Raw genomic sequence first — 144,179 nt, forward strand, 5'->3', positions numbered from 1 at the left:
CAGTATTAAGATTTGAATGAGGCAAAATAACATGCTTTTTCTTTCAAATATATTGTCACAATCATTTGTTTCAGATGTACTGTAATTATTTTCTGTATAAAAATTAATTTGGTGTTCAAAAAGTCTTTTTTCAAATTTGAGTCTTAAAAAGAGGGGGTTGTCTAATAAGAAATCACTGTCGTTTTTGTTATATTATTATTATTATTATTTTATTTATTTATTTAAATTTTTTTCCCGGTCAAATTGTTTGGCATATTGTCCTTTTTAGTTAATGATGCTAATACATTTGTTTTTTTTTTTTATTGATTTTATTCAGTTTTATTTTTCAGTATCAAATGATCCAAAAATGTACTTTGGTTGTATTTTTACAGTTTGGATGTGACTTTTTTTATTTAATACAGGCAAGTTGATGTGGTTAAAGTTGTTTCAGTTACAAACAAAACAGTGTTAATAAAGTTATACTTTATTGTAAGTTGAGCTATAATACTTTTTTTTCTTTAATATAAAAAAGACACATTGTTAGTGTACTTATAATAATAATTTTATAGACAAATGATACTATTTACAGGGATGGCAGAGAGTTGGGGAGGCGCGAAACGTCCAACAGAAAATAATTGAGAAGCACTGGTTTAATTAATCATCTGATTAATCGATTATAAAAATAATCATTAGTTGGAGCCCTAATCAAAAGTGTTGCTGAAATTCCAATCTATGTGCGAGTCTTTCTTCATTCTCTGTTCATGCTAATTATTGAACACGCTTCTAAATTGGGAGCTGGGACCCCAAATTCTATCAAATGGTGACCCGAGACCTTGTTAGCGTAGGACAGGGACTTTCGACATTCGGGATCTCACACGCTCTGACTCCAATATTTCAACAGCCGGTGGGCTCCCTTAGTGATAAGGTAAGGGGAAAGCTTTTCAAATTATCCTGAATGGACCTTCATTTTTTTCTCCTTTTTGACAAATTGAAAATATTGCAGCTAAAAGGGAGTGCGTTGTAGCTTGGATGATATCCTGAATTGTGCCAAAGATATTGACCACATTGGTGTAAGGCTTTTTTTCTCTATTATAATACGTATAATACGTAAATGCACACACAAAAAAAGCAAGCATCTTTTATTACATAGTTTTTTTCTTAAAACTAATCACCATTTATAAACTGTATTTTAAGTTTACATGGGTTATCTTTGTCTGATATGTACATTTTTTCTTAGGACTTAAAGTATGAAAACCACAAAGAACAAGAATTTGAGAAGGGGTATATACTTTGGGGCGACTCAGTAAATGTGATAAACTAGTAATGCAGCCTAAAAAGTCATTTTGCTTCATAATGGTAGATTGTATAGCAGTATAAATCATCCTCTCGAAAGATTTCATCCTGAGCCGCAATAAACTGGAAATCTTGTTTTTTATCTTTCCCATCCACAAGAGAAATGCAAATGAGCTAAGCAGTGTAGGTTAGTAATAATGCCCAGTGCAACGCTTCTGAATTCTCCCTTGTGTTAAAATCTGCTCTCAAGACTGTTCGTCGCTCGAAAATGTTTCCGCCACACAGAGTGAGCATCATTGAGACTCTTCACTCTGAATTAAGGGCAAGCAGTCAAATTGGGAGAAGAAGCCATTTGTGGGAAAGAAAGATGAGTCAGCATGGGGTGAAAGCCATTCAACATCATTCACTCGCAATCTAAATGTGTTTTACACCTCCAGAGTTAGCTAGGGCCCCCGTCTCCCATTAGCATGAAAAAGCAATTTATCATAATGCGGGAATTCCATCACTTGTGAGCAAAAGGGATTAGAGACATCTTATAATCGCTGTGTTTATCACTCCTTAACAGTTGAATATGTTGGAGCTGACTAATGACTTTTTTTAGATGCATTATCCGGTGTGAAAGACAAATGGATGGTGTGAATGGAATCAAATCTTCTTTGAGAAAGTGCGAATCCGTGTTGGTGCTCTTGTAGACGACACGCGCATTTGTTCCTTCTTGACTGACGGCTTGTCACTCTTTGCCCTGGGCTTTGCTGAGCCTTGCCTGAATACAATAGACTCAGTAGACAGGAAAGACTGGCCAACCCAGTGGCCTGGTTTCTCCTCCATGTGGACAATAAAATAACTGTTTCATTGTGGTAAAAGCAGCACATTGATCTCCGCACCACTCGCCTTAAGCACATTTATTAACCACCGATGGGAAGACACACGGAGGACATCCTGGGACATGAGCAACATAGGTGGCTTCGATTAGAAGAAATTATCCAGTCATCATTAAAAATGTGACCGATGAGTCTACCCTCTTAACTTATTCACTGCCAGCTCTCCCAGTCAAAATTGATTTGACGGCATACTATGAGATAAATGAAAAGAAAAGCTAGTCAATGACTTTCATGTGAAAGACATTTGCTCAATGAATCTCAAATATGCAAATCATAAATTCCTTAAATATGATAAAAGAGAAAATAATGTTTGAGCACAAAAATGACACCACTTGTGAGCACAGTCATTGTGTGCCAAATGTTACACACAAAAACTCAAAATGGGTAAAAAGTAGCTAAGAAAATAGATACGCACTCTTTATAGTTTTGGTAACTGTGCAATCTGTCTTAGAATTTCTCAAACCCCTGTGTTCGACTCGGGTGAAGCCTGCTTCTTTTCCTAGTCCCATTTAATCTTGTTTCTCCAATAGACACACATACTACATTAGGTAAACAATGCGTGTGGAACATCTGAAATATTACTACAGTGGTACCGCTACATACGAAGTTAATTCGTTCCAGGACCTCGTTTGTACGTTGAAATGGTGTTATGTCGAGCAGGATTTTCCAATGAGAATACATTATAATTCCATTAATTCGTTCCACAGCCCAGCAACGTACACTAAATGCTTAGTAAATGCTGCTGGTACTATTGCAAATAGCAATTACACAGAGCAAAACAAATAAATTATGAATAAAAATCGGAATAATAATAATAAAATAATAGTAATAATAATAATAATTAGGGTTGTTCCGATCATGCTTTTTTGCTCACGAGCCGATCTCGATCGTTTTAGTTTGAGTATGTGCCGATCCCGATATTTCCCGATCCGATTGCTTTTTTTGCTCCCGATTCAATTCCAATCATTCCCGATAATTTTTCCCGATCATATATATTTTGGCAATGCATTAAGAAAAAAATGAATAAAACTCGGACCAATATGTACATTCAACATACAGTACATAAGTACTGTATTTGTTTATTATGACAATAAATCCTCAAGATGGCATTTACATTATTAACCTTCTTTCTGTGAGAGGGATCCACGGATAGAAAGACTTGTGACTTTGTGTATTGTGACTAAATATTGCCATCTAGTGTATTTGTTGAGCTTTCAGTAAATGATACTGTGGCCATCCCAAATGCATAATGGGAAGTGCACCCATGACTGTGCGTCGTGCTAGCAATTGATATATCTTCTCTGCGTTGGGAAATAACTAATAAAGACAAAGATCAATTGCCACCTTGCTTCCCCACATTGCTTCCCATGATATTTCTAATAGGGAGAGGGATTGCAAGGCTTTAGCCAATTAAAATATGGCTCCAAAGGCTGCCAAAATTCACTCTACTCATTTTGCGCTGCCTTTTATCTCTCTTTATAGGTAAAACGGCGTCATTACAGATTGAGTGCGACAATGAGTGAGAACTGAGAGGCAGTGGCGCCACCAGGGGGTGGCCAGGGGTGGCCGTGGCCACCCCTATAAATTGTTTGGCCACCCCACTGGCCACCCCACTTGCCAGTATATCGTTAGATTGTTGTAGCATCAGTTATGCATTTCATCCCAAATGAATGCATTTATTTTGTTTTGTTAAATGTAGGGCTGTCAAATTTATCGCATTAACGGGCGGTAATTGATTTTTAAAAATTAATCATGTGAAAATATTTATCGCAATTAATGCATTCGCAGTACGACTCATTCACGCATTGCCGCAAACAGCCTACAATGGCGTCGTTTCACTTCTATAAAGAGATAAGAGGCAGTACTGTCAAGTGAGTGGAGTAGATGAAAGCGTTCATTGGTGCTTTTAATTGGCAAAAGCTTTGTCATCTCTCCCACAGCAACCATAAATATTGTGGGAAGCGATGTGGGGAAGAATGACAGGAGTCGATCTTTTTCTTAACACCCTGTAGTGTACCCAACGCAGAGAAGATATAGCATTTGCAGCCACCACACACAGTCATGGTTGCACCACTTCCCATCATGCATTTGGGCAGAACAGTGAAGTCGCTACTGTATCATTTACTGAAAGCTCAACAAATACACTAGATGGCAATATTTAGTCACAATATACAAACTCACATGTATCCTTTAAGAATTACAAGTCTTTCTATCCGTGGATTCCTTTCACAGAAAGAATGTTAATAATGTTAATGCCATCTTGTGGATTTATTGTTATAATAAACAAATACAGTACTTATGTACAGTATGTTGAATGTATATATCCGTCTTATCTTTCCATTCCAACAACAATTTACAGAAAAATATGGCATATTTTAGAGATGGTTTGAATTGCGATTAATTACGATTAATTAATTTTTAAGCTGTGATTAACTCGATTAAAATTTTTAATCGTTTGACAGCCCTAGTTAAATGTACACCTTATGCCTAATATGTACATAACACAATAAAACAGAATTGTTGTGGAACTCAAAATGTTGACTGGACAGCTATGCAAATTAAATCATTAGTAACATCAAATATTACACAATACACCCAAGTATATCAGTAGCCGTGTCCTTAAGTCTTTCTGATAGTTTTCCCCTGACCTTTTTACTGCAATAATATAGTGAAAACCTGAAATTATTGCTTTTAGTCTTGGCCACCCCAAGATTTTAAGTGGCCCCATCTGGCCACCCCTATGAAAAATTTCTGGAGGCGCCACTGCTGAGAGGGTCGTCCAGTGCATACATTAATATATAACGTGACACATTTTTAATGAATTAATTGCCGACGTTATTGGGATAAATTTGATAACCCTACTTTATGCCTAAACTAAAGACTCTGGATGAGTGCAACATATTACGTCGTTAAATACAATTAGAAAACAATTTAATTAAAATATATATATATTAAAAAAAGGCATGGCCGATATTTTTTTGCCGATTCCGATACTTTGAAAATGACGTGATCGGACCCGATCAATCGGGACATCTCTAATAATAATAATAATAATAATACCTGTAATAATAATGTACTGAATCGGGTGTGGCTGACTTGACAGTGAGAGAGAAGGGCTTTTTACTTTCACTTTGTTCAGCTGCGTCTGACAGTAGGCATGTTGTGTTGCACAAGTTCTGAAATAAATAATTAAAAACCTGACAAAGCTGGCGTTGTTACCACACTAATAATTGTCACCTTAACCTTAATGGAGGTCGGCGGAGGATCGTCGAGATCGTAGACAATGTATGGCCGTATTGTCGAGCCAGTTCTCGGACACGCGCACTTTTCCATCTTCATTTCAATGGTAAGCCTGATCTTTTTCATTTTTTCACCACCTGCACTACTATTCTTGGAACACATGTTGATTTCTCTCACAATAAAATCTGCCGTGCCTCCATCTTGTGGGAAAATAAAGACACTGCGGCGCTGTCATAAACCGTCAGATTTCGAGCATGTCGTCGGATGTAGAAACAAATGGTGAGTCAAATTTTACGTCGGATGTCGAAAAGATTGTGTGTCGATGCGATCGTGAGTAGTTAGCATTAGTACTAGCATTCAAAGTGTTATTTTGCCTACTTCCTGAAAAAATACCTTTTATTGGCGTTTGTTTTTTTTTTTACCACTGTTAAGCCTGAGTTCTGCGTTGCGGTGACGGCATAGCGACGATGTAGACCCTACGGCGTCAATAAGCATTCGATAGTTCTGCGGCAAGGATACGCGTTGTTCTGTTCTGTGTGTCTGTGCGGTTTTGGGGGTCTCTTGTCGAATTTCTTGAGTTTTCCTCCAGTTAGACAACAATGGCAATGGTGATGGAATGCTTGAATGTGTATCTTTAGCTCATCAACATTGAACAACAAATGTTGAGGTGCAGGCGACGCAGAAGACTGTTGCGGAGGTGGTGGTCGATGACTGTCGATGCTGCACAGAAACTGGCAGTCACATTACGAATTTTAACATCGGGTGGAAGTCAGCAAACTGCGTTGTCCAACGTATTGTCCGATTTGTTTGCCGTGTCCTACAACCAACCAGTGGGAGGCCATAGCAGATTTCTGGCGGCTATGCAACTTCCCAAACTACGTTGGAAGCCTTGATGGTAAACACATTATCATAAAAGCACCTAGGCACTCTCAATCAGTGATAATATATCAAGTGTATGAACTGTCTGTTGTTGAAAATTAGACATCAAAACAACTCTTTTGACACCAAGCCTGTGCTTTATTCTTCATATACTTGAATTGTAAAATGTAAATAAATCAGACTCACAGCAAACGTAATTACACAATAAATCAGGGGTGCCCAATCCCGGTCCCCGAGAGCCCCTATCCAGCTTGTTTTCCATGTCTCCCTCCTCTAACACACCTGAATCAACTAATCAGGATCGTTATCAGGCTGCTGCAGAGCTTGCTGATGAGCTGATCGTTTGATTCAGGTGTGCTAAAGGAGGGTGACACGGAAAACAAGCTGGATAGGGGCTCTCAAGGACCGGGATTGGGCACCCCTGCAATAAATGATAAAATGCACCAACGAAAAATACAACATGAAGTGATAAAAAGCTGCTAGTGTTTGGCCGGCTGGGTCACCGCTTCGTGTGTCCATTCGCTTCCGAACACACACATACTTGTCTCGGAGGTTCTTCCATTTTTTTATGCATTCGCTGACCTCCAGCCCCGTATTTTCAGCAATCTCTTTCCACGAATTGCTTGCCATTTTGCAATCTTTATAATGTCTTGACAAGGCATTGTAGAAGTTGTCGTACTTACGGACCTCTCAATAATACTCTCGTCGGCTTGGTCCATTTTTGCATTGTAGCACAACAATGTTTGAAAATTGTGGTGATCTCAACAGTCTGAGGGGACCAACTGCAGTCTATTTGCGTCATGTCCCCATGCGTTGACGTGACGCCTAGTCAGAATTTTGTGGAGGTGCACGTCAGGCTACGGCGGTGGGTTGTAAATCGGGTCTGCCTTGACGGCGTAGGTCTGCCACAGAAGAATAACTCAGCCTTTACACGTCATAAAAATTAAATAAACATTAAAAATAGATTATTACTATAATTTTATTATTGGTAAAGAATATACTTTCCAGTTGGTTGCACTTGATTAAAACCTTGTCTTGGGCTTTAGAGACAAAAGGGTGATAAGATGTCAAGGGAAGAAAGCCAGGAATGAATTGCAAAGCACTCCAGGGATTCAGTAGCCTTTCTTTCTCTTGAGTTTGAGTATTTTCTCTTGGCAGGAGAGAAATTATTTTTATCCGTCTCATTTCAGCTCAAAGTCAGATCTACTCGCTCTTGATTTATCTCATAACGTACAGCATCTACCCCACCTTTCGAGTAAATAACACAACGAGCAGCAAATAGGACCATCCGTTGACTGTAATTCTTGATTCAACTCATACCATTTCTACTCATTGCTGCGAGTTGGCGTGAAGGGATTTCTGGCATCCCTCAGGGCTCTTACCCGGACCCATTACATTTTTTTTTATTTTTTTTTATTTCCGCCCACACCAAATTGCTTCTCATGTCACTCTTATGTTATGTCACATTGCTACACGCAGAAGCTTTAGTGCTCGGGTGCCATATGCTACACGTTGTCAAACTCAATCTTGGAAGATGGAGTTTTGTTTCCCTTTGGGGACAGATCGGCCTCTCACTGACCTCGCTGTCGCCACTGACGACACCTCAGTTGTATTCTCTCGTGTCAGGCAACAATCAGCTGTCCTTGTCCATTCATGTTACACGTGAAAGTCATCCACGGACTGTTCCTTTCAAGGTTTTACCTGTTTCCCAATATAGTTTGTCGCATGCTTAAAAGGGGACTTGTGCTGTGCAGGGAGGACATTTGGAGCAATATCATTATATTCTCTGAGGTAATTCCATGACATCATTGTTACATCCTTGCCTGCTTTCTGCCAATTATGTTGCCTATTATGTCGGTCTCAAAATTAGGAACCGATGAGTACGAGCATGTTGAACTTATCAGCTGAAAGGAGCTGTGCGTGTTGATCATTAAGTTTAAATATCATGGTGCTGCTATTAAGTAAGGAATAGCACACATACCGTACAAAATATAAACATGTATCTCCCTGAATTATTTTAATAATCATTAATAATTTTAACACAGTGCTTGATGGCCATACACAGAATTGAACACAGCCCTTTTAGTTAAATGGATTGGATGTCAATGGAAATAATTGAGAAAATACTGCAATTCTTAGTTGATTTCCAACTACCTTGGCATACGATAAATAGTTTTATTTTACATTTTTAGGGGTCAAGATGTTGGCAGAGCTATTACATGTTCTTTGTGGGGCACATGAACAATTCATGCACAAGAAGCCGCCAGCCTATGAGAAATTTCTGACTCAGACCGGCGGCAGAGCCCAAAGGTACATTGAAAGAGCTGAAAATCTGCCATCCAGCCCTCACACACATCATACAAAGGGAGTATCATTGTCCCCCGGGGTGTACAATCTGAAGCCCTTTTTTTCTGCGGTCACGCTGTCACATCTGTGTGAACTTTGGGGGCTGTTTGTACAAATCTGTTTTAACAGTATAAACGAACAGTTGTTCTAAACGTTTTGAGTCGGTACAAAACAAACCTTTTGAAAAAACAACCTCAATTGTTTAAATGTATTTTTATTTCATTTGGGAAGTATTTTTTTTCCCTTCAAGTTAAAAAAAAAAAAAAGCTGGGCTTTGGTGAATTTCCAGTCACAGTGGATGGACATGCAGTTGTGCTTTGATTGGTTGAAAGAGAATTTTCCGTCAACTTTCGTGCACCCAACAGCAGTGCGTTGGCTGTCAGGCCAAGCAAGGTCTACTGTGCTCGCCTAAAACGCTATCATAGTCATGGATGATCATGCTTTTTTCATTCAACAATGAGCATTTTTGAATAACAATGCAACCCCCCCCAAAAAACATTGACATCATCCATCCATTTTCAACACCACTCATCCTTGTCAGGGTCTCAGGGTGCTAGGGCCTATGCCAGCTAACTTCTGGCGAAAAGCAGACTTTACCCTAAATTGGTCGCCAGTAACTCGTAGGACACACACAGAGATAGATATAGAAAGAGGTAGACAGACATTGCTATAATAGGAATAAAATAGGCATAATAATGCATAAAGACAGTGACACATACAGGGGATGGCAGGAAAGAGAAATTGCCGGGTCGCCATCAGCTTTTGCTATCAGTGAAAATAAGAGATGGATGAAAAGAAAGGGGGGTGGATAAAACAAATCCCCAAATATAGCAACAACAAACACCTCAGCACATAGGCAAAACAATACAGCACACTGGAACTCGATGACTTACATTAGAAGCATTAACCTACATTTATAAGTTAAACTTGAAAACTGTGGTAGCTTTATATATGAAGTTAATTAGTTCCAGGACCTTGTTTTTAAGTTAAAATGGTCGTATGTCGAGCAGGATTTTCTCATAAGAATACATTATAATTCCAATAATTCGTTCCACAGCCTGAAAACCTACACTAAATACTTAATAAATATGCTGGCACAATTAAAACTGTCAATTACACATAGCAAAACAAATAAATTATGAATAAAAACCGGAATAATCAAATAATTCCTGTAATAATGTAACAAATCGGGTTCTATTGTGGCAGACATGTTTTGCCTCCTGTACCTGAATGCATCGCGTGTTTGACGTGCAGTGTTGTTAGTCTTACTTTCAAAAAGTAATTAATTAGTTACAAATGACTTCTCCCCAAAAGTAATTACGTTAGTAACTCAATTACCTGAATGTAAGAGTAATTAGTTACTTGGCAAAGTAACTGGTGTTACCTTTCATATATATATTTTTTTTAATTACAAAAAAAAACAAACATGGTGACCTTTGCTAAGTTTGGAAGTCATTTAAATGTTTTTAATCCCAGATGAGAAAAGTAATTAATTAGATAACTCACTACTGAAAAATTAACACCGGTAGTAACGCTGTTATACTCTAACGCCGTTAGTAACAACACTGTTGACGTGACAGAGAGAGAAAGGTGCGGTAGAGATTTTACTTTCTCTTTTGATGTTTTGTTGTTGGCGTCAACTGCGGCGGACAGTAGGCGTGTTGTGTTACTCAAGTTACGAAATAAATGATAAAAACCTGACGAAGCAGGCAATTTCTTGGGCGATGTTACTGCAATAATAATTGTCACTTTGACCGGAGGTCGGAGGAGGACCATCGAGATCGTTGACATCCTACGGGCGTATTGTCGAGCCAGTTCACGGATGCGCACACCACGCACATAGTTTTCTATAATTTCCATCTGCATTTCCTCGTTTCACCACCTGTACCACCTTTTTGAAACCCGTGTTGATTTATCTCACGTCTGCGGCACTGTCATAAATCGTCATATTTCAGGCATGTCGTCGAATGTAAAAACAAATGGTGAGTCAAATTTTACGTCGGATGTCGAAAAGATCGTGTGTCGAAGAGATTGTATGTCGAGGTACCACTGTATTTGTTCCATGCAATTGTGTTCATTTGTCAGTTTTCTGATCGCTGCACTGTTTATGTGGTATGAGATATTGTCCAATTTTGGGTCTGTTGATGGAGCCGATTGCTGGATTAATATAATCAACTACTACTATACTCACTGTTCTTCAACTAATAGAAATGGGAGTCTTTCTCAAGCCAGTCGATTTTAAATTTGTCCTCATAAAGGAAATCAGCATTTAACACGCACTGATTGGTTTCATGACAGCAAAACTTTATACATTTAATATAATGTGTTCACAGTGATACGATTAAAAATGATAATTTATGTTCAGTGGAATTGGTTTCGATAAACAGTAGCGATATTAGGTGGATTTAGTCCAAAACCACACAGTAGAAGAATACCCCAAAAAAGGTTAAGATGTTCAAACTCAACTTGTGTGTAGCCTCCTTAATAGATGTGAACTGCTAAACGCCATACCAAAAACTGATGCACACCATTGAAGACATGAGAAAACATGAGGCAATAGTTTGAGACATCACAGGTTACAGTTTACGGTGAAAACAAACAAATTGATGAAATATTACATTTAGAGGGAAACCAAGTCAATTGATCTGAGCAGACCGACCAGGTCTAGACGCCTATAAATTAAAGACATGCTGTGCCCAGCGTGCCGGCCGGCGCTCTGTCATCCAGCCTACTTACTTATTCATTCAGTGGCAGCCTGCAGGGAGCCCAGAAGAAAGACCACCATCGATAGCCCGGCCAGCATCCGTCTTCCTAAGGTCATTGGCGGCATTACTTATGAGAGGTTTCTGTTTTTTTCCCTCCTTGCGTCGCATTCGGGTATGTAGGCCCGTGTTTACTGACAAGGTGTTCCCCTGGTGGCTCTGTAACACTTGCTATGTGAACATACAGTAAGTGAACAAAAACACATATACACACATAGCACTGGACTCCACTGACTTGTATTCGTGCAATGTGGTGAAAGCAATGTTCACAGTCGATAAACGGGACCCGTGGGTGTTTGTTGGAACACCAATCTGCAGGCTTCTTTCACAGATGACGTCTCAGGAGTACTCTTGTGTTACAAGGTGACAGCGTCCTCTTTATTTCCACTTTTCATTCCCAGTAAAAATAGGGAGAGCATGGCTTGGCAATTATAAGATGGTAAGTGAAGATCGCAAAAAATATTAGCTCGATCTCGGTGATCAGCCCTTCTGTTTTTATACGACAGTGCAGATATATACAGATGCACGTAAATACACATAAAACGGAACATTTTGCACCACAAGACAAAATACATTTTTTGAGCGCCCACTAGCTCAATGCTAATTAGGGATGTCCCGATCCAGGTTTTTGCACTTCCGATCCGATACCGATATTGTTTTGCACTTCCGATCCGATACCGATACTGGCCTATCTGAGCATGTATTAAAGTTTAAAGTTATTTAGCCTCCTTACTTAGTTGTCAGACTCATGTTGAAAAGGGTTTTAGTACTCTTGATAAAAACTAGCCAGCTGAATTAGGTGAGTTTGAATAACATACAATGGTTGGTAAAAAGAAACTGACCTGTTTATTCAGTGACAAACACAAAACATTATAAATGAAAAACAGAAATGGCATAATCAGTCAGTAAAACGTGCAAATAATATTGTAAACTGTCAGTGGAAAATTCCACAAACCCCCCAAGCTATTAGATGCTTTTAATGTTTCGTGCATTAGTTACAAAAATTGTACAAAAAGCCTCTCAGGTTTAAATAAACGACTATTTCAGTATCAAGTTAACATTTTAAAGCAGTAAATAAAATACTCAAGTCCCCATTCTGTATCAGCAGCTTTAAACTACATTCAATTAATTTAATTTTGTGAATCAACTGTTAAAGTTGTTAAAATTGCTCCCGTTATTCCATAATTTCCCTTCTGTCTACTTTTGACATGTGAAAGTTTTAAAACTGTTTTGAAGATAGATTCAAGTCAAGATTTTGCCGATTTAGGAGTATTTTAGATAAAAAGTTAATTAGGTTCGCTTGGAAGGTTCACTACAACAGTCTACAAGGGAAGTCTCCTGCTTTAAGATGGCGGCTGTTTACTAACGCACGTAGTTTTCAATGCATGTGTTGCCAACGGCGTCGAGTCTGTCATTTTGCATCTAGTTCTATATACATATGATATCTATTAGACAAGCAGGATGTTTATGCTGCATTCCAGAGAAGTGGGAAGTCGGATTTATCCCACTCGGATGGTACCAGTTCCGACCTCAGAGCGTTCCAAGCAAATGTAAACAACAATGATGGCTGATCGCGACGAGGTGTTTTTTTTATTTTGGCCATCCAAAGACATTTTGATCTCCAGCGAACCTGCCTTCCTATTAGCGATCAAATAGTAGAGGAAAAACGACGGCTGCGTTATAGTCCACACTGTAAACTGCCTTTTTTTAGTTACATCCTTTGCTGATCGTCAATATAAAATCATAGCACAACAAAGATGATGTCGGACTTTTTCGGCCTCCGACTAGGAAAATATCATTGGAACGCCACTCGAACTGGGAGGTCCAAGTCGCGAAGTCGGAGAAAAAATAACTACCCCGACTTCCAAGTTGTTCCAATCTGACGTCACTGAACAAAATGGCGCTCAAGAAAACGTATTGAATGATAACACAATAATGAAGTAAATCAAGTTTATTTGAGACGCCATGCATTTTTTTTCTCATACAGTATCTTATATTATCTTTGTTATGCTATGTTTTTATATTGACGTAAGACGTTATGCTATGTTTTTGTATTGACGATCAGCAAAGGATGTAACTAAAAAAAAGGCAGTTTACAGTGTGGGCAATAACGCAGCCGTCACTCCAGGACCTTGAAATGCTTCTTATGAAGCCACTCCTTTGTTGCCCTGGCTGTGTGTTTGGGATCATTGTCATGCTGAAATACCCAGCCACGTCTCATCTTCAATGCCCTTGCTGATAGAAGGAGATTTTCACTCAAAAACTCTCGATACATGGCCCCATTCATTCTTTCCTTTACACAGATCAGTTGTCCTGGTCCCTTTGCAGAAAAACAGCCCCAAAGCATGATGTTTCCACCCCCATGCTTCACAGTGGGTATGGTGCAATTCAGTATTCTTTTTCCTCCAAACACGAGAACCTGTGTTTCTACCAAAAGTTCTATTTTGGTTTCATCTGACCATAAAACATTCTACCAGTCCTCTTCTGGATCATCCAAATGCTCTCTAGCGAACCACAGACGGGCCTGGACATGTACTTTCTTCAGCAGAGGGACACATCTGGCAGTGCAGGATTTGAGTCCCTGGCGGTGCATTGTGTTACTGATAGTAGCCTTTGTTACTGTGGTCCCAGCTCTCTGTAGGTCATTCACTAGGTCCCCACCCCGTGTGGTTCTGTGATTTTTGCTCACCGTTCTTGTTATCATTTTGACGCCACGGGGTAAGGAGGGAGTTGAAAGTCCGTGTTGCCCAACGACAGCCCCAAAACATCACTGCTCTAGAGGAGATCTGCATGGAGGAATGGGCCAAAATACCAGCAACAGTGTGTGAAAAGCTTGTGAAGAGTTACAGAAAACGTTTGGCCTCCGTTATTGCTAACCAAAGGTACATAACAAAGTATTGAGATGAACTTTTGGTATTGACCAAATACTTACTCTCCACCATGATTTGCAAATAAATTCTTTAAAAATCAAACAATGTGATTTTCTGTTGTTTTTTTTTTTCACATTCTGTCTGTCATGGTTGAGGTTTACCCATGTTGACAATTACAGGCCTCTCTAGTATTTTCAAGTGGGAGAAGTTGCACAATTATTTGTTGACTAAATACTTATTTGCCCCACTGTATGAGTCTCCATGAGCAGCGGCCTCAAAAAATTCAGTCGTTCCCTTATAAAAGCCCAATTAATTATTTTTTATATAAGTATAACACAACTTAAAATGGCTATAAAAGGCTCAGATTTTACACTAGATCAATGTTTTTCAACCTTTTTTAAGTCATGGAACGTTTTTACATCAGAAAAAAATCTCGCAGCACACCACAAACCAAAAATGTTCCAAAATTATTTTCTGTACAGTATATTTAATTAGGAAATAATTTTTCAGTATGCATACTTACTCAGTGTGAAACTTGAGCCTGCTCAGATGGACATAAAGCCAATATTGTTATTCTTCAACAGCTCTCAGTCTTTGTTTTTTTTTTTCTTTTTTTTTAGCAGTTAGGCTTGAAGAAGCTCAGAATTATCAGACAGGGGCACTTGAGCAATGTCTTTAACCGCATCAGGGCCGAGCATCTCGCAGACAATGGCTTTGCAGGCAGGTAGTATTAAAGTCTCTGTCACAGTGTGGGACTTTTTGTATTTAGCAAAAAGTTGAGCAACAAGGTAACTTGGCTTTGAGGGCTTTCTCATTTACCTTTGTAGTTTTTCTCAAAAAAGTTACCGGTTTCTCTGTCTTTTCACAAAGGCAAACAAAGTAGTCCATCGACTTGTTATGAAGCGACGGGTGTTTTGTTTGAAGATGACGTTTAAACTTGCTTGGCCCCATGGCACTTTTGGATAGCTCCTCGTGTCGCTCTCAAGAACTGCTACGATTTCTAGCCATTAGCCACCTTGCTGTCCTCAACAATGTGTTGGAATAAAACACAGAGGATTGACGGTCGTCACATATGGATAAAATAGAAATGACACTTTCGAGTATATCGACACATGACGAGTCTAACCAAATGATGTGCAGTAGACGTGCTGGGGTCCACATTGTCGCGGACAGCAAGTCGCAATTAATCGCAATTCAAACCATCTATAAAATATGCCATATTTTTCTGTAAATTATTGTTGGAATGGAAAGATAAGACACAAGATGGATATATACATTCAACATACGGTACATAAGGACTGTATTTGTTTATAATAACAATAAATCAACAAGATTGCATTAACATTATTAACATTCTGTTAAAGCGATCCATGGATAGAAAGACTTGTAGTTCTTAAAAGAAAAATGTTAGTACAAGTTATAGAAATTTTATCTTAAAACCCCTCTTAATGTTTTCGTTTTAATAAAATTTGTAAAATTTTCAATCAAAAAATAAACTAGTAGCCCGCCATTGTTGATGGCAATAATTACTTACACAACGCTCATGGGTGCTGAAGCCTATAAAATCAGTCGTACCCAAGCGTCAGCAGAGGGCAGCAAAACTCCATAAAACACAACAAGTGAGCGTTTCACTGTACTGTCATTTAAATGTGTCTGAGCGGGGCATCTGCGTTAATTGCGTCAAATATTTTAACGTGATTAATTTTAAAAATTAATTAACGCCCGTTAACACGATAATTAGGACAGCCCTTATATATACATATATATATATATATATATATATATATATATATATATATATATATATATATATATATATATATATATATATATATATATATATATATATACACATATATATATGCTGTATATTTAAAAACCCTGCACTAGATGCCGTTGAGCCTGTTCTGCTCGCGAGCAGAAACTCAAAAAAATTCATCTTTTTGAGACAGGCAACGATGAGGGAAAAGTTTAACCGGCAGTCGCGGCCACAATAGCGTCATCTTTCAGTTAGTTATGAGTAAATAAATTGTTACATTGCTATCAAAATCTCTATTTGTCTTGTTGTTTGTGTTATTTTGTGAAAGCAAAACATTATTCAGATGTTTGGGATGTAACAAAAGCAAAAAAATAGCTGTGTTAAAGTCAAAGTTATGTTTGAAAAGTATGCTTTCACAAAAAGCTCAATGTCTCCGTTTTTTCATCAGAAATTGGAAAATTGCTCAAACTATTTTGTAATGCTGATTTTTAAAGAATGGAAAAAGATATGAAGTAACTTTTTTTTCTGTTGAAAAGAGAGTCTAATCTTTCTTTTGGTGGGTTCCATGTTTATATACTTTAGCAATAGAACAGAATTTTCTATGGGCCTTGCAAAATCAGTCAAAATCCAGTAAAACGGCCGGGAGCGAAGGGCCTTGCTCCGGTGAAAATGACTGGGAGTGAATGAGGTAAATGAGGTGAATGTTAAGCATTATTTTTACTCACTTCAAAAATGAAAAGTATATTTCCTCACTTAACTTACGTTTTAGTATTTTGCATGTGGGTTATTTAACATATTTGATGGCTGGGATGTAAAATCTGCTAAAGATTAGACAGGTACCACATATTGTAGTTTTTATAATAAGGTGCAGTTGAGAGTCAACTAACAGCTCCTCTGTTTGTTTCTTTAAGTAGTACACTGATTCAACAATCAATTCATCATCAACACAGTTCTGCCCAATCAATTGATGTATTAACATAACTTTTCCAATGCCTACTCCCAAACCAATGTCTCAACTTCTTCAGAGTGAGCGAGTCAAACAACAACAAAGTCGTATTTCTCGTCAACTGATGGCACATTCATAATTTATTTATCACTACGGCCGAGGTTTGTTTGTGTTTTTGTTGTCTAAATGTGCATTTTGTAAATCAAAGACGTCCGCATAAATTGGCAGATGAAACCGATGTGATTCCCTTCCCACTTAATTAGCTTTGCAAATAATTTATTATGCATCACTATTTTTATCCGTTTGTCAGTAGAAAGACGGCAATGTGCAAATGAGCAATTATTTCTACCGCGCGTGCCAAATAAGTCAATACGACACTGTGGCGGCGTCTGTCAATGTCAATGATAATCCTCCTTTGTCCTTTTAATCTGTAATAGAATATATTCTGCAGCGGCGTCCTATTCCATTGCTTATTGTTAAAAAGATGACGCAAAGCGTACAAGAAGACATCAGGTTTGCTGTTATGATACTGCAAAATACAGCCAAAAGAAGCCTAGTTGATGACGATACTTCACCCTGAGCCATCACCTTATCGTGGAGGAGGGTTTTATGGGTTGCAGTCATGATTAGTAGCTAAACTGTCCAACAACTGAATATACCAAACAGTACCCTGCTATTGTTCAGCCACTCATACAACTTTTCTTTAGATTGAGAACAATACATCGCCATACACCACCGTGGCATCTTACCGAAAAGCAATGCAACAATACTGTGTGTATGGCGGACATCCCTTGCAGTTCTCGGTGTGACGTAATTCCTGAAGATATCCGAAGATTGTCGAAGAAAAGCATTTTCGTTGTCAAGGGTGTTGCTATGGGTTAAACAAAGAATCTGGAAGGGTTGCGTTAAAAAAAAAAAAAAAACGAAAATATGCTTATAATTGTTTAGCCATTGATATTATTCAAAAACATGGTTGGCTAACCTTACTTCACATTTGGTCTTTAAGGCGTACGAGAGATTGTAATAGCCTTGTAAAGAGCTTCACTAGTTTCGGCGAGAACGGATGTCTTTTGTTGTTGTTGTGAAACGCAGTTCCATACAAACATACGTATTTTTCTAGTGTCTCAAATTTCCAAGAAAGCACATTTATCAAGGCTTCATCGGGCGTGAAGCCCACCGAACAGAATGTTACAACGTCGCCTGTACTTCTGCTATAGGACGTGTTCATAGCCACAAAATGCTCACTGCCGCCGGGAATGCACCCCCCAAGGTGTTTCACCATATTTTGGACTATGTTTTATTTCCGCCTGATTGTTAAAAAAAAATTAAAGAAATTTTTTTTTTTTAAAAAGGCCAAGGCAAAGGGCAATAATCGGAAAATAATAAAATAATTATAATATTTTGAAAAAATGAAATAAATGAATTGTATATATGTGTATTTTCGGCCTTTCGGTTTTCGGCCAAGTGTTTCCAATATTTGGATTCGGCCAAGAATTTTGCTTTCGGTACATCACAAATGTATATACAGTACATATCACTCATGCCCACAAATAGCAGGGTCCACTGTATTTGCATGTTTATTATCTGATAGTATATCGTAAATTTTTTCTTCACATTTGAATATTATTTATGCATCTTTTCTCTATTGTTTGCAATTTTTCATGTAAAATGCACATTCTTTTTTTTTTTGCACACTCTAATATTGTCGTTTGTCAAGTCTTATTTATGCATGCATTTTCCTTTTATTCTGTAATAGAATACAGCGTACCCCTACAGTGACGTTCTCTCCACTTTCTCAATGTTAACAAGTGTGCATGATGGTGGATGTGGATGTTTTGTGCTTTTATGTTCTCTTGCTTCTTCTCTCGCTCTTCCCTCTCTTCCTCTTCCTCCTCCTCGGGGGGATAATCCGTACTGTGAAATTGAAGTGCAGTACTAGGATGTAAGTTATTTTCCTCACCTGCGATGCTTTCAAAGAGGCGAACGCTCGGTGCTGACCTCCATCGAGCAATCGCGACAACCGTATGATGAGAAAGCCACACGTGAGATATTTAGGTCTTAAAATATCTGCTCTAAAACATGATGATGGCCATAGGCGGAGATTGAGGTGGGCAGGGAGGCAGTGCCCCCCCTATTGGCCGAAAAATGTCATTGCATTTAATTGACTTTCCTATAAATTAATTTGAAGGGGAAGTTCAGAATTTTTTTGTCATGAGGCTTAATGTTCAAGTCAGCGGGGGCTTAGTTAGTCAGTGAAGTTGATTTCAACAAATTATGTGCAGTTTGTTAGTTATTTGTTAGTTTCAGGGCTCCGGAGTGGCTAAGCAAGCTCGGGTCAATGGTGCCTGCTTAGCATACCAATAAAAAAGAACATATGCACGCATAATAACCACTGATGACCCATGCAATCAATACTGTTGGCTATGTTTTCAGGATAAAGTTATTAAAACTTAGAATTGCATGTCAGTGAGTGTACTATGAACAGCAACATTTGTAATCCAGCAGCTCTGCTCTGATTTTTTTTTTTATTTTTTTTATTGTGGGAATGAAAGTGACTCCCCAGCAGACTGAGCACAAGTGGCAGAAGCACTCCTCCCTATTGTGGTCACTTTATACATCTAAAAAAAAAATAGTCCTGCAGAATAAAATTAATTATGGCAGTTTGGTGTGAGGTTGTTTTGGCTGCATGGGTATTTCGATCAATAAGCTGCATTTTGAATTTATTTGACTATGTTAGATCTGTTAATATCGTTTTTAATTGGCATATTAACCGGACACCATTGACTCGCGCTAGCTTAGCCAACCCGAAACCCTAAAACAGGGGTGTCCAAACTTTTGCAAAGGGGGCCAGATTTGGCATGGTAAAAATGTTGGGGGCTGACCTTGGCTGACGTCCTTTACGTAGAACAATATATTTAAGCAAAATTTAGCTAGCTATTCAGTGTGTCACATTTGCTTTATTATTTTTTTAATGAAAAATTTCAACAATCTCGCAACTAGCCTTTGCGGTGTTCTCTTTCGACTCTCGGGCTCTTGCAAAATACTACTGCTGTGAAATTAAACTAGCTTCAGGTTGCTTCAATTTCTCGCTGCGTATCTTCCCTGTAATCTTGTCGTACATGTCAGCGTGTCTTGTTTGGTAATATCGCCTCACACTGAAATCTTTAAAAACAGCGACTGTCTCTTTGCAAATGAGGCAAGACACAGTTGTTGCATATTTTAGAGAAGAAATACTCCAATTTCCACCTATCCTTGAAGCGTCGGCCGTCACAGTCATCTTTTTTTTGTTGATTGTCGCCATTTCAGAAAACTGGAAGTAGAGGGTCACATGGAGTAATGTTACTTAGCCCTTAAATACCTGCAACATGAAGCAATTATCAGAGAGTCCCAAAGTTTGAAAAATAAGGTCCTAATGAAACCTTTTTTCAAATTTGTGAAAAGTCAAAATGACTTAAGCGCTCTAATATCTATAACCCATGCTAAATAATGTTTTTTCTTATAGAACCTGCAGATGCATGTGTTGACTTGCATCCATCTTTTTTTTTTTTTCAAAAAAGGAATGTCAAAATTCTAAATTAGTCTGAAAATCACGAAAGTTTAGGTTTATCAAATGTGATGCATTTGGCAATAAAGGGTTAAAGTGCTGCTGCCTTTTAGTGGGTAAATGAGGAGCAGCATTTCGTGTGTAAGCTACTTCATATGCTGGTTGCAGTACTTCTGACCAATTTATTAAGTCTGTGTGCGGGCCAGATGTTATTGATTTTATGACAGAGGCTGGGGGCCGGATGAAATTTGACCATTTGGCCCCCGGGCCGGACTTTGGACATGCCTGCCCTAAAACAAACAAATAACTGACAAACTGCACGGAATTAGTTGAAATCAACTCCACCGACTAATTAAACCCCTGCTAGCTCAAAAATTAAGCCTAATGTAAAAAATTCTGATCGTCCCCTTTAAATTAATCTATAGGAAAGTCAATTAAATGCAATGACATTTTTTGGCCACCAGAGGGGCCACTGCCCCCCTCAATCTTCGCTTATGGCCATTAAGTCAAACTCCGCCTATAGGTTACACTAGCTCGTATTGTGAAGAATACAAAATGGACTAACCCGAAAACTAAGGATGTCCCCAATCCGAAATTCGGCCGATCGTCAGAAGATTGGAATCGGGGAAAAGGGATCTTTTTTTTTTTTTTTTTTTTTTAAGGGCTAAAAAGTAACAAAGCAATCCAGAAATACTATGGCATTGCCAAAAGAATCAAAAATATATATTTTTTATTAGAGTTGTCTGATAATGACCTATTAACCGATATCCCGATATTGTCCAACTCCAAAAATCCGATACTGATATCAAACCGATACCGATATATATGGTCATGGACTAATAGTTTTCAATCATTTATTGTTCATTTAATTTTTTTGACCAGTGACCAGCCCTTGTACAAAAGAAGAAGGCAGCAGGCTTCTATATTCACTTTGAAGGCAACATGCATATTGGCCCAAAACCAATCATGAAAAACCGATGTTGATATTATCCAATATCATTTTAAAATGATTTTGTCACTCAATAATATCAGACAACTCGACATTTTATACCCCACAACACTCCAGGATAAAGTGGAATAGGAAGTACTGTAAACAGTACAGTCCCGTAACATGTATAGGATCGGGACTGTATCTGCTGATTCTCAAAATCAGGTGACTTGGACTCAGACTCGGGTGCAAAAATATGCGATCGGGACATCTCTACTGGAAATCTGTCTCTTGTAACAGTCATTTTCAGAGGATCATGATTGGGTTTAAAAGTTGCTCACTATGTGAGAACTGTGAGAAAAAAATAAATAAATAAAAAGGTTTATTTGCCAAACTGGGTTATCCACACATTTATAGACAGATGCAGACGGTCAGCTAGGTGAAGGCCCAAATGTTATGACTGTTCTACACAGGAGCTCGAACATGTTCTTTGCGCTGCCATTCCCACATGGACGCACACACGCTTGTCTTTCTGCTCCACATCCCCGCTCACCTCCCTGGAGGTGGGGTGCAAGCACACGTGCCTTACAGGCAACTTTTCATATTTTTTTTTTTTTACCCTCATTCTGTATTTCTTCATTTTGAAGTCAAGTACAGTCTGACCTTTTGTTCTTTTCGGGGGAGATGTATCCCGTCAAACAGCTTTCACCTTGACTCAACATCAGCTGATGGAACATTGTTTTCATTCTGTAGTAGGAAAACTGAAAAGGGGAACGAGAACTTTTTTCTTGATGCAATAAAGGAAAAATAAGGAACAGTGCTATTTTTGGCAGCCCTTTTAATTTTTGTCTTAGTCTTTTCGACTACTTACCGTATTTTTCGGACTATAAGTCGCACCTGAGTATAAGTCGCACCAGCCACAAAACGCCAAATGAAGAGGAAAAAAACATATAAGTCGCACCGGAGTATAAGTCGCATTTTTGGGGGAAATTTACTTGATAAAATCCAGCACATAGAACAGATATTTTATCTTGAAAGGGAATTTAAAATAAAAATACAATATAGAACAACATGCTGAATAAGTGTACATTATGATAATGTTACATGATGCATGAACAACGAAATGCGATCATGGCCGGTATGTTAACGTAACATAGCTATTAAGAGTTATTCAGATAACTATAGCATAAAGAACATGCTAACAAGTTTACCAAACCATCAGTCTCACTCCAAAATACCAAAATAACACGTGAAATGATATAATAATGTGTTAATAATTTCACACATAAGTCGTTCCTGAGTATGTCGCACCCCGAGCCAAACTATGAAAAAAACTGCGACTTATAGTCCAAAAATTAAGGTACAGTGGTACCTCTACATACGAATTTAATTCGTTCCAGGACCTTGTTTGTAAGTCGAAATGGTCGTATGTCGAGCAGGATTTTCCCATAGGAATACATTATAATTCCATTAATTCGTTCCAAAGCCTAAAAACATACACTCAATTCTTAATAAATACTGCTGGCACTGTTACAAATGGCAATTAAACATAGAAAAACAAATAAGTTATAAATAAATAATTCAGAATAATATAAGAAGAAGAAGAAGAATTAATAATTATTCCTGAAAATAATGTAACGAATCGGATTCTAATATGGCGGACACTTTTTACTGTCCCTGAACGCACCGCGAAGGTGACGTCTCCAGTGAGATAGGTCGGTGCGGTAGAGATAATACTTTCGTTTTCCTGAGAGCAGTGCTTAAGACAATGAGCGTTTTGTGTTGGATAAGTTCTTAAATAAATGATAAAAACGTGACAAAGCTGGCGATTTCCTTGGCAATGTTACCACAATAATAATTGTCACCTTAACTTATAAATAGTGGCGAACGGTGGTCATAAGAGGATCATGGAGCTGTATTGTTGAGAAAGTTCAGGGACGCGCACCCCAAGCTCATATTTTTCTATAACTTGCATCTTCATTTCAAAGGTAAGCATCACTTTTTTCCTTGTTTCTCCAACTGTATCAACTTTTTTTGAAAACTGTGTTGATTTCTCACATAAGAAAATCCACCGTGGGTTCGTTTGCAGTGCTGTCATGTCGTCGTATTTCGAGCAACTCGTCGGATGTAGAAACAAATGGCGGCTCAAATTTTATGTTGGATGTCGAAAAGATCGTGTGTCGAAGTGATCGTATGTAGAGGTACCACTGTATTAGTCTCAGTTACAGTATAGCCATTATAGTAATCTCAAAATGTGTTTGTCTTCGTCTAATTTTTGTTAACAAAAGCTCAAGACTAATTTCTTCTAGTTTTAGTCGACGTGTACTAAAAATGTTTCTATCTGTAAAATAGATACATTTTAAAAATCACTCCAAAATCACTCCAAACATAAATAAATAAAGGTTTCCAGCGATTTCAAAAGAACATTGACAGACAAACACATATTGTAGCGTAGGGTGACCAAACGTCCTCTTTTGCCCGGACATGTCCACTTTTTACATCCTGTCTGTTAAATTCATGAAAATGTCCGGTTTTCATTATTTTTCATGGGGCCAATTAGCGTGTTTTTGAAATTGACTGACACTTTGCACAGAATACTCTGCTGCCTGTGACGTATTCCAGAGAGCCTGCCCAGTTGTTAAGACTTTTATTAAGATCAATAGGTATATAATCAAATGCTCATGTACCCAAAAAAGTAATTAAGTCGAAAATATATTTATTCTACTTCGGATACCAATTAGCGCATTCGTGCGCTGTCACAGACTGGCTTTATCATGGTGTCATTCCCAAGCAAACTTTCGTCACGCCAGGAGCTAACAGGCTATCAGTATGTACACTTGCTAAATTTACCTTTAGAACACTGTTGACTTCTGTTGGAGCTTTGTACTGGTGTGATCTGTAAAATTCCGCTTGGTGTTGCATCATTGCGCTGCCGATGAGTGTAAACTTTTATAGCCATGTTTGATTTTTTTCCATGGCTACAGGTGCTCCCTAGTTTTGAACTGCTGCGTTTGGAAACATGCTGGTTGAATTGTTTGTCAGTTTATTTCGGTTATTGTTTGTGTGCAATCTAGAACATTGAATAAGGATAATACCATATTGGCCCGAATATAAGACGGCCCTGATTATAAGACGACCCCCTCTTTTTCAAGACTCAAGTTTGAAAAAAGACTTTTTGAACACCAAATTAATTTTTATATAGAAAATAATTACAGTACATCCGAAATGGTTATAACAATATATTTTAGAGAAAAAGCATGTTATTTTGCCTCATTAAAATCTTAATATCTGAACATTTAAATATGTAAACTAAAGTGCAATCACATTCGTAAATGAATGGTTTCTGGTTTTTGAAATGTAAATGAACCAATCTATTGTGATGAAACATCAAAATTGCAATAACTGCATTAACCATCAAAATGAAGTCTAACTGACAACTGTAACTGCAGTCTTGAAACAAATCTGAATAAGGAAAAACATGGCAATAATATAATGCAAACTGGTTAAACTTGAGTAGCTGAGATCTGTCATGACAGAACATCGCTTCAAATATATCTGGCGCCATCTAGCGTCGTGAATGGGTATAATGTCCAGACCACGAATATAAGACGACCCCCTCTTTTTCAGTCTTATTTCAATGCAAAAAACATCGTCTTATATTCGGGCTAATAAGGTAATTGAGTAGGAATAACAATTTGTCAACGACGATTGTAATTATAGTAATTTCTAAAAATGTTTAGTTGTTTCATGTCCTACTGTGTGTGCTTAATGACTGGACTACACATCCATGGGTCTACATTATATTCATAAAATATTTAGCTATTACTTTTTTAACTTTGAACTTCTGTGTAATGATGGCAGACGTTGCTGACTGATTATATAGAGGTAGATTTCTGTCTAATCATTCTATCAAAAAAAAAAAAAAAAAAAAAAATCACAGAAAAAAAGTATAAATATAACTGAATTTTCCTATCCAGACAGAGGAGGCACACTTTTAAATATATTAAAGTGATAAGGCATCTCTGAGTGAACTTTGAGTAAAATTTAGGCCTCTTGAGGCCGAGCCGAGTGTCCTCTTTTATGGAAATCACTGGTTACCATATTGTAGCGTCTATAAGGACAACGCCAACTTGGTGATAATACATACTCAGCTGGAAAACAGTACAGTATTTTCAATGAATTATACCCACCTGGACGCCACAAACTGTATGTAAAAAAAAAAAAAAAAGTGTCCAAGAATTTTCTTTTTTTTTTTTTTTTTTTTAAACCTGTCCTGTTCAGCTGTTTGACACGGACAATAGAAGTCTAAGTGTCCGGTTGGTCTGAACAGTTTTAATGTTACACAATGAGAGTATGACATACTCCCATTGTGATCATTTAACATACCTCATTTATTATTATGACAAAGCAGCGAACAGGAAGGAGTTATGGGGGAACAGAAGAAAAGAAAAGAAACACAAGAAAAGAAACACAAACAGTAACAAGAAATACATTGAAAGCCTACACTAACTATGAATATGTTGGTGCTATCGTCAGCTTGATGTATTTCCGGTTGACACCAAGTGGGGGGCCTGTTACCAGGGGAAGAAGGGGAGGGGGAGTCTATAAGTAGGGTGAGTGGGAGGGGTGGAGTGTACACAAATCAGCAAATCACAATCACGACACCGGGGCCCCCCACCTGAGCGCGCCCAATCACATCCAGCCGCGCGCAAGCTCCACCAAACACGCGACAGCTACACAGAAGAGCGAGGACTTTGCGCGGGCGCCACCCCAGGGCCACGGCCCCCACCCTCCCAGCTCGGGGAGGGAGGGTGAGCGGGGGCGAGCCAGCCTAGCCCATCCCTGCTCCCGCAGTCCAGCAAAGGAGCCATTCTCAACCCCCGGGATCCAGGGTGGTCCCCCTGGCCACCCGCGACCCCATCGACCGGTTGCCTGGCACAGCCAGACTATTCTCCCTGTATTTTTCAAACACTGTGAGAAATTAACGGCCTCTTGAGCAAGATACAAAATCAACCGTCCAATCACATTCGTTTGTGTTCTTAACGAGTAACGTCACTTTTGCGCGCCGAAAGTCGTCTCTACAACAACACAGATGGCGAACGGGAGAGCTGAGAAAATGTTCCAATCCACGGTAAAACCAGTTTTAAATTACCAAAAACACATCGAAACAAGTCATTGACAACAGTCAACATGGCTCGCGCTAGCCATGTTGAATAAACTTCTCCATTCTCTGCTCACGCTAATTGTCGCTTTAACGTCACGTCTGCCCGTCGCTGATTGGTCCACTCCGCTGTCTGTTTGCTGTGGCTTCCTCTGCCCTCCGAATTTGATCCGCCGGACGGTCGCCAGACTGAATCGCAGGAACAGCGGTGAGTCTGGTATACCAGGTAAATCGACCGGCCTTCAAAGTGTCCAAGAGTTTAAGAGGACGCTCGCCGTTGGCATTAATCTAAAGCTAACACAAATGCTATGCTAATGCTTCGTTCATTGTATAATGATCACTCAGCACAGACCTTCAAAGACTAAAGCAACATTGCATATTCTCTCTGGCCAAGAAAAAAATCTTACCCGGTGTGCAAGCCTGCATGGAGACTGGACACAACACACTGGTGAGTCTGGAAGGGAGTGGTGGGCGCAGCACGTCACGAGTGACACAACAGGACACTGCCGTGTTCATTTCGTTCTCGTCAGATGAAAACCGGCGTTTGTATCGTTGTTTTAGTCTCCCAAAACACGTTTTTAGCTCATTATCATTATCATTGTTGACAAAAACAACACTGATAAGGAGGAACTACCGACCTACTAGAAATTGTGATTGTAGCACTACATAGCCATTGGTGTGTTGTTGAGCAATATGTAAATAACTAATTGCTGCAGGAACCCCCTCTTTGCATTGAATTATGTACAAATTTGTGTCACATTTTCACCTTAGAAGCAGGAAAAGCATACCCTCCACATATGAGTTGTATACAAATGAATCAAGAGGACATTTATGAGCTCCAAAACTGGACTTTTATTTGGATAGTTTGGGTAAGAGAGATAATTAGTTGAGCAGAACAAAATGCTTTTCCACACAGCTCAAGTCCAAAATGTTTTTCACTATTAAAGCTCAGCTTTAATAATCAGTGCCTTGCATGTCACACCCCCTCACCCACACTTTTTTTTTTTTTTGGTACAAATTCAACAGTTGTGCTGACGAGACGACGGTTTTTCCGATTCTTTTTTTTTTTTTCTCTTTCAAATGATATTGTTATACAAAATCTTCCTTAACTTCTACACACAGACTGTCACCCAGATTGATTTTTTTCCTCCCCTCCATCTTGTAAATAAATGTGGGGAACAATACTTTTTCCCCCTGTTTTGTCATCATGAAAAGATAAAAACATGCAAAAGAATTTGTCCATTTTTGATGTCCAAATGAAACATTTACAGGTTTTGGAACTTTTTGCACTTGTTCATATACTACACCCAAAGAAAAGATAAAAAGAAAACAAACATTATGTACACACATCTTTTTACAGTGAATCAAAAGTCCAAAATATCCAATGTTGACTAAGGCAAAACGAAGTGGACGTTGATCAGACCATTTTTTTTTTGTATTTGTTTGTCTAATACTGTTCTACATCACTCAATAAAAAAAAAAACTGCTACAAAATTGTGATTCTTAACTCCTTTTTAGCTTCAACCAGCTGCATAACTGTCAGATTTTCAAGGACACACTATACAGTGCTGCTCTTCATTGTTCTTTCCATCACATCGACAGATGATCCTTCATTAAATAAACCTTCACGAACAAATAGGAAGAAAGAAAGAAAGAAGAAAAGGGGTGATCAAAGCGTACCAGAGTGTCACTAGTTTGAAATCACTCCAAAAAAAAGTCAGTACCATTAAAGCCTTGAACAAAAAAAACTAATCATTTCCATCCAAAAGAAATGTACAAAAAGGCACATTATATCCCAGTGCTTCTGTACTGTGAAGTTCAAGTTTAACTGAGCGCATTCAATACCCCACAAGTCTTGAATGGTGCGAGCCGTCCACCGGTGCCGCCGACAAGCATTATGTACGCGGAGACTACAACAATAAGCTGAGTTGTTTTTTCTTTTTCTGTATTTTTTTTTGTGAAAAAAAATCTCTGCATCCTTTTGTCTTTCTTTGCTCTCACAGTTTCATCACAACATGTCCACGTCCATCCACAAGGAATCTCTCCTTCATTTCGTCGTCGTCATCGTCTTCTTTTCGAAATCTTCCTCACATCCTAATCGTCGCTACCGCCGTACATGTCTGCCAGTTTTCTGAAGCGAGGCCCCCAGTCGTTGAGGTAATCGTAGTCCTGGTCACCGCCGCTGCTGGATGAGTTGAGCGAGCTCAGGGAGCCGGCGGTGGAGCCACTGCCCTCGTAGTCGAACACTAGCAGGGAATCGTAAGGGGGCGCGGTGGGGTCGTTGTCGGCCGCCTTCAGGCCCTGGACGGAAGGGAAAGAAAAATAAGGGTCAAACCAATCCAGATTAGAATTGCAAATTTATGTGAATTTGTAAAGTTGGATACATTTCTGAGGAATTTATGTGAATAAAACAGGAATTTACACAATCCAAGCTTGAAACACAGGACAAAATATATACAGTACAGAAATACAGCGTCAGCTCTACTGAGGAATGTCTCCACATTAGGAATTTTCAGGTTAAGCCCAGTGTTGTTAATAACGGCATTAGAATATAAGGGCTTCGTCAAAACTTTTCTTTTATCACAGGCAAATAGTAGGTGGTTTATTCACCTGACAAGTTTTGACAAATTTACAAGTGTAGGCAAAATGAACTCAATACAACTAGAATGTAAGGGCGTTTCTAATGGTGTGATTTTTGTCAGTAGTGAGTAACCTATTTCATTAATTTTCCAATCTTTGCAACACTGTTACTGAGGATGTAAAGGTGTGCATTACAATGCTTTACTACGTTGGTTGAATGACGCGAGAATTCTCTGAGAGACACAGAGAGAGCAGAGCAGGAGAGTGGAGGAGGGGAGGGGGCTGGTGAGGCAGTTGCAAACGCGATGCGAGGTGGCTCGGAGCGTTAGCATAGCAGTCGCGTTCTCACTAACATTAGCATTTAGCGTGGGGAGCATCACATCACACGAGATGTGCTTCGAGTGCCACGTTTATTTTGCCACTGCCAAAAACAAATGCACTTAAAAGAACATTTATTTATCGAGCTGTTTCATGCTGGAATTTACTGCCTCCTGAAATGCTTACAACAAGCAATCACATTTATTTTAAAACAAGTCTTAAAAAAATCTATAATTTGTAAGGAAGTGATGCTTATTTAGCCAATGTAAATATATGTAGTTGTTTTATTATTTTTTTTTCTTCCACGCTGTAGAAATGTAAACCTGCTTTATGCTATTAATTGTTTTGTATATATTGCAAAATTACTGTGAATGGACCACAGGAAGAATAGTCTCTACTCTGGTAGAGACTAATGGGGATCCTTGAATAAAGAAATAAATGTTAAACTTTTTACATATAGTTCGTGGCGTTCAGGTGGGTACAAATCATAATGGACTGTCTTCCTGTTCAGTATGCATTATCATCACCAAGTGGATGTTGTCCTTGTATATGCTACTATACAACAATTATAATCTGTTTTTCTTTATTACCAAAAATAGTCAAAAGCATATTGAAAAATATAGCTATACTACTGGCCTATATTAGGGGGATTGACACACAAGTCACAGTACAGTACAACAGGAAAAAGGCTATTTTCTCACAGCATTTGAAAATAAAAGCTGGTATACCATTACACTATTATATAGGTGGAAGTTTAAAAATGTAAAAAGAGTGACCTATGTATTTTTTGAAAAGAAAAAAGTTCAATTCAATCATTTACTATAAACATACAGTATTTGATGTGAAAGACGTTATAAAATGGCTCATGTAAGAACGTGTAGAACATGAAAAGTAACGTCAATTACTTTGCTGAGTAACTAATTACTCTTATGTTGAGTTACTAACTCAATTACTTTTTGGGAGAAGTAATTGGTAACTAATTACTTTTTTAAAAAAAGATTAACAAAACTGGTTAAGACATGCCTCAATGGGAAATTATGGCCTCTTGTTACGAAATAAATTTCAGGATACGAAAGGCAAAAATATTGTATCACCTGCTACTCGCAGTTCTCCGAGTTTATTGAACATAACATACTTATATCTGCTCTGCCATTGGCTATTGCCAACAATCCTTCTGGCATCCAGTTGGCTAAGAAGGACCTCTACTGCATGTGTGTATCTCCGAGTCCTCTTCATGGCCCGTCGTGTTCCTACAGCTTTACATAGTGTATTAACTTTTATTCTTTGTTTTTTAAATGATGCACAACTCTCATTTTATTGTTATTGTGCAATAATCTATTAGCAACACATATTTGTTACATGTTTTGAATCATTTTTATGTTTTATAAAAGATTTATGTCTGAATTTTGGGGGGCTTGGAGCGTATTAGGGTGTTTACATGGAAAACATCTCTATTCATAGAATTTTCAGTTTACGAAACTACTTCCAGACCCGATTAATTGTGTATGTAGCGGTACCGCTGTATATATTTCTGTATAATTCTGAACAAAACAACCAAATGTAATGCATTTTATTTAACCACAATAACAGCATTTAACCATGTACGAGAAGGCATTTGCTTGACTTTTTTTGTTTTTGCGTTCTAAGCAAAAATTTCACTAACAAATCCTCCAATTCACTGCAGTAAGTACATTAGAAGGTTGTCGTCACTCTCTAATAGTCACAGAAGTTGACATTTTATAGTTTGTATGATCAGCTGGTTGTCTGTTGCCTTCAGTCCCAGTACCAAGTTAAAAACAAGGGTTGTTAAAACCGAGATTGAAAATCCATCTTTCGTATAAACAAGAATCATCTCCTTTTCTTCTTGCTTGTTAGATACTTTTCATGCTCGCGTCGTCATGTGAGTTAATTCTGTGTTATGGTGGTGATTCTGCCTCCTGGAATAAACCACTATTAGAAGACTCAACAACAACACGCATGTACCCACCACACACGATTTATTTTGCACTTGTTAGAAAGAAAATGAGCTTGCAGTCACACTCAACTACTCATAAATAAAATCAGATTAATGGTTGGGATTATGGTTTATTGGTTGCTTGGGTTTTTGCCTGCTGCCGTCAGTCTCTTCACAGAGGTGATAAACATTTTTTTTTAAAAACAAAAAAAAATCACTGGTTCTTCTTTTGCTTACTAGGTAGGAAGTTCAGGTTGTAGGTCATGAGAACCATGACCCAGTGGTTCCATACAACTTGTAGATGGGAGATTTGGTCTTGGTCAAGTTCGGGTTAAGGTTGAGGTCTCGAAGACTTGGAACATCGTCCTTCTCCTAATAGCGAGCACGAAAACCGGCCGCATCTTTTCGCTTCTCAGGAGATTTGAGAGCGTGTGGCAGATATACCTTGTCATCTTTAATCTAGATAGCAATCCGAGGCTCATGAATAAATACTTGTAGAGAGCACTGAGCACATCTGCGGCTTGGGCAAAAGGGAGAATGTGTTTGTCACGCACGTGTGCCTTTATCTCGTGGTCTGCTTGGAAAGATGGCACTCGACATTCCCAGAAATCTTCATTGTGCTATGAGAGCTCCTGACTATTGATTTTCAAGACTCCTCTTCCCGAGGGTACTCCAAAAACTTGATGGATCGGTAGCGTAGGCGTCGACATGCACTTTGGCCAATGACCATTGTCATTGCCACCTCCCAATAATAAATGGATTACAGAGTAAAAGCAAATGGATGCAGACAGAGCACCCTGACGGGGAAACATTCTCAGAGCTTTTTCCAAAAAAGAGACGGATTGATTTAAAGTGTCTAGACAATAAGCAATTACTTCCCACTTGTTAAGCTATTGTCAAGTGTTTGCTGCGGGGCTGATAATCTGGAGGGGAATATTACACATGGATCGTTCATTACAATTACGAGAGTAATTGCTTTGCTGGTTATAGCCCACCACCCTGTCTGCAGCCAAAACGCCACGGGCAGCTTTATAAGGTTAGACAATCACGCAATGCAATTTCATTCTGCCGAAATCATCCACTTGTTGGTCATAGACCACCCCGCTTTCAGATGTGCCTCCTGTACCGGCTTAAAATGATGAGCTGCCATTGACGACTTTAGAATTGGACGTCTATTGCAGTCATGGCAATGAAGCATAAGTCCAGTCCTCCCTGATCAAATGGATTGTCATAGGAGAAGCCATGTGCTGCTAAAAGATTTTGACAGTATGATAACCTTAAACGAAAATATCACGGTTTCACGGCATCACAGTATTGCAACTACACTACAGCTCTAAAATGTGTTACTTTGAGATAGCTGGGTTTTAAAAAAAACCAAACGTTTTTTCCATTGAACAGGATTTTTATTTTTTAAAACAAATTGGAACATACAGTATAATGTTAAGTTAAAAACAAAAAAATTAAAATATATTAATATAAGTCGCAGTTTTTTTCAGTTTGGCTGGGGGTGCGACATACTCTGGATCGACATGTGTGAAATTATTAACACATCATTATATCATTTCACATGTTATTTTGGTGTTTTGGAGTAGGGCTGGGCGATATGGCCTTAAACATGTATCACGATAAATTGAGCAGATTTATCTCGATAACGATAAATGACGATAAATTCACCCAAGCGGACTGTTATATAATTTGAAAATCTGAATCAATGCATGAAATACAGATTTACTATTTCTTGTTGATTTATTTACCAGCATTCAATTTGATATACTGTATTTAACAATTGTACATGCAGTCTAAACATTAAGTTTATAAAAATGTATTGTAAGCAATAAGAATTCAAGTATGAACATTTATAACAGTGTGTATGACTTGAACAATGTACATTGTCAAAATCAATATGCCTGTGCAAACATGTAATTGTAACACAAATGACTTGCAGCTTGAACAGTACACTTCAAAAAGACAACTTATTGTTAATGGCTGCTGTGACATAATTATTAAATACAAGTGTTTACTTTATGGTTTAAGGGTTTTTTTCCCCCCAGTGCATTTTTTAATAAATGCACGCACAATAAAAATAGCTGGGGCCATTTCTCGGTCATTATAAGTTTTGCCGTTGGATTGTACTTTATGCTGAATGCTTTACCATCACAAAAGCTATCAGAGGAATCACACACAGACAGATACAAAATAACGCCACATAGTAATTGCTAGATGCAGTCCGTGCCCAATCCACTCATTAAGTTCAGCCGTTTCGACAAGGTTAGAGCCGCTATCCGACTCCATAACGTTCATTTGTAGCGTTAGCCGCTAGCTAGCGTTAGCCTGGCTACCAGTAGAAAGCACTGAAAGCACCATCTCCGGAAATCGTGAGAACAAAGGAGGACAGCGGGTGAAAGCCCGTCTGGATGCCACCAAGAGTCTACTAAATGTCGGTTGAAAGTTTGGTGAACCTCCCTTAAGCCACACTCCATCACGTTTTGCTTGTAGCATTAGCTGCTAGCGTTAGCTTACCGGGCTTTTGTTTGATTGGCTTCCTGATGATCACGTGACTCCCTACGTAAGCACATTCACTGCTTTCTTAAAGGGGAATGAACATAGACGAACAACACAGAATCAAAGCTGGATGAAAAGACTATATTTTCTTGTTTTATTAATTTACCGAATTTACCGACATGGTCAAAATTACGTCGGTCATCGTTAAGAATTTCGGTGACGGTAAATTTTCGGTTTACCGCCCTGCTCTATTTTGGAGTGACACTAATGGTTTGGTAAACTTATTTGGATGTTCTTTATGCTATAGTTGATATAGTTGCTGAATAAGTCTTAATAGCTATGTTACGTTAACATACCGGCCACGTTCGCATTTCGTTGTTCATGCATCATGTAACATTAATATACCGTACACTGATTCAGCATGTTGTTCTCTATTGTATTTTTATTTTAAATTGCCTTTCAAGATAACACATCTATTCTATGTGTTGGATTTTATCAAGTCAATTTCCCTCCAAAATGCGACTTATACTCCGGTGCGACTTATCGTCCGAAAAATACGGTAATATATATATATATATGAAAATGGTGATTTCCTTGTAGACTCTACAGTTATGTGCTCGTCTGTCATGTTCATTTGAAATTGTTGGAAACCTTTATTTATTTATTCATGGACTAAAACTTTTGAAGTTTATAGACGAAAATATTTTGCGAATTGCCGACTAAAATTGAACGAAATTTTGAGTTTTCGTTCACTAAAACTATACGAAGATGAACACATTTTGAAAAACCTAAAATATGACGACTAACAAGTATTTTCATCCAAAAACTATGACGAATATTAAAGACAGCACTGCATCAGAACAAAAATAATTGAATTATTTTACATAAAAAGTACGTGTGTCTGACTCATATCATGTTTACATGATAAACACCCTCTTTCTCAACACAGACAGTTGTCAGAGAGAAAAAAAAAACATGTTTTACCAACGCTAGACACATTAAACACGCTGGAGTTGACTCTTGTAGCTGGTAGGACGCGTTCATGACAGTGTTGTTTAACCCTTAATTTTGTTTCAATTCGAGATATTGGAGGTATTGCCTCCTCGGCAATCAACCTCCGCCAACATGCTTTACATGTCGGTTAACCCTCCTCCTCTAAGCCGTGGCCGTCTGTAACTTTTCCGTAGCCGAAGTATTCCCACAGCATCGATTTCGTTTTCTTCAATGGTGGGAAAGGAGTTTCACCTCCTCCAGCCATTGTGTAGTACAGCTGACTCACTGAGCAACAACCAGTGGGGGAGGGTTCAGCCATGCAGCTGCAAGCGAGGGATTTCTCCCTGCATTTTTAGAACATAAAAAATAGCCATTACCGTAGGGACGGTATGACGGGAAAAATTTGCGGTTTTGAAACCTTGACTTTTTCATACCACGGTATACCTTAATACCGATAATCAGCACATGTCTACATAGGAGTGCATTCAGATTCATAGTTTCCAGTATCTGTATCAGTATATGTTGTTTTACACCCTCTGAAACAGAAGAGGTCAAGATAAAGGCTCATAGTTGAGTTTAAGCCATGCATACTTCAAAGGTATTAATTTGGATTAACAGTTAGATTCCAAATTATTGGGGCACTGTTGTGGTTGTCAGTTGCTTTTAAAGTATGCACTGTAAGACGGATATATTTGATGTTGTTTTGAGTTTTAGTAACAGTGGAAACTGGGACAAAAAAACGGCAACATTTTCTGGCACATAGCTTTTCTGGGTCGCCACTCGCTGTGAATGCGAGGTCTTGTGAGGATCTAACAAAATGAGAAATGGCCGCAATGTGGAAAAAAAGGGCTTCTTCGGGTACGAAGTGCTTTGGTTAAGCGACTGGGTGTAAACGATAGACACAAGGCACGGTGCATTTGATGGATGGATAGTTGGAGGGCAGCATGTTTATCTCTAAGCAGGTTTGCCATCCAGAAGGTAGGTGAGAACTCGGGTTTATAATGCTGTGAATGTCACGTCTTTTGGTGCTGGTGAAAAATACATGACTGCTCTTTTCATTTGACACTCTATCTTCAAGCTGGAGTCAATGATGGCCTCAGGCACTCTCAACATGTATTTTATTCTCTATTCTGACACATCTACCTCTGTAGGAGGAAAAATAATCATTGGATCTAAGTGTGTTAGCATCATGTACGCTTCTCCCTTTATACATGTCTGAGTAGATGTGTGCAACATCAAAACTTTCTTGTTCTTTCTTCTAGGAGAACTATTGGAATAATAGTCATTGATTCTGTTTTACGTCAATTTTCTCCTGAGTAGGCATCGCGTCAAGTTGTCTTAACAAAATTCTTTGAGATAAGAAAGTGCCATCAAAAATTCAGCGTTTATTCATTTCATTGAGCACAATGGGATTGGATTTGCTGTGGCCGCACCAAACGTTTCAATTACCATATGGTTTATTTTTATTGCTTATTTAGAAACACACACACACACTCACATATCGAGCCTTTACCAAGCACAGGTCCCTTTAACACACTACCTAGTGTTAGTTACTTTCTAACCTCTGTAATTCATCACACCTTTCGATTGGCTTGGGTTAGGCAAACGTTAGCGTGCAATGGCCACATTTGATTTTCAAAATGGGTAGAGAAGCGCATTTGTTGCTAAAGAAAATTAATACTCTTTAATCATTTCATTATGTAATGAGGTTCATAGAGAATATGTTTTAATTAAAAATTGGGTTATTACTGGACTCTATATACAGTAAAGGCTCGTTGGGCTGAATTAAAGAATGAAGGAAACCATACTTTTCCTCACAGGCTAGGCCACTGCCTCTGGAATGAATAGGTACCCCGATTCCCTTAGTGTATATTATACAGAAAATGCCAGCTTTCACAGGCAAGGTTTATTTTTTTTATACCTCGTTGATGAAGTCTCCGATGTCTCCAGGGTGGGGGGCGGCAGACCTCATGGGGTACTGCGGCTCAGGGTGGAGGGGTCTCTCATCGAGACGTCGGATCCCCACAGGCTTGATGGCGTCGGGTTCTAAGGTGTCCGGCTGCTGGAGCTGACTCAGGTCGTAATCCTACAGAAGAGACAGACGTTTGCAAGTGAGGGGTGGAAGGTCAATGAGGTGTGTGATAAGACCACCCACCTAAGGGTGCTGAATGTGCACTCAGTGTAACACGCAGTTCTTAAAACTGTTACTGGAAAGCTGTGGAAACACAAAACGCGTTGTACCAATGTGCCTCAGCCACAGCAAGCGCACACTCTAATAAATGGCCAGACGCTGCATGGTGGCTATGCATAAGCCAGGGCTAATCCTATTAACATTACCAAGGCAACCCTAAATCATGGCCGGGAGAGGCAGTGAATGGCCGGATGGTATCAGTGCAGCAAAAGATAGAGTGTGGCTAATAAGCGTGTGTGATGGATGCTCCCTAATCCGTCCATCGCTAATATTCCCTTTCAATTCAGGTGTCTGTGCTTCGTTACTACATACGTACTTACAACTTATTACCTACCGCGTGATGTATAAATGAAAAGTACACCTACTCTACTCCACACACATCAGTATCATCTCCTGTCGGACTGGATTACTCATGTGTACGCTCATGCCAGTAAACCCTGAGGCCGTGTTGGATCAGAAGAGTGGTCATCACACAAGAATGTCATCCATCATCTTTGCTCCATTACAGGCTGACTGAGGTCTTTTTTCTTTTTCTTGGTCATACACCAGAGGGGTCACAGGAATTGAAACACTGCCGGATTTGAAAACATTATTCTCATAATTTGTCTTTCTCCTTAAACACACCTAAACCATAATCTATTTTTGCTTCGAATTAGAAGGCGAGAGATTAAGAGAATCCTTGGCTTACAAACCAAGTTCCATTCCTACCGCAGTGATGTAAATTGAATTTGTGAATTTAAATCGTGAAGCACTGCAATTTGCCACTAACCTATGCTGAGGAACAAAGTCATAATTAAAGTAAATGCTTAAAAACATTTTTATTCCAAAATATCAAACAAACAAAAAACAAGATGTACAGCATTTAATATAGCTTCTGTTATCCTTTTATTATATATATAGTAAATATTGGTTAAATAATACAAAGGACTTCTAGGCCATGATTATAAAACAATAAAAAATTGCTTACTCTGTGAAATTTTTGGGAAAAAAAGCTTTGAATCAAATTTTGCTGCTTTGGAGATTTGTTTAATTAGAGTGTCATTGTAATGATTTGTTTTGAAAGTGTTTGCATTTGTTAAATAATAATTTGGGTGGATACACTACCCCCTAGTGGCAACAGTGAATATGACATAACTCATCTAACAAGGCTGGATCCAGCTGCTCCCTATTAAGACGAACATAAGGTTCTAAGTTTTTGTTTAAGCTAATATGATATGTTGATGCATTTATAATTTACTTTAGAGGTACATTTGGCAGTATTTTTGTGGGTACATGTGTTTGACAAATTTGTTAAGAGCACCGTAAAAAAAATGAAATAAAAAACGTTACCATTTTATAGCATTTAAGCAAGCGGACATTTGCAATGCAAGTTAGCCAATTGTTCTTTTGTTTTACACCGTTTGAGGCTAAGCTCAGATATTTTAATGTGCAATCTTAGTAAGCCTTTGTTTTACATCTCCTAACATTTATTCTGCAACGCATTAAATGTTCCAAATCCGATTACTCAATTATTCGAATTAATTGATAGATTAATCATTTGCTTAAATAATCGATAGCTGCAGCAGAGGTTGCGCTAGACTTTTTCGTTGTCTGTCATTTTGACTGACAGTGTCATAAAAATCCGGTCATAATCTATTTTTACCCGTCACTTACATTTTTAAAATGATAATAATAACATATTCAATAGTATTTAGTTTTCATTCATTTTTTATTAATATTCTGTCCAAACAAGCTTAACAAGAGGCAAACAGACAGCGGAGTGCAGCAATCAGAGACGGGCAGACGTGCCGTTAGCCAGAGCTGCCGTTAGCAAAGCGACAAGGGCAGGACGAGGGACTTGCGCGCGGAAGTAAACATACGAGAAGAACAGAGTTTATTCAACATGGCTAGCGCGAGACAGACTGTTGTCAATGACTCGTTTCGATGTGTTTTAGCTCATTTAAAACTGAATTTACCGCGGATTGGAACATATTCTCGGCTCTCCCGTTCGCCATCCGTGTTATAGCAGAGACGACTTTCGGCGCGGAAGAGTGACGTTGCTCGTGAAGAACACATCACGCAAATAAACAAATCTGATTTGTCGATTGATTTTGTACCTACTCGAGAGGCTGTGTCCCAGACTTTTCTCTCAGTGTTTGAAAAATACAGGCAGAACAGTCTGGCCGTGCCAGGCAAACACTCAGTTGCCTTGACATTTTTCTGAGTAAGGCCAATGACGTCATGCATCAAGAGAGACAATAGCTAATTAATATGCTCACTCGCCACCCTGTGGTCTGGGGTGTGAATTGCAACCTGTCAAAATGACGGACGGACTTCAGTTTTTTCCGTCACCGTTTTAAAAAACCGGCCAACGACGGAAAATATTCGGTTAACGCGACCCCTGAGCTGCAGCCCTAATTGTGACCTTATTTTTTTATGCCACAATTTTTACAAGTCACATTATTGTGGTGTATGTATAATCACACATTTTCCTCTGAGCTGAACTTGATCAACTGCTTGCCTGTGATAGTGACTGCCTCACAGTGCAGCAGCAGCAGCTAAAATCATACACTGTAGAGCACCAAATGGACTGACACTTCAATTTCCTCCCTGGTGGGAGATAGGGAGAACCGAGGTGGGTATTATACAGACCACAGTGCGAGGAAAGTCAGGTCCATTTTTTCTCTTTTTTTGCCAATACAGACTCCTTGGACAAGGCCATTTTATTCTGTCGCCCATTGTGCCATTTAGAACGGAAGCTTGTTGGCTCTCAATAAATAGCAGCTTGCACTTAATTTGCTTTTGAGCAGCATTACTTCGCTTTTCGACACGCCCTTCCAAGTTTTTTCTTTTTATGTGTGGAAATAAATACAGAGGACGAAGCTCTCCTTCTCTTTGTGGCCATGTTCGCAGATGTTTTGATGGTCTTGCAGTTATATTGTCACCTTACACAGAGCTTCATTATTGGCGCACAGCAGATGCCTGTCTCCAAATGACATCAGCGCACCAATTACAAGTCTCCGAGGCTAATTTGCCGCTGTGTCGGGTCAGAGCTGGGTCTCCTGCTTATTTGTGCAATATGTGAGTCACTGTCGCACTTCAGCCGGCAAGAGAATAGCCTATGTGGAATAACGCTTCTTTCCCCCCCCCCCGCATGAACTGATTCCGTTGTGCTAACAAGGGGTCATTAGGACAATTGAATTTGTGTCGCTACATGCCTGATCAGCACAGAGAGATGCGGAGATGTGACTTTGCGCCTCTGGCGTTTGTTCAGGGTGGGGGTGCGAGTGTTTGGGTTATAATGTGAAAATCAGTTGCATTAGAGAACACATCCAATATTTCCAAAACTAACTGGACCGCAGTGTTTATGTTATTGATTCTACTGTTTTGCTCTTATGCGGAAATTGTCAAAATCCCATTTAGTAGCAGACGGAGGAGAGAATTTTGCAGCTAAATGCTTTACCTAAAGTTTCGGAAATCTGTATGGGTTTGTACAAATCACATCTAGACTTAGACACCTGCATAGTTTTTGGTCACGCCAATAGAATTGAGGATCACATGCATTGCAACTTACCTCCTATGACTAAACCTATCAAATGGCGCAGTCTGAACAGCTTTGGGAGTGTGTGAACAAATACATTTTACAATTAAAAAATGCTAGGAAAATTAGTGTATTCAGTTTTTTTTTTTTTTTTAATAGCAAAAATGTATAGTTCTAGAAATTAGGGATGGAACGATCACATGTCACCTGATTTTGAGAATCTGCCGATATGGAGTCCTGATCCGATACCGGAAAAAAAAAAATCCAAACATGTTTCAGTACATGTAGTCTCCGGGTTACGACGTCCCCAGCTTATGTAATTTCTACTTTACAACGTGTGTCTCGTCTTTGTTTTTTCTCCGGTCATTTTTTTTTTTTTGTCTCATCCGCCAACTCCTAACATTGATGGTAAGTACAGTACTGTATATTATTTGTCATTTAATTTTGTTATTTATGAAGTCTAATTAATATAAATGGTGGATCTCTACAGTAATTACTATGCATAGGGTTAGGGTTATGTGCGTCTGCTTTCCTTTGTTGCACTCGGACTTGTTTGATGTCACGTCAGTGCTATTTTCTGTTAGTTTCGAGTGTTGTTTTCACGTTGGGAAGCGGGGGTGAACGCCAGTTAACATTTCAAGACGGCGTAGAAATGGTAAACGATGCCCTCCCCTGTTAGCTCGCTATTAACCCTCTAGCTTATTGAGCAGTGTTTGTTTCACGGCAGGACCAGTGCCACTAATAGCTGCCATTTTCCTTGTTGAATTGCCCAAGATTTGAAACTTATTTCCTTCGGTATAATTGTGCAGCTATTGAGGTATGTTTTTGTAAGCAAATATGTCTCTATTGATCTACTTTAAAGCATTATTGTACGCACATTGTCATTAATTTTCTAATAGTGTGTTCATAGTTTGATGGTGACCAATTGATAAATACCAGTTGTAAGAAGAACTATGGTGTGATCAGTGTTACCAGGGGGAAGTAATATCTTTTTTTTTACTTTATTTTATTAATATGACGAAAAATACATGTTTTTGGTTAGTTATTTTGAGAGGGGGTAATTAGGTCTACTTAAAGGGTTAATTTCGATTTATGCGAAAATTCGGGTGACGTCGCCAATCACCGTAACCAAGGCACTACATGTACTGTACTTTTTACAGTACTTCCTCTCCCTTTTCCTGGAATGTTGCGGAGTATAAAACGTATATAATTTTGTTTCTTTTGGCAATGTCCTTATATTGCTGGACAATTTGGTTACTTTTTAGCCTTTAAAAAAATAATTAAAATATAGGTATATATTTCTTAAAATTAAAAACCTGGTCCTTTCCATCTGGTTACGATCCTCTGAAAAATGGTGCGATCGGCCCGATTACTGATCACGTAATCGGATCGGGGACATCCATAGTGGAACTGGGAATATTTAAATTTTACTTTAATAAGGTTTTTCTTCAATATGGTTTATTTTGTTGCCCACTTTCAAGCATGTTTAGATGCTTCGCATCATGCAAATTTATTCAAACAATTCAGGAGATTTTTTTAAATTTTCTATTTAATATTTCATTTAATTTTCTTTTTTTTTTTTTTTTAAATTAGGACTGCAATAACAAATCCACTAAACATGATTAAAAGTGTTGGCAATTTACCACTTTATGGATGAGTTGTTTTACGTGATCATATTGCCAGTTACTTCTTGTTGCCCCTGTTGTGTGCCTTGTTGAGTGAGTTGCGTGCGCCTTGGCCTCTTAGGAGCAATGTGGTGCACTTAAATCGATAGCGAACCTGCACTTATCACAATTGAGTTTCATTTGTATCACCTGTTTTTACAGAGTAGGAAGAATATATGTCTGCGAGTATTGTTTAACATGTCTTTAGATGTTCCTACCAAGGGTATTCTAGTACTGCAATCGATTTTGATTTTTTTATTATAGTGAGTTTTTCTTTCATTTTGACTTGGTTTACAAATTCAGTTCATTTAAATTTGGTTTAAGTGTTGGTTGGTTATTTGCTAATTGTACTCTATATACAGTGGTACCTCTACATACGAATTTGATTGGTTCGAAGACCTGGTTTGTAAGTCGATATGGTCGTATGCTGAGTGGGATTTTCCCATAAGAATACATCATAATTTAATTCATTCATTCCACAGCCCAAAAATCTACACTAAATCCTTAATAAATACTGCTGGTACAGTTAAAAATAGCAATTACACAGAGCAAAACTAATAAATTACAAATACAAATTGTAATAATAATAATAATAATAATGATGTAACGAATCGGGTTCCAATGTGGCGGTTGTGTTTTGCATGCTGTTCCTTAACACACCGTGACTGACGAGGGAGAGAGAGGTGCGGTAGGCTGGGAACTTTTTACTTTTTCCATGTTTTTAGCGTTGGCTACGGCTGACAGTAGCCGTCTTGTATTGCACAAGTTCTGAAATATATGATTAGAAACCTGACGAAGCTGGCGACTTAATAATCATAAATTATTATTATTATTATAAATTGGAAATAAAAAAGCCTTTTTATTGTCACGTTAATTTATAGAGACTGGTGAATGGAGGTCAGAGGACGAGACCGGTCATATTGTCGAGCCAGTTCATTTACACGACGCTCATATTCTTCTATCATTTCCTTCTTCATTTCAATGGTAAGCATCACCTTTTTCCTTTTTTTCACCACCTGCACTAACCTACTTGGACCCATGTTGACTACTTTCACTAGAAAATCCACCGTGTGTGAAATTGCAACGCTTGTCATAAATAGTCTTTCGAGCATGTCATCATATATCGATACAAATGACTAGTCAAATTTTATGTCGGATGTCGAAAGGATCGTATGTAGGTACGCACTGTACATATTTTTTAAATACAGTTTAGTTCTTAGTTTTAGTATTGTTTTTGTTTTGACATGGTTTATTTGTCAAGAGATCTGTGCTGTGTGACTTTCTATTGATATTGATCCTTGCTCTATCGCGATACAGTGTTTTACTTCCCAGCCCTAAACATTACATACAGCAATTGCATTCATGAGACACCTGCAGCATGAAAACGATGTGCTGATTTTGAATGCAGGATGGAAATGAAATAAAAATGTAATTATTGAAAAAAAAATTGCCCAATTATTAGATAATTAAAAAAATAATTTGTCTTATAATTAAATTACATTATACATTCCAATAGTTTGGAGACATTTTTCACAAAATACTTTTTGCAGGAGTAATTTTTCATTGAAATAACTGATTGCTTGGCAAAAACAAGCGCTTTCAGAGCTTTTCAAATAATCCAGTCTTATTAGAGGTTTTACTGTGTGTGTGTGTGTTTGTTTATGTGTGTGCACGCATCTCTCATCCCTACCTGATCCTCTTCGCCGCCGCCTTCTTCATCATACTTGAGAATGTTGTCTCGCACGTCATCCTCGGGATCGATGAGGAGCTGTTTAGCTTGGCGTTCTTTATCACGACGTTTCATCCAAACCACAAAGAGCAGCACCAGAACTGACACACACGCACACAAATACGATGTCGTATTACAAACGGAACCATACTCATATTTTCATTCACGTGTAATCGGATCCTGTGTCTTAGCATTTTGGGCCGGATGTAGACTATATATTTATTTCATAATCCTGTCGTAATCTAATCATCATTGGGATCATGTTTATCTGCTGTGCTAATCTGCAATGTCAGTGTTTAGGAGACACTCACTTAGGAGGATGATGATGCACAGCAGGATGGAGATGATGGCGCCCGTGCCCAGGCCGGCGGCCATGATGTGCTGCTGGTCAGTGCAGTCGCCATTAATGTCACATTGGCAAACTTTGACCCTCAGGTGGGAGGTGTTAAACTGAGGCAAATTTCCAGAGTCTGTGATGATGATGGGCAATTCGTAAATGCCACTCTCGAGGAAACCAATCTTCAGGCGCAACTGCGCGTAGTCGCCTGCAGAGAAACAAAGTCAGGATTATTTTAAATTAACTCACTGACAGTCATTTGACGGCAATAGACGTTAAATTCATATGAACCGGGAAGGCTGGCAGTGAGTGATCGATCATGTTTCAGTGCCACTGACGGCGATGGACGTCCAAACCATTTGAACTGGGAGGGATTGGCAGTGAATAATCACGGTCAGACCCTCCCTGTCAAAATGGATTAGATCGCCGTCAATTGCAGGGATTGAATTTACCCTAAAATATGAAAACAGAAGCCAAGCTTCCAGCTGAGTTGGTAAACAACCCTGGCCACAATTTGAAGATATACACACGTAAGGTATGTATCATAATTTCCAACTGGCATTAGCATGTGAAATCCAAAACAAGGCTTTTCGATTTAAAGCTCACAAATCTACTGAATGATATTGGATAATGCTGCTTAAGCATAAAACTCCTTGCTGCGATTATCCAAACAGTATTATCCCCAAATATTATATTGTATGTAAACGAAGACTTCTCTACAGCTAACATATTTCAACTTTTTACCTTTAGTTGATTCGATAACATGACGTGCACAGCATTTAAATAATTAAGCCATGTTCTCACCCCAATTGTTTAAAAAATATAATAATACTCATAAAACTTGTCGAGGGAATTTTTTGATGAGCCCTCACTGACCTCTCTGAAGCCAAAATGTATCCATATGTAAATTGAATCATTACACAACTCTCCAAAACGATGAACAACGATACGATATTTGTTGATATTACATATAAACAATAAACAATTTGATTCAATCCAAGAGCCTTCAATCAATTAAAATGTGTATATAATATTGTATTAACGATGGTTGTCAAAATTATCGCGTTAACGGGCGGTAATTAATTTTTTAAAATTAATCACGTTAAAATATTTGACGCATTTAACGCACATGCCTCGCTCAAACAAATTAAAATGACAGCACAGTATCATGTCCACTTTTTACTTGTGTTTTTTGGTGTTTTGTCGCCCTCTGCTGGCGCTCGGGTGCGACTGATTTTATGGGTTTCAGCACCATGAGCATTGTGTAATTATTGACATCAACAATGGCGAGCTACTAGTTTATTTTTTGATTGAAAATTTTACAAATTTTCTTAAAACGAAAACATTAAGAGGGGTTTTAATATAAAATTGTTATAACTTGTACTAAAATTGATCTTTCAAGAACTACAAGTCTTTCTATCCATAGATCGCTTTAACAGAATGTTAATAATGTTAATGCCATCTTGTTGATTTATTGTTATAATAAACAAATACATTATATATGTACAGTATGTACAATGTATATATCTGTCTTGTGTCTTATCTTTCCATTCCAACAATAATTTACAGAAAAATGTGGCATATTTTATAGATGGTTTGAATTGCGATTAATTACGATTGATTAATTTTTAAGCTGTGATTAACTCGATTAAAAATGTTAACTGTTTGACAGCCCTAGTATTAACACAATCAGCTACATTTCACTTAAAGGGTAAAATAAAACAAAGCAATAGTGACGTTTTGACAATTTTGTCAGCGTGCCTAAAACATTGGTTGACCAGGTACTAGAAATGGTACCTTCATTTTACAAGTCATCATATGAGTGTTGCAAGATGAGGGTGTGAGAACTACAGTGTTTTCAATAAAAATATTTACAATAATCACGACTTTCTCCGTACATTAGCGTGGGTTAACAATAGACTGCATACAAATGTGGGTTATGTTCTCAGCATAGGAACACGACACTTGTAAAATGTTAAAGTAATGTAATTGCTGTTTAAAATGGAAATGAGATCGTCATTGTATTCTCACCACTGATTCTGGTGATGGTCCAGTTCCTCTTAACATCGAAGGGCATGTCAGCCAACTCAAATGCAAAGGGCCCAGCATTAGGCATCAAGTCTCCGTCGATCGCCGTAATGTTGATGGCGTTGGGTTCGGGTTTCTCACATATTTCCACTTCCTGGGGGAAAACTCGTGGGGCATTGTCGTTAATGTCCAGCAGATAGATCTGCAAAGTGCCTGTGCCACTTGCTGAAGGGTTGCCTGCAATGGCCGTGAAACACACATACATACATATTTACTTTTGTAAATCTTGATTGTGGAATTCATGCAGAGAGAGGTGATTGTTGTGCCCCCAGCCAGCTATGTACTGCTGTGGAATTGGGTGCATCCAAACTGCATACTGATCTTAGAAACTAATCTCAAGTGAGGCGGCAGACGGAAAGAGTGAGGTATTAGAACATTTGGATAGTGTGAGTGTGTGCGTGAGAGAGGAACGTCTTCCTGACCAAGGACATCGGATGGGAATACTAAAGCAGCAAAACAGAGGCCACTGTCGCTTCTCTCAGGCTCCTCTATGTATTCACTGTGGTAAAAGGCTTCTTTACCATTCAGGCCACGCTCAAAGGAGCTAGTCATCCAGTCCTGACCCATTAATACTGAGAAACCTCTTTACTTGCAAAGTTTTAAGCCTATTGGCCTACGCTATGCTCTGCAGAACAGGGTAAACCCGAACAGAGGTAAATCCTCTTCAGGGCGAAGGCAAATTTGTTCCTGCATCCAGATACTTTTGAGATAGCTATCACATCAGCCTTAACGTGACTAATGGTCGATTCGACCTTTAGACATGGTGGATGTCTATCTGTCGTCACACAAATGGCTGAATTAGATACTGTATCTGTCTTTCTAAATTACATTATCTCCTTAGAACAATAGTAATTGTGAAGCACAACAATGTACAGTTTATGCATGGTTACGTACCGTCGTCAGTGGCCAAGAACGTGGCATTGTACAAGTTGTTCTTCACAAAAGGTGACTCTCTATCCAAAATGGCAGTTGTTGTAATTCTACCGTTGTTGGGATCAATTCTCAGCCAACTGGCCGGATCAAACAGTTTAGTGTAGCTGATGAAAGACAAACACAGACATTCAAAATTTCGTCATTAAACTTTTAAAAGGCTCGGTTTTGTTTTGTTTCACACACATGCAAATCTTCCATTTTTGCAAACAATACAAACGTGTGGGGCGACCAAGCATGTACAGATACAAGGTTGCTCAAATGAATGAGATAAAATGATGATGGAACCCCCAGCCAGGCCAACTCATCATATTCTATCAATTTCACACATGGAGTCATAGGCATTCACTGATGGGAACCATTAGTGTCATGAACGTGGCTGTTGCTCATTAGTCATGTGTGATTTAAACATAGTGAGGTGAATGTGTGCTCAGATTTTAATCTCTTACCGTATACTTTGCTGCATGTAGCGATCAGGGTCCTGTGCCGTGTAGGTTGTCAGCATGGACTCCGGCATCTTTCCTTCTTCCAGTTTAATGAGTTTAGGGTTGGGATCAAAGTAGGGGCTCTCATTGACATCGAGAACTCGTATGGAGACGGTAGCAGTGGACTGACGGGGAGAGTGGATGCCTCTGGCTAGGGGCACCTCATTCCTTGCCTCCACTGTCAGCACGTACGCCTTGCTCATTTCATAGTCAATAGGCTGGAAAAACACAGGGGACAGAGATAGTGAGGCAAACATCATCGTGTGAAATATGTTGAGAGGGGAAGGAGGAACTCACATTAAATGGTTGAAAATTGTATGAGGGTAAAAAGCCAGCGAATTAAAGCATTTCCATTCCCCCTTCCCTAAAACTTTTCCTCAGAGCTCACAATAGAATTGTCTATTCGGTGTCTTAGCAAAATAATGGAAAGCAGCAAGCCCGCCAGCTTCTTATTAATTACGTTCTTCCGTTTGAAATACAAATGAGAAGACACAACTCAAATAAATCTTGCTGATAAACATTTATTATTGTTAGACTTGCTCCTAAGTGCCACTGAATGTTTGTATTGTTGATTGCTGCATTCATGCCGTGAAACCTACAGTACCCAATAATAAGACATTCCTGCATTTATTTAAAGCTGTGATTCTTAACTAGTGGGTAGGCATGTGCCGGTATGAGATTTTGACGGTACGATAACCTTTAGGAAAAATACTGCGGTTTCATGGTATCACAGTATTGCAATTATAGCTCCAAAATGTGTTATTTTGAGATGTATGGGTTAAAAAAAAAACTTTTTCCCGGGATTTTTTTATTTTATTTTTCAGAACATATTTGCAATTTGGAACATGAATATAATGTTAAAATAAATAAACAAAAAAAAAACAAAGATTTTAAATAAAATTAAAATAAATAGAACTTATAGACTACAGCTCAGGTTGCTCAAGAATAGAGCAAGAACAAAAATAATTGCTATAAAAAAGTAAAAACACTTCTAAATAAAATTAAAAAATATCTACTGTACGACTTTTTTTTTTTTTGACAAGGCAAAAAGCTTAAGTGAAGTTTTGCCATTTTCAGCCACTGTGTCAACTCTAGTCTACATATGTCTTTGTGTTAAAAAGACATAAAGAATTCATAAGTTATTAAGTTGAAAACTTATAAATTAGTTAAAACGTAAATATTGCTGTGTAAAGGTTTCATCTAAAAAAAATTGGGAGTGAGACCTCTCTTTGTCCAGCGAACGTGCATTTGTACTTAGAGCAAGATGATCTGTCGCAATTAGCGATCGTTGATGTTCTCCCTTTTCCTTCGTTCAAGCTTGTTTCTCAGTGGCTGTGAGATTTATAACCTTGACGAAATTGCTCTCGTAGCTAAGACTAGGTTAACATTCGTCTTTGTAAGTTTTTAGTTAGTTTGTATTTTGAATTTGAGAGGAAAACGTGTGTTTTGTTTTTGACAAACTTTTTCATGGTGTTCATAGATATGACTTCCTCACATTCTGCTGTGTTTGTGCTAATGAAGCTACTCACACGTGTAAAAATACAATTGTGCAACATTTTAAATGTATTTGTTTTGTTTATTTCAGTTACCATGATTTGAGACGTCCATAAATTCAAGAAAAGTACGCCTTGTGTTTGGAGTGTTTCTTTTTTGGTTCGCTGGCTGTATAGCAGAATAGCGTCACTGACAGCAACAACCAGAGAGGGAGGGGTGAGCGCTGCCACTCCAAGACACTTCTGGCTGCATTTTTGGGAAATGTATAATAGCGAATACCGTACTACGGTATGACGGAAAATTTTAGTGGTTTTGAAACAGTGACGTTTTTATACCACGGTAAACTTTGAAACCGGTAACCGACACATGCCTTCTGGTGGGCCATGGAAAGCATGACAAAACTGCATCTGGTTTTAATGGGTCATAGACGTGAATTTGCTTGTGTACCAGGGTTGCCCATACATAAAATTAGAAAAGGTCTCTATGTGACTATAATTGGATAGTACTGAAAGGTTACCTTACCTTAACAACCGTCACGAGACCCTCATTATTGGTGGGATCAGTAGGCACGGAGAACCTTCCGGTGGGGTCGCCCCCTGTGATTTTGTAAACGGCGTTCCAGGCCTGAGTGTTGGGTTGGTCCTTGTCAGTCACCGTCAGATTGGCCACAATCACGTTCACACGGTTTTCGTGCACCTCTCCGAAAAACTGCATGAATAAAGCATGACATGTAGAGCAGCGAGCTTACTGTTACTGTTGTTGTGACCAGTGTTGGGTAAACAGACACGGAATGTATTTTATCATGCTGTCATGGTCATCTTATCCCCTTTTTTCATCTAACAACAGAACAGTACAATCACATCCCACACTAAGTGCTTTTGCATTTTGGCTGACATCCCTCTTGTAGCATGTGTGAGGGAACAACTCTACGCCTGGCTGACTACTTGTGCAGCTGAACTTGGAACTAAATATAAAAGAGAAACTGCCGCTGAAGTCCATACATACTGTGCACATAGTCACACCACACTGAACTGGCAGGCTGTCAACAGATCTTGTATACTTGTTGTTTGCTTACCGTCTCAGCAGTGAACTCTGGTGGGTTGTCATTGACATCGGTGACTCTGATGACAGCGGTGGCTGTGTTGGAGAGGCCATACATTGGGTTGCCCTCGGTGTCAGTGGCCTGGATGATTAGTGTGTACTGAGGCACTTTCTGCAGTAGAATAGGTAGAATGTTTCAATAACATTAAAGCAATTGTGTGGCTATATTCATTTACAATATGTTACAGCCAAACAAGTATTGATGTCCAAAATTGTAATCAACAGCAACGTTCAATATTTTCTGAATAAATTATTCTGTTGATTATTCCATAAATTACCACAATTTTAAGACTATTAAACCACCTGACTATAGGCCGCATCCACCAAATTTCCCAAGAAGTATTTGTTCCCATATAGGCGCGGGAGAAAAAAGTAGCAGCTTACAGTGAGAAAGTACGGAATTGCGTAAAATGGTGAAACATATTTTGCAATATATTTTTAACCAAAACCGTTGACGTTATTCTCGTTTATTCAAAAAGAAATAATCGCACAAGGAATGATGCATTCACAAACATTTAACGAACCGAGAGTTACTCCTAGTGTTTTTGTCGTCTTAGTCTTTTGGACGAAAATACTTATTAGTCTTAGTCATATTTTAGTCATTTCATTTAGTCATTATTTTCAATTAAATAAACTCACCTGGATACCACAAACTGTATGTAAAAAGTTTTCCAAGAGTTTAAGATGACACTCACTACGCTAAATGCTAATGCAAACGCTATGCTAACACTACCAGTTACATTTAGTGTGTGATTATCACTCAGCACAGACCTTAAAAGCAGCGTTGTTTTTGGCAGCCATTTTAAATTGTCATCTTAGTCTTTTGGAAGAAAATACTGAGTCATATTTTAGTCATTTCAAAATGTGTTCGTCTTCGTCTAGTTTCAACAACGAAAACTAATGGTTTCCAACAATTTCAAATGAAAATGCACAGTGCAGCACGTCACATGATAACAAAACCAAACACAGCTACGATGCGTGCTAACTACACACATAAGAAAATGTCACACATTGTGAACTTATGACGGAAACTATGGCAAATTCATCTTGTTCTTGTTTCGTTAGACGAAAATTGGCATCCAACTTGTTATGTTTACTTCTCCCTAGACACATTTTTAACTGTTCATCGTCACGTCATCGTCATGAAAAAATTGTTCGTTGACGAAATGTTTTCATTATCGTCATCGTTGATGAAAAAAACACTGGTTACTTCCCAAATACTGATTAAAGCGAAGGAAAGGCTACTAGTTTAAAATACAGAACTTCTGAGACTGCTTCAGGTTCAAGTGCATGCAAACTCTCGATTTCTGTCAACTGTGAAGCGGCGTTATTAACCATTCCGTTCGCTTGCCGCCAAAATGAAAATGTGCTCAACTAAAATGAAACTTAAATAGCTTGGTCATTCCAATAACTAATATGGATTTATTCTATAAAGAGGTTGGAGGGAGTTGTACCACTGCGACACTTCCCTGTACACCAGCATGTAGCTGACAAACGACTGCTTCAACATTAACAGTTATTCAGGTGATGGACTAGTCGCTCGGTAATGAGAATAGGGCAAATTACTTTCACGGTGGCGACTGTCGCACATAAAACGGCAGCCCCAAGGCGGAAGTGATTGAGCAGCGAGAACGCTAGATTGCACTCACTAGGATTACGTCAACTGCCGTGTGCTTTATATTTCATTTTATTTATTTCTTCCAACAGCTTTGTGAGCCAATTAGGGGAAAAGGTGGTTGTTTACTGCACAAAGGAAGGATAAGTTAAAAAAAAAAAGTGTGCTTTGGAAATGAGGACAGAGAACGTGAAGGCAGGGGATTATTAAAATGATCAGCGATGCGTGCAACATTCTTGTCGGATTAAAATTTGTGGAAAAAGCTGTGTCCAACTCTGTTTGTAATTTAGTTGGCAATCAGCAAATCGACTTTGGCTCATTGGCTCCATTAACAAACATGCCCAAGTTTTGATTGCCATCATATTTAAAATTGTGTTGATATATGAATAAAAAATGTAAAATTGAAGAGACCGGTGCGAAGGAAATAACCACTACCATATTTTCATTCATTTAGTAATGCTATTTAGCAACTGTGGTGGCAACAGTGAGCTAGAAGTAGTACTTACTACATCACGACATGCTTATGATAAGTTTTTTTTCTTACACAACTAGTCATAGTCAATACAGATGATACCACATTTAACCTTTTATAAAGAACCCAGCAACAAATGAGTGTTCTCACTCAGGCATTTTGGAAAGCCATGACACACAGACGGCCATCTCATGCTATGATAGTTCCCCTGAAGCTGGAAAAAGGGGCTAATAATCCAATGTCTGAGTGTTGTGTGGCATCCACATTTTCATCACAGAATAAATTGTTTGCTGCACTTTTATTTTCAAGATTAAAAGAAAATTGGCTGCTGAAAATGTGTGCACTAATGGTACGGTCTCGTTATATCATTCAAATAAAAAGTTAATTAGTTAGTTGCGTGCAAAAAAACACAAACTGCATGAAAGACAGAAATAATTGTTACCCACCTCTCTGTCCAAGCCTGCTGCCACAGTAATGATGCCTCCAGTTCTATTATTGATGGTGAACATGTTGGAGGTTGGACTGTCGGGGTTCTGAGACAAGATCTTGTAACGTATCATCCCATTAGCGGTTTTGGGATCATCTTTGTCGACTGCAGTTACAGTCATGACAAATGTGCCTTTTGGACAGAATGATAACAATGAAAGTATTTTCATGTCAAACAGAAAAAAAAAAAAACAGTGTAACAGGGTGTCTGACCGATATAATGCGATACACTGATAAAGTTACCTGGCTTGGAGCCCTCGGGGACGGTGCCATTCCAAATTGGGTGGTTGAATTCAGGCCTGTTGTCGTTCATGTCGATCACATTGATCACAATGTCAATAGGGTTTTCTACTTGGTTACCATTCAGGTCGACTGCATGAGCTCTCAACTAAAGGAAGGGAAACAAAAGGTTAAAGGGCAATTCTTGGGCAAAGAAGTATCATCAGTTTATGCCTAGAATAAGGTTCGCAAACTAACGGACCAGAACAAAAGACTATTTATAGATGATTTCTTGGCCAAGTGCTTTTTGAGTCGCGATTAATGCTGATCCCTTAGTTTATGAACCTTTTGAATGGTAAAGATATTTTGCGTTACATTATGAAAACCTTGTTTGTTTTTAGCTAAAAAGTCTAGTCAGCTTTCAAGGTTTAGAATTAATACATCATTAAATTCCTTTCAAAGATCATACACTCAAGTTTTAAAACGATTGTCCAATGATCTTCAAAGTCTTTCCTTGATCATAATTCCTTCACATGCTCGTGCAATAGGCTATTATACAAGTTGATTGCAAATGTCATCACGAGTCATTGCAGGAGACAGAAGTCGTTGAGACCTGAGGATTATCTTAATGTATCTAACAGACGCGCAAAATCCTTTAAATTCTCAGACGGATAAGTCTAGTGCTCTGGGAGCACCACATCACGCCTTTTGTCTTTATTGAGTCTGAGCAGACTGTTTAGGCTACACATGACCCTGAAGCACATACCAACCAGAGGGAAAGTACAACTTTGCCAGAGAAAGAACAAATAGGCAGTTCATAAGGAAATCATTAGGGCTTGACTTACATGAAAGTTGGGAATATGCTCTCGATCCAGCGGCTTGTTAACCGAGAGCTCTCCAGAGATCGCATCGATTAGGAAGATGCCAGTAGGAGGTTGGTCAGCGCCAGGGCCCGTCACGCTGTATCTCAAAGATCGGTTCTTATCATGGTCCGAACGGATCTGCGGGTGGAAGGTTTTGTTACAATGCAAGCTAAAAAATATATAATGAAAACGATACTGTACAGCAGATGCAGAAGAGGATATACAGTTTCGATGACGAGCAACATTGGTGCTTGAATGTGTGCGGTAAATGTGAATTTTCCATGTAAATCGCTTTGTGATTGTTGTTTGTGAAAGGTGCTTAAGTTAAATTTGCTTGCTCGCTTGCCTTTACAGTATAATATCCACCATTTAAAAAAATATATATATCAAATTGACTTTTTCATTCAAAATATAGCATTTATATTTCTATAATATTACAATATTTTATTTTTATATGGCAGAAAACACAGTTAAGGCCGAAAAAGCAGTTTCTGCTCTTGCACCCCTCTTTAAAATAAATTGCTGTATTTTACACCAAAAGGACTGTATGTCTTTTTTCTACCATAGCCGTTTCATGGCGCATTAAGCCCCCGAACAATTTTTAATTTTTCTGTTTTACCCTGGAGACCCCCATTTACAGACATCGCGCAACCGCTTTTGTTTCAACCCAGCCATAAAAAGAAGGTAAGTAATTATATTTACTAGGGCTGTCAAACGATTAAAATTTTTAATCGAGTTAATTACAGCTTAAAAATTAATTAATCGTAATTAATCGCAATTCAAACCATCTATAAAATATGCCATTTTTCTGTAAATTATTGTTGGAATGGAAAGATAAGACACAAGACGGATATATACATTCAACATACGTACATAAGTAATGTATTAGTTTATTATAACAATAAATCAACAAGATGGCATTAACATTATTTACATTCTCTTAAAGCGATCCATGGATAGAAAGACTTGCAGTTCTTAAAAGATAAATGTTAGTACAAGTTATAGAAATTTTATATTAAAACCTCTCTTAATGTTTTCATTTTATTAAAATTTGTAAAATTTTCAATCAAAAAATAAACTAATAGCTCGCCATTGCTGATGTCAATAATTACACCATACTCACTCATGGTACTGAAAGGCATAAAATCAGTTGGACCCAAGCGCCAGCAGAGGGGGCCAAACACCAAAAAACAAGTAATAAGCGGACATTACACTCTGCTGTCATTTTAATCTGTTTGAGCGGGGCATGTGCGTTAATTGCGTCAAATATTTTAACGTGACTAATTTAAAAAATTAATTACCGTCCGTTAACGCGATAATTTTGACAGCCCTAATATTTACTATTCGAAGTGTCCATCAGTTTTATCTTAGATTCATTAATTGATGTGTAATATTTTGTTAAAAAAAAAAAAGCTATAAAATTATTCACTCACATTTTTTAAACTTTTAAACAAATTATTTCACAATGAAAAACAGACAAACTATTTACAGACCTGTCTGTAAATAGGTCACGGATATCTACCTCATAACTATCGCTTAATTATATATTTTTTGTTCCTGTTGCTTTTCCCCCGATATTTCAGATAATAATCAATCCAAACAAAGAAAATTTGAAAAAGAAAAAACTTTTAAAGGGTAAATATCTGAAAAACAAAATCTCGACCACTCCTTGATGTCTGCAATTTATGCATTGCGACTCTTGTAATATTACAGTGTTTCCACTCATGAAATCCCCAAAAAGTCCGGCTGTGACACAGCTGTGTCTTGACATGACACGTGAGACATGCTACACAGTTTTTGATTCGAAACAAGTTAAGTACGCGATAATATCTCATTAAAATCATGGTGTCTTTAATTATGCTTTCTCAAACTCTCACCTCGAGTTCGGGTTTAGGGGTTTAATTTTTGTTTTTTAAATACCCGCCTGTTTAAAAATTTTCTTCCCCCATAAAATTGAATTTTTAAGCTTTCCAATGATGTATCACACATGCATATAGGACACCTTTGAAATTTGTCCAAATTGGGGGACTTCAAGTCACCTGAATGTTTTCCGCCACATTTAGTTTCAAATATGTACATGTACTTTTTTTTTATATTTAAATTGAAATTCCAGCTATTTCAGATTTCCAAACCATCCTCACTTCCTTTTAACATATTGTTTATTTTTTGGTTTGGTGGTTGTTTACTTTATATACGTATCATGTTTGAAGAAATGTTTATTCTCTTAAATGTAGAAATGCATTACATTTTTAACAATTGGTAAACTAACTCCACATATCAGAAGATATACACAGTAACTCTATGATATACAGTAACCTTATTCAGTCTTGTATCTTAAGTTTCTTATTACCTAGTGATTTCAACGGCAGTAATAATATTAGTTTATGTATGGCATTGGAGTTCTATCTAGATAAGGATATTTTCACATAGCTGTTGCTGTAAGTTGAGACCCACCGCGTCTTCGCCTTCTTCCTGCTCCATACTGAACAGCTCATTTCTTCCTGACAATATTATCTACTAAGCCTCGAAATATCCCATTTAATGTGGCTTGCATTAAATGTAATACGTACAAATTGTGAGTAAAGGACTTGATAAGATATTCAGCTTAATTTACTGGAAAGGATCTCAGTCTTAACTGTCCTAAGGAGTGCTTGTACTTTGTCAGCCACCCACACTGAGCGTCGACCACAAGACTGTTGTCAATAAAAGGCAGTTGAATGTGTCCTTGAGCCATGATAAAAGCACTATCATATCTGAGGAAGTACTGCGCTGGTGAGCACTTCAGCTTTCTGTCTGCCATCAAATAATGGCAGGTTGTACAGCGTGGCCCTTAAAACAAAATAACGTAGGGGCTGGGGGTGGGTGTTGACCTTCAGCAAAGAGCTGTAAATAAGAAACATTTTCGTCAAGTCTCATGGCTGTGACCTTCTCAGTGGAAGCTCTAGGCTATGGGGGAGCTACAAGGTTGTCATATCAAAAAATGCTTTTCACTCAAGTTGTGAGCGGAGTATGTTTGTGTGTGGGTGTAGGTGTGCTGGGGGTTACCCGGACAAGCTCTTGTGGGAATGGACCTCGTGAATTCTCTGGGACATTGATAGGGGGGATGACCCAGTCTCTCTTCATGCGTTTTAGCTGGCTGTCTAACTTCCGTGGAGGAAATGCTATTTCCTTCAAATCCTTGGACATGGCTGGATCAGAAGCGGCTTCTATGACCTGTAACATAAATTATAAGATTTGGTACGTGCGCTCATACAAGATCATTGTTATTTACGGCAACACAATACACGGTTATCATCATTTCCTGCTCCAGGTGGTCCTCAGATAACGGGTTGTGTTTCCATCATGGATAACTCAAACAATGTATTTTTAAGCGAGGACGCACAGAATTCTATTGCTATTCGACACTATAGCAGTTACTCCTAATAAACAGTAAGCATTTTTATTGTGAACTCTTCTGAGATTGTCCTGTTGTAGTGCAGGACCAAATACCCTAACCTGACTAAGGTGTTGAATCCACACTCTGACCAAGCTACTAACAGAATCAAAATCAGTTTTGCAAATTGAAATGAATTAATCTGTTCCAACACTTATAAATATGTTGTGATCAAACTAGTTTATCACGTTTTCAATTAAGAAAAATATCTTCTGGAATGAAATGTGGCATATTGTAACTTCACAACGGCATGCTCATTTTGTATTTGTATTTGGCTGTCTGTGCCATTCAGTGAGTAGCTAAAAGTGCATCGTTGACAGTGAGTCTTCCTTTCTATCACGTCAGTCGAGTGCTTGTATATCTGAATGACAGTTACTCGTAAAACAAATTCTAGCTTGCGACAACGTAGCTAACATTATTTTGCCCAACACAGCAATATTCAGAACATTAAAAGAAAGATTAATAAATCATTACATTTCATTAAAATGTGGTCAGATGCTCTCCTTGGTCTCAATAATCAACATTACAATTTGATTCTTCTTGACAATGCTCGAGTGTATGCAGTTAGCAGTACACCAGCAGCTCGGCTTGGCTTTAAATGGCAAACCTCATCTCATGTCCTGATAAAATGCACCCACACAGAAACAACCGGCTTCCATAATGGATCTGCCATCCTCCCTCAGCTGTAATGAATGAGATTTGAAACAAAGGAGGATGGTACCTGCAAGCCAGACACTAAACACACAGATGGCTCAAATTGCCTATGCTGCTCCAGAGACATGAAGGTGGGACTGAAGTAGTGCCATGGAAAGTTACAATAACCTTGAACATAGGGCGGGAAAGAACAACAACACCACCAAAAGCAGTATGTAAAATCAGTCAATGTTGATGATGTTGTGCTTGTTTTACTGTAATACAAAACTAATGTTAAAAAACCCACACCTGGCATACATGGCCTATGAAACTAGATTTGCCACCATTTTTGCGCAATTTCTAAAAAACAAACAAAAAAGAATAATAACACCAACAAAAATGAAAACATGGGATAAGCTCTCCAAACACCTCCAAAGTCGCTTAACAGTGTCTGTTCCAACACCTCTCAGCTTTGATGTTGTACAGTACAATATTTGTAATTTAATTTTGTTATTCATTAGGTCTAATTAACACCGAACGTGTCGGCGGCGACACGTTTACGCATATCATCTCCGAAGCCTCGTCACGCTGTAGTTACGCCACCCAAGTGCCTCTGGTTGGGGGTCATTTGAAAGTGCGGAAGTTGAGGTCCACACCAGTTTTTACTTGAAGTCAATCGACCAAGTAAAACGGGGGATAATGTAATTTGAGTTTTATTGTTTTATTGCACTCATAAATACCGGTAAGCATTAAAATGCTGCATGGACCATGTTTTTATCTCCATATTTCCATCATTTTTTGTCCTTTTTCACAACCGAAAGCAGCACGAAAGACTACATATCTCAGGAGCCTTTGTGAGGTCAAGAAGGACAAACCTAATGTGAACATTTTCAATAAACTGCCGAGCGAGGCGCCACCTAAGGAAAGGGAGGCATACATTTTGTGCAAGCTAATGCATTATTTAATCAATTCAAGGAAGAGGATGAGACGCGTTTGTCGTTGTTTTGCTCGGATGAGTCGGCAAGTAAGAAGAGTGACAGGCTGACAGCAGTGCGCAAACAGTGGAAAAGGGAAAGAGTGGGCTGTGTGACGTGTGTGACGTAACTCCGTGTCCTGTTCAAGAGGACAATTTGAGTTGCATTCCTGAGAAAAATGAACTGAATTAGTTTATTGTCACTATGTTTGAAAATACTTTTTTTTTAATGTTATATTTGATTTTTTTTTTCTTCACTATCAATCTTTTCAAATTGTATATAGATGTGTGTTTGAGAAGCCTGGCATTATATTACTTTTTGTGTTAGATGGTATATATGTATTTACGAATACACAGTATAGTATACAGTGGGTCAAATAAGTATTTAGTCAACCACTAATTGTGCAAGTTCTCCCACTTGAAAATATTAGAGAGGCCTGTAATTGTCAACATGGGTAAACCTCAACCATGAGAGACAATGCGGGGGAAAAAAACCCAGAAAATAACATTGTTCGATTTTTAAAGAATTTATTTGCAAATCATGGTGGAAAATAAGTATTTGGTCTATACCAAAAGTTCATCTCAATACTTTGTTATGTACCCTTTGTTGGCAATAACGGAGGCCAAACGTTTTCTGTAACTCTTCACAAGCTTTCACACACTGTTGCTGGTATTTTGGCCCATTTCTCCATGCAGATCTCCTCTAGAGCAGTGATTTTTGGGGGGGCTGTCGTTGGGCAAAACAAATCTTCAACTCCCTCCACAGATTTTCTATGAGGTTGGGATTCGGAGACTGGCTAGGCCACTCCAGGACCTTGAAATGCTTCTTACGAAACCACTCTTTTGTTGCCCTGGCTGTGTGTTTGGGATCATTGTCATGCTGAAAGACCCACCCACTTCTCATCTTCAATGCCCTTGCTATTGGAAGGAGATTTTCACTCAAAAGCTCTCGATACGTGGCCCAATTCATTCTTTCCTTTACACAGATCAGTCGTCCTGGTCCCTTTGCAGAAAAACAGCCCCAAAGCATGATGTTTCTATCCCCGTACTTCACAGTGGGTATGGTTTTCTTTGGATGCAATTCAGTATTCTTTCTCCTCCAAACACGAGAACCTGTGTTTCTACCAAAAAGTTCTATTTTGGTTTCCTCTGACCATAACACATTCTCCCAGTCCTCTTCTGGATCATTCAAATGCTCTCTAGCGAACGGCAGTCGGGCCTGGACGTGTACTTTCGTCAGCAGGGGGACATGTCTGGCAGTGCAGGATTTGAGTCCCTGGCAGCGCATTGTGTTACTAGGGATGGGAATTGATAGGATTTTTACGATTCCGATTCCATTATCGATATTGCTTTACGGTTTGATTCTTTATCGATTCTCTTATCGATTCTAATTTGGGGAAAAAGAAGAACAAACGTTTTGATTGGCATCGCGTTTGTTTAATCAGAAGTCAGAACCTTACAAACTCACAACGAGGTCAAAAGAGGCCCAAAGCCACAATGTTAACTGTGGCAATAAGTGGTAAATACACAAGAATGTGTAACATTTTACTGAAACATTTTTCTAATAGAAATAAAAAAATATTGGTATATATTGGCATATAGGTTGTTGTTCTGCCTTAGGCAATATGTGTTAAAGCAGGGGTCCCCAAACTTTTTCCTGTGAGGGTCACATAACTTTTCCCTTCTCTGATGAGGGGCCGGGGTCAGTTTGTAACAGAAAAAGTGTGACGATTGCAGGAGTGCCTAAATGTAAAAATGTATTGTTTTTCAGAGAGCCACAATCAAATAACCCTTTCTGGATTCTTCACGGAACAAAAGTAAATAAAATAAAAATAATAATATAATATAATAATAATAACAAAAACATTATTAAATAGATAATAACCAAATAACCCTCTCTGAGTTCTTCACAGGAAAGGCCAGGAAATAAATAACACTATTGAGAAAAAAAAAAAAAAAATTCAAAATGCTCTCTGGTATTTTTCAGGGGGCCGGACCAAATGTGGAGGCGGTCCGCATTCGGCCCGCGGGCCGTAATGAAATGCATGCCTTTTAGTTCTTATGGTGCTTTCACGCTCAAGTGGGGGCGCCCTTGCGCATCCTCACACGAAGAAGAACGCGCTCACGTGAAGAAGAGTGCACTTACACGCGAAGAAGAAGTGCCGCATCCAAGCAAGTGAGCGAGTTAGCGAGAGAGGGAAAAACTGTTACGAGCCTAAGTTCTTTGTTAATGTTTGTAAAATATCTACAGAGGCAACGCATGTACGTATCATCTTTTGTGTTGTTGTTGTGTGTTTCCACTCGCGATCGGACACTTAAATCCAGTTGTGTAGTGGTTTGAACGATGTGCTGATGCTAGCGAACACATGCTAACCGTTTGTTATTACTGTATTAGCAGCTAATCATCACTGATTTACGTTGATGCAATCCTGTTTGTTATTGGGGACGAAATTGATTTGTTTCTTTTCTATTTTTAGTTTCACTTTTCAAGGGATAAAGTCAGCAAATTATACCAACGTCTTCTGCATCGTCATTTGGGAGTTTAGCTAGCTGTATAGCCAGGACTGAGCCTTAGCATCTCTGTGAGGACAGTGCAGTCGTATTCCCTCCCGATGCAGTTTTCTCCTGCTTGCAATGACTGCAAATCGCTTTGTTGTAATTTTTCCTCGTGAAGTGATGACACATTTTCGAGCGTTTGAACCTACGTGCTGTCATTGTTATGTTTACGGCTGCAATGCTCGTGCTAAACCATCGTAACCTTTCATTTTCACCCTCTTTCGTGGTGAAGTGTAGCCAAACTTTGGAGCGAGTGGTTCTTGGCGCCATGCTAGTTTGATGCGTCTGGACAACAAGACACATCATGTCACGATGCAATACGCGTCTTTAGGAATCGTTAAAGGGATCGTTAAGGCTTTTTCATTGTGATGTCGAGGCCTCGAAACACTAGGAATCGGTTTGGAATTGGAATCGGATTTCGATTCCCATCCCAATGTATTACTGATAGTAGTGTTTGTTACTGTGGTCCCAGCTCCCTGTAGGTTATTCACTAGGTCCCCCCCACGCGATTTTTGCTCACCGTTCTTGTTATCATTTTGACACCACAGGGTGAGATCTTGCATGGAGCCCAAGATCATGGGAGATTATCAGTGGTCTTGTATGTCTTCCATTTTCTAATAATTGCTCCCAGAGTTGATTTCTTTACACCAAGCGTTTTACCTATTGCAGATTCAGTCTTCCCAGCCTGGTGCAGGTCTACAATTTTGTCTCTGGTGTCCTTCAACAGCTCTTTGGTCTTGGCCATAGTGGAGTTTGGAGTGTGACTGACTGAGTTTGTGGACAGGTGTTTTTTATACCGATAATGAGTTAAAACAGGTGTCATTAATACAGGTAACAAGTGGAGCCTCGTTAGACCTCGTTAGAAGCAGTTAGACCTCTTTGACAGCCGGAAATCTTGCTTGTTTGTAGGTGACCAAATACTTATTTTCCACTTTAATTTGGAAATAAATTCTCTAAAAATCAAAAATGTGATTTTCAGTTTTTTTTTTTTTTCACATTAAGTCTGTCATGGTTGAGGTTTACCCATGTTGACAATGACAGACCTCTCTAATCTTTTCAAGTAGGAGAACTTGCACAACCTGGCCACTGTGAACAATTTTTTCTTTGAAATATAAAGGCAACATAAAAGACATGAAAATTTGGCCAAAATAGGCTTAGGTGTTAAACTGGTTAATCTAAATGTTTAATATGTGCAGTAATTTATATGCATATCTGGTATTTTATATAGTCTACAGAGTAAATGCACCAGCGATATTTTCTATTGGGTTCGAGCATTGCTTTCACGTTGGGAAGCGGGGTGAACGCCAGTTAACAAGAAGGCAGAGAAATGGCGCAGGCTCGATTTTTCAACCAATCAGAGAAAAACAATTCTCCTCTCCGGGTTGCAGTGCAGACAAAACGAGTCAAGGAGACATATTTAGGGGGAAAAACACCCCTCAAAAATAAAATTAAAAAAAAAATCTCAAAAACCTTTTGGTTGATGAATGTTTGCTGGACTCACCCCTTGAAATCTTTATATAGTACTTAACCAAGGATGGTTGAAGTGGCCATTCCATTCCAACCAGATTTTTCCTTTTTGAAGACTGCCATTTTTGGAACTCTAGTTGTGTTACTGGAGAACCGAAGACATTTGTAATTGTTTAAAACAAAAACAAAACAAACAAACAAACAAAAAAAAAAAGGGGGGGGGGATCAAATGGGAGCTTTTATAACCCAACAGTTCACCCCCAAACATAGTATGTAATAATAAATGTGGTTAGAATTTTTTTTTTTTGTAAAGTAAACCGGTCCCCCTTCAAGATGCTTCACACTGCCTGCTTTGAATGTCTAAACAGTGCACAATTTAACCACGATAAAATAAATTCACTTTTTCACCCTATAAAAATACATACCCTTGCGCACACACGTGCACACGCACTCCTACATACGCGCAGACACACTGACACCTACCCACACACTGACCAGCATCAGACAGCTTCCACTAATCATGTTTGAAATTTGATTATAGTGCTTCCACACCCTGAACAAGTAACAAGGCAAGTAGACTGAGCAGCTATGCGAGTGCTAAGAAATATCTATTACCTTATTAAAATGGGCATGAGTGAGAGTGGCAATTATTTGCAACCTGCATTTGGAATGATGAATTGCGTGTAGGGTTTGTTCGCACTACGTGTATCTATCTGTTAAGCCCCTAAACACACAACAAGCGCACAAACACACAGTATTCTCACAGCTTCAGGACCTCAACACTTATGAGTGATTTAACCTTTACTAAAATTCCCCCGTTTCTGTTTTTTTAGTACTGCTTTGTGCTACAGAGTTCTATTAGAGGTAGACATGGTCTCATAATAATGTGTTAATTGTTTGGTTGTCAGTGATTAAACTGCCTCCCGAAGGCAGCCACACTCACTAGGCTAATAATAAAAAATAAATAAAAGTAATCGCTGCAGCGATTAAAAAATCATCACCGGATAACAACATTGCAGATGTGTAAGATAATTTATGATGTTTAAAAAAAAAAAAAAAAAAGACAGTTTACCTGTTTGGATAAAAGTATTTATCTTACCAACAGCAATGACTAATAGTGTCATTAAAATCCTATACCTGCAGTTGCATTTGTGTGTGGCTAATGGTAGTACCAGGAAAGGTTGTGAAATCATTACTGGCTAAAACTTTAATTTAGTTCCTGGTGAAAGAAATGCGCCCGCTGGCCCGAAGAATAGAACAGCAATTTGTTTTTATCTGTGTCCACAGAAAAACACAACATTCTCTTTTCCTTTTAGGCAATTTTAGTTATAGGTTGACTTACCTTACAATGTTAAAATGCTAGTTAAATTGGGCTACAGTAAAAAATTCAAACTGGAACAAATGAACCATTACAGCATCAATAGCACTGTATTAGAAATAATATTGTTTGGAATTTCAAGCAAATCAGAGATTGACCAGCCATTTAACTTTGGTGGTTCAACTGCTGTCTGGCTACAGTCTAGCTTGCTGAACTGAAAGAAAACATGTATATGTAGTTTTGCTGAGCAGGATCACATAATTCCCTGGCATTGAAATTGAAACCTACAATCCTAGAAAGCTTTAAAAGTTTCTTTCATTTCCTGACTACAAGAAGGACCAATATGGCATGTGCACTTCTTAAATGTGAACCTTCTCTTATCCTCAGCCAAAGACAATGTTAACATATGAGCACTCGGACATCGTAATTAATCGCAGATGACTGCTCGTCTTGTTCAGGAGAGCTCAAACAGATGCTTACCGTCTCGCGGAGATGGCGCAGAAGCAATAAGCTTACAATCACAAGACGCGTTCCCTGAAATCCATTTTATGAGTAGTTGTTGCACATCTGCTTTTGCTAGACGCTGACCATGTTAAGTATATGTTTGTGCTTCAACTAAATTAACACATTAACTTTTGATTAGCAGGCATCCATCTTGTCTCATGGAACACCTGCTACAGTTTGGGGAAACTAGTCATCTGCGAATGTACAATGCTGGTAATGCGTAAACTGAATGACACCAGGGCAAACTGTATCATTGTGGCTTTCTGCTGTGGTAAAATATAACAACAGACAGTCAGAAATAAACTAGAAATTCTAAGTATTGCTTTGATTAGGTACATGATAATTAACAATCAATTTATGAATTGTGTCTTATTTATAAAACCATTGTCAGGTATGAGAATCTCTTGAGATTTGAACTCCTATTCAGCTATATTTGGAAGACCTCTTCATTAATTAATTATACCAAACATATTAGCTTTGTTGCCATCTCACCTGCTGGTTGGAGGGTGTGAATCTGACAAGGCTTATCCATTGCTGCTTAGTGTCGTCAATGGCCTTGATCAGCAGCGCTGACATTTGGGCTCCAGAGAGCTGCAGATTCTTGGCAGCGTAGACCACCCCGTCGGCGTCTATCCGGAAGTCCTCCGGGTTGCTGCATTCGAAATGCACCAGACCCCCTCGGCCACAGTCGACAAATTTCACTGCAGAAGAGAGATAAGTTAAGAATGTGCCCAGTGGTAAAAAAAACAAAAAAAAAACAATTCTTAAAAAGGACAAAGACAAAGAAGGTGGAAGACAGAGAGTTCGACAAACGCACAGAGCAACATAAGGTCCACAAAGATTTTGTGATTCCCTCCGTCATGCTCATAAATTATTCACTTCAAGCTGTGCCCCTAAGGTATCACTCAAAACAGGTGGAGAGGAATATCGAGTTTAAAGAGGTGGCAACTGAAATTGAACTTTAAGAGTGATAGGAAGGGAAGAGGGAAGGGACAAAATAGTTTATCTAAAATTTAATATGCAGATTTATCCATCCAAGGTTGGTATTATATAATCTAGCACGGATCTTCACATACTTGCTTTGTAGCACTCAACATTCAGGAATGCCTTGGATGGAGGAATCCTCCACAGGATAAAGAAGAGGCTTGTGATGTTTATTTCATCACAACATACATATGACACACAGATGTAGTGAGACACCAAAGACAGGTGTCTCACGGGGGTTCCATTGTCAGTAGGGCCCTCAGTGGCAGTGTCATAACACTGCTGTATGGTACAAGTGTGTGGCTGTATAGCATAGTGAAAACTGATGGACAAACAAACATCTGACTTCTTTTTTCCACCAACTAAAATGTGACCCTTTTGTCTTGGCTAGTTTCCCAGGCTGGCATATCTCAGCTTTACAGTGCACAAACTCACACAAAGGCAAAGATAAAACAAAGTTAAAAACATTCTGAAGTTATATGGTTTGTGTGGAAGCTGTGCTGTTGCTGCTTGAATTATTCAAGCAGATATGGGTATTATTTAACAAAAGCCTGCAAGGGGGCACCTCATCTTTCTTTCTGCTGCTACCTTGGGGACCCAAGACCCCGATGTCTAGGGAGAATCATTTGCACTTGGATGAAGTTCCTCTGGGCTTGTGCGGAAGATGCAGTAGATCAACTTGGGATCATAACTATAACCTCTAGGCCTAATTGAATAGCTAGAATGTCCCACACCCCGTTCGAAATAAAACAGTGATGACAGAGATGAATGCTTACTTTATTACTCTGGCTGTGTGTAAGAGCAGAAAAGCCTATAAGATATATATTTCCCTTGGCTTAAGTGATTCCACCAATTTGGCGTATCAGAGCCATAACTTTAGATCTGTAGATATTTCTGCAACTGTCTGCACAAAGACATAACATTCAGCATCAGAAAATTTGATGATATCACCACTAGTGTATGGTGCAACTTTAAAGCTGGTTTAGATTTTTTTACATAAAGCTTAATCTTCGAGTTCAACAAATTCTGTGCAGTTTGTGAGTTATTTGCTAGTTTCAGGGCTCCGGAGTGACTAAGCTAGAGTGAGTCTATGGTCCCATCTTAGCATGTCAAAAAATACTATATTAACAGATTTAACAGTCAAATTCAAAATGCAGCACATTGTTCCAAATATTCATGCGCCCAAAACAATGACACACCAAAGTGCCGTAATTCATTTTATTCTGCAGGACTATTTTTTTAAATGCATAATGCGAAAACAATAGAGAGGAGTGCTTCGGCCACTCGTGCTGATGGAAATCCGACTTAACCCACTCCGATGGTTTCAACCTCACAGCATTCCAAGTGAATCTAAACAGCAAGATAGCTGATCACGACAAGTGTTTTTTTTATTTTTTTTATTTTAGTCATCAAAAGATATTTTGACCTCCAGCAAACATGCTTTCCCGTAAACAATCAAATAGTGGAGGAAAAACAATGGCTAAGGTAAATAGCACACACTGTAAACTATCTTCTCTAGTTGCAGTATTGACAGTCTGCTTTTCGATGGACAGCGCCATTTTGTCAAGTGACGTCAGATTGAAGCAACTCTTGAAGTTGAGGTACTTTTTTCTTTCCCTACTTCGCGACTAGGGCCTCCGAAACTCCAACGTCCCACTTTCCTCGAAAGCAGAATCAGCCAACTGAGTCTAACTGAAGAACATCAACATTTTAAAATGTGCATTGAGAGGCTGCTGAACCAGAGTGAAGAAATGGGAAAATGAAGGGTTCCACAAATTTTCAATGAAGAACAAGGAACAATAAATAAACTTTGGTTACTTGCTGTTTGCTACAACATAAAATATCACTCCGCTCTACAGCCTATTCCCTGCAGAGCAGCTGGATTACAAATGTTGCTGTTCATACTACAATTATTGTCATGCAATGGTAAGTTTTAGTAACATTATCCTGAAAACATAGTCAACACTATTGATTGCATGGGTCATTGGTGATTCTCATGCGTGCAGATTTTGTTTTTTATTGGCAAGCTAAGCTGGAACCATTGACTTGTGCTTAGCCACTCCAGAGCCCTGAAACTAACAAATAACTAACAAGCTGCACAGAAATTGTTGAAATCAACTCCACTGATAAATTAAACCCCTCCTAACTCGAACATTAAGTCTGATGTAAAACATTCTGAATTTCCCCTTTAAGACTTGTCAGTTGTACAATGACAGTTGCTCTGAACATGACAGGCCATTGAGCATTTACTATTAAACTTCAACTCGCACTTTATCCTGGCAGAGCAGAATAACTACTACAAACACCTGGCCATGGGGCAAAAATTGGCGGTTCTCCTATGTCCCCTAATTCTATGTACAAACAGAAAAAGGGACATTTCTGCACTCCGGACCATGGTGTTTCTGCCCTAGCCGTCTTTTAAATGTATTTGGTGAATGCATTTAGCCGTAACTTGACAGTAACATCACCCCCGTTGAGTCTCTAAACTAAGCTCGAACTCCTAATTATATTATCTGAAATATCAAGATAAAAATATGCCTGAGAGGCTGCACAATCCACATTCACACCAAAAATTGCCAGCAAGTATAACCACCTCACAATGATAAAACATGAGAATGTCCCTTGAGTGTGTTGATCATTCAGCAAAGTTGAAAAATCCAATGTGCCGGCATTGCTATTGCAATCTACAACATATGTGTACATCATAGCACCCCATACTATAGGGCAAAATTTGATCTTGTCTGCCACGCCCGATCAGACATGTCGTCATGGGTACAACGATAAAGGCTTCGGTGCGGAAAGAAATGCCGATGCAGCATGGGGGAGGTCTGGGGGTTAAAAAAGAAGGGGGGTGGGTGGGACAATCAGACCCGTCAGCAGAATGGCCTGTCCAACTAATGCCCTGCAATGGGGCCCAGAATTACCTCCGACTCAATGATCCTATTCAAAGTTTGCATGCAGCCCCCCGTCACTGAAAAGCAATACAAAAACCCTGGCTAACCCCAAGTGCCATAATGCCTCTCTATTGTTTGCACCGTCACGTGAAAACAGCTAGAGTGATAGCGAGTGATGGATATTTTTTTAGAATGGGATGTCGACTCTGTGACTGCACATTGGGAAATGAGAACATTTCACAGTCTCCTGGGTTGTACCTGCTTGACTTAGGTTTCAGTAAGAAAGTACTCACAGCCTCTCTAATGTGCTGTAAATATGACAAGCTGGACACATCTCATGGGAGATCATCTCATCATGCACCAGCATTCGCTTTCAGGAATTGAGGTCACCAACAGTTGAGAATTACTCATTACAGATACATATACTGTAGCTCCAACAACCGTACCCCCCACCGCTACCTTTGCAAACAAGATGATACAAATGAAATACAGCAGATGATCCCACTGACTGTACTGTGTAAAGCCTCCAAAGTATTTACTGAAGTCATACTTTTTTAAAATCTGCAATCCTTACGGTTTTTAAACAGGGTGTAAAGTGATTGCTGCTGCTATGCAAAAATGTAAATGTTATTCTTTTCAGTTGCACTTTCCTCTAATTTGCTCTTTCAGAGATAATCTCTACAATCTTTTCTTTTAGTTTTGCTTCTGTTAAAATTTGTGCAAACTAAACTAAATACCTTCCTGAAAAATAACACGGTAAGGCTGCAACAACTAATGAATTAAATCGATTAACAAATTAGTTGCCAACTAATTTGATAATTGATTTTTGCCAGCAGCTATGAGTAGTCCCATTTGGGTCCTTGTTTGTGTGTAAAGTGAGGCTACAGTGATTAAAGCAAGAGAGAGAGAGAGAGTTCACTGCTGCAACTCGGTTACTGAATCAATAATATTTCAAAGTGCCGAGAGTTAAACTGCCTTTTGTGTTGTTAGCTCCGTGAGAGGTGAGTAAATAAAGCCAATTATATTGTTTGTATTCTTTGTTGATGAGACATTACTATTTAGCACAGAACGCTAATCTAGTTAGGAATTATGCTAGTAATTAGTGTCTTAAATTACCTTTTGTATTGTGTTTTGGAGACGCATATAAGCACTTGAGTTATCGTTAAAGTGTAAAGTTGTTTCATTTCTTGTTATAAAGAAACCACACATATTAACCCATTCATATAACAGCTTAGAGTCTTCTTTCAACATAAACTCTGTAAACTGTAAATTGAGAAAAAGAGAAAAGAGAGTAAAAAAGAGTGTGCTTTGAAATTGGATTTGGATTGTATTTATGAACAACTGCTTTATAAAGAAACTGATTCTCTATAGTCTGCCTCCTCCTTATTCGATTGTGTTGTTTAATTTGTTTAAAGAAAATTAATGAGTCGTTGAAACAATTAATATTAGCTCTTGCCTACAAGAAAAAATGTCAATCAGCAGAACTTGTCTGATTTGTGTACTGACAAATTCTTTTTATGTTTTATACTCAGGACCTTTATGAAAAACGTTAACAAGTTTTATGTACCTAAAACAGTAGAGTTGTAGACTACGGCATAGTTAAGTTAGGAAGCTGTAACAAAACTTTATTTTTGGAGGAAATAGTCTTCCATTTTATCTTCAATGTTACTTACAACATGCCTAAAACGACTACAAGTTCAATTGTGAAGGTAATTTTAAAAAAGTGACATTTATGTGTTTAATCAATTAATCGTTTAAATAATTGTTAGTTGCAGTCCTATAACACAGGGGAAAAAGAACTGGACAAACAACCTTTTCAGAGCACCTTGACTTAAGAGGTGACAGTGTGTTGTTATACTACATTACAGAATGTAATAATTTGTAAACATAAGCAGAACACACCAGAACTTTGGCAATCTGGTACAAAAATTAACAATAACAATAAATGTACTGGATATAAAAAACAATTACAAAAAAAAAAGTATTCTTCATACTGTAAACGGCTTGGAGCTAAGTCTTGGATTTGTAAATAAAGAATTATCATTTTCCCAGACTTAAATCTTTGAAGGCGTTCAATAACAAATGCCAACATACACTTCAAACGTGCAAAACGCCCCGCATTTATACTTGGTCAGAGAATATGCATCGGTTTTACATGAGAACATTATTTTAAGCTGTAGTTTATGTTCAAATCAAGTGTAACCCTGTAACAATTTAAAAAAGTTCTAAGGGACATTTAACAAATAGATCTTGTGTTTGTATATTTCAGGCACATTCTTCAAGTTATTTGGAAACGTTAAATCTGAGGTCTGAAGCTAAAAATGCATTATGATGATGTCCCCACCCCAAAAAGCATCCTGATGGAGATTTTCTTATCACACTCATTCACATTGCAATGCACACTGATAAGCGCCATGGCAGGCTGAGTGGCTAACATAGATTTGGATTCACCACTGATTTAAGGAGACGGCCCTGAGGATGTAATTTTGTTATTTGGTTAATGCTAGTAAGACTCCTTGATAGAAATATTCACACGGCAGATTCAGACATACAGTATTATCTTAAAATGTTTTAAATAAAATAAGCACCGTATACCAAATTGTACAAAGGGTGTGTGGTTTGACCAGGAGGAAAATACCATTTGGTGCACTCCATTGGTAGTTTAATCCCACATAAAGTACTAAGTACTCCAGCTAAGCAAAGGATAGCTTAAAAAACTATCCATTGTGAGCTTCTTACTGTGACATTTAGTGATAGCCTCTTATTCCCCAGGCAAATCCAGTTTATCTGAAAAAAGAGAATTCAAGTTGACAGCCTCTTTGAAACACTTTCAAACTCGGGACATCTGTGGGTTAGCTGCCAAGGACAAGCTCTGTGGGAGGTTATTTACAGAGGTATGCTATGTAAATAAAATGATGTTATGATCCAATACAATCATAGCCCATTATTGTGCAAATGATTGTGTCAGTGGAGCCAGGAACTGATAAGGTTAAGTTTTACCTATTAGCAGATATCAGCATATAGCTGTGATGCAAGTTATCGAGACTTAATTTTTTGAGACTTAAAGTGCGTATGACAGCAAAAAGCATGTTTATTTAATATTCTCCGTGGTATTTTATGCTCCTGAATGAAATGGACCGCTTAGGGGTTAGGGGTTACTTCTCTTCGCGTGCCCACCAAGAAGGCGCTTTCCTCGGCTTGGCCTCGAGCAGCTCCGTGTTCCCATGTCGGCCTAGAATGGGCTATTTTCGGCATTCATTCACGGCAACGAGCACTGCCAGCCCGCCGTGGCCCCAGTAGAACGGCGAGCTGTATTTTGCCCGCCCCGTCCTCTTCGCGTGCCCGGCGAGAATGCGCTTTCCTCGGCTTGATGACGAGCCCTCGCAACCCGCCATGGCCCCAGTACAACGACGGGTTGTCTGACCAAGACCGATCGGTCCTCCTCGCGTGCCCGTTGAAAATGCGCTTTCCTCGGCTTGGCCACGCGCAGCTCTGTGCTCCGATGTCGGCCGTTTTTTTCCACCGAGAACGGGCTATTTTCTGCGTTTATTCCCGGCGACAAGCACTGCCAGCCCGCCGTTGTTTACGCTCTTTCCTCCGTCTCAGAAGCCGGGGCGGACAGGGAAATGACAAAAGCCGGTGGCATTAAATATAGTTTGGGAGGTGCAAGAAGTGGACAGTTTTGACCCTTATGGAGTAATTTTGCCATGTCGTACTAAATAAATGCACTTTTAATATTTCATATTCCATTTAGCATAAGACTGTTGTTTGTCATGACCATACCATTTATTAAGCAATTGGGGCGAAACACTTCGATAAAAAGAATATCCTGTAAAAATATTGGAGTACAGAGATTGAAAGAAAGACGTTTTGCTGCTCTCTTCGTCACATTTTCCTCATTATGAATAATTCCCCCTCAATGGGCTGAAGTTTAAGGGGCAGTTTACATGGCGACTCTGCGACAACAAGATGCAATGACTGTGTTGCGGAGTGGCCTCGTGTTCGTATGGTGTCGGCGAAGACGGAAGGCAAAGACTCAAACCTTGAAATCCTGCCTCCAAAGTGGAAGAATTCGATTGCGGAGGCTTGAGGGGGCTTGCTCCGCATGCATATGAAAAGCTCCCGCGGCGCGGGAACCGTGCCTATAACATCAGCACTTGTACACATCACATTGGGCGTGCGCAGCAGTGCTACTAAACATTAAAAACAGCAAATATGGCAGAACGGCGGCTTTACTGTTTTGATAATATTTTTAATTGTAATATGTTGAATGTTTCAATTATTGTGCCTTTTGGAACTAAAGAAAAATGCCATTGCTTGGAGTGGGCGGACATGTTGTCTTCTGGGCGGAGGAGGTCAAAGTGCATCATAAGCTGTCGCCTTGTAAATCTGCACTGCCCCCTAGGGCCTGGCATGAATACTACATCGTTTTGATTTGGAATTGCAACCTTGGTCTAATGGAGACGGAACCATATACCCTACTTTCTGGACTATAAGGCGCACCTGACTATAAGTCGCCACCCACCAAATTTGACACAAAAAAGGCATTTGTTCATAGATAAGCTGCACTAGCCTATAAGCCACAGCTGTGCTCACTGTATTATGGGATATTTACATCAAAAGATATTAACCGGAAACACTTTTTTTGATAGCGGCATCATAAGACTGTCATAAAACCAAATGAATCAGAGCTTGAACCAATTGGCTGCAAAGCTTCATTAATTCAAGAAGCGTCATTTTGCCATCACTTCCCGCATGGGGGAGACAGTGAACCTCTGCTGCCACCTGCTGTCAACACTGTTGTCATCCAACATGCCTCCTAGCATGCATTGCAGCTCTACAGATGTAAATAACATTCAAAATTCATGTTCTGTGCTAATAATTTTTTCAGTTACTGTTCCAATTGTTTCATTAATTTCTACTTAGCTACTTTATTTGACTGTGACGCTATAAGACTGTCATAAGACCATCATAATTATGACATGACACTGCCATGAGCATTAATGAATGCTTATGAGAGATGTCAAATTATCTCACTTTTGACTGCATGTAAAAGAACCGAGCTGGACATAGAGTTGGTGATATAATTTGCCGGATGACATTTAGTGACATCTGTCATAAGCATTCATTGATGCTCATAATAGTGTCATGTCATAATTATGGCTGTCTTCTGGCAGTCTTATGACGCCGCTGTCAAATAAAGTGTTAGCTATTAACCCAAATAAATCAACATATCAGCCGCACTGGACTATAAGCCGCAGGATTCAAAATGAAGGGAAAAAGTAGCGGCCTATAGTCCGAAAATTACGGTAGATGCAAACATGAAATTTTTCGTCTTCTCGGACAGTCACCATGTAAATGGTTTTTAAATCAGATGAAACCATACTCCTGCCGACATCATCCTCCTGATGGGGACGCTAGAGACCTATAATGGTCGGCGTGCCTAAACCGTAGATTAAAACACTAATTTCTTGTAATCTGCACTTTGCCAATGTGTTGTATAAAGTCAAATCGTCTCAAAATATGATTCTAATTCACATAATAATGCTATTTAAGACTTTTTTATCCTGTCGTACGCACTTTAATGAGTTTTTTAATAGTTACTAGGAAAGCTAGCATGAATTGGGTAAATGCAAATGTGTGGACCATCACCATAACAAACGTTATTGAAATCAGATCATTGGAAGCACAGAATGACTACAAATGACCATATCAGCAGAGCTGGAATTGAGCTACCTCTTCTTTTTTCTTTTCAGATAATAACATTACAATGACCATTTTCCTCTTATAAAAGGTATTCTATCACACTGCGTTCTGCAATCACGAAGACCAATCTGTTGACACAAATTTTACCTTATAACCACTGTGTAGGTCATTGACCAGCAAGAAAGAAATAGTAATGGGTGAAATGTAGAACAAAAGCTGGTCTGCTAATTTATTGTAAGGCTCTGTAGAACCTGCTGTCTTTTCCATTCAGACTGTTACTTGGCCACTCTTTCAGCTACGTAATACACATTTTGTATTACCATGATAGCATTATATTAAACATTTCTGTCTTACATTCCCCGTGAGCGGAAAGGCAGAAACATAAGTGTGCCAATGATTTCCCCGCAGGGACCATCAGCGTGCAGGTTTTTTGTGGGGAAAAACAGATTAGGTGACTATGCAGTGATGTCAATGTTCTGCTTTTCAGCACGTGGGAAACTTGCTTGAACCATGTTCTCTATTCCCGCAGAATATAACATTTGTCATCTGATGCTTTCAACGCAATGGCTGAGAAATTCTCGTTGTCTTAAATAAGAAATGAGACAACTTGACAAATCGAATAAAGGTTCTGTGCTGCAGGATTCTTGTTTTAGCACTTATTTGGGTTAGAATGTAAATCACTGCGGTCAAAGAATTTGGCCCAGTTTGTCTGCACGAAGGAGTGGAGACATATTGTTTCCATTAAATTCCTGGCAGAATACATATTTGTCATCTTGGCAATGAGTGAGTTACAACTAAGCCACACTCTGGCAAACAGGTGGGCAATGAAGAAAGGTTCTAGAACTTGGTTTAAAAGTTTGAAATATGTATTTGACAATGTCAAACATTAAACAACACTGAATAGTTTATTTATTTATTTATTCATTTATTTTATTTTTATTTTTTTTTTACTGACTATCACCATAGAGAGGAGAGCAATTGTTTTAATGATTCAATAAGAGTCAATGTTCAATGTAAATGGGATGTGGTGTTCATTCAGTGATAAATCAGGTTGGAACCTTAGACGGAGACAACAAAGCACACAGTTCATTACATCTTTGATTTCCACAGAGCAAAGGTTGTGCAATTGAATGGTCGGGAAGAAAAAGCCATTATCCACAGGGACTGACCGCCGAGGAAACCGCATGTTCTAAATTTTGATGAAACTGACGCTTCGTACATTAGGATGTGATTAAATTCTGACAAACTGTCGAACCGCCTGCGTGATCACTCGGCACGTCGTTCACTTAGTCGTGCAAGATGCAGACCAGTGACTATTATCATTATTACAATCATCATCGTGCATGACAAGGAGTCTTCAAATATGATGTGCTACACAAAGAATAGCACAGGAATAATGCTAATCCTCATGTCCCCCAGGGATGTCAGGTGATAACCATTATCTGTGCATCATTTGCTCATGCATATCGTAAATCATTTAGCATGTCTTCAGAACACTGTATATATACAGCATATTGTATGTAGTAATAATACAACACTAGTTTGCAATAGGGCGCTAATGAGAATTACCTTCTTGCCGAATATATAAAACTGTGTTGACAAATCAATTCCACTCAATGACTAGCTCAGGTAAAATACTCAATTGCTCCAATAACAAATGCCAACATACACACACACACACACACACACACACAGTGTAAGCTATGTTGAAAGACAATTTTGTAAATGTAGATGCAGGGAAGGCCATTTTGTTGAGTGCATCTTTGTCACAAGTTGTGCTGGATTTTGAGAAACAAAGCCAGTGGAATTCTGTCTTTTCCTCCTTTTTACAGTTTTGAAAAAGCCATTGCAAGAACAGGAGGCAAGCGCATCCTCTTGGCCGAGAAACAAAGCAGTAGACAAAAGAAGATGAGGCTGACGGTTGTTGGAAAAAGAGGCTATTATATTGTGTGATGGAATCCGAGACACTGAAGCTTAGGCACCATACATTTTGCACTTTGTCACACATTTGCACCACCAAAAATATACAGTTGCTGTTTTGTATACTACCATATGCCACAAAAACCTCAAATTTAAAAAGAAAAAATATTACTGGTATTTTAAAATTCCAAAAGGGACAGAGCAACACTAAAAGCTGCTGAGAGTTGTACTTGCTTCTCTTCAAATGAAACAATGCCAATGAGTCAGTGATGGGTTGGAGTCACAGTTACCCACCATTATTCCCCCTAATCCCCCCCCCTTTTTTTCTCAACTCACATAACCTGTGCCACACTTCCCAAAAAACCGGGGAGTCCTTCTCTAAAAGCCCTTCATGATATCAACACAAACTACCCCGAGGCTACACAGGCACTGCCTCTAGTGAAAGGGCTGTGGGGAAAAGGGGTGGGGGGAGTCTAAAAACAATGTGAGCAAGGAAAAAAAGCCCCTTCAAAGCGAAGGATTAGGGCAGTTGCCAATACACACAATGTAAGTGCGTGTGTGTGTGTGTGTGTGTGTGTGTGTGTGCATTTGCCATGGCACGTTTAAATCAATACGTGTCAAATTTCACTTGAAACACAATTAGCTTGCACTTGACAAAGAAAGAAAAGCGGAAAAAACACAGTACAAAGACAACACCAATGTTGCTCTTAAAAGCTTTCAAGCTTTACTACTCTGACAGCCTGTTGTGTGCCGCTTCACTTGCACAGACAAAGCAGATGGAAAGCATACATTTCACATCATACATTTGTAATTTTGGAAGCATCCAATAAAATTTGAGATCGCTCAAACTACTCTGCTGGACCCTCACAACACTTTGATCTTTGAGTTATAAACAGAGCCTCAGGAGAATCAAAGAGAAAAAAGGAAGACGTCATGATTTTAAATGGATGACACAATGTTGTTTGCCAAGAGGCAAATAAATCCATTTAAAAGCTTTTGCAAATACTCTTGAGTTGACTTGACCCTGATGCCCCGGTTGTTGCCATGGCAGTTGAACTACGGTGCTGTTAAAATGCTGTCAGCCCAAGAAATGAGAAATATTAATTCCGTAATCGTTGTGTTTTATCAATTCCCTATACGTTTCAAATGTTCAACTACTGCATTTGTGTACTACATTATAAAGAACATGTTCTCCCTAATTAGTCATATTTTGTAAAAACATTGAGATCTGAAATATCTCTAAGTAGAGACATGGCAGGTGAAACTTACTTGAGCAAGATTCAAAGCTTGTATTGATCCATGTCAGCATTTTTTATTTTAAATGAAGAGGTTCTACCCTTCCAATTTATAAAAGAGACACATCTTTCTATCAGGACTGCTCACTTTCACATGCATGACTGCAATTTTCATTTCTTTGCTGAAGCAATTCAGCACCATTCTACCTGCCAAACAGAAACACTGGATCTAGTCTCAAAATACTGTAAAGCATACAGCATTATGCTACATTAAAATGCCACAGTATAGTGGAATCTCCAAAGAATTCAGAGCTGACTTATTGTATGAATGAATGTATTTGACTGACACAGTGGAGATCAAGCAAGGCGTGTTTCCAGTGTCTTCAGCGGTCAAGCCCACATCATCCTACAGATGGAAGACGGGCTCCACTTTTCATGATTTTGTACAATTATCAATTCTACTTTGGCAGGCTTGACAGCAATACAATTTTCTGTGTTGTGTCAAATTAATTCATTCATTCATTTTGTCCCTTCAAAGGGCCTCAAAGTGCATTTCCTTGCACCTTGCTAAATGGTAAATCATTTTAGTAATACAGTGACAATTAATAGGGATTTTTTTCCTAAATATGCCATCCTATGCTTTAAAGCAAAGAATTGTTTGTATAAAATTATCAGTGTGACTGAAATTTTCTTTGTATCAGATTGTTTTTCTTTCACTCTAAGTACCAATTGCATCTCATCAAAAATAAAACGGTTTCTGCTGTCAGTACGCCAGCACAAATGCAATGTCAGGTGTCAGTGATTAATACTAACACGAGTCTGACACAGGAAAGCGTCCCTTCTAACGTGTATTATCTGTGTTAAGGGAGCATGGTTCTGTGACTGGACTCCTACTCCAATGTAATCAGCTCAACCGAGTAGGTTCAGATAGGGATGTGTGCAGCTGTGCTTTATTACAGACACAATGAGTCCCAGATTAGGGGAAGTGGAAGGAGGGCGGAAGAAAACGGGGAATCAAGAAGGGGGAGTAAGATGTGGATAAGGGTTGGTGGTGTGGGGGTGGAAATGACTCCAAACACATCTGTCTTCAGTTTGTCTGAAACTATAATATAACAACAAACCACAAGCATGACCATGTACAAATCTGTCTCTACTTGGAAAAGACTGAATGTGGGAATGTTTCCAGACCTTGAGGTTTTTAATGTGAGGATTGATGCGACATTGTATCACCTCACCGTGCCAGCCACATTCATCACCGTCACAACAGATGTAGCACAAACTATAAGGTGGGACAGTCTCTGCATAAACATGAACAAAATAATCGTCATGTTATTTAGTTTAAACTCTACACAGTCATTCATGCAAGGTATACAAAGCTATTTTTGGTTTTAAAAGTCCCCTATAAATTTGAGTGGAATCCATTTGCATTCCACTGTGTTTGAAACTGGCTACACCCCTATCATCCAGTCACTGAACATTTTCACCAAAAATGGCTCAAAAGTGCATTTTCATTTTTCGGCTGAAACACTTTACTGAAACAACAAAGTAAAAAAAATAAAATAAAGATATTGTTATAAACCGAGCATAAACCTGTGCAAAGCTACGGTCTCTGTAGCAGTTAGTTGCTGGATGACAATTTGCAGCATCATAGGCATTGCTTCAGAGCTCGGGGTAAGATTGAATTTAGAAAAAAAAGGGGAGGGAAGTTTAAAGGGGTAGGGGTAGATCCGACCAGAGGTTGCGCTGCATCGTGCCAACTAAGGTGCATCACGGCTGAACTGAGCAGAGGTGTGTAGCGGGGAAAGAACCTAAAGTTCCCCAACGGCAGCAGTCGGCCATTGCCCTGGACCAAACAGTTAGTCTTGCCGCTGAGGACTTCCTCTGCAGTGGTCGTGAAAGCATGTTCATTTCTTCAAAGGAACTGGACCTTGGCCTTGGTTTCCTCATTTTCACTTTTTGGTATCTGTCAAGAAATTTCATTTTGCTGTATTATTTGTTAACACAAATCAACAGCAAGATGTGTTCATTAACTCATAATGTGTGTTCAGAACACAAGAAGTCAACAACTGAACATGATTGACACGGACAAAAGTACAGAATTTGCCTTATCGCATCAATCACTTCTGTAAATAAATGATATCCCATTTCCATAGTACATGTTGAAGTTGTACAAGAGTTACTTAAAATGATAAGCGTGGCGAAAAAAAAAAGTGTTAAATGGACTTACACTTGTATAGCGCTTTTCCACCTTCAGGGCACTCGAAGCGCTTTGACACCATATCATAATTTACATATTGATGACTCAGCATCAAGAGCACTGTGGGGTCCAGTATCTTGCTTAAGGATATTTATATGTGGTCACCAGGGCAGGAAATTGAACACACAACCTCTGGGTTATGGGTATACATCTATATACACACACTTTATTGCATTATTTTTAAAGATAGTGATGACCGAAATAATTCTACTCATTTTCAAGCCGTTAAAACGGCTGCGCATTGTTGCTTTAAGCACAATAACAGTCCGATTATGCTATAATTTCAGGCAGGAAAGCCGCAGTGTCATAAAAATGCAATAAACGCATGATACTTTGCAGTGTGTCACCCTAATCAAGCCACAGAGTGTACAGCAAGAGATGAGAGGCATAGGAGAAATGGGGTTCTGTGTTGGGTCAGTCCTGTCCTATCATTCTGCTTCAGTGGAGGCTCTCAGGGAAACACACATTTGTGTGAGTTCACGGTGTGTTACTTCAACAGAGGCGAGACTCACCAGAAGGACATTGCGCTTCCATTAGAGCTTACTGGAAAGCCATTCTATCTCCTTTTTACACGCCTTATGCACAAAGAGTGATTAAACATCAAACTGTTCCTGCATAATCCACCACCAATTCCTGCAATGCCTCTCTGTTAGTCTTAATTTCTTTCTTCCGCTATGAAGACAAACTCATTTCTGACTATTCTGAATTAATCCCAGACTAAGACGTTTGATGGCAGATGGGACGATGTTTCTTGTTGCAGATGCGGCTGACAAAACAGGAAAAAAATGCTCGAATTAACTTGAAGGAAGGAAAACAGACTTTTTTTTTTTTTTTTTTTTTTTTTTTTTTTAGCTTTGATGAATATGGAGATTCTGTCTCATTACAAAAGACCCGGCCAGAGCTGGACAAATTTATAGTTGGCGGACACATTAAAAAGGCACTTCTTTCTTGTTGGATATGGGTTTTGTCGTATTAAATTGTTCCAGGTGGTCTGCTTTGCTCTTTAAACTTTCTTTCTGTTAGCAGAATTGAGTCTTTTCATCTGAACATTAAAGGCCAATGTAAGACTGGTGACTTCCGTAATTTTCGGACCATAAACCTCTACCTCCACAACACGTTGAACCTTGCCTGGTACACCAGACTCACCGGTGTTCTAGCTATAGAGTCTGGCGACTGTTCGGCAGATCAAATTTCCAGGGCGGAGCAAGCCACAGCAAACAGACAGCGGAGTGGACCAATCAGCGACGGACGGATGTGCCGTTGATAAATGGCGACAAGAAACTCTAGCGCGAGGGAATAAACATACGAGGAGAGCAGAGAACAAAGTTTATCAAATATGGCTAGCGCGAGACAGACTGTTTTAGTGACTCTACTGTATGTGTTTTTGGTCATTTAAAACTGAATTTACCACGGATTGGAACATATTCTCGGCTCTCCCGTTCGCCATCTATGTTGTTGTGGAGACGACTTCCAACGCGCAAGAGTGACGTTGCTTGTTAAGAACTCATCAAGGAAATAAACCAATCTGATTGCACGGATGATTTTGTTCTGGCTCGAGAGGCCAAAAAGGAGATGGGTCCCAGACTCTTCCCACAGTGTTTGAAGAATACAGGGAGAATAGTCTGCCAGGTGCCAGGCAACATTGAATCCTGCGGCTTGTAGTACAGTGCGTCCTATGGATTTTAGAGGTAAATATCCCATAATACCATGTGGACATCTGAAGCTTACTGTCCAATGCGGCTTAAACTCATTTGCGCCCAAAAACGTATAAATATGTTCTATTTTTAATTGCTTCAGTGTCCTAAAAACTTATTTATACGTCTTTTGCGTTTTAATTAATTAATTTATTTATTTTTATAAAAGGCATCTATAGGTTCCGATGTAGCTAAGATACAATGCACAAAGCTCAAAACCCATTTTATTTATTTATTTATTTATTTATTTATTTTAAACCTGTCCTGTTCAGCTGTTTGACACAGAGAATGGAAGTCTAAGTGCCCGGATTCTGAACAGTTTTAATGTTTCACATTGAGAGTCTGACATACTCCCATTGTGATCATTCAAAATACCTTTTTATTATGACAAAGCAGCGAACAGGAAGGGATTATGGGGGGACAGAAGAAAAGAAATAGAAGAGAAGAAAGAAAAGAAACACATACACAAACAACAAGAAATACATTGAACATCTAAACTAGTTACTAATATGCTGGTGCTATCGTCAGCGAGATGTATTTCCGGTTTACACCATGTGGGGGCCTATTGGCCAGTGAAAGAGGAGAATGGGGGTGGGGGTGTCTATAAGACTATAAGCTAAGTGATTGAAAGGGGTAGAGTGTACACAAATCAGTTCTGTGATCTAGAACCCAGTAATCGTGTGAATCTCTTATGAGTGTAAGCCCGTTGGCGACCAACCCTACGCCGCCGCATCGCCAATCCCGGCACCGGAACCCCCAACCCGAGCATGCCCTACCACATCCAGCAGCACGCAAGCCCCACCGGGCGCGCGACAGCCACGCAGACAGGCGGAGAAACCGCGCGGGCGCCAACCCAGGGCCACGGCCCCCACCCAGCCAGCCCGGGGAGGGAGGGCGGTCGGGAGGGTGGGGGGGCCATGCGCAGCCCATCCCTCCTCCCGCCGCCCAGCAAAGGAGCCATGGTCCCCCCCCCCAGGACCCAGGGTGGTCCCCCGGGCCACCCGCGCGCCCATCAACCGGCCTTCAGGGATGGCAGGAGGGGACGCATCACCAACCCCACGCCTACACCCACCCCCGCCCGCCCACACGGGCCACGAGCCACAGCCCCCCAACCGGCACGGCACGCCACGGGACCCCCAGCGGTCCACCAAGCCCCAGGCAAGACAGTGTCCCCCGCCGGTGCAGGTGACACCCCGCTGATACACCGGCGCCCAGCCAGCGACCCGCGACGGAGCGCAGGGCGGATGCCCAGCCGGAGAAGAGAGGGGAAGGCGGAGGCAGGAGAACGCCCAGGAACTGCCACGGGGCGATGCAAGATCGGAGACCCGACCCCCCAACCCACTCCCGCGGCCGGCAGCCAAGGCAGAGGGGAGGCCACATCCCGGGAGCCACGCCATATTGAAAAAGTGTGGGACCCAGCTACCACCCTATTACTGTGGCTGCCAGGTTCCCGACTGGCAGCCATCACCCAGCACCGTGATGGGGGTGTGAGGGGAAACCCATTTTAAAGCAGTAAAACTGGCCACTGGAGGTCAAGACCGCATTTGGTAAGAACTCATCTCGGGCCAAGAAAGGAAATGAAGAAAAATAGTCAGGAAACGGTAGTTGGAGGGATCTTGTGAAGACGCGTGAGAATTTGAGAAAAATGTGAGAACAATTGGAAAAAAAACGCAAACGACACTGGAGGAGTGTTTTGAAAAGAAAACGAAACCATCGTCAAAGAAGGATGCAAAAAAATCTATCTTGATGAGACAGAAGGTGACGTCCACAACAGTGTCAGGTTCCACACGCGTTCTGCGGAGCTCAGGATGTGTCACTTCTTAGCCTGAGGTTGAAACCAATGATGAAGATGATGAAGATGATGAAAAAAGTGAGACCGATCTTGACCCGGACTCATCAGATAACTGAGCCTTCCCCGTTGTTATGTGCGCAAATAGTTCAACAGTTCAATAGTTTAATTATGTGTAAATAAATTGTTACTTTGCGATCAAAAGCTCTATTTGTCTTGTTGTTTGTTATTTTGTTGAACGAAAACATTATTCAGATGTTTGGGATGTCATATAAGCGAAAAATAGCTGTGTTAAAGTCAGTTATGTTTGAAATGTATGCTTTCACAAAAAGCTCAATTTCTCTGTTTTTTCATCAGAAATTGGAAAATGGCTCAAATTAAGCTATTTTCTAATGCTGATTTCTAAAGAATGGAAAAAGATAAGAACTAACTTTTTTTCTGCTGAAAGAAGAGAGTCTAATCTTTTTTTGGGGTGGGTTCTGTGTTTATATAGCAATAGAACAGAATTTTATGTGAGCCTTGCAAAATCAGTCAAAATCCAGTAAAAACGGCCAGGAGCGAAAGGCCTTGCTCCGATGAAAATGGTTGGGAGTGAATGAGGTAATAACATATATTTATGAACAAATAAATTCTTGTGAAATTTGGTGCGGCTTGTAGTCAAGCGCAGGTTATAGTCTGAAAATTATGGTACTTTTATTTCAAAATCTACTGCTAAGACCTTTCTTAAGATACAGTGCAAATTCATAATTTGTACCATGCTTTCAACAGCTTTATCCTGCTGGTCAAATCGCACAGTTTTAAATCTAATCGAATGGGGATTGCCATGTTTTGAAGCCAGCCTCCAGCAGCATTCCCAGGTACTGGAGGGTTTCAAAACAGTTTGGGGGATTACATTTCCCACACCAGAGGTTGCCCCATAGGTTAGGAGCTTTTTGGTCTTGCAGTTAACAAAAACAATTCAGGAAAAGACTTGACAAATATAAAACAAATTGATATAATTTAAAACGAATAGTGGTTTAATTTTCCTGAGCAAAAAATACATTACGAGCTTTTGTTAGGGAAAAATGGACCATCTTGACTTTATAGGCCTATCTAAATCGTGTGTACGGTCGCATATGCGCATCTTTGGCGTTTGGCAAGTTCTTATTTGTATCAGCAGACGAGGCATTGAAATTAGGAATGAATGAATTATGACGTTTGAAGATTCTAGGAGAAGTGAAAACTGAATCCCAATTTCAAACACTTGTTGCCTTACCCTTTAGAGCAGTGGTCCCCAACCTTTTTTGCACTACAGACCAGTGTGATATGGCCGATTTGTTCACGGACCGGCAATGTGTGGCAGAAAATTACAGTAAATATAAAAATAACACAACGGGGCTAAAGACAAACATTAAGTGCAGGGCAAATGTAACTCACCATACGCTGAATCAAACCTTTTTTTAACAGCGGCTTCTCCTAGAGCTTGACGGCAAAGATCCTTGCTCGCAGGCATAGTGAGTTCTTCTCCAATCGTGAAAGGTTTCTTGGCTTTAGCAATACGGTTCACCACGAAGTATGATGCTCCCAGTGCATTCACTTTTGTTGCCTCGTTTGCTAACTTTTAGCCACATATGAACTTGGTTGTAAGCTTCTCTTCTGGCTCAGCAGGTGGCCTTTTCCTTGTAAAAAAGCTGTCCAAAGATGTCTGTTTTTAGTCATCTTCGCTAATGTATGGGTTTATTTCAGGGAACAAATCTGATGCGCCTACGTCATTATCAAGGACAAGCGCACAGTAATCCAAGCAAAACAACCGGAAGTACCCTGTCCGCCATTGCTGAGGCCACCTGCAGCAAAAAGCCAACACCAGCTAATGTTGCTGTTTACAACGACTGATACTGGGCTGCTATGAGTGTACGAACACCCCAGTAATGGCATCCAACCACTAGAGGGCCATGTACAGAAATCCCTGCTTGGATTAGTCAGTCAGATTGCGATCATTAACAAATTATTTATTGTTTCACTGCGGCCCTGTAACAAATGTGCCACGGACCGGTACCAGTCCCCAGCCCAGTAATTGGGGATCATTGCTTCACAGGACGCAATAATAGTATTGATAGAACTAATTCTGGCAAACATTAGGTTTTACTTGCTATAATAGCTTCAGAGGTCAGGGCATGACACATCTGCTTATTAGCCAAAGAGATCCTTTTGGAACACACCACCCAGATGGCACGAAATGAACACTAAAGATGTATAGCCTTAATAACTTATATGAATTCAATAATCCGCAGCCCTGCATGGTTGGTGGTAGAGAGCTGTAAAACAAACTTTAATATCCCAGTGTGTTGGAAGTACTAATGATCAGTGCTGAAGGCGGGTGGGCTGTAACTCACTGTCAATGGCCAGCTCACTGCAAGTGTGGCGTGTAATTCTGCAACCCCTGTATTTGAGTATACAACCATAAATAACTTTCATACAGTGTCAGCATTGAACCCACACCAAGATCATTCTGCTTTCTTATGTGAGCCTGGCCCGTCACTTTTAAGGAACAATTAACAGCACGTCATCTGAGGGCAAATAATTAGTTGGAGGAGGTCATGCTTTGGTGAGGTCGACAAGATCAGCAAAAAGACAGTGTACAGACTCTGAGATCACAAGAATGTCAACCAGCTGTGTCTGTTGATGCTGCACAACCTTCTAAACCCTCTACAACATGTGGTTTGAATTACATACATCTGTCTTGTAGTTATCTTTAAAAAGGAAAGGTCCTGCATTCGTAAAACACATGATAGAACGTATTCTGCGTTATAGGGAACAAGATACTAATACATAACTCAAATCAGTTGTTTTGAATTTTAAATGTAAATCCACTCAATCCTTGGACATGATTCACCTCAGCAATTGAAGTCACACACCTACAAAAATATTTTAGTAAAAAAAAAAAGATAAAGCTGTTTGAATTGTATTAAGTCATCAATGCTCATTTTAATCCACAAGAAGAACAATTGTGGTTTAGAAGACAATCACAGTATTAATTACAAGCAGCTCACGCACGAAAGGCATACCCTACCACCTGCTGCACAGGTAGAAACTTAAAAACAGATCAAAATCCTGCCAACGTCCTGCTGCTGGACATGATTCTGGAAGTGTTTTTTAAGCTCAAAACACAAAGGGAGTAATCAGTCATTAGTTGGAACAAATGAGGGAAAGCGGTGAACAAATTCACTGAGTGGAGAATTTGCTCTTTGGCAGAAAATGACGCATAGAGGTTTCAACCAAAAGCCTACGACAAAATATTATCAAGTAGAAGCGGGTCTTGTCTATTACCAGTTCTTTGGACTGAAATACGATGTTAAACTTCTTCCTGCAATAGTTAACTGATACACACTGATCCAGTCTGGGAAAGGGCGTTGTCCATGAACCTCATCGTGCTGCTGTCTTATATTACACATCCCCCATCCTTTGTGCACAGGGACAATAACATTGCTTAAAAGGGGAGGGGAGAGATCTGGTTACCTTACCAACCACTGCCATAACAACATATGGAAGAAAACTCCATAGTGTGACAACAGGTTTGTCTCCGCTGCATTTTGCCTGTGCTATCAAAATGGTTTATGACAGTTCCTAAAGCTCGAGTTGTAGATATAACATGTTGAAGTGCTTTTATGACCGATATCATATACTTACTCAAAACAAACTAAATGCTTTCCTGCAGAAACAACAGTATCATCCTCTTGTTTTCTGCACACATTTACATAATGTAGGCGTTGAGGGGTCAAAGAGCATCCACATCACAAATCCTTTAGAGAGAGGTCTCGTATCAGGCATGAGCCGGCTGCTTTTAGCCTAGCGGCAAGGGGGTGAGAGTCTCCTCCCTTGCTGCTTGTTTTCCCACAATGCCTGTAGCCACACCTCTACTACCAGCACTGAATCTGAAAGCAACAGTCCTACAACTTGAAGCAATCGAACGCCTATCAGTTTTCAGACCAGAGACAGGGGAGTTGCAAAAAGAAAGAAAAAAAAAAAAAAAAAACTCAGTGGGGCTGGGGGTGGAGAGGGAGCTCTACAAGAATCTGCTTAATTTTATCCTGGGCCATAAGAGAGGAACGGGGGAGAAAGGGCTGGGAGTAGAGGTGAGTGTGGGGGGTAGGGGAGGGGGCATTTGTGTGTGTATGGGCTTCCTTCTTTAAGCCGTCACATCAAAAGAACCATCTATCAGAATCTGAGGTCAGTGTGGTGTCTGCAAATTGGAAAAAGGGGACACTTCACCACTGTGCTAGCCAACACCATGGAAGCCAGCAAGTGTAAATAAGATTTGCATTGGCGCTCGGTATGACCAGCATACAAACTAGGTTTCAGCGTTCCACTGAGAAGCATGAATTAAATTATACACACTGGAGGAGTAGAAGACAACGTACGCACATGGTGCTACCCAGGTTTTATGAACATGTTTACAGTCCAATCCACAATTTGCGCCCATATACTAATATATTTAACTCATTTGGCTGCTCATTTATAGGTTTTTGGAAGGTAAATATCACTCTGTTTTTGAAAGCCGCAGTGTTATAATTATGTTAAGAACAATCATCTGTGGAAACCATTCACACCATCTAAGCTATGCAAAATACTTTCTTTCCAATTAATTGCTGGACATGCCTATTAAAGCCTTTTTGCTAGCCTGTCTAAATGGGGTTCAAAAAAGTGTTGTCTAGATTATTTTTTCAAAAACCGTGAAAAGGTGTAAGGTTGTTGTAATGTCTTTGTACACTTTATTTTCAGCAAGTGTGACGATCATATAAATTATTATCGCATAATTGAAAATAACATGGATATACACTATTTTTAGGCTTTGTAAGCAAACCACTCTTACGTTGCATTCTGAGCTCAAAAGGTCTGGGGCACAGAAAGGATAACATGACAGCTGCAGCAACCCAGGATACCGAGAAGACCTAAAAGCACAAACATTTGTCTTTCTGGATCGCTGGAATCTACATTAAGAGGTCATAAGCATTGCAGGATCCCCAAGAGGTGCTCCCATAGCAGCTGTGAATCAAGTTTTACTGCCCAAACACAAAGACGAGATGGGGTGTCCACTGTGGGCTAGATGCTGCCATGCATGTACAAGGAGACGCGCTGTACAGTAACTGAGTTATTTAGTAAATTCAGAGGTAAATTTACCAAGTAATTTGGACTAGGGGTAACAAATGAGGTAGTAATGAGGTATCATGGGAAGTATAAAGCCATCAGAGATTAGCGACAATACGGTCGCCCAAGTCATTTAGTCTTTTATGTAATATTGAGATAGTCGATGTTTTCTTTGCATGTGTCAATCCAGCAAGCGGACCAGTGGGAGATACAGTACATTTTTACACTAGGATCATTGTAGCCAACAGAAAGGAAGTGACACCCAGGGGTTGCATTTAAACATGGTTAGACAGCTGGTGCCATGAGCTTGACAACAGATCATTCTTATGGAATTCAATTCCTTTTTACGGCTATGGAGCTGTGGGCAAATTGTGGCGCTCTTCTGCTAAGAACATTAAATTGCTGTTTTATGGGTCTACTCTTGCGGCAAGCAGGTCACTTTAATGAGGGACAGTGTCCAGCTCATGCTCCTCCTAACTTAAAAAGCCAATGCTGGACCCTCAGCTACATTAGGGACATCTGGCCCCTTCATCAACAAACATGTAATGGCCCATTACAGAATACAGGACCTGGGGATGTGCTTGAATTTATGGTATGAATGAATCCAAACCAAGAATCCTGTCTATCATGCCCAGATTAGGTTATGTGAGACAGGAGGCCCATCAGACCTAATAAGCCTGATCGTTTTCAGAGGATAGTTGTTAAAGCCTCTGCTACAATACCAGTGAAGCCCAGTGAATTAAACAAATGAACACCACCCTTGCTATTAAATAGAAACTGTAGAATAACAGGAAACTATGGACCTCATTAAAGTTATATTCCAAGTGGAGCACCAGGAAAGGCAATTATAAATCACTTATATATGAAAGCATAGTATATTATTTGAGCCAAATAAGTCTTACTCAGTCATACTCATCTATAATCTCGCTCCAGAGACTTCTAGAGGGGAGGGTGAGGTAGTTGCCCATGACAACCCACTAGCTTTTGACAACTTGAGCCCTCTTCATTTAAGTCTTCTTTATTTCACTCTCCCCTGCTTTCTTTCATTTGTGGGTCTCTTGCTTTTATTACATCCTCTCCCTCCTCACGCCTCAAAACCCAACTGCGTTATCCATGTCAAATCCGTTGGCGACAGCCTGAGGAAGCCAATATGGAGCCAATAGATTCTCTACAGGGACTATTTTGAACTCCCAAGGCAAAGCAAGAAAAAGCAAACTATCACGAAGGGCTCAAAAACATCGGTTACTTAAATGCTTTTGTGTGTTGACTTTTCTGTCAAAACTAAGATGAATGATTACTTTTCACTTGAGCCCAATACAGACATGTATTGAAATACTATCGTATCTATCATCTTTGCCCTCATATGTGAACTAAATGTGCCAGTTCAGTCTACTCAGATTTTAGATGACATAGTTGTACGATCACGTATGTTACAGAACATGGCCCGATGTATGCAATGCACTTTCCTGGTAGATTGCAGGTAACATTGCACGGTGTAATATTGCAGTACTTATGTTAGAAATGGGCTTTGGTATATTTTGACTTAAATCAAAGCGATGCTGTGATTCTTAATAGTTAAAAAAAAAGGACATAATGCATACGGTCTTTATTTTTTTTTAAAGGTGTTTACAATTTAAATTAGGGTTTCTTTAACTTACAGCTGGAACACCACATTGCCTCCTTTCTTATTGATAAAGAAGAAGGTGTAGTCTTCGGTAGGCAAGTATTTTCCATCCAAATATTTACTGTTCTATATCAACAGCACAACATCGTGTTGCGACTTTCACATTTGGGTTACTTTCCTGCAGTAGAAATAAAACTACATACATCATCAACAAGAACCACCGACTAATATACAGTACAGCCTACTAAAAAAAAAAAAAAAAAAAAAAGAGTCAAAATTAATTATATTATCCCAAAATTGTGTTACCCTTGGCAGGGAGGAGACGCCACAAAAACATAGAGCATCACGCCCTGTTTTACAATTGCAATTAACACCTGCCAACATCCTGTCATGAGCCGCAGGTGTGAGAAGTGCAATGTGTGACCTGATGAAAGACACACCGCCAGTGCAGTGCCAAGCAGTCATTTCCTCTTACTGGTAGTCCATTCTTTATTTAGCACAGCCTAAGGAGGTTAAGACTACCGTACACCGGCACATGAGCTAAAAATACAATATAACCAACCATCGGTGCAGCTCGCTAGCCACATATTAACCACACCGTATTTTATAGCATAGTGGTTCTCAGGAATTTTAACGCACGTGAGAGACATCACAGGTAAAAGTATGAATCACCAACTGTACATGTCCCAGTCCTACTGCCCACCCAGTGACAGGAAGTCTGGATGAGACAGTGAATACTAACAATGCGGCCGAGTGTCTCCCGGGCCCTCCTCCGTGCAGCAGGCGCAGCGTGGAATCTTAAATGAGCAACTTTGACAGAAAACACATAGGCTTATCGGGAGAGGAAAAAAATGGAGTGACGGATGAGCAGGAGAGGAGGCAATGAATTTAGAAGTTGAGGGAGAGGGTGCTAGTTATTTTCTGTCAGCAGCAAGCCCTTCACTAACAAAGGCTCTTTCATATTTCCCGTGAACAGAGACAGAGACTCCCATTAATCCCAGAGGGAGGCTTTTCCTTCGCACATAATTTACTCCTCTTATGCCTGTCCTCCCATTACTGTTTACAACATCAATGTAGAGGAGCTCTTTTAATGTGTTTGGTCACTCATAAGAACAGTTATGTCAGTGCTAACTCTTGATTTTTAAATGGCTCTGAATAGATTATGCTGAGCGATTATCCTGCGGAGTAGGGAGAAGAGAAATTTTTCCTTCATTATTTGCTAAGAAAACAGTTGGGCTGACAATTGTAAATGTTAAACCAGTTCCATACTCTCAATCAGATTTCCTTACGTTTGTGGTCCAACATCGGGTTGGGCCAAGCTTCGGATTCCATGAATGAGTGACGCGAGACAGTACAGTGGCCTGTTAGGATGCAACGTGAAGCTTGCACCATTGCCAGACACGAACAGAGGAGCAACCATTTCTGGTGAGTAACCCAAGTCATTCAGAGCGATTAAACTGACTGACAAGGGTTGTCAACCACAATGTTACCAGATAAAGTTGTACAGTGTTTCCACTATTTTCGTTTAGGATTGGCAGCACACCACTCCTTCAAATTTATTTTAAACCTGGTGGACTTTTGGCGGACAAGCTACTACTGGCTAATGGCTATAGTGAAGGGACAGAGGTCCCTTCGTATGTTACAGTGTAGGGTTGTTTCTATGCGATACACTTTTTACTGCCTCGACCAGTCTACCAGGATATTGGCTGACAGCGGTAGCGAATGGCCAGCCGCATTGAGTATAAATGCTGCAAAATATGGGCTGGCAGGACTCTTCAGGTCTCATTTCCAAACGGTTAAATTTCAAAAGACATTAACAACATATTGATGACCCGCTAATGTTATGTAACTTTTCGGTAATTTTAAATTAATTTGGCCCGGTGCCAACTCAGTTTTGCCAATGTGTATATAACTAATTGATAGCATTAGGCTAATGTTAATATCTGCATGCTATTATGTAATTACTTAAAACAGTTTTCGGATGAGTTTATCTAAATATTTCTAATCAAGATGACGCTAGTAGTCACTCTCATATGCTTTTTACTTACTCATGGCTCAACCGCACTGAAAATGGCGAGTATTTTTCAGGCTTGTTTTCTTTATATTTTCTTGCATATTTATATATAATAATAATATATTTTATTTTTTTCATGCACATTTTTCCACATTAAGTTAGAATCCTGTACATAAAAAAACAAATATTCATATTTTATTTATATTTGATAATGGCCTTTATATTTATCATATTTATAAAATAAATACATTTAAATAAATTTAACATTCATTTACATTTCTTCCACCTGCTGTGCAAAAAAGTCCTAGAGTACTAAAGTAACACTGTAGTAGTAAAGTAATAGTACCGTAGTAGAAAATAGCCCCTCCTCCTATTGTATTACTACTAGACTTTAGTTTTTCCCTTTCTTCCGCTTTCCCTTTTTCCTCAATCTTTGTACTGTGACAGACATCTGGTTTGAGGAGGAAAAAGCTAAAGATTTTTAGTGGCCCTATGGTTATCTTAATGGTGTATACCAAGTGCTATAAGAACAGTAAACAAGGCAATTTCTTTTTTATTTAGAAACGTGTAAGATGTTAAAAATTATATATAATGTATTTGCAAATCATGCTTTAGTAATAAACCATTCGCTATCTATTTGCTATGCTCTAAGCCAGGGATAGGAAGCTGTGGTAACACTTCACTCACTGTCTTCTGTCATTTGATTGAAAATTGTCTGCCCAGCTGTCCATTTATTTAACAAATAATACCCACTCTGATGGGCACACCCACCAAAAGCACATCCCCACCTCTCCGACTCATTCCACACAGCTGCCAGTGTTCACATACTCAGACCCCTTGGTGGTATGGGAAAACACATGATGAGCAGCAAAGGAATCGACCGCTAAACTGTGCAGCTTGCAAGAAGTGGTGAAACGTGAAGTACTAGAAGAGGAAAAGCACAAAAAGAGCTCTCACTTAAGCATGTGTGCAGCGTCTGGACCTCCTTTATTTCAAACAGACACAAATCAATGCTTGAGAAATTGCATTCTCCGACCACACTGCAGACAGACCAATAAATGATTGGCCAGATCAGAGGTTAGTCAAGAGGCTTTGGTGGTCCTAGCTAAGTTTTCATTGGAAAACTCTTTCGAAACCTCGTACATGCATCCACACCCTATAATGTGTTCAACAGCTCTGCAGCATGACAGCATGATCTGCTTGATGATTTAGCACTATTAAAGGCAACACTATCACGGTTCAAAAATGTGAATGAGTCATGTCTGCTGTAAAGTGGGACATGAAACATGACATGAAAAGACAAATACTTGCCATATGAACTTTGAAGCAGTTTTGAGCATGGTCCTCCAGTGTACAGTAAAATATGGCTGGGATAGAATATGTTGCTGCAGATTGTATTGCTATCTGACACAGTTCATCATCAAATTGCCAATTTCAAGTATTGATTGTCATTGCCTAACCAAGTACAATATGATATTTGCTAATAATATAAAGCCTGCCGTGAAGAAAAGCGGCATGGAAAATGAATGAATGAATTAGGGCTGCAGCTATCGATTATTTTAGTAGTCGATTAATCAATGAACTAATTAGTTTGAATAATCGAGTAATCGGATAAGGAACATGAAAAAATACCTGAGCTGAGCCTTAAACGCTATAAAAAAATAAATGCAGATCTAAGTACAACAAAAGAACAATTGGCTAACTTACATAGCCGCTAGCCTTAATGCTATAAAATGCTAACGTTTGCAATGCTCTTAACAAATGGCTCACACATTCCCACAAAAAACAGCTAAATATGCCTATAAACTAAATTATGAATGCATAAAAAAAACATCTCAAACAAAAACTTAGCTTATGTTGGTCTTAACAGGGAGCAGTTGGATTCAGCCATGTGAAATTAGGCAGACCAGAGGGCAGTGTATCCACCCGAATCAATAAAACTAAATGCAAACACTTTCAAAATCAACCATTATAACGCCACTTTAATTAAACGAATACACGAAGCAATAAAATTTAATTCGAATATTTTTTTCTAATCGAATACTCGAGTTAATCGATTAATCGTTGCAGCACTAGAATGAATGAATGATTTGATTCGACAGTTTTTGATCAATTCAACACGTTATGTATACATTAACCAAATCAGTGACATTTCACCTAAAGCCAACAATTTATTTAGCCTCCTTATTTAGTTGTCAGACCCATGTTGAAAAAGGTTTTAGTACTCTTGATAACAACTAGCCAGCTGAATTAGGTAATCTGAATAACACACAACGGTTGGTAACAAGAAACTGACCTCTTTATTCAGTGACAAACACAAAACATTATAAATAACAAACAGAAATGGCATAGTCAGTCAGTAAAACGTGCAAATAATATTGTAAACTGTCTTAAAAAAGCAAAACACACAAACAACCTATGCGGAAAATCCCACAAACCCTCCAAGCTATTAGATGCTTTTAATGTTTCGTGCGTTAGTTACAAAAATTGTACAAAAAGCCTCTCAGGTTTAAATAAACGACTATTTCAGTATCAAGTTAACATTTTAAAACAGTAAATAAAATACTCAAGTCCCCATTCTGTATCAGCAGCTTTAAACTACATTCAATTCATTTAATTTTGCGAATCAACTGTTAAAGTTGTTAAAATTGCTCCCGTTATTCCATAATTTCCCTTCTGTCTACTTTCGACAGGTGAGAGTTTTAAAACTGTTTTGAAGATAGATTCAAGTCATGATTTTGCTGATTTAGGAGTATTTTAGATAAAAAAGTTATTTAGGTTCGCTTGGAAGGTTCACAACAGCCTGCAAGGGAAGTCTCCTGCTTTAAGATGGCGGCTGTTTACTAACACAACTAGTCTTCAATACTTCAGTGTTGCTAACGCCGTCGAGTCTGTCATTATGCATCTAGTTCTATATAAATATGACATATTTTATCTACAGTAAAACGATGTTGACGTAGTTTGTAGCGGCTGTCAGCAGCAGTCAGGTATTCTTGTGTTTTTTATCCAGCGGCATGAGTTGAGCTAAAGCCGTGAGTTGAGCATTGGCATTACCCGGGTCTACGACAAGCATTATGTTTACTCTCGGGACGCAATGCGGTCCTTTTCTCATTGCGTCCCGATGACCGCGCTGTGTATTAGTTCCGCTTTACTTGACATATTTCAATAATCGGAATTTGGATGTTTGTGAATCGTTCTCAAATCTTCCACGGCCGAATCGCTCAAGGATGTAATGACGGCTGGGCATGTAGTACCGTGGTTCTAAGTGTTGGATGGTGCGTCTTTACTCACGAGAGATAATGGCTCGTCATCCAGAATGAATTCTTCGGCAATGACTCTTGTTATTCCCTGGGCTTTGGGAATGTCGAGTGCCAGTTTTTCACGCATAGCAAAAGTTTCTGCCAGTGTTAGTTGCGTAGGACCTTTCTTTTTGTCTTCGGTTTTCTTAACATACTTCTTATATTGTTTGTGGTGGTATTTCGCTAAATGCTTGATTAGGTTGGTTGTATTAAAACTTCTTACAGCTTTACCACCACGCTTGACTTTATTGTGGCATATGTTGCACTCTGCCTCTTCGTCTTTGTCGTCCTTTAAGGTGAAATGATCCCACACAGCTGACATTTTTACCGATAAAGTCTCTCGGTAAATTGGGAGATGGTAATGTAAATGTAGTGTGTTGAGGGTGTGCGGTAAATGCGGACCGGAGTTTAGGGAAACCAAAGCAAAAACTGGAATGGAGTATGTAAAGCAGTGCGCTGGAAAACCCGGACCGGATTTAAAAAAAAACTGGATCGAAAGTCTGGATCGGAACTTTTCCGTGTTGGCCGATCCGATACCGATGTGCATTTTTTTGCCCATATCGGCGTCCGATCCGATCCAAATATCGGAGAGGGACATCTCTACTAAAGACATTGAAATAAGGCAACAGTAAACATGTACACTATATCTGTCACGTTTAATACAAAACACTAAAGTGGATGTTGCTGTACTTAGACTTGCATCATTAAATGTCTATTCCTGCAATGCCAAAGATCTTTTATATTCATGAATATGAAACTTTCTGGTGTATTTTGACAAACTCAAAAAGTGCATTCATTTGAATATAGTACAGCACTGAATTATAATACCAGATTTCAGCTCCCAAATGGAAATCTCGCATTCTATTAAGCCAAACTATAAATCTTTCAACAGCTATATAATGAGATAGTATGTGCTGGTAATGCTTGTTACAGTCATTCAACACAGAGTAACCCTGGCAAGTGCAGAACAAAGCCATGTTTGTTTCTTTTGACCTCATCTCCATTTGCCCACACGTTCTTGGTGGGGGCATTCTAACGGGTTTGCCACAGTTGTTTTTCCGCTATTTATTTCATGATAAAGACAATTTCTGTGTTTGTGAACGCATTGCGGGAAGCCCTCCAAAACAAAACAGTCATTAAAAGCCATGCCTTATCAACTCAACTCTACTGTTACTAGAGCTCTTTAACAAGTTTAGGGTTAGGCAGGTTTGAGCATTTCGAACATTTGAACACCCATATTTGGTATTAGTGAGAGCATGCCTTAAGTGTTTGTGCTGTCTATCGGCTGTCACTTACTTCACATACAGGCTCCACTCTCCACTTCTATCCAACATGAGGTTTTGTGGTTGAAAATAGCCCCCACACTCCCCATGACCCAGTTACCCCAAGACACATTCCTCCCTTTTTTATGTTCTGTATAATTTGATGAGTACCAGACATGCTGATAGCTCTGCAAACCAATTCACAGACAAACTCTCAATCTCCTTGGGCATTAGCCTTTTTCTGCATATAAACAAACACTTCATCAACTCCCTCTAAATTAACATGGCCGAAGCAGTATAAATGCTGTGTGTATATGTGTGTGTGTGTGCGTGCAAGCATGCATTCGTATTTTTGCTCACTAATTGAGGTTATGGCAACATCCAAAGCACAGCATGAACAAAGCAAATGTACAATATTAAAAATGTGCTTTTAAGTTTGACCTCACTGGGGACATCCTCTAAAGGCAAAACACATTTATAAAGCTAATTCTCTGTCTTTTCATATATAAATATTTACTTTCAGATCTGTGGCTTATTTCCACTGGGGTAATACTGTTACTCACAAACAATGCATAAGAGAAAAATAAAGCTTCTTGAAAGTCAAAAAAATTGGTCAGTCAAACCATATGAGAGACTGCTTACTATTAACGCAAGTAGTGGGCCTGGAGAAGAAAAAAAAAGACATCATGGCATGTTGATCCAATATAAATGCATGCCTTCCTAACCCCCCACCAGTATTTTACAAGCGGGGGAGCTCAAAGGGTGAACAAGGCTGCAATAACATGAGCTCAATCATCTTGACCCAAAGCTCTTTTCTGCCGTCTACATTACATTCTTTTCATGTTTCCTTTTTTATTTAAATGCCAATGTCTGATCAGATGCCCCCTGCTGCATTACAGCTACAAATAAACTACATGCAATATAGGACTTAGTAAAACCGCAAAGACAATCTAGCATTGAAACAATGAAAATAAAAGCCACTGAGTGCTAATCAGAAAAAATACAGGGTATAAATACTACCACAATGTTTTTTGAAGCTAAGCTTTATGGCAGTTCATACTTAAGCTATGTTCACACTGCAGGTCGGTTTAGATATTTTTAAAAAAGAATTATTTTCATGCAATGTGAAATGTACAATTCCATTTTTTTTTTAATCTGTTTTTCAAATCTGTGCCAGTATGATGTCACACCACGCTTTATTAAGCAAGGCAAGGCAAGGCAAATTTATTAAGACAAAAGATCGCATTTAATCACAGAATAAAAATAAATAAATAAAAATAAAACAAAAACTACTACTACTAATAATAATTGAAATCAGCAATGGAGACAAGCACAAGAGGAATAGAAAGCAGATAGATTGAATTATATAGACAGTTATGGATATGCAGTGCTAAACAATTCATGGAAGCCCTGGTGCTTTCAGACGCTGTAAACTCATTGGATGCGTTGCATAAAAGGCGTTATGTGGAAAAGCTTCAGTCTATCCATTCGCCAGATCCATATTTGATGCCTAAATCGATATTTTTCGACCTGCTGTATTCGCCCTCTCTGCCTGACATCTGATACCGTGATATCTACAACTAACTTGTCCACACAAAATCAGCCTATTCTCACGAAAGTTTGAAAAACTTAAAGAGCAGCACTCTAAGCAACATTACCCCGTGTGACCCAATTTTCTAAAATGGCGACAATCAATAAAAAAAAAAAAGTTGACTGCGATGGCCGACGCTTCAAGGATAGGTGGATATTGGACTATTTCTTCAATAAAACACGCAACAACTGTGTCTGCCTCATTTGCAAAGAGACAGTCGCTGTTTTTAAAGAGTTCGATGTGACGCGATAATATTACCGAACAAAACACGCTAACATGTACGACAACAATACAGGGAAGATACACAGCGAGAAATTATAGCAACTTGAAGCTAATTTAATTTCACAGCAGCAGTATTTCGCAAGAGCCCGAGGGTCGAAAGAGAACGCCACAAAGGCGAGATTGTTGAAATTATGAATTTAAAAAAATAATAATAAAGCAAATGTGACACACAGAAGGGCTTGCTAAAATTTCTTTAAATGTATTGTTCTATGTAAATCAGCCCAGGTAGCCCCCCACATTTTTACCACAACAAATCTGGCCCCCTTTGCAAAAAGTTTGGACACCCCTGTTTAACCGATGATCCGTATACGAGGCCAGCTTCTTTCACTTGTTACCAGCTAAATATTATTCAAAAAATAAAGATGGTGGAAGAAATAAGCATCTTGAATTTGAAACGGTATGTTGTCGGCGATTAGCCTAGCAATGATCTTAATTGTGGTTGTCAGCCCAAAACCATCTAAATATATATTAAATGCATCTTACCAGTTATAAAATGACTACTTACATAATCTGTGGTAATCGTTTGAAGCCCAGTTTTCTCGTCGAATTGCAGCAGTCCATCTCGCTCTCCTCTCCGGGTCTCTCGGAATAAAGCTAGAACCTCAAGTCTCTCCGTCTATCTTCTCTGTTATTGCAACCGACCGCCACACACGCCTTCACCATTTTGATTATTAATGTTAACGAGCAGAAAAACACGCCATAATAGGAGGAATTTACGCAGCGGTAATGCATCAACAACGACGAGTTGACGGACAATATGGCGCGGGGGCGTGGTTGTGACGTCATGTGAGTAGGGTCTATATAAACAGTTGCCCGCGACACAACCACTCACCAATGGCCAATAAGTGCAAAGAGTTTGGATGTAGCCAAATACTATGAGAATCCGGCTGTTTACAGAGGCAAGCAAAAAGGACCATGTTTAGATAAAGAACATTCTGGGCATTTTAAACACAAATTATCTCACAAATCTTATTAATTACCACAAATTTGTCTGTACCAGACTCACATGTGGTGCCATTTTAAAGACAGTAAATACAGTGCCACATCGCATCATTTTGTGGGCATGTAACTTTCTCGACGTTTGGTTTTGTGCGCATGCGTTTCACTTGGCTGACAAATTGGGTTGGGTTTGCAACAACTGCAAACAAAGCCTAGGCTCTATAATAAGCCCAATTCATTTTCTTTTAATGTCTACCTCCCTCTGTCAACTCGTGACAGGCATGAAAGGTCAACAACCTTGGCTCTCAGCCCTCCAATAGTTAAGCAGTGCCATGAATTAATGGCTGAGGCTGTTATTACAAAACTCTTCAGCTTATCTTCAACAAAGGTCACAATGCTGATAATGCTTAGTGTGAGGGAGCCAAGCTGACATCGGACATAGGGAAGATGGAGCTTACACCAACATGCCTAAAGTTAATGGGATGTTGGTTTCTTTGTTGAGGATGGTAGGAGTAGGGTGAGATTTCACAGTGCAACAATTGCCAGTTCTTCTACAAGCAAAGAGGAAATAGAACTGTACCCCCTTCCAGTTGTAATAATAAAAATATTTTAAAAAATGTTTTACCAAGATTACTTCTTTGCGTCTGTAAAGCATGGATTTTCTGCTACACATTTATGGATTGCTACACCACATTGCACCTGCCTTTTGTGTTACTTTCCAATGCAATCTACATTTTCACTTCTAAAAATATGACTATGAATGACAGGTTACACAGAGCTATGTAAATACAACTCAAAACAACTCTACAGACTGACATTGGCTATGTGTTGTTGATATTTTGTGATTACCTGTTCAAAAAAATCAACTTAAACAATGTTTTGACATTAATTTCCATCATTTTTAAAAAATGGTTTAGAAAATCTATGCAATCACGGAGAGAACATGCAAAATCCACAAGAAAAGTAGGAGCTAAGATTCAAAATCTTCACAGTAAAACTGTCACGATGGCATGCTTCCGACTTGTCCACTATGACATTCAAACTAATTTTTAAATTAAGTGATCAATTATTTCATCAATGGAAATGCTAAAATGTCCAAGCTTATAATGAAATATGCTGGCCACAATTTAAATTTGTTTTCGATGTACCAGAACTCAGTTGACTGTAATTCATTGTTTGGCACCTCATACAGGGTGACCCAAAAAAAAGTTTACACTGCCATAATACAACTTAAATGCCATGTTTATTCATCTTAGAATTAGAATTTAATCACAAATTATACATTATTGTAAAGAACATGTACAGTACACTCTATTTTTCAATGTGTCCTCCCTTAAGTGTCACAACAGCTTCCAGGCGCCTGCGGAACGCTTCTTTATGTAGGATGCTGTCATCTTTTCCCAAGATCTAACAATGGACCTCTCCAAGGCTGCCACAGAAGTTTGTGGCTTCTTACAGGCACTGTCCTCCACAGTTGCCCATATGCTATAATCCAGGGGATTGAGATCTGGACTCTGGGGTGGCCACATATCACCTTGTCAATCAACTTTTTGGTCCGCACAGATCGGCACTTCCAGACCGAGGTTTTCGTGAGGCTGTTCCAGTATCTTTCAGCTTCTTTTTAACTTTGTAGACTGCACATCTGGATATTCTCGGATTTGCTGCAATCTTAGTAGGTGTCAGACCGGCACGCAGCAATTCAGGTACAGCTAAAGTTTTCTTCATTTTCAGCAGAAGCACAGGAATTGTAGAGACGAGAGATTACCAGCTGCATTGAATGACCTTAATGCATCACTTAAGCATGACAACCTATTTAGATATGTTTCAATGGCTTTTAAACAAGCAGTCAACTGAGTGTAAACTTTTTTTTGGGTCACCCTGTACATATTTTCCAATCTCACACCGGGTTTTTTTTTTTTTTTTTTTTTTTTTTTTTTTATGAGAGACACAACATATGCATAAAAATGTTCAAACGTTCATACTGTGACTATATTACATCCTTCAGTAAGACTATACCCCCCACCAGCCTCTTTCCTGCTGAGCCGGCAACGCTACAGGAAATGAAGTGGCGACATGCCGCACGCTCTTTAATGCCTCAATAAATATCGACAGCGGCAGTGATAGTATAAACTTAGACAACGTGGGCTACCAAGCAATGTGTTGCTCACTGCCAAGGTGTGCACTCAAATTGAGACAAAAAATGGTTTCAGGTCAATCAAAATATCTAGGATTAAACAGGCAGGCATTGGTGTAAGCAAGATCAAGTCAGTACGCAGATCACTTGAGGCTTGTAATATGGAGAGTTGCATAGCTCATTTAATGAGAATGAAACTGCAGTCTTTGGGAGGCAGATCATGTTCATGATTATATATCCACTCAAGATCAAACAAAATCGCGCATATAATACCTACTAAAGTTTGTTGTCCTTTTATTAAAGTTTGTAAAGCCCAAATAGAGTGAAATAATATCTACTCAGTGATAAGAGTTTGTACTGTAGTTATTAAGTTCTTAGTAAGGAATGAATGGAGACACACTTCATTCCTGCCTCCTGTACTGGCGTCCCTGACCAAACCCTCACTGATGTGCATGGTGTTATCGATGAGATAAGCAAGCCTTCCTCAGCCACGACTACTATGTCGGTAGTATTGCTTTTTGGCTTACTATTTTTCAAAAGCTCTTAATAATAATCTTCCTTTAGGTCATACAATTTTAACACATGACAAAAATTGTTGAGTTTTATTTATTTTTTGTTTAATGCAAACTCCCCTTTTATGCCCTTGTTATTTGTTGTTAAAGAAATAAGGCATCAAAGGTCATCTGGAGCCATGAAGTGACGACGCAGAATAAAAGAGTTTCATCCTTCCATTACTCAATTAACTCACATCTATCATGGGACAGACAGGAGCAATGGAAGCTACTCCAATTGAGAATGCTTGGTCAGGGAAGGGAAGAAGGATGAAAGGATGATGCATGCACAATGTCACGAGATACAACCTAGTGAGTCATTGAGAGGCTAGTGTCTAACGAAGCGCTGGTGTGTTGAAATTGAAGCCTCTGCCGGGAACACAATAGTTGGCGTGGCCGCAGGAGGTCGCCTCCTCTTTGTGAATATGGTTACAGTATCTGGGTCAATCAATGTGCTTCGGCTTCAAATTTCTCTTTTATTGTCAGAGACATGATAGTAAGCCAATTTGTGTCGCCTCGTTATCATGTGCCAGTGTGAGTTTTTGAAGTGGGACTTTCGAGTGTTGTGTGGATGGGAAAAGCTAAACATGGATGTTGCCTGGTTTCAAAATGCAGCTGTTTAACTTATGGTATTAATTGTCTATTGAAGATACAGTGTGCAGTATACATTAGATATTGGCCAGTATGTACAGTACACCCGTTATATTAAAAAAATAAAAATAATAACAATCTGAACGTTCCTTACATATACAACACACAAATACAAGCTAGAATAAAAAACTGCTAAACCTATTGGAGAAAAAAAACACTCTTGTGAGCTTGATTGTCTGTTTCAATGCTAAATCAATGACCTTCAACTTAACACTGCATGATAGGAGACACAGTGGGGTAAATAAGTATTTAGTCAACCACTAATTGTGCAGGTTCTCCCACTTGAAAATATTAGAGAGGCCTGTAATTGTCAACATGGTTAAACCTCAACCATGAGAGACAGAATGTGGAGAAAAAAAAAACAGAAAATCACATTGTTTGATTTTTAAATAATTTATTTGAAAATCATGGTGGAAAATAAGCATTTGGTCTATACCTAAAGTTCATCTCAGTACTTTGTTATGTACCTTTTGTTGGCAATAACGTAGGCCAAATGTTTTCTGTAACTCTTCACAAGCTTTTCACACACTGTTGCTGGCATTTTGGCCCATTCCTCCATGCAGATCTTCTCTAGAGCAGTGATGTTTTGGGGCTGTCGTTGGGCAACACGGACTTTCAACTCCCTCCGCAGATTTTCTATGGGGTTGAGACCTGGAGACTGGCTAGGCCACTCCAGGACCTTGAAATGCTTCTTACAAAGCCACTCCTTTGTTGCCCTGGCTGTGTGTTTGGGATCATTGTCATGCTGAAAGACCCAGCCACTTCTCATCTTAAATGCCCTTGCTGATGGAAGGAGATTTTCACTCAAAATCTTTCAATTCATGGCTCTTTCCTTCACACAGAGCAGTCGTCCTGGTCCCTTTGCAGAAAAAAAGCCCCAAAGCATGATGTTTCCACCCCCGTGCTTCATAGTGGGTATGGTGCGATTCAGTATTCTTTTTCCTCCAAACACGAGAACCTGTGTTTCTACCAAAAAGTTCTATTTTGGTTTCATCTGACCATAACACATGGTAATGGTGTTACACTTATATAGCGTAACACCTTTCAAGGCGCTCAAAGTGCTTTACACTATCTCACCATCCACCTACTGGTGACGCAGCACCAGGAGCAACGTTGGGTTCAGTGTCTTGCTCAAGGACACTTAGATGAGTGCATCAGGGTGGAGAATCGAACCCACAACCTCTGGGTTGGGGGGACAATTACTCTACCACTGAGCCACGCCACCCCACGACACACATTCTCCCAGTCCTTTTCTGGATCATCCAAATGCTCACCAGGGAACCACAGACGGGCCTGGACGTGTACTTTCTTCAGCAGGGGGACACGTCTGGCAGTGCAGGATTTGAGTCCCTGGCGGGAACTGAGTCTCTGTAGGCTCCATCACTAGGTCCCCCCGTGTGGTTCTGGGATTTTTGCTCCCCATTCTTGTTATCATTTTGACGCCACGGGGTGAGGAGGGAATTGAAAGTCTGTGTTGCCCAACGACAGCCCCAAAACATCACTGCTCTTGAGGAGATCTGCATGGAAGAATGGGCCAAAATACCAGCAACAGTGTGTGAAAAGCTTGTGAAGAGTTACATAAAACGTTTGGCCTCCGTTATTGCCAACAAAGGGTACATAACAAAGTATTGAGATGAACTTTAGGAATAGACCAAATACTTATTTTCCACCATGATTTGCAAATAAATTCAAACAATGTGATTTTCTGTTGTTGTTTTTTTTCACATTCAGTCTCTCATGGTTGAGGTTTACCCATGTTGACAATTACAGGCCTCTCAAATATTTTCAAGTGGGAGAACTTGCACAGTTAGTGGTTGACTAAATACTTATTTGCCCCATTGTATGTCATTTTTCTCCGTGCTGGTTGTGTGCACTTGAGCATAGCAGATCAAAAAAACAATTTAAATGCCTTCCAAAATGGGAGCAGTTCTACATACACCTCAACAAAATCCTTATGAACACTCAACACAACTTGGGTACCTTAAACAAACAATACTGAAAAACCTGACCTTCATAAAATTGAAAAATCTGCACGATGCATCATTGTTTAATGTGCAGTTCAGGATTAGGGGGAAAAAGTTAGCGATTCTAGTCAGAACCACATTGAGCTCGTGCGTACTGTGACCGCGATCTTGGGATTGGATGATGCTGTCTGCATTGAACAATCCAACCGCACTATTAGATCAATTGCAACAACGTTTATTTTAACCAAACCAAAGCAAACATGAAGACTGAGTAAAGAGATCTGCTACCAGCAAATGTACTATTGTATAAAAACAACTCAAGTGAGCCTAAATTTATTGCCTACTGCACCAAGATTTAACGAGACAGAGAACATAATGAGTACAGGGAGTGGCACCTTCACATGCCTGCTGATGAATAACATCAAGACCTTCAAGGCCCTGTATGCACCGATTCCGTAAAATGTAATGAGGAAAAAAAGGCACAGGGGTGAGATAAAGTGTGGTTAAATCTAATGTCAGTATTGCAGAATATGCAGTTGGGTTGACTTGCTGAACAGAGGTTGTGTTGAAGACAGGATCCCTGAGATATATAGACGTTTGCTTGAGCAGCTGAATTTATTTTCTTTTTTTTTTTTTTTTTGTAACGTCTGCTATGGAAGAAAATCTACAAATCAATCACATTTGGAATAAAGAATTATGTCAACACTGATGCGCTCTCTTCTGGTTGAAAGCTGGCATTCTTTTTGGTCAAAAATTGGTTTTAACTGGCATAGTATGGCATGCCTTGTTACATGGAGGCATATGCAAAAGAAAGTCAGGTCAATAGTTATTTTTACATGACCTCATTGCATAGTGTGGCAAATTTAATGTGCTTCACTGTATTCGTATCATTCGATAATAAAAACATTGGAAAACTGTTCCTCACATCCTTTCATATAAGGCTCAACTTGTACCATATTTTTAGGACTATAAGTCCTACTGCCAATGAACAAGTTTATTTTCATACATAAAAGCGCACCTGATTATAAGGCACATTAGTGCATCTGTACCATTATGTATCTTCTAAGATTTTTTTTTATTTATTTTTTTTATGTTCATTCCGTTATCCTTTGTTTTGTTTTCTTTATAGGTTTGATGAATGATGAAATCTTGTCTTGAGCACTTTACCGGAACAGTAGTTATGCTCCAACAAAATATGTTCTGGCTCATTAAGCAAAAACTGAATTCATACAACAACAACAACAATAACAAACTGAATTTAAGGTGCACTGTAATTTTTTGGGAAAAATAAAAGATTTTAAGTGCAACTTATAGTGAAAAAAATATGGTATACAAAAATATGGTGTGGTTAAGATAAGCCGTTTCATATTGGTAGGAAGCAGGAGTGGTCGCAAACCAAAAATAAGCTATAATTTGTGTTATTAATAGGCAAATAGGCTAGAAGATCATTTGCCATGGTAGGACCGGCAGTGATTGTTCACTTCCAGCCACAAATGAATTAATGATTTTGAGATCTTGTTAACAGTAAATATTCTCAATTCTCTGTAGTTATACATGAAAGAAGAACGATGATCTTTGTGTTTAATTGGAACAATACATTTGCAAGCATCTGCTATTACTTTCGGAACAAAAAACAATGCTCAACAATGTTGCCAATTTTTTGACGTGTTACAGAGCAAACAAGTAACCGAATGGAAATTCGTTTGTGTACTGCATTTTCTTCACTCCATTTTGAATATCTTGTTTTACAATGAAGAGATGAAACATGTTTTCAATACAATTATTCCCCCCAAAATAGATGGATTAATCGATTGTTAAACTAATCATTAAACAAGTCCCAATATACCACTGGATTGTAGAACAGTCCCCGGATCTACTTTATTAGTTGGGTGAACCACTTTTGCTGAATCTGCGTGCAAGAGGCTAAAGTGCAGTCATGTAAGTCATGTAGGGCTCCGTATTGACGGAATATTTATTTTAGTCGAGCAGTAAAGATTTTCTTTGATTGAAGTTGCTTAGGTCAATTAGCCTTTATCCTAACCCTTGGCTACAGATGTGTTTCTGTTTGTGCCTTTAAATTGAACAAGCTAACTAGATGTGAAGGACAGACCCCACACATGACTGCCCAATGTCAGACACTGTTAGGTGCCAATAATGGAGGGCAGGGCCTGTAGCTTATAACTATGATATGAACAAAGGTGATGATGAGAAGTTATTGGCATCATGCTGGCCCTTTACATAGTACACGTAATGGTCTTAAAGCACTGTGTGCCAGCGATTATTTTCAGACAGCCTCGAGTTTAGCTAAGAACTTACAGCCTAAAAAGGTCAGACATAAATAAATTATGCCTTATCCCGCCATGCCACCCAGCAGGCTCAGAAATGCACCAACCAATTAGCCACAGATTGTTGCGGCGGCTTTAATATGCTAACATTATTTTTATTATTTCACTGTTACACTTTTGCCCAAGGACTGCAATGGAGCTTGTAAAATTAAAACAGAAAAAAATGTGGTGGCCCTGGTAACTTTACTCATGCCTCTAACTCAGCTTCGTTGTTAAATTGAAGACAAACTGCATCAAAGGTTATTTTCCAGATATATTCTGCCAGGATTCAATCTACTGTCACAATTTGTGTTGGTTATCTAGGCCATGGTGCTCGCAGGAAGAAGAACAGAAAAGATTCTGTGAGGGAAGATGAAAATAAATTTATGCACGGTGAAAACAATAAAAGGAATAAAACCTATTCAACCCCAACCCGCCAGTGATGCTTTAGCTGGGAATTGGAGCACTGCCTTCATTACATACATATTGATCACTGCAAACAAAGACCTGCATGTATTGATTTACTTCCAGGGAAAAAAAACATAAGGGTATGAAGGCGAATGAGTGACGTTATGAACACTAGTTTAAAGAAAGGGAACGCGAGATGTCTATGGATATGGAGGATGAATGGCTATGGGGGTTGGTTACTTTTCATGTTCTACAATGACTCAGAATATGTAAAACACAGCAGGGACCAGACTATTAAGAAAATGCAAGAAGCTTCCCAACGGTCCATGTTGAACTTTGTTTTTTTATCGGTGGGCAAAAAATGGAAGATGAAAAAAAAAAAAATCACATTCGTGCAGACAAACTTGACATGCAAAGATTACAGCACGAACGTAAATTTAGGAATTTACCATTTACTGTACACAGGAGCGGAGCTCTGAGGGCGGGGGGTTGCAGCCGGGCCTCTAGGGGACCCGATTTGCGGGCATAAAGGGGGCGTGTTGAGTGAGGGAAGGTTCTAAAACAAACATATCGTGCTTTTGCCAACTTACATTCGTGCTCTGGCAAGTCGGAGTCGTGTTGTGCCAGCTTGCATTCGGGCTTTTTTTCTTTTGCAAAGCGTCTGCAATTGGCATGCGTGCTTTTTTCAATTTGCAAAGTGCTTGGACTTTGAATTTCGCCTGACACCTCTCGGCCACCGTACTCTTCACTTAGGAGATGTGTTCTGAGACATTATGTGCAAGAGACTTGGGAAAGGTGGCCAAATCACAGCAGTCTGAAGTTTAGTCTCACAGGTCTGTACTTTCAGACATCTGTTTATTATACGTTCCCTTTCCTTAGTTTTACAGTAGACAGCACAATAAACCAAGTGGTCAACTTAGCACATCTGCCACACAGCTGATAGGTTCTGAGTTCGAATCTCTGTTCAGACACTACTGTGATGATTGCATTTTCTATTAGTACTCAGGCTTCCTTTCAAATTCCAAAAACATGCATAGGTTCATTCAAGAGATTTAAATTGTTCTAATGCATGAATGTAGTGTAAATTGGGATTTGTGTCCTGTACGTGCCTTGTTTGATTGATGGTCACGACTCACCAGGGTGTATACCTCCCGTATTATACTATAGTCAACAGCTCACCATGACCCTGGAAAGAGTATGGTATACCTGAGTGAAATACTGCTCATTGCACTGTTAAAAAATAAATAGGAAAAGGCAATTTAGCCTTCCGCAAAAACATACTACAACATAACTATTCACATTTGTGGATCATCTGGTGCTATTACATGCATTCTTAAATTAGCTCTCAGAGAATTTCACACATAGAAGCAGCCTGTGGTGGAGATGCAAATATCTGTCGCATGGGTCTGACATGTAGCATCAAGCCATGTGCCTGATCCAGACCTGATCACGATTGCTCGTCTTATGTCACGTGTAATCTGTAATCAGGAAAGGGGCTTGAGTAGCTCGGTGAGTACTTGGCCTAGTTTACAGGACGGGGTCGAGCAGGGTCATGTCTCACCAAACAAGGGCCCCCCCTAAATACATCTAAGTGGCCACAGCTGTATTAACAGGGGCATCGGGTTGTGAAAAAACATAGTCTATGCAAAGTGGAGGATTTCACAAGACAACATATTCGTTTATTTAAATAGTTTTTCTTTGGTAAACAATGCAGCAACACGGTTTTAACTGAGGATAGATTAACAGAACATGTATAAGATCTATTTGGCTATAGGATATGTCTTTTTTTCTGACACTAAGGCTATGTTCACACTGCAGGCTGAAGTGACCCAATTCAGATTTTTTTTCGCCTATAGCTGACTGAAGTGAGATGCTTTCTTGGCAGTCTGCACAGGAATTAAGCTTGTCGTGATATGCAATAAGTCAATTTATCTCACGGTAAATAAAAAAATAATAAAAATGTTCGCTATGATGATTAGGAAAAGTGTCCAGTTCAACTCAGAACAATGGAATGAAAATTGAAAACTGCTAACACGGACATTTGCACCACAATGTTGCTGATTTGCACAATTCGCTGTCAATCAAAAAGGGATTCAGCCTTAGACAGAGATTATCCAATCATCATGCATCAAGTGTGTAGTCCAGGCCGGCCGAGCCCCATCCACTGCCCATAGACCCCCAGGGACGCTGAGCGACCGATGACCAGGATAAACCCAGCCCTTAGCCAATGATTTGTCTCGTTTTGCTTTAGTGTAACGATGTACTCCCCACTCTAGAGATTTAGCGCAATCCGCACTGTTTAAAGGACTGTGAAGCTGCGCGAGTGAATGAAAAGAAAACGCATCATAACTAGTGATAAGAAGCTAATTGTGAATAAAAAGTTGAGCGCGTTGTAGCATATACTAGGGCAATGACATGTACACACAACAGAATACATTTGATCACTTATTATTTTGACACTTTGGGGGAAGCTGACCTTCCCTTGCAATCTTGGAGCAATTGCCACTGATGTGTAGGCATGTGTAGTCATTTGTTTTCATGCTTCTGCGCATGCAGGCCAGTTTGCGCAGGGCGTGGTGGACTGCGAGCGAGTGAGCAAGTGAATACTTAAATGGAAGAGCAATTGCCACTGATGTGTAGGCATGTGTAATCATTTGTTTTCATGCTTCTGCGCATGCAGGCCAGTTTACGCAGGACGTGGTGGACTGCGAGCGAGTGAGCAAGTGTAATACTTAAAAAATTGACTTAATAGAAAAAGGAAGTCTTTACGGTCACGCAAAAAGATATGACAAAAAACTCGGAATTGTGCATTGTGACCTGAATCTAGCCTAATGGTTAGGGGATGTCCCCGAATCGAGTGAAAAGAATCAGATTTTTAATTTAATCCAAAAAACATTTTTAAGGGTAAAAAGGTAACAAAATAATCCAGAAATCCAACGGCATTGCCAAAAGAAACAAAAATATATACATTTTATACTCCGCTACACTCCTGGAAAAAGCGGAAGAGGAAGTAAACATGTTTGGAACTTTTGTTCAAACAATAACAATTATTAAATAAATAAATAAATAAAGTATCGGTACGCACAAATATACGATTGGGACATCCTACTAATGGTTCAAGTTGTTTAATTAAGCTGGTAAAATGTAACACCCTTCCTCCAACTTCTGACACCCCTTAACTGAAAGCCCTTGCAGTGATGCAAAGGCACACAATAAACATCCTGCTTTTCCACCACAAATGATTGCGTAGGGAAAGAAAGCAAAAGTGTATGAATGGATGCACAAAAGTGTTTTAAGCACAATCAAGGCTTTTGGCCTTTTCATTAACCCAGTTTTTAGAAAGGAAAACCTCTGTTGAATAATGCTCTGAGAGCCTCCGACTGACACACTTTCTCTGGTTTTAAGGCCCCATCTGGATAAAAACAGCACAATGCACATCAGATCTCACAAGACACCAGAATTCCACCGAGGGGGTGAACCACCCGCTAGCATGACCTACCTGAAAATGAATGCCGTTTTGTTAAACACCTCGATTAATCAGAGTGCTCCAAGATAAGTTATCTTTGTCTCTAGCAGACTATTAATAAATAACTGTTTTAGTTTGAGTTTATTTACTTATCAGGCCAGAGCAAACATGCTATACTCTAAAAGGAAAGGTCATATAGCCACAGACCTGGATTGTCGGGTAACAATGGACACTACCTCATTTCACCAGACTGGAGAGAATTTTAAAAAAAATCCTGAATAAGTCTTTCCTAGCTTTTATTTATACCGCTCTGCCAACTAACTTTGAAAGATGTATTTTTTTATTGAAAATCAATACAGTGTCACTTGGCCGGCTGATGGTTAAAGTCTAGAGGACGCCCCCAAGGAATGTGATTAAATCTTGCAATCAACTGTTCTGGCTAGCCACCCACCCTTTGCCGACATCAAATCCACAGGAAGTCTTCAATTTAGTGCATACAATGTGCGCTGTTTACAAGTGAAGTAGCACCATTTCCACCTTTTGATACACCTCAGGCTGCGTATTCCCTTATTCAGCCACAAAAGGAAAGACTACAATTAGGCAAGACAATTTTTACTGGTTTACCTTTGCTTTGTAGTTTAAATGTGTTCGGAAAGCAAATATAAGGAACAGAATAATCTTACTGAAACTTAACACAGACACTGCCATTTCAAATGAGTTTCATTAGCCAAAGCAAAGTACCGTAATAAACAGTAAAGCCTAAAGTATGTGTTCTTTTGTGTCCTGACTAGAGAGCACAGGTATGCCTAGCACAAATGCCTCTCAACACTTTTTATTCATTAATGAAGGCATTTCAGGTGAAAATTGGCCAAGCTAATGATGTAAGATCATGTGACAGGCATTAGCTTGCTACACTGTGGTTAAAAACAATATCCAAAACAGCATGGCCAGGGCAAAATTGAAAAACTTGGCCAAACTCTTCTAACCGCAGGGGCTTTTTGTCTCTCCCAACACACGGCAGGAGCCTTCCACTGGAAAATGCACTTTCATTAACATCATCCCACGCTGCTGAGATGCTAGGCTGCATTACAATGACACAGGAGTGCCCCTCTCTGTCAAGGAAATCTCCAGTACAACAAGCCGCTGTGGGGGAAGGGACGGAGGAGCAAATATAAAAGAGGCAGGGTGTGTGTGGGTGGGGGGGCAAAATAAAGGGAACTTGATTACCCCCGGTCACGGCTCATCCACAAGCCGGCAGAGGCAAATCCATCACCTGCAGGATCAAACAGAAACTTGTTCTAGAGGTAAAGCTCAGTGAAAGCAGCAGCCACCCATCCCAGAACTTTTCCTCACGTCGTGTCATTTCTACCTTCCTTCCTCCGCCTACTGAATCACACCAGCAGCAGCCTGCAACTTTTAGACACATACTGTGAAATCCAACACAAGCGAGAATGTTTTCTGGCCCAAATGACCTCAAGGCTGTAACCTCGCTAATGGCACACTAGTGTTATATTCCACTTTTATTGCTGCCTGTAAGACCAATGTGTGGCTTCATAGTAACTGCATCCTCGTTAAGCCAGTAATAGCAGTACTGTTTAGGCCTTTTTTGCAGTTTAAAAGGCAACTGAAGACAAAGATGGAAATATTTTTCAAAGAACTTCATGTAAAAGTCTACAGAAACTGATTTAATTCAAACACCAGCCTTTTGCTTATGCTCTATTTCAGAAGAGAATTGGGGCTGCAAAAGAAAGAACAAAAATCTAATTTTTTGAAAACTAAAACACTGCTCGGTGAGTATAGTTCTATCTAATTTAAGGGATAAAGCCAAATGGGACAAAAGCCGTAATGTTCCATGAATACAGTCATATTTTTCAGAGCAAAAAAGTCAGTATTCATTTAATGAGAGAATGTCAAAATTCTCACAAAATAAAGTTGCTCATAATAATGATGGCTGACATTGACTATTTCAATGTTTGTTACTGAATTGTTACTTGACAAGGTCCTCACAACACAGGTGAACCTTTAGGTTAATAAAATAGCAACCCCACCTGTAATACTTGCAACTATTCTTGTAGGATTGCAGCTTTACTCATGGATTGCCAGTTCACTGTATGTCAACCATACAAAGATGTCAACCGTTACCATTATCTCTCTGGAACATTGGGGATATTTCGTGAGGAACATTTGCATCTCATCTTAAACAAACATGGGACATCAAAGAACAACATTTTCTCGCTGAGACTGCAATCATGTATTCACAGTTTCCAAGACACAATTACCCACACAATCCCTTCCCCCAACTTGCAACAAGCACCGGCTGAAACATGATACAATATTGTGACGACAAAAGAGTATTTCTACAACTGTGTCGATATTCTTGTAATCCACTCATGTAACCGTTTTCAAGACTACTAAAAGGAAAATAATACCGTTTAAATCTACATTCAACATCCTCTATTATTACAACTTAATTATCGTACAGTAACGCCTATATCCTTGAAGCGTTACAACACAAAAAAGGGTGGCAATCCAACTTTATTCCTAGAACACGAATGACTCATTTATTTGCACTGAGGTCCTAGTGCTGCACGCATAATGTTGAGAAACATTAATTGCATCATTAAAGTTGCAAAGGAATCAAAATGAGTGTAATGGATTTTCATTATCTGCCCAATAGGATCCCCCAGTGAAGGATGCAAATTGCAGAGGGTGTTAGCCACAATGTATGCTTTCACGTTTGACTAACAAGCTGCACCCTGCACATAGGCTTCTGCTGACATAGAAAAAAATGGGAACATGTAAGCAAATGGGGTAGGATAAATGTGAACCACATGTGAGCCCGTTTATGAGGCAAACAACATGCATAGTAGCTACTCAGTAGGTAATTTTCATAAATGGTGGGCATGTTCTGCGCAGGCATACCATGAAATACAACAAGGGAGCATAGTGATAACATACACATTGGATAGTGGCATCAACACTCACCAGTAAAAAGGGGCTGTCCCATCTCCGTGATATCTGGCAAGCTGACCTTGTATACATCTTCAGAGAAGCCAGGCCTGCATGGTGTGATGACACCGCATTCTGCTGCGATCTGCGGTGGAAAGAGAGAAGGTGAACGAGAGCAGCAATCAGACATAAATCAATCCTCAAAAATGCCCCCCAACACCCTCCTGAAACCTCTTGCTCACGTTCTGAATCCCCCACCCACCCAACGCCACTTCTCTCAGTTGTACAAAAGCATCTGTTGTTTTTATAGCAGGCACTGCAATTAGGATAATGAGGCCAAAAGGGTTAAGCATTAGCCAAAAAGCATGGCTGGGCAAGAACAAGCGCCATTTGTCCCAGCGGAGGGGCCTAGGCACAGGCTGGTGTTGCTGCCAAGCCTCTGTGTCGGGCCTTTCTGATCGACATTCTCCATCTACTTTTCAAGAACAGGAACACGGCCACTGATCGTACATGCCGACAATCCACATTTGTTACTATACAAATAGCAGGAACAACCAAGCCAAAAAACAAAAAGAAATAAATACTGAGACAATACAGATTTAATGATGACCAACTGTGGATTTTACAGGAATCTGGGTGCTCCCCCGCACTTGAAATGACTCACCCAGATTAAACAGAAGATATCAGTGATTTATCTTGTCGTATTTTTCAGAGTACTGAAGCAATTTCCAAAAGTAATATACTACTCCCTAAACATAACCTCAGCTTTGATTTGAAATTTGACCCCGTTTCTCATAGCATGAACTCTGGGAAGAACACAAAAGGAAAGAGGGGGTCCCTTGTAAGGGGATAAAAAAGCATTGTGGCTATTAGTGCCACTGCTTAATCAGAGGAATTTACATTGAACATGCTTGGCAAAAGGAGGGGGTTGAGGAGCTGGGATACTATAGGAAAAGCACAGGCAACTGTTTTCTTATCAAGAGGCATGTTTAATGCATTTCACGAGGCTATAATTAAACATTTCGAACTGCACTGTAGATCATGCTTTCGCTGAATCACACATGGCCCACGAACCCAAGGTTGCCCCAAAATATAATGAGCACCAATCATAAAACACCACCAATTTACCAGTATTCCATATTGAAACAATGTAATATTATTCCTTTGTGCTTAATATTGTACCCCTGCTGTGTGTGCGCTCATTTTGCCCTTAAGCCTCATAAGCCTCAACCCTGTTGCGTGTAGTAGGGCAACATGCACCACAGATCAATGTTTTTTGTTGTTGGTTTTTGGGGGTTGTACGCTACCAGTTAGGAGTACATTCATTTAGCGATGCAAGATACTTATTTGAAAAACGCTGATGACAATATCTTAATGATGCAATCAACTTCCCACCGACCCTGAGGCACGGACGTACATATTAAACTTGCGAGCTTTCGATCTAGGTTAACAGCGTACAACACCTCAACTTCCACACGCGAATTAAACGCTGAACATTATATGTTTAATGAAAATCGTTGAATAGGACATGTTTACGGTTTTGTCGTAGTTTAAATAAACGAGAGCTCGAATTGTTAAGCTAGCACCAACGGCACGCGCCGATCCTTGTGTCCGTTTAACGGCGTTGTTTATTCAAACAAAGACAAAAAGAAAGAAAAAGAGTTGGGTTCACGTGAGCTGAAGTAGCAACATCCCGATTAAAACAGCATGGACAACAAAATACGACTAAAGTGTCCCGCTCGGTGCTCGGAAATTACCTGCAGTACTGCCAGGAGCGCCAGCAGGAGCAGCCCGTCGCTGCCCTCCCGTCGTGGGTACATTTTTCTCGTGTAAAATCCTCTTTGAAATTACAACCACAATCCCACTCGCTGGTCAAAAATAAAAATAAGGGAGACACGACCCCTCTCTCTTTTTCTCAAGATGAAAGGCTGTCGGGTCTTGGGCTGAAGCAGCCTCCTCCGTGGAGCGTATCCGGGAGAAGCACTGGCTGGTACTGAGGCTGCTGTAACTCTCCTCCTCTCCCTTCCTTCCACTCCACCGCAACACAAAAGACAAGCCTTGGTCCAATACACTACAACAGCTTCACTCACTGTCTCTCCCTACTGGTCACACGTCGCCTCACTAGCCGAAGAGTGATCTCCCACAACAAGCCAACCCAACACGTAAACGTTGGTGGGTGCAGGGAAAAAATCGGCAAAATGGTTCTAAATTTTAAATCTTTGAGGAATACTGACATCAAAGCAATCAAAAATACAAAATGAGTTATGACGTCAAAGTCCATCTGAACTGTCCAATCAGACTGCTCCATTGCAACGGCCACAATCAGATTTTAACTAATGGGGGGCAAAGCCGTGTTGAAAGAGAGTTGCCACACTCTCTGGTCTCACGCGGATGGTCACGTGGTTCACGTAGGTGTGAATAGTTCCAAGCAAAAGCAGCGCAGTGATGGGTTTCTTTGGAACTGACAGCTGTGATTGTGATATTTATGGTAAAACAGAATAAAATCACGCATCTACATACTTGCTTGTATGGAATATTTGTAAATGCTCGTTTTACATTGGGAGTGGTAAGGTGACAAATGAAAGCTATAGACAAGTTTCCTGAGCAAAATATGGGCGGCGCCATCTTGGACAATGTCTGCCTTGAACTTCCGGTTCTGGAAAAACTACATGAAGTACGGTTAAAGTAAGCAGTGTTTTATGAAAGTTAAAACTGCAAAATTAAAGCAGAGGAACTCACAGAATCTCAATAAATGGATTCAGCACGACGTTGTTGAGACGTAGATGAGATTGTATGATTGTTCTTATCACTTCGTTGATCATTCATGGACAAAACTATAACAACCTGTCAGCCTGGGTTGACGTGAGGTATATATTGATACGCCGGCCACTTGAGTGACCAATATGAGATTAAATTACACATTATATTACAATTTCCGAATGCAGAAGGGCTGACACGGATTTTGTTGCTACAAGGAAATACTACAAGGTATATACTGTATATAAAAATGACGCACCAACCAAAACCACATTGCTTACAAAACAGGAATTACAATTGATTTTTGTTTTATAACATTAATAAAAAAATACAGAAGAAAATCACGATCCAAAATTCCGATCCAGACTTCCGATCCAGTTTTTTTGAAAGTCCGGTCTGGGTTTTCCAGCGCTCCGATTTATATAATCCATTCCAGTTTTTGCTTCGGTTTCCCTAAAATCCGGTCCGCATTTTACGGCACACCTTCAACAAACTACATTACCGTCTGCAAATTTACCGAGAGACTTTATCGGTAAAAATGTCAGCTGTGTGGGATCATTTCACCTTAAAGGACGACAAAGACAAAGAGGCAGAGTGCAACATATGCCACAATAAAGTCAAGCGTGGTGGTAAAGCTGTAAGAAGTTATAATACAACCAACCTAATCAAGCATTTAGCGAAATACCACCACAAACAATATAAGGAGTATGTTAAGAAAACCGAAGACAAAAAGAAAGGTCCTACGCAACTAACACTGGCAGAAACTTTTGCTATGCATGACAAACTGGCACTCGACAGTCCCAAAGCCCAGGGAATAACAAGAGTCATTGCCAAAGAATTCATTCTGGATGACGAGCCATTATCTCTCTTGAGTAAAGACGCACCATCCAACACTTAGAACCACCGTACAACATGCCCAGCCGTCATTACATCCTTGAGCGATTCGGCCGTGGAAGAGAACGGTTCACAAACATCCAAATTCCGATTATTGAAATATGTCAAGTAAAGCGGATCTAATACACTGCGCGGTCTTCGGGACGCAATGCTGACCGCATTGAATCCCGAAAGTCAACATCATGCTCGTCATAGACCCGGGTAATGCTCAACTCATGGCTTTAGCTCAACTCATGCCGCTGGATAAAAAACACAAGAATACCTGACTGCTGCTGACAGCCGCTACAAACTACGTCAACGTCGTTTTAATGGAGATAATAGATATCATATGAATATAGAACTAGATGCAAAACGACAGACTCGACTGCGTTAGCAACATTGAAGTATTGAAAACTAGATGCGTTAGTAAACAGCCGCCATCTTAAAGCAGAAGACTTCCCTAGTAGGCTGTTGTGAACCTTCCAAGCGAACCTAATTAACTTTTTATCTAAAATACTCCTAAATCGGCAAAATCTTGACTTGAATCTATCTTCAAAACAGTTTTAAAACTTTCACATGTCGAAAGTAGACAGAAGGGAAATTATGGAATAACGGGAGCAATGTAAAACAACTTTAACAGTTGATTCGCAAAATTAAATGAATTGAATATAGTTTAAAGCTGCTGATACAGAATGGGGACTTGAGTATTTTATTTACTGTTTTAAAATGTTAACTTGATACTGAAATAATCCTTTATTTAAACCTAAGAGTTTTTTTTCATACAATTATTGTAACTAATGCACGAAACATTAAAAGCATCTAATAGCTTGGGGGGTTTGTAGGATTTTCCACTGAGGTTGTTTGTGTGTTTTGCTTTTTTAAGACAGTTTACAATATTATTTGCACGTTTCACTGACTGACTATGCCATTTCTGTTTGTTATTTATAATGTTTTGTGTTTGTCACTGAATAAACAGGTCAGTTTCTTGTTACCAACCGTTGTGTGTTATTCAAACTCACCTAATTCAGTTGGCTAGTTGTTATCAAGAGTACTAAAACCCTTTTCAAAATGAGTCTGACAACTAAGTAAGGAGGCTAAATAACTTTAAACCTTAATACATGCTCAGATAGGCCGGTATCGGTATCGGCCAGTATCGGTATCGGATTTCATTTATTGTCGTGTAGTTCTCATCTCCTTCCTGACTAATTTGGCTTCATAATGAAATTACATATTTTTCAAATTATTATCAATAGAAGATGAAAGGAGAACAGATCTGTGCTTTGGTATTTTGTTTGAAAATACCTATTTCTTTATTTCCAAACAGCTCAATATTTGCAGCAAAGGTATATCAGTTTGGTGGATGGTTGCTTTATAGTGTTTATCATAATTATGTAGTGTATTTAGGTATTAACACTTTTCTGTAACTTCTTGATAGTTAGCAAGAGATTTTTGAATAAAAGGGTTGTGCAGGCAAGCAGGATGCCAAATAGATCAGCTATGCACACAGAGTGACATCATAGCAGTGCGTCATAGCGTTACCAGCCAACAGTTTCAACAAAAAAGAGGAATGTGAGACAGTATACAATAGACAACAATGGAGGATATTTGGTGTTCTTTTCATCTTCCCTCTTACGTGTTGCTGTAATTTAATTTACAAGATGAGCTTTGTTAAACAAAAAATGAAAAAATAAAAAAATAAAAAATAAAATAAAAAGGAGAAAAGAGAAAAAAAAAGCACATTTCCTTTTCACATAAGATTTTCCCCAGTAAGCTTTACTAGGCAAAGATCAAATGTTTCAATGTCATGGTATCAGAAAATTACCATCAGTTATCATGTGGATAACTAAGTAGAAGTTCATGAATTTTAGTCATATTAATTGCTGCAATGGCTTTTATCTATTGTCATGCAAAAGCTCGTGTTAGATCTTCTTTTATCTCTTATTGTATATCAGTCAATAAAGTTAAGAGTAGAGTCATCCCATATTGTTAATTCCACCAAATGTGAATGTATTTACCGTCTTTGAATAAAAGTTAAAGGTCTCATTATTTGATACCTCTCAAAGAATTCAAAGGCAAAAGCCAAATGACATTCTAGATTTAAAAAAAATCCACATTAAATTTATCTTCTCTGTGTGTGTCTTCGCTGCATTATAAATCACAAAACAATGGGGTGAGAAATACAATTACCACTGAAACATAGTAATAAAAACCCAGCGCGATGTGAAACAAGCTTTCTGGACCCTCCCCTCAGGCGCCCTTTAGGCCCGCGCACCAGGCCCCAAGAGGTCCGGGTGCAGCCACACCACCAGCACAGCCGCAAGCTCCGCCCCTACTACCAGGTACACTCAGTGAAAATAATGGTTTTGCTGACGTTTTAGACATCTCCACTGAAGCCAAGCACAAACCCACAGGTATTTATGTTCCAATCATCTTGTCATATCACTTCTTGTTAACTCACTGTGTTATAGCTTCAATTGTGCTAAAACGTGAACAGTACGATAACTTCATGATATATGCCTATATGAGCGGAACAATCAATGATAGAGTCATACCGTCTGGAACGTCGCCCGGGTTAATAAGGTTCGCGTCAGGTGTTGGGGGACCAGGACAAGTGGTCAGGTCAAGTGGGCTACTGGAACAAGACACAGATGGAGCAGGACGGAGAACAGGGTGATAATGGAGTGCTACTACAGCAGCAACCACTGTGGAAGGGGTACATGCAGAGAATGTGGGAAGAATGGGTACTTCGAAATCCCACATCCACACGGAACAAGAAACAAATACTGGCTCAGTGTTCTACTATCCGCAAGAAGAACTTGCTATCACAGTTATAGATTGATGAGGCCACAATGTGTCTCATCCAAGGTACAAATATGCTACGGCAAGGGGGAGCCAAGATGTCAGGTCAAGTGATGATGAAATCACCCCCCAACATCCAGATTGGGTACCAAGCCCCAAGAGCAGCTGAAGAGAATGAGAGAGCAGCAGACCTTAGAGAGAAGATCATGAAGTCATGGGGGAACTCAACTATCTCCTACCTGCCAAGGCTAACAAACATAGTACCATCAGCATCTCTTCTGGAGGATGTAAACACAGCACTGCTGAACATCCCCACTGTAAACATCACTGAGACCAATCAGCTGATGTATGCAGCAGCATCAGTCATCCTAGAGTCACTTGGCTACAAGATAAGCAGCGCCAGTAGCCGGAAGGAGCCTCCATGGAAACGAAGGCTAGAGGCAAAAATCGGAACAACACGGAGAGATGTTAGCCTCCTAACAGAGCTGAGCAAAGGCGTGAAACCTAAGAAACAACTTGTCAGGCCGAGATGATGAGGCGGACTCAGCTGTGGAGGTTCAGGCAAAAATTTATTTTGAAAACACAGGTTCTTCCGCTGACATGCTGGGATGAGAAAAAGCACAAACAAAAAGTGCTTCAACGGAGGAATGAGTCAGGATGACTAGAAACAAAGTAAGGTTTCAAACACAAAGCGCTCCAAACGGGAGGTAAGGCAAAAATATAAAGCGCTCCAAAAGGAGGAAAAATTCAAGCTGGCTAGGATAAAAGTTACAAACACAAAGCACTCCAAATGGAGGATAATGTACAGTATAACTATGATGGCTATGACGAGAGGCTGACTTGACTGACCTTACATGAAAGACACTTCTGCACAAGACAAGGGGAAGTAGGGCATTATATACACACACAAGGTAATATGGAACAGGTGGAAACAATAGGTGATTAGTTGACAAGAGGAAGGGCAAGTACGCGACTATGAAGGGGGTGAAGCCTTCAAAATAAAACAGGAAGCGACGTGGCATGACACAACTGCCCAAGAAATACAGCAAGCTGTCCACAGCTGAGGCACTGGAGACTGCTAAGCAAAGGCTCACAGCCCTAGCTAGCCGCCTAAAGAGGTACACAGGAGAAGTAGAGGCCAGGACAATAAACACTATGTTCTCCAATAATCCAGCTAAGGTCTACTCTCAGTGGCAGGGTACCAAGATCACAGCAGACCCACCCAGAACAATTCTGGAAGAGTATCTGGGAAAAAGAGGCGTCTCACAACACTAAGGCCCAATGGCTGGCAGACCTGCAGTCAGAACATCGCCCAGAACAAGGCCCAGTATTCATCACAACAGCAGACATCCAGACAAGACTGTCCAAGATGAAGAACTGGACAGCTCCAGGGCCCGACAAGATTCATGCCTACTGGCTTAAGAAGCTAACTGCACTCCATGAACGCCTAGCAGCACAAATGAACCAGCTGCTGAGGTCGGGGACCCACCCAGATTGGCTAACCCAAGGTCTGACAGTCCTCATCATTAAGGACCCCCAGAAGGGAACAGTACCATCCAACTACCGGCCTATCACCTGCTTCAGCACCACATGGACGCTCCTATCAGGCATCATAGCGGCTAAAATGATCAGGCACATGGAGCAATACATGCACAGGGCACAGAAAGGGTTTGGCAATAACACCAGGGGAGCCAAGCACCAACTACTGGTGGACAGGGCAGTCGCCAGGGACTGCAAAGCTAGGAGCACCAACCTGTGCACAGCCTGGATTGACTACAAGAAAGCCTATGACTCAATGGCACACACATGGATACTGGAATGCTTGAAGCTGTATAACATCAACAGGACACTAAGGACCTTCCTCCAGAACTCGATGGGACTGTGGAAGACAACTCTATAAGCCAACTCAAAGCCAGTTGCACATGTGAGCATCAAATGCGGTATCTACCAAGGAGATGCTCTGTCACCCCTGCTGTTCTGCATAGGCCTAAACCCCCTCAGCCAAATCATCACCAAGAGTGGTTTCGGGTACCGGTTCCGAAGTGGAACAACCATCAGTCACCTCCTCTACATGGATGACATCAAGCTGTATGCCAAGAACGAGCGTGACATCGACTCCCTGATCCACCTCACGAGAATATACGGCAATGACATCGGGATGTCATTTGGACTAGATAAGTGTGGGCGAATGGTATCCAGAAAAGGGAAGGTGATCTCAACTGAAAGGGCTGAACTACCTGAAGGCAACATAACAGATGTGCAGGACAGCTACAAATACCTGGGGATCCTACAGGCAAATGGAAACCATGAGGAAGTAACTAGAAGGTCTGCCACAACCAAATACCTACAGAGGGTGAGGCAGGTCCTCAAGAGACAGCTGAATGGCAACAATAAGATCCAGGTCATTAACAGCTATGCCCTACCAGCAGTGTTGGGAGTAACGCCGTTATAAATAACGCCGTTACGTAACGGCGTTATTTTTTCAGTAACGGGGTAATCTAACTAATTACTTTTTCCGCCGTTACAACGCCGTTACCGTTACTGACCGTCAAAAGCGGTGCGTTACGTACTCTGAATAAATTGAAGAAACTACCAGCCGTGTCGAGTCGACTCTCTGCTCTGTTGATTTGTCATCCAAGACTTGGGGTGCGTTCAGGTTCGAGAATAGCGCACGTACTTCTGACTCCAAGCTGTTTGTCCCTGCTCATTCAATTAGACAATGCTTTCCAAAGTTTCGTAACGTTTCTGTGTTTGCTACACCTGCAGCTAGCCTCGTTTCCATCTCCCACTGTCAGCCAGTAATAATTCTGCTTCCATCTTGAGGACGGCAGATGCTTTGAAGGTGACGTGAATTGTCGGGAAACTAGCCTACCTGAATGCAGCCCCTCGAGAGATGCGATGGAAGTGATTGGGACTGGCTGAAGGTTAGAGTCATGTGTCGTGGTAAGCCAATCAGAGCCGGTGATTTCACAAGCAAACCGGAACAGCGCGTGCGGCAAACACACACGCAAAACAGATGCACAGGGTCGGGATGGCAGAGCAGTCAGAAGATAAATTGTCCTTTAAGAGGTGGAGATATAGACACTATTTCAAGTTTGTCGAAATTAAAGGAAAGAACCTGCATGTAATGTGTAATTTATGTCCCGAGGCAAAGCTTTTGTCGACATCCGTGGTAAGCAATTCAAATCTGCTGAAGCACCTAACAAGTTAACTACCTGTCTGTTCTTCTCTATTCCACTGACTCGAATACTGCTCAGAAAATTTCAAATTCTTTGACATACAACAAGTTCTTTTTAAAGTAACGGAAATAGTTACTTTCCCTGGTAACTAGTTACTTTTACTATAGAGTAATTCAGTTACCAACTCAGTTACTTTTTGGAAGAAGTAGTGAGTAATATAACTAATTACTTTTTTTAAAGTAACGTGCCCAACACTGCCTACCAGTAATCAGATACCCTGCTGGCATCGTATCCTGGCCACTGGAAGAGATGCAGGCTACCGACATCAAGACAAGCAAGCTCCTTACAATGCACGGAGGGTTTCACCCTAAGTCCAGCATCCTGAGGCTCTACACAAAGCGGAAAGAGGGAGGCCGAGGACTAGTGAGCATCAGAGCCACTATCCAGGAGGAAACTACATCCTTCCAAGAGTACATCACGAAAATGGCACCCAGTGATGACCTACTCGGTAAATGCCTCAGGCAACAGAAGCCCAATAACGAGGAGGACACTGAGCTATCATGGAAGGACAAGCCCCTGCATGGTGCGTACCACTGAAAAATTGAGGAGGTAGCTGACATTGGAAAAACATACCAGTGGCTGGAAAAGGCCAGACTGAAAGACAACACGGAGGCACTGATCATGGCAGCACAAGAACAGGACCTTAACGCAAGAGCAATAGAGGCCGGAGTCTAGAACACCAGACAGGACCCCAGGTGCAGGCTATGCAAAGAGGCCCCTGAGACAGTCCAGCACATCACAGCAGGGTGTAAGATGCTAGCAGGCAAGGCATACATGGAACGACATAACCAGGTAGCAGGCATTGTGTACAGGAACATCTGTGCCGAGTACAGACTGGAGACCCCGGAGTCAAGGTGGGCGACACCTCCGAAGGTGGTCGAGAACAACTTAGCCAAGATCCTGTGAGACTTCCAGATCCAGACAGACAAACTGGTGATGGCCAACAAGCCTGACATAGTGGTGGTGGATAAACATCAGAAGACAGCAGTAGTGATAGATGTAGCAATCCCGAGCGATAGCAACATCAGGAAAAAAGAACACAAAAAGCTGGAGAAATATCAAGGGTTGAAGGAAGAGTTGGAGAAAAAGTGGGGAGTGTAGGCAAAAGTGGTGCCAGTTGTGATCGGGACACTAGGGGCAGTAACCTCCAAGCTGGGTGCATGGCTCCAACAGATACCAGGAACAACATCCGACGTCTCCATTCAGAAGAGCGCAATCCTAGGGACAGCTAAGATCCTGCGCAGGACCCTCAAGCTCACAGGCCTCCGGTAGAGGACCCAAGCTTGAGAGGAGAGACCATACCGCCCGGGTGGGCGAGACAACGATTTATTTATTTATTTTTTATATATATACAGGGTGTTCCAAAATGGTTGACCCCATTCTAAATGCCCAAATCTCGGAAACTACTTGATTGATCTTGATGTAACTAAATACACATTATGTTGAAGGTCATAAATTCTATTGGTTAAATTGACAAAGTACAAATATTTGTTGGTTCTATGGCAGATTTTCATGAATGTTCAATATGAGCGCGGCCTTTGACTGTGCACACGTGGAGTCGGTATTCGAGCTTGTGCCAAACTCGCTATAGCATGTCTTCGGTAACAGTTTCCAGTGCAGCTGTAATTCTTTGTTTCAGTTCTGGTGCCTTCTTTGCAAAATTTGAGAAGTATATATATGTATATATATATATTTGTATGTAAATGTATGTATGTATGTATATATATATTTCTTACAGTTCTATTACTTTTTAAGTTGTATGTTTTTTTTTTTTTTTTTTTTTTTTAATTTCCTTTTTTTAATGATGAAACAACATCTATGACCTCTTTGAAATACATTTTCATTCAGTTTTTCTAATTAATTTTTAATTGCTTGAAATTGACTTTGAATACCCTGAATGAACATTACTAGATCTGACCTGAAACAAGAAAGAAAAAACCTCACCAAAAACTGATATGTTATCATGTGGTGTTTTATGTGTTTAGAGAAATATTTCATGGTCGAAACCAATGGCGGGGCGTGCATTTTACATCTAGACCTTCAGTGAGGGCTTAAAAGATGAGTAAGTCATGACTTAAATACCCCTTAAATACCACTCACAATACCATTCTTTTTGACACAACGACTGAAAAATAGTATTTACAAAAATATTTATACACTACTGGGTGTTATAACACCTCAGTCATTAAATAAATACACCTGCCTCTGCAATTAAAACACATTACTATACAAGTCAAATTTACAACCCAAATTCAAATGAAGTTGGGACGTTGTGTTAAACATAAATAGAAATAGAATACAATCATTTGCAAATCATTTTAATCCCATATTTAGTGGAAAACACTACAAAGACAAGATATTTAATGTTTAAACTGATATATTTTATTGCTTTTGTCAATTGTCATCAACAAAGGTTTTTATGACTGCATCAGGTTCCAAAAGAAAAACTGGGACATGGTCATGTTTTTCCACAGTGTTACATCGCCTTTTCTTTGACCAACATTCAATAAAAGTTTGGGAACTGAGGACACAAATTTTTGAAGCTTTGCACGTAATATTCTTTTCCATTCTTGCTTGATCTATAGCTTCAGCTGTTCAACATTCTCAGGTTCCTGTTGTATTTTATTATTTATGATGCACCACGTTTTCAGTGGAAGACAGGTCTGGACTGCAGGCCAGTATAGCACCAGTACTCTTTTATTATGATGCCACACTGTTGTAACCAGTGCTGTTAATAACGGCGTGAGAGTATAACGATGTTATTTTTTTCAGGAGTGAGTAATCTAATTAATTACTTTTCCCATCTTTGCAACACCGCTACTGTTACTGAGCATGTGAAGGGGCGCGTTAGTACGTTTCTACAATTTGGTTGAATGAAGCGCAAGTTGTCTGATTTTGTCACACATTCGCCTGCCTGCCCTGAAAAGTGCAGAGTGGGAGGGGGGACGAAGGAAAGGGGTGGTGACGCCGTTGCAAACGTGATGATCTTTGGCTAGGTGGCCCGGAGCGTTAGCATAGCAATCGTGTTCTCGTTAGCATTAGCATTATGCATGGCGAGCGTCATCTTAAACTCTCGGGCAACTTTTTTTTTTTTTTTTTTTTTTTACACAAAGTTCGAGGCGTCCAGGTGGGTACAATTTATTGAATATAATGTACTGTTTTCCTGCTGAGTGTGCATTATCATCACCAAGTTGGTGTTGTACTTGTAGATGCCACAATATAATAACATATGCTGGAGATTCAGAGCCTCACCTGCATATTGAGAAATATATCTATTAGGTGTGTGACGACGCACACAAGTCATGGTTCAGTACGTACTGTATCTCGGGATGGTGGTCACGGTTCGGTGCGGGTTCAGTACAACAGGAAAAACAAAAGGGCTTTTTTTCTCACAGCATTTGAAAAATTTTTTAATACCATCACACTCTTATATTAGTGAAATTGAAAAAAAATGTTGAATGTATGACTTACGTTTGTTTGTTTGTTTTTTTTAATGAAATATCAGTTCAATTCAATCAGTTAGTATAAACATATTTCATGTGAAATATGAAATAAAATGTACTGTATAATGAAATAACGTGTAGAACATGAAAAGTAAGTTACTTTGCTGAGTAGCTAATTACTCTTACAATGAGGTAACTGAGTTACTAACTCAATTACGTTTGGGACAAGTAATTTGTAACTGTAACTAATTACTCTTTTAAAACACTGGTTGTAACACATACCTAATGTAGTTTGGCATTGTCATGCTATAATAAGCAAGGGTGTATATGAAAAAGATGTTTGTCTAAAACTGAATATACCTTTCTGCATTGACGGTGACTTCCCAGATGTGCAAGCTGCCCATGCCTCACACACCTATGCAACCTTGTACCATCACAAATGAGTGCTGTTAACAACATGGCTTCTTTTTGTCCTGTTTAGTCCGGTAGATATGGCACCCCAGTTTTCCACAAAGAATTTCAAAATAATGATTCATCTGAACAATTTCCACAATGCCACACTCCATTGACCCCCAGAGAAAACACCTGTGAGCCTGGACCCTGTTGTAGAAATGACTTCTTCTTTGCACTGTAGAATTTGATCCGGCAGTGGCTGATGGTACGTTGGATTGTGTTCACTGACAATGGTTTCTGGAAGTACAGTGGTACTTCCAGTTAATTCGTTCCACGACCTTGTTTGTAAGCCGAAATGGTCGTATTTCGAGTAGGATTTTCCCATCAGAATACATTATAATTCCATGAATTCATTCTACAGCCCAAAAACCTACACCAAATCCTTAATAAATACTGCTGGTACTATTACAAATGGCCATTACACGTAACAAAACAAATACATTATGAATAAAAACCAGAATAATAAAATGATAATTCCTGTAATAATGTAACGAATAGGGTCTAATGTGGCAAACGTGTTTTGCGTGCTGTACCTGAATGCACCGTTTCGCTGACGTGACAGAGGGAGCGGGGCGGTTGAGAGTTTACTTTCACTTTTAATGTTTTGTTGAGAACACTGTCAACTGCGGCGGACAGTCGGCGCATTGTGTTGGACAAGTTCTGAAATAAATGATAAAAAACCTGATGAAGCTGGCGATTTCTTTGGCGATGTTACTACAATAATAATTGTCACTTTAACCTGTTAAGACTGGAGAACGGAGGTCGGAGGAGGACCATGGAGATTGTAGACATTCTACGGCTGTATTTTCATGGCAGTCCTAATATTTTCACTATCATTTGCATCTTCATATCAGTGGTGAGCGTCACCTTTTTCCTTTTTTCACCACCTGTATGTACCTTTTTGAAACCTGTGTTGATTTCTCTCACAAGAAAATCCACCGTGCATCTGTCTGCGGTGCTGTCATGTTGTCGTATTTTGAGCATGTCGTCGGATGTAGAAGCATGTCAAATTTTAAGTGAGATGTCGAAAAGATCGTGTGTCGAAGTGATTGTATCTCGAGGTACCACTGTATTGCTGAGCCCATTCTCTGATTTCCTTTCCGGTTGCTTCCTTTTAGTAGTGTTTTGCTGTTTAAGGGCCCAAAGATCACGAGCATCCAGTATGGTAGCTGGCAACCATTTCAACTTGTACCCCACCCACAGCCCAGAATTAGCTGGGATAGAACCCCAAAACGGAATGGATGATGAATGAATATTTAGTGAACATACTTTAAAAATGAAATTATAGAATTTATTATCTTATTCATAACATATATATGATCATCATTTTTAGTTATACGTATAGGTAGTCCCCGTTTTACGAACGAGTTCCGTTCCTGCACTGGCGATGTAACCCGGATTTGCACCTAAGTCAGAATTAACCCTTTAATATCTCAAAACACCCTCTAAAAATAAAAACACTATCCAAAAACATGTATAATATGTCATTGTACTGTACTCACCAAGACGTTGGAGCTAAGTCCTAGCTAGACAGTGAGCTAAGCTCCAAAATGATGATGTCAGACATCCGTGTGTTTTGTTGACATTATTCAGCTGCTCATAACATTAACACTTGCAGAATGAAATGAAATTAAAATTAAATTAAATTAAATCAGTCTCATCTTCAATAACAGCAATTCAAATTTGCGTTTACAAGTAGCTGCTGATTAAGCAATAAAAAACAATTAGCATGTATCAGTTAGCGTCCGCTCACCATCAAAAACCATCACATAAACCCGCCCCAAGTATTCGACCACAATTGAAAAAGCACAATAAACAGTACAAAAGGGGTTATACACAGCCGTTGCCTCTGGGTGCTTCACTAGCAACAAATGTGCACGCAGGCTGTCTCCTCTGCCACTTGGCTGCCCCGTGTGTGCGCGTGTGTGGGGTGGGTGGTCACGTCTGTACATGTACTTGCTTCCTGTTCTACGCTTCCTGCGCCAAAATAAAAGGATGCATCACAAATCAAAAGTCAAAAAAAAAAAAAAAAAAAAACGACGAGATGCAAGCGTCATAAAGTCGAAATCGCATAAGTCGGGTCCGTCGTAACCCGGGGACTACTTACAGTATACTAGGCCAGCAGAGAAGGCCTTGCTGGCCCTGAAGGTCCACTACTGGTAAAAACTTGTTCAGTAAAGAAGATTTGTGTACCCCACTTACAATAGTTTTTAAAAAATGAAACCTTAACAAAATATTTTTATGATAGTGGTGTTAAATACTAAATTTGATGAAAATATACATTGGCATTTGTGCCTTTGTCTGTCTCGTGTTTTTGCATTCTATTCATTCACGTAAACATCCTTTTTTCATGCGCTACTGAAATATGCAATGATTAATTCCCCTTACATTATGTGCCCATGGCCTATTAATGAAAGTTAAATTATATCAGCTTTGCTGCTGACATCTAATTAACCACCAAGAGATGTAGTGTATAGTTTTTGACAAAAATATGTCTAACTCTAAAATAATGTATGTGTTTTTAATCACCTTCTCAGAAACAACAACAGCTGACTCTTGGTTTGTACCTTCCAAACATTGTATTCTCCACCTTCATTGGCATTTCATGCAGGAAGGAGTTGGGTGCACCTACTCTTCCTCCATCTCCTCCTTACAAATCAAACCATCTGCCCTGGAGGCTGAATTGTAATCGTAAGCAAACAGCCATTGTTATTGCAGTCCACTTTCAGTCTTCACATACAGGAAGAACGTTGCTCATTGCTGGTAACAAGTGATTTGTGCTTCCTCGCACTCGTGTCATTGATTATCACGCCTGATAGTACATGTTTTGAAATAATTAGAGGCACTATTTGATGCAAATGAAGCTGGTGCGAGAAGCAAATGAAAACTCTACTAAAGCTGATCAACACATCACAACAGACTTGCTTAACTTGAATAAATTATGAAATAGCCTTGCCGTTTATATGCAAACGTAAAGAAACCACCTATTTGAAATCAATCATCATCCATACCCTATTACTAGAAGACATGGGTGCCTTCATGTCTATGTTTAAAGCAATTACTAAACATGACTAGGTGGTGTTTCTTGTCAAAGACATTCATATTCAGTGTGGTGAGAGGCGAGGAAAAGATCAAATCGAATGACCTGTTGAGAATTGATATCACATTTTAAACAAATTCTTCAATTTATTTAATCTAATCTAATTGAGAGTGGATCAAACTGCTTCATCTCTTTGATTAATGCCGAAGGAGGCCATCTTTCATCCACGCCTCCGAGGCGAGCAGCCGTCCGGCGATCCAATTTGGTGTCAGCGCGGCTCAAGCCGCACACGGGCACGTTCCATGTTTCATCAAAACAATTTGGTGTAAAATGTACAGTCAAAGGAGACGCCAAGGTTGTTGTGCAGTTTATGGGTTATATATTCTCGCGCCCCCGCCCAGACAAGATAGCGTCAATGGAAGCGGCTGTGTGATTCATGTCGGCTGCCTTGCTGACACTGCGCTTGACTCTCATAAGCGAGAATGTCCAAGGGTCCTCATGGGGGCCGGTGGATGAGCCCTTGAGACCCCCCACTTTGTACTGCAGCTAGTGGCACTGCAATACAGTTGATGACTCTGGAAGAAAACACAACAAGGTCAGCAACGCTTTCACGTTCGCTTCTTCATGCTGACTTTGTGTTGAAGCAGGTCACACTTGGTGCGAAGCAAAGCAGATGCCAAATATAGATGAACTTCTCCAACACAGTATGCACACATCCCTTTTTTTGTTTTGCTGATATCATGAGAAAGGGCTGTGATAAACTCGAAGCATTGCGCCATGGGAGGATACAGCATAACTGCCAATGTCAAATGTCTTAAAATTTGTGAAAGACGGGGTTTCTGGGGGAAATTCCTTAAATGTCAGACCAATCATGACCTCGAACTGTCACAATGCATGATGCCACCACTGTTTAGTAGCTCTCATTTCAGCCCACACTCCTTGTGTGTTTTACTTTTTACTTTGACATTTTGTGCCTTCTGGTAAGAGGAAAATGGGAGGAACATTAACACATAATGACCTGGATAAGGAACTCTAATCTGATTACCACTCTGGAAATAGTAACACAGGTTACATTACCCACTAAAAGTGAAATGAACATTTCTGTCATCAACGACCAGTGTTGGGAGTAACGGCGTTACGTAACGGCGTTATTTTTTCAGTAACGGGGTAATCTAACTAATTACTTTATCCGCTGTTACAACGCCGTTACCGTTACTGACGGTCAAAAGCGGTACGTTACTTACTCTAAATAAATTGAAGAAACTACCAGCCGTGTCGAGTCGACTCTCTGCTCTGTTGATTTGTCATCCAAGACTTGGGGTGCGTTCAAGTTCGAGAATAGCGCACGTACTTCTGACTCCAAGCTGTTTGTCCCTGCTCATTCAATTAGACAATGCTTTCCAAAGTTTGGTAATGTTTCTGTGTTTGCTACACCTGATGCTAGCCTCGTTCCCATCTCCCACTGTCAGCCAGCAATAATTCTGCTTCCATCTTGAGGATGGCAGACGCTTTGAAGGTGACGTGAATTGTCGGGAAACGAGCCTACCTGAATGCCCCTCGAGAGATGCGATGGAAGTGACTGTGATTGGCTGAGGGTTAGAGTCATGTGTCATTGTAAGCCAATCAGAGCCGGTGATTTCACAAGCAAACCGGAACAGCGCGTGCGGCAAACACACACATGCAAAACAGATGCACAGGGTCGGGATGGCAGAGCATTCAGAAGAAAATTTGTCCTTTAAATGTGATTTTTATGGTCTTTATGTGATGTAAAGCACTTTGAATTGCCTTGTGTTGAATTGTGCTATATAAATAAATTTGCCTTGCCTTGCCTTGCCTTGCCTTTAAGCAGTGGCGCCTCCAGAAATTTTTTCATAGGGGTGGTCAGATGGGGCCACTTAAAATCTTGGGGTGGCACACCAAAACTAAAAGCCATCATTTCAGGTTTTCATTATATTATTGCAGTAAAAAGATAAGGAGAAAACTTTAGAAAGACTTAAGGACACGGTTACTGATATACTTTGGTGTATTGTGTAATATTTGATTTTACTAATGATTTAATGTGCATAGTCCATAACTGTCCAGTCAACATTTTGACTTCCACAACAATTCTGTTTAATTGTGTTATGTATATATTAGGCATAAGGTCTACATTTAACAAAACAAAATAATTACTGGGGAAAAGCAGGTGCCAGCAGATTTGCATTTGGGATGAAATGCATAACTGATGCTACAACAATCTAATGATATACTGGCAAGCGGGGTGGCCAACAAATTTATAGGGGTGACCGTGGCCACCCTTGGTCACCCCCTGGGGGCGCCACTGCCTTTAAGAGGTGGAGATATAGACACTATTTCAAGTTTGTCGAAATTAAAGGAAAGAACCTGCATGTAATGTGTAATTTACGTCACGGGGCAAAGCTTTTGTCGACATCTGTGGTAAGCAATTCAAATCTGCTGAAGCACCTAACAAGTTAACTACCTGTCTGTTCTTCTCTATTCCACTGACTCGAATACTGCTCAGAAAATTTCAAATTCTTTGACATACAACAAGTTCTTTTTAAAGTAACGGAAATAGTTACTTTCCCTGGTAACTAGTTACTTTTACTATAGAGTAATTCAGTTACTAACTCAGTTACTTTTTGGAAGAAGTGGTGAGTAATGTAACTAATTACTTTTTTAGAGTAACGTGCCCAACACTGTCAATGACTAATGTTAGAATGTTACTTAAAACATCATCAGTAGTTAACTTGTTCACAGTCAATGATGGCTCTAGAAGCTGAATATTTTTAATTGGGAAAACTGGCAGTTTTTTAAAGTTCAACAAAAGCAGATACTGTACAATTCCTCCAAACATCTGAAATACAGGTCTTCAGTAAACGGCGAATTTCCGTTCCAAACTTTCCATCTAGGATACAATCACTAATTTATGTTTCTTCAGCAATTAAAACACATTTTTTTCGACGGTGAAGTGATTTCTTTGAGTGAAACACGTAGGATGACTTGAATTTCAGAAATATAGATTGTTTTTGCATTTAAAAAACATGTTTTCAAGGAAAACAGTATGTCAGTGGCTCCCATTAACCGCGAAGAACTGAAAAGGGCTGACAATGATCATTGCCAGCCTTACCAGTCAATATGCATTGAATTTGTAATGCTATCAATAACAGCCAATTATGATTTCAATCTCAAAAATGTTTTCTCATCAAATTTTTACCTAAAAAGATACTACTTTATTCCCATAAGAGCATATAGCTTCAATTTTCTAAGGTCATTTTTTTCTTTCCCTAATACATCTCCATAGTGTTTTCGTTTTGTATAAACACACATATTTTGACCCCACTCAACATTTGTCTAATTACCTTGTCATTGGCAATCCCACACACGTCAAAGGTTGCTTTGGAACAAATTAGTGCGAGGGTAGCAGCGGCCTATTCTTCAGAGCCGTTATCAATTCAAGAGTCATTGTTATGCATTCAATAAGGCGTCTCAGAGGAGCAAAGGAATACTCTGATCATTCTGCTCTTGTGCCAAATTATTCCAATCAATCTCATCTGCGGTTGGAACAATGGCATAAAAAAGCATTAACAACATATGGATACATGTGAGTAATTTATCCACACAAATTTTGAGCGCGGGACATGAAAAGTGCTATTTTTCAATGAAAAGAGGAAGCCTGCTTTTAAAGTGTTGAGTGCCATTCCCTTGACCAAAAATTAGGGCTGTGTTGTAAGATCAAGCGGCCTTGCTGGCAACATTCACAGTGATCTTCTACTTCCTGTCTACACCAATTTAAGTTTAATTTTGTAGCCCTTGCAAGGCGGAATGGCACAGCACACGTCTGCCTGCCGCACTCTGTTACACCTCCCCCTCAGATCAAATAACGATTGATTGCTTTATTGAGCCAAAATCGTGTTGAACTGCAGAAGAGCTCAATGAGCAGAAAAGGCATCATTGGTGTGTGTTTGAATTAAAAACGCCTATTGATTAGAAATGGCACATCAAAGTGGTGGGCTTCAATTTCGCTTATCATTTACTTGTCTTTGTGTTTTGTCCAATAAGTTGATTTTGCTTTTGTGTCTTCACAATTTCAGCTAATCCAACCCAAGATATGTGCAAATAGAATAAAATAGAACTCAAATGGTGCAAATTGTTATCCATCTCAGTACGTGCTCTGTGACTGACTAGCAACCAATTTAGTGTGCAGTCCTCCTTCTGCCTGATCTCAGCTGGGACAGGCTCTAGCACCCCCCGTGAACCTTCTAAGGATAAGCAATGCTGAAAATGAATTGAAATGAGATGATACTCAGGTCGCCTACTGCTGCGATACCACTATCTCGATACTCAGCCATCACATGGCATAGCAACAAAATACATTAGTATAGTACAAACCCATGAGCTTGGGACACTTTTTGCACTAAACACGGGATAAACAATATATGAGGAGCATTTTGTCTATACATCACAGCAAAGTGTTAACAAACACTGAACAAGTAAACAGTAAATATTTTATCATAAGTTTAGTAATAATGTATTAACTAGTTATAATGGATAGTTTTAATAAAGTGTTACCAATTTAGTGTTTTCAGAGGAGTGTACACACCTGTGATATTTGTAGATGTGGGGTGAATTTCACTATTGATCTGCAAAAAAGGCCAAGGTGTTGGTCGACTCCAACTGTGTGCGTGGCCTTTCTGAATTCATTTGCACTCGTCTGGACATTGAATCCTTGATAAATCTGGCAGTGAATTTGGTGTCTGATGATCCATTCTTGTCCTGCCCTCTGATTCTTGCCTTCAGCATGGCCTTCGAATTAAAGGCAAGGCATTTGGTCACATCGCTGATGCTGTTTTTCTAACCAAAGACTGGCCCTTTTGTTAATAATCTTAATGGTAGGGATAATTAACAGTCGCAACAGCAATTTTTATGCAAGCGGCACAGGAACTTGTTAACAATGTGTGAATAATGACTGCTGTCCTAAGCTTGTTTGTGCTCCCGGTTTGCACAACTGCAAAGATGTGCAGTGTGCTCATTAACAGGATTAAAATTGGGATGCCCATAGTAAATTAAAAGAGAGGAAATGTTAAGTTATTTTGTGCACCAGGCAGTACAAAGACCTAGTAGAAATTTCTGTGTGTATCATTACTCTTTTGACATATCAGTCTTGCAGGGCTTAACATGGCTAAGAACACACCAAATCGTCCTAGCATGTATGCTTGTGAAAATGACCCAAAAGTCATTTGGTAATGACCCATTTGAAGGTTTTAAAAGTTGACTTTCACTTCCCTTACAACTTAATTCCCTCTGGGAGATTGCACCAATGAGTCTATCATGACAGGACACATGATTTTTTTTTTTTTTTTAACTTTTGAAGCTGCCATTTCTAGTATATTCAAGGGCCAGCACTTGAATGATCTTCTGCAAAGGAATTTACCCGAATGAAACTCAATCAAAAGCATGTGTGCAAGACAAAGGGAGCTGCCAAATTGCAAAGCATTTTCCAAAGGCAAATAAATGTGGTTGGAGCAGGGCATCAAATGTAATGATTACTTTAAATTCCGATAACTAAATGCTATGTTTTAGTAACAAAATGTGAGCTGAAAAAAATAGCTAGAAGCACGTAATCTGATACTGCAGTAGACTGAAGTGCTAATTAATTACATATACCATTTTTTAATAAAATTACACAATGGTCCTAATTTAATTAAATCACTGCTGGGTGTTCACATCTTTTTTTTTCCTTTTGGAAGTGAGGTGAACATAACATTATGAGGTAATAATGTTACCGTCACCTATCATTAGCAGACAGCAGGTTATCAAATGATTCACATTCTGCTTTTTTTAAATTTAATTTCATTTTTGTAATTGCCGTAAACAACAAGACACAACTTACATCATACATACGGGACTGGAGTACAAAGTAGATTCCTGGCCCTCCAACATACAGTACAGTGTATTTTAACTTAAAATACTAAAGTAATTGTAATAACCCATACAAAATGGGAATCAATTGAAAAATCCCTTAATTAATTAAAATGTGGCAATTTATTTCATGACTTTTGTATTTATTTATTCATTCATTTATGTTTGTTTAATTACTTAATGACCTTTTTCCGTATAAAATCATTAATATATTGTTCTATTTACTCTGTCATTTCATTGATGTAGCTGTTGACCGCTGCACCACACAGTATGTAATCTATATGACTCCTGAAAAGAGAATTTTACGCCAGCAGAGCAGATGTTCATGGCAGGTTGCTCATTTGGCTCGCTTGGGAGGTGATCATGAGACATATTGCATTTTATTCCCACCCTTCACACACATACACAAACACACCCCCACACTATTCACTATCCTACCACATGACTGTTATATCAAAAAGTCAATCTTGAGCAATTTTGTTCTCTCATTGAGGTTAAATTTACCCTGCAAGGTTCAAGTGACAATTCCGATACTTTGCTCCTAAGTAATTGGAATGTAAAGGGCGGGGGGGGAAACACGAAATTTCATAGTCATGTGTTGAAATCTTACACTGTATAAGTTCACTTTTTTTTACTTTCCTGTTCAGCTGCTTGACACAGATATCTGATGTACGATTGGTGTGAACATTTTTAATGTATCACATGGGAGTATACATACTCCCATTGTGATTATTCAACGTACGTCCTTTATTAGGAGAAAACAGCGAACAGGAAGGGGTAGTGGGGAAACAGAAGAAAAGACAGAGAGAAACAGAAGAAGCACAAACAACATCATGAAATACATTGAACGCCTACACTAACTATGAATATGTTGGTGCTACAGTTAGCTAGTTGTATTTCCGGTTGACACCATGTGGGCTGGGTATAAATTCACTCTTAAATATGATATCAAAAGTAACACTGTTTTAGTGTTCTGCCAACAAGAAAATTGTCAGAAATTTTAGGAATACAAATTTAGGCATTTATACCTGTAGAGTAATTCCTGTTTTATTTGTGTCACTACTTCAGTGACTGATGTCTGACTTGTAAACTTCCATTCAGCACTTGTTTGAAGTTGCATGTTTAACAGGTTAAATAGATCTCACTATGAATCAGAGATCGACCGATATATGTTTTTCAGGACCAATACCGATTATTAGAAACCAATTACCGATAATGGAGACGATATTCATTCACAGTAAAAGTGTAGAAATTGGCGTAATGTTTTAAAAAATTGCAAACACTGACCTTCATATTTATTGAATCACACGAATAGAAAATAATAGCTCAAGAAGTGCCTGAATTACCTACACTCAGAAACATCTTTTATAAAGTTGAATAAAAGGTTAAATAAATAGCTGAAATTTTTCCACAGAAAAGAAAGCTCTGATGACCTCGTCTAAACATTCTTGAGCAAGAGACTAAACCCACGTTGCTCATGGTGCTGCGTCACCAGTAGCTAAATAGGGATATAGTGTGAAGGGCTTGGAGAGCCTTGAAATGGTGGAAAGGCGCAATACAAGTGTAACTCCCTTTACCGTTACAATTTAAGCAATCAGAGGACAAGCTTAATACTACAGTAGTCCAGGAGACAGCAGGCGGGAGGAAGAGGCGCGGCTGCATCTGAGCCGAAATAACCCACTTTTAAATGGATTTTTACATATCGGCATGTCAGATTAAAAAAAACGGCCGATATCAAGATAAGTCAAATTTCCAAATATCGGCGCCGCTAATTGGCCCGGCCGATAATTGGTCTATCTCTTCTAAGAATTTCAGAAAGGCTTATTTTTTTCCAGATCATTTATTTATTTATTTTTTTTAGTTTCTGTTTTATTGTGAGAGGCTTCATTCCTCTAACATTTTTTGATAGTGTCTAATTGGCTTCCATTGATTCACTCGATCACCACGGTGGCTTGGCCGCATTCACTGCTGACCCTGCAAAATGGAGAAAGAAAAAAAATCAGCCAGTCTGTCTAACAGGCCCTGGCCCTGCGGCGCGCACACACACTCACACACACAATTCCCAATACAAGCAGTGAATGATTGTGTCAGTGAGCTGGAAGTGAGTCAACCTGCCCCTCATAGTTAGTGCAGCACAAAAAATACAACAAAGGCCTTGCTGTTGCAGCGGAGGGGAGGAGGGAGGCGGAATGATGGAGCGGGTGGCATGGGGGTGACTAGGCGGCCAAATGGCGGCTCATCAAGTTGGGCGGCGAACATGGCAAGTCAGCCACGTGTCACCTTGAGTTCTCCGGAGGAAGTGTCCGGAAGAAAACCTGCTGGGAATAAGGGGTGTGAAGGATGAAGTGGCAGAGGAAGTCGAGCCAGGTGTCCACTTGTCCATATGTGACAACTGTGACTGTCAATGAGGACTCAGGGATAGTTTGGTCATTGATTTTTTTTTTTTTATGTGTGTGTGCATCTCATTATCGCTGAGGCACTGAAACATGTCATCATTCACTTCCACTGATATGAAATATTCACAGTATCTTTAAAGCTACTTATGTTCCGTTCAAATTTGATTTTTCATTCCAATCACAATATACACATTTTCCCCCTTCTTACGTGATTCATTATAATGTAATATGATTAATTCTAATTTCTTAGCTCCCATCACGATGTAATCCAACACATCTTGCAAGTTGCAGGTAGTACAGTTGACACTAATAAATCAGACCAAACCAGTCTCCTCTTAAAGAGCTGTAATGCAATTCACTTCAATTACAATGTAGTGTAATACGAACTATATGATATGATTGATAGTGATTTCAAATTTGAAAAATTATGATTCACAACATTTGTGGTTTAAGAAAATCTATTGTGATGTTTAACCATTCGTTTGCAATACAGATAGACAACAAGCCATTGCAGTTACAAAGCACTGTGATACATTTTGCTCCAATTTTGACATGATTCGATCCTTCAATTCATACAGCAGTACATCTCAAATAATGGGGCACAGAGCGATACCGGGGGTGGCGCATGTGACCTCAGGAACATAATTTTTTGCCGTACTAGAATAAAGCGTAATTAAACATCCACTCAGTGGATGGCAGTGTGCGCAGTATTTTTTTTAACCAAACAAGAGCACTGGAGATATGAAGAGCTAAGACAAGGAAATATGACGAAGCGTATGTAGCATTTGGCTTTGACTTTTAAAACAGTGGGAGACAAAGAAAGACCAGTCTGTTTACTGTGTCTAAAAATGTTTGCAGCAGACAGCAGGAAGCCAAATCAATTTAGACATCAAAGACATTAGACCCCAATCACATTGCTAAGCTGCTTGATTTTTTTTTTTTTTCCTGATAAAATGAGCCGAATATTGCCAACAATTGTCCCGCTTCGTTAGTGTTACATCAGTAAACTAGCGAGCACTGTTAGCATCATATAAGGCGGCATACCAAGTTGCTCAGTGCAAAATAACCCCATACCATAGCAAAGGAGTTGATACTGCCTGCAGCAAAAGTAAAAACTGTCCAATGACATTGTTGGTCAAATTGTTTGGCCTCATGAGTTAATGTTGCAAATTAATTTCAATTTAATATAATTTATTGATTTTATTATAATTTATTGATTTTATTAGATTGCGTTTTTCAGTATCAAATGGTCCAAAATGTACCTTGTGTAAACCACCACCATGAGAGACAGAATGTGGGGAAAAAAAAACAGAAAATCACATTGTTTGATTTTTAAAGAATTTATTTCCAAATTAGAGTGGAAAATAAGTATTTGGTCACCTACAAACAAGCAAGATTTCTGGCTGTCAAAGAGGTCTAACGAGGCTCCACTCGTTACCTGTATTAATGGCACCTATTTTAATTCATTATCGGTATAAAAGACACCTGTCCACAAACACAGTCAGTCACACTCCACTCCACTATGACCAAGACCAAAGAGCTGTCGAAGGACACCAGAGACAAAGTTGTAGACCTGCACCAGGCTGGGAAGACTGAATCTGCAATAGGTAAAACGCTTGGTGTAAAGAAATCAACTGTGGGAGCAATTATTAGAAAATGGAAGATATACAAGACCACTGATAATCTTCCTTGATCTGGGGCTCAATGCAAGATCACACCCCGTGGGGTCAAATTGATAACAAGAACGGTGAGCAAAAATCCCGGAACCACACGGGGGGACCTAGCGAATGACCTACAGAGAGCTGGGACCACAGTAGCAAAGGCTACTATCAGTATCACAATGCGCTGCCAGGGACTGAAATCCTGCATTGCCAGACATGTCCCCCTGCTGAAGAAAGTACACGTCCAGGCCCGTCTGCAGTTCGCTAGAGAGCATTTGGATGATCCAGAAGAGGACTGGGAGAATGTGTTATGGTCAGATGAAACCAAAATAGAACTTTTTGGTAGAAACACAGGTTCTCCTGTTTGGAGGAGAAAGAATATTGAATTGCATCCGAAAAACACCATACCCACTGTGAAGCATGGGGGTGGAAACATCATGCTTTGGGGCTGTTTTTCTGGAAAGGGACCAGGAAGACAGATCTGTGTAAAGCAAAGAATGAATTGGGCCATGTATTGAGAGATTTTGAGTGAAAATCTCCATCCATCAGCAAGGGCATTGAAGATTAGACGTGGCTGGGTCTTTCAGCATGACAATGATCCCAAACACACAGCCAGGGCAACAAAGGAGTGGCTTCGTAAGAAGCATTTCAAGGTCCTGGAGTGGCGTAGTCAGTCTCCAGGTCTCAATCCCATAGAAAATCTGTGGATTGAGTTGAAAGTCCATGTTGCCCAATGACAGCCCCAAAACATCCCTGCTCTAGAGGAGATCTGCATGGAGGAATGGGCCAAAATACCAGCAACAGTGTTTGAAAAGCTTGTGAAGAGTTACAGAAAACGTTTGGCCTCCGTTATTGCCAACAAAGGGTACATAACAAAGTATTGAGATTAACTTTTGGTATTGACCAAATACTTATTTTCCACCATGATTTGCAAATACATTCTTCAAAAATCAAACAATGTGATTTTCTCGGGGATTTTATCACATTCTGTCTCTCATGGTTGAGGTTTACCCATTTTGACAATTACATGCCTCTCTAATATTTTCAAGTGGGAGAACTTGCAAAATTATTGGTTGACTAAATACTTATTTGCCCCACTGTATTTTTAGTTTGAATTTAACTTTTTTTTAATTAAGGCAAATTGATGAGCTTAAGTCTTCTCTGTTACAAACAAAACAATGTTAATAAAGTTATACTTTTTGTAAGTTGATCTATTTTACTTTTTTCTCCTTAGTATTAATAAGGACACAATGTTTTGCAGAGGTGTACGTATAATAACAATTTTATAGACAAATGATACTATATGCAGTGGCGGATAAGAGTTGGGGGGGGGGTGCGAATTGTTTACGTCGTCCCGTGGTAGGGTCGTGATGGAAAATAATTGAGTAGAACTGTCCTACAATTTGCTTCACTTTAATTTTAATACAAATCCATTTAAATTTTAATGCAAAAATCACTATGTTAAAAGCTCAAAGATTTCTATCGGACCGCACCACCTGAAGAGTACCTACAGTACATCATATATCTTATCATTTACTACTGAGATACTTTGCAGTCATCTATGAGCATGCTTGTTCCTCCTGGTATTTGAAAAGGCCACACAATGCGTCATTTCAAAATGTATATTTGTTCAACAACACAAAACAATACTTGTTGACATCAGCTATGTATTGGCATATTCCATCTTAATACGCTTAACTCAGCTTTCCTGTGCCAAAATAGGATCAGTGTTGTGGGAATGGCCGGATAAATACTAAAAGGTTTAGGAAGGCTGTAGCTTATGGGGTACAGTTGCTATTTCCCCAGTCGGAAAATTGCAGTTCGGGTGTAACGTTTTGCAAATCTGTCCTTGGCTGCTTGGTTAGCCAATCACATTGTGGTTGCGTGGCTTCCCTTTGTGGTTTCCTCATTACCATTCATGTTGATATTAGTAATATTTACCTACATTTACCATGTCTTGTTTTTCTGCATCCTAAAATGGGCAGGAAATTTTAAATAGCAGTGATGTTAAATAGAGGTCACAGAAATGTACACTGTCCTACTGTGAAACATGGAAAAGGCTTTGTTTTGTTAAGGGACTGCTTTGCTGCATCTGCCACAATTTGAATCCGTATCTGTTTTGGGTATGATGAAATCTCAAGACTTTGAAGGTAGTTTGGAGAGAAATGTGGAGTCCATTATGTTAAGTGTCGGAACAGTTAGTCTTAGTTGCAGCCCATGCGTCTTGTGACAAGATAAGGAGCCATTAAACAGCTGAGGAGACTCAGAAACACCCATGCCATTACAAAGTAAATTTAACTCAAAATTTCCACACTGAAATAGTGAGGATAAAAATGGTGGATGAAAAAGCAGAAAAAGGCTTTGGTAACAACAGTGTCCTCGTTTCCTCCTGGCGCTTCTGTCGCACATTATAAACGGCTGATGATGACAGTGACAGCTCCTCAGGTGTGCGCTATGCTACATTTTCCATTCGGATCACAAACGCCGCTGTCTCGTACCACCTGCCTGGACACACAAACATCGGAATGCAACACACAACACACACACACACGCCCACAGTGAACAAGTGTATTGCTCCCAGCTGATGTGTCAGCGAGACTGTGGCCACTTGACATGAATCAGCCATACACAAGTGTTTTCACTTTATGGAGATGAACATGGAACACCAATGTTTTACCATCATTAAAAGAATTTCTTATTTTGGATATGCTTTCATATTTCAGTGGACATAATGCATATCTGGGGCATATTAAGGCCAACCACTGTACAAGGGTGGATAGCAATAAACATTTTATAGCCAAGTAGCAATAAGGCAAAAGGTTTTACCCACTGGAGGATAGCTTTAATGTCCGTATTAATTAATAAGCTTTATCTACCACGATCCTAATTATTTAACGCAGACCCCTATAAACAATTAACAATATGGCACTTTGTACGCCATCCATGCCATGTGCAGCATCTGTTCTTAGGCTGACGAGAGATTAAATGGTGCATGTTTGTTAGTCATCTGTTTTCAAGACAATGTTGAACAAAATGCAGTGCAATTAAGTGAAGGAACTGGTTATTTTTTTCTTTGATATACTATTTTGCACCTCTTTGACCTTTTTAAATCAAAAGATTTCAGTTTTCTTTGATATACTATTTTGCACCTCTTTGACCTTTTTAAATCAAAAGATTTCAGTTTTGCTTAGCTTGATTGTGAAAACGGGAAGCTCGTTATATTTGTTAGTGGGTCTTTTGTTACTGTTTCATTCCAAAAAGTTTGTTTTCTGTTGTCCCTGTGGGTTATTATTAGTAAGGAAAAAACAACTGTGTTCAGTATTATCCATTTGGTCCAATGATAATTAAAATGGCTATCTTTTCACTTAACTTAAGCAACACAGTTCTGAAAACGAGGCCAAAGCAAGTTCTTGATGGATTATTTTCTTAACATGCTTAGGCAATTATCTTGAACAAACCGCTGTGTTTGCTCATAGTATGCTGGCCATTAATGGATTTTGTCTACAGCTTATTTTTAAATAAGTT

At 39.5% G+C, this 144,179-nt stretch overlaps 1 protein-coding gene across 1 annotated transcript; it reads right to left on the bottom strand.

The window, feature by feature from the left end:
- Nucleotides 1-27,416: 27,416 nt before the first annotated feature.
- Nucleotides 27,417-116,301, bottom strand: cdh2 (cadherin 2, type 1, N-cadherin (neuronal)). Its single transcript, XM_057858293.1, has 16 exons — nt 115,832-116,301; nt 114,111-114,219; nt 65,506-65,714; nt 57,175-57,342; nt 54,112-54,267; nt 53,291-53,435; nt 53,008-53,180; nt 50,449-50,586; nt 49,896-50,081; nt 47,844-48,097; nt 47,359-47,501; nt 46,408-46,641; nt 44,351-44,584; nt 44,001-44,140; nt 36,857-37,021; nt 27,417-28,889 (listed from the first exon to the last, which is right to left on the bottom strand). The coding sequence occupies exons 1-16, from the start codon at nt 115,892-115,894 to the stop codon at nt 28,683-28,685; spliced, it is 2,724 nt and encodes a 907-aa protein (XP_057714276.1). The 5' UTR covers nt 115,895-116,301; the 3' UTR covers nt 27,417-28,682.
- Between the last annotated feature and the right edge of the window lie 27,878 nt (nt 116,302-144,179).

This window comes from Corythoichthys intestinalis, chromosome 14, assembly GCF_030265065.1.
Source record: "Corythoichthys intestinalis isolate RoL2023-P3 chromosome 14, ASM3026506v1, whole genome shotgun sequence".
NCBI classification, from domain to species: Eukaryota; Metazoa; Chordata; class Actinopteri; order Syngnathiformes; family Syngnathidae; genus Corythoichthys; species Corythoichthys intestinalis.

Coding starts and splice junctions, on each gene's coding strand:
- cdh2 (XM_057858293.1), bottom strand. CDS start 115,894: ATGTACCCACGACGGGAGGGCAGCGACGGGCTGCTCCTGCTGGCGCTC. Junction 46,642..47,358: donor GTTCTTGGCCACTGACGACG/GTACGTAACCAT, acceptor CGGCCATTGCAG/GCAACCCTTCAGCAAGTGGC. Junction 28,890..36,856: donor TCGGAGACTTCATCAACGAG/GTATAAAAAAAA, acceptor CCTTCCGTCCAG/GGCCTGAAGGCGGCCGACAA.